Raw genomic sequence first — 130,327 nt, 5'->3', positions numbered from 1 at the left:
TATAATTTAGTTTTGGTTTGAGTTTGGAGGATGACGTCATAGTTACCCAGGTTGAAAGCAACCTCTATGACCAGGTTGTTTTAATTGATTCTATAGGTAAGTTACCTTAATAGTTATTAAAATAGCCCGCTAGAAGGCGGGGGTGGAAGTAAATAGCCCGCTAGAAGGCGGGGCTGGAAGTAAGTTTTTTTAAATATGGCCTCCTTTACCAGTAGGGCTAGTCCGGACTTGCTTGAGGTGTCATTATAGCCCGCTAGAAGGCAGGGCCGGAAGTAAGTTTTTTTAAATATGGTACCAATAATTTAATATTAATTGAGAAGATGACGTCATAGTTGGCCAGGGTAAAAAAAACATCCTTTACTAGTAGGAATGGTCCGAACTTGTTCATGTCCATCGAACGGGTTACGGCTATTAATGGTTACTAAAATAGTCCGCTAGAAGGCGGGGATGGAGAGAAGTTTTTTTTTTAAATATGGCTCCAATAATTTCATATTAGTTTGAGTTGGAAGGATGACATCATGGATGCCCCGGTTGAAAGCATCCTTTACCAGTAGGGCCGGTGGTCCAGGTTTGTTTGGGGGTTATTAAATAGGTTATTTTCCCATAATAGGACGCTGGAAGGTAGGGCTAGAGGTAAGCTTTTTAAAGTCCGGGCTGGTTCGGGTTCATTAAAGAGGTACCGCCCATTACAAGCACCCTAGAAGGCAGGGTTTTAGTTTGACGTCAACATTGAATATAGTTTTTGTTTTGGTTTGAATTAAGAAGCCTAGGATTAAAAGGACCACACCCTACGAGGGTTAATCCGGGCTTGTTTAGGGGGAAGAATGGGTAGAATCCCCCCTAAATAGTCATAGTCAACGACATAGCACTGTGGAAGGCAGGGCTGGTCTCATAGACAACGACATAGCACTGTGGAAGGCAGGGCTGGTCTCATAGACAACGACATAGCACTGTGGAAGGCAGGGCTGGTCTCATAGACAACGACATAGCACTGTGGAAGGCAGGGTTGGTCTCATAGACAACGACATAGCACTGTGGAAGGCAGGGTTGGTCTCATAGACAACGACATAGCACTGTGGAAGGCAGGGCTGGTCTCATAGACAACGACATAGCACTGTGGAAGGCAGGGCTGGTCTCATAGACAACGACATAGCACTGTGGAAGGCAGGGCTGGTCTCATAGACAACGACATAGCACTGTGGAAGGCAGGGTTGGTCAGGTAAAATAGCCTAATCTTGGTCTGGAAAGTTTGGTTTGAGTTGTCTGGAGGGGGGGTCTGGTGGCCATCTTGGAGTGGCGGCCATCTTGGATCTTTGCATATCTAGGTAGCTCCTACTACTATTGCGGTCCTTTGCGGATAATACTTGTTATACCCGCCGGAGTCTAGGTCTTAGTTTTCTTCATAAAATCACTAAAACAAGGATTATTCTATATACAGATGTAGTATAGCTTAAGTAATATATAAACAGCCATTTCAAATAACAATATTAAAAAAAATCTTTGGAATATCAAAATGAAGCAGAGCTTTAAAGCTACAAAAGTACTTAATGCATCATAATTACGAAAAATACTTCCACATATTCACTATATATTGTGGAAAAAGGGAATATTAAGGTTCTGTATGATTTCTTAACACATCAACACAAGGCTAACTGCTAACAAGACGCACTAGTGTAACAATGGACGGACACACACAGACACAAGTTGGGAAAGCCAAAATATTACCTCTCCGAGTGGAGATGACTATCACTACTCCTTAAACCACCTAAATATATGCATCTATCGCCTTTTTTAATTCTTTGCAAGTGCAGGAATTCAATTTTAAAATAGTCAATTGTTCAAGCCTTTTCAATATCTCTCAATTGCAGTGGAAACTCTACTCTCTCGCTATACCTCAACCGTATTCTTAGTCTACCAGTATGATTTGTAACATTTGTCCATATCAAAGCTGAATCATACCTCGCCACACAAAAAGCAAATGTCCCCAAAACATGGAAGCCACAACCCAATCACACATAAGCTAGGCTCCTAAGGAAAGTCTCTTCAAAAATGTAAACATTGAATAGTTATTTAACATTATATATTGGAACCTTCAGTATAATTTAACATTAAGCAAATTCGAACCATAAAAACCCACAGCGCATATGGGAAAAAAGGTTCTGGGAAAACCCATTTGGGAAAAACCATAATCACAGTAGAATTATTAATATTAAAACACTTATTTTTAAATTGTTAGTTGATTTTTCACTCTGACGTCTGAGCAATCCACGAATAAATTTATTAATAGCATTATCGAACGATGCAGTGGATGTCAAATATTCATGTCATAATACAAGCTAATTCGAGCCATAAAAACCCACAGCGCATGTGGGAAAAAAGGCTCTGGGAAAACCCATTTGGGAAAAAACCATAATCACAGTTGAATTATTAATATTAAAACATTTTTAAATTGTGAGTTGATTTTTCACTCTGACGTCTGAGCTATCCACGAATAAATTTATTAATAGCATTATCGAAAGATGCAATGGATGTCAAATATTCATGTCATAATACAAGCTAATTCGAACCATAAAAACCCACAGCGCATGTGGGAAAAAAGGCTCTGGGAAAACCAATTTGGGAAAAAACCATAATCACAGTTGAATTATTAATATTAAAAGACTTATTTTTAAATTGTGAGTGGATTTTTCACTCTGACGTCTGAGCTATCCACGAATAAATTTATTAATAGCATTATCGAACGATGCAATGGATGTCTAATATTCATGTCATAATACAAGCTAATTCGAACCATAAAAACCCACAGCGCATGTGGGAAAAAAGGCTCTGGGAAAACCCATTTGGGAGAAAACCATAATCACAGTTGAATTATTAATATTAAAACATTTTTAAATTGTGAGTTGATTTTTCACTCTGACGTCTGAGCTATCCACGAATAAATTTATTAATAGCATTATCGAACGATGCAGTGGATGTCAAATATTCATGTCATAATACAAGCTAATTCGAGCCATAAAAACCCACAGCGCATGTGGGAATAAAGGCTCTGGGAAAACCAATTTGGGAAAAAACCATAATCACAGTTGAATTATTAATATTAAAACATTTTTAAATTGTGAGTTGATTTTTCACTCTGACGTCTGAGCTATCCACGAATAAATTTATTAATAGCATTATCGAACGATGCAATGGATGTCAAATATTCATGTCATAAAACAAGCTAATTCGAACCATAAAAACCCACAGCGCATGTGGGAAAAAAGGCTCTGGGAAAACCCATTTGGGAAAAAACCATAATCACAGTTGAATTATTAATATTAAAACATTTTTAAATTGTGAGTTGATTTTTCACTCTGACGTCTGAGCTATCCACGAATAAATTTATTAATAGCATTATCGAACGATGCAATGGATGTCAAATATTCATGTCATAATACAAGCTAATTCGAACCATAAAAACCCACAGCGCATGTGGGAAAAAAGGCTCTGGGAAAACCCATTTGGGAAAAAACCATAATCACAGTTGAATTATTAATATTTAAAGACTTATTTTTAAATTGTGAGTGGATTTTTCACTCTGACGTCTGAGCTATCCACGAATAAATTTATTAATAGCATTATCGAACGATGCAATGGATGTCAAATATTCATGTCATAATACAAGCTAATTCGAGCCATAAAAACCCACAGCGCATGTGGGAAAAAAGGCTCTGGGAAAACCCATTTGGGAAAAAACCACAATCAAATTAGGACTATTAATATTAAAAACTTCTTCAGACTTTTTAAGGATGAATGTTTGGTGGATAGCGTCCGAAATAAAGCATTAACCTGGTAGATGAGGCGTAGTTCATAAAGTTTCGTTTTTTCGAAACTATTACATAAGTGTATTGGTGCTGTACGTTTCAGATAACAAAGACCAGGACGACTCCAGTTCCACAAAATAGGAAAACTCTGCCTCTTGGCGTTAAGTTTTTCTCCTTTCTGTATTTCCACTGCTAGACCGCTATGCAGCCCGCCCTTGTATTGCTCTACTTGCCGCTCCCATAACATTGAAGGTGCTAGAACTATAGTTCTATTCGATAAATTGCGGCGAAGTCCAACTTCCGCTTTGAGCGTTGGCCAACTTTTGAGAACGCTGCAGTGTTACCAACGGCAGATAACGCCGCCAGGAACATTTTCAAAATCACCTCGGCGGCGTTTAGCCGAAAAAAGGGGATTTTCGTCTAGGACTATTGAATTGTTGCCGATTATTCAGCCATTTCCGCTTCGCCATACCTAATACATTTTTAAAGTACGCTATACAAAATTGCTCCATTCTTCACCAAACCTATGAAACTTGGTGCAACACTTACACTTTGTTCAGTGGTTCGCCTTTACATGAACCCACAGTTGCCGCTCCAGATCTCAGTCATCTGACGCAACCATTTTAACGTTTTCAGAGTTGTATTTCACCTTTATTAAGCCTAAGGATAAGCCTTGAGATATATTTGCCGACGTATTTTCTTAAGAACCACAATAAATCACCTCAACGATTATACCCATTAACTAATTATCACTATTACATACCTTGTTTACAATTTCGTTGACCTTGTCCTCCATGGTTACCCATGAACTAAACCAATGCTGTAGGGTTACTCATGAATCACTCCAATCCTCTAGGGCATTCATGAACTACGCATATCCTCTAGGGTATTCATGAACTACGCATAACCTCTAGGGTATTCATTAACTACACAAATCCTCTAGGCTGCTCATGAACTACGCCAATCCTCCAGGTTTCTCATAAAATATACCATATTTTTAAATGGATTAATACCAAACTTATATGACCGCCTTAAGTGGGTCTCTTAGTCAAGGATCCCAAGCCTTAAGTGAGTCTCTTAGTACAGGATCCCAAGCCTAAAGTAGGTTTCTTAGTACAGGATCCCAAGCCTAAAGTAGGTTTCTTAGTACAGGATCCCAAGCCATATGTGGGTTTCTTAGCCAAGGGTCCCAAGCCTATTTCTCGTAGTTTAGACCCTTAAAGCAACAGGTGGCTCCATAGGCGCTCCTACCATGATGCCTAACCTTGTATATACATAAGCATTTTACCTTGCCGTAGGTAGGTAACAATGAGACTTAATGTATAAGGGAGGACCTGAAGCTTACCCTAACAAGCTAAACCCAATGTACAATAGAAAGGTCGTCAATAAGGGGCGCACTGGAGCTCCACCTTGCTTTAAATAAATTTTTCTATTTCAAACTATGTTCTTCTAAAAATGCAAATACCCTTGTGGTAAGAATAATAAGACTCTCTATAACATGCTTCGTATCGGTCTCGAAAAAGTTGGTTACCATACCCCAAATCCAATTGACAATAATAGTCAGTCGAATACTTTTGTTCTAGACCCGGCAAAAGAGATATTCCAAATGAATCAAAGAACATTATCAGTGCCGTTTGGCTCTTTAAAAAGTTAATATTGAAATCTCCAACCACAACTTTTGGAATAGACGAATCATATTTCATGTCAAACAAAGGGTTGAAGTCCTCAAACACAGTTCTCAAACTTCCTAGGGGAGATTTGTACAACAATACCACAGATATTAGTTCTCCTTCTATGTAAACATCTAACCAGCAACGTTCCACGTGAGAATTTCTAACAGGAATGTCGCTTCGTAAAACTCTAGTATCTCTCTCTTTAACTTCGTTTTCAGGCGTGTCTCTTAAATATATGGACGAACCAAAAGCAACTCTGCGTGCCGTACTTGGCAAGTAAATACCACCTACTTCCTTAAAAGATAGCACTCTAAAATCGTCCGTCTCTTTTTTCCACGTTTCAACAAAACATAACATTTGACTTTTCATTATTACATTGTCTGCTAAAACATCTTCTAAATGAGCATTTAAAGACTGCACGTTATGAACATAAATGTAAAGGGGATCATGCAAGAAAGGTAGTTCGATGCTTTTTGTGTCTCGCAACCTCTTAAGTTCCATTTCTACTAGGTTGTTTTTGGGTGAATTAGGAACCTTAAATTTTCCATCAATATATAAACCGGAAGCGGTTTTCGCTCTACTACAAGCCACATATAAATGCGTTCTTTCAATTTTTTTTGTAGCCTTACAATGAACCACTACCGAGGAGTAAGTATCACCCTGACTTTTATGTATCGTAATGGCCTCAGAAACAACCAAAGGCAATTGTTTCCTAGAAACTGAGGCATTATTTTGTCTCCATTTTCTATTAAACGACTTGATGACCTTTTCAACAGGCGTCCACGAAGCGTTAATATCACTATTCAAATATAAACCATGACATTTTTGCCTCAACATTTTCCCAACCTTGGGATCGTCAAACTCCATCCATACACTGAACGGGATTTTATCCCCGACCCTATTTGTGCCGTACTCTATCTTTCTTAACCAACCTGTCGCGCCATTAGTTAGTCCGTCAGAGGTGTCAACATTGTTGGTCATCATATATCTCGCGCCACACGCAAGAGTCAATTGTTTGGGCAGGCCATACGTATCAGACGTTGCTAATTTTTCAACTTGGGAAAGTATGTTATTTATAACTTCACTACTAAGATCACCATTGACAACATCTACTGAAACCGAAACAGCCTTTTCCGTATTCATGTTTAAAAGCTTATTTTGATTGAATTGGTTTACTTCCGCGTTAGTGGCGAAAAGATGTATCGCTTCTTTTGGGGGTACACGCTCAGGCGTTACCTCCAGACTACTAAAGAAATCAATATCATTTTGAGTCATACTTCCCACAGCCATTCTATTTAAAGCTTCAGCAAATATTTTATCATCCCTCTGTCTCATAATTTCTTCAAGTTCGGCAAATTCAAATTGCTCCCATATTGGGTTACCAATTAACGACGCGTAAGGATTATCTTTCTCACTTTGACCTTGAAATGCGAAATAATCGCAAACTGGTCTCAATTGGTTAAAGTCTCCAACTAGAACGACAGACACACCACCAAAATAATCAGGACAACCCATAATCTCTTGTAACCTAGCGTTTACCCGATTAAACACTTTCGCTCCAACCATTGAAATTTCGTCAATTATTACTAGTTTTACTTGACCATAGAGTAACCTGCATTTATGAAGTGTTTCACTTTCCAATCTCGATATATTTCCACCAAATTGGCTAACGGGTAAACTTAAAGTACTGTGCAAAGTTGCCCCACCAATGTTAAAGGCAGCCTTGCCAGTAGGTGCGCAACGGATTACTTTCGCTTCCGATGGATTACTCCCAGGTTGTTTGTTGTAAAACCTTGACACAGATTCAAATATAGCACTAATCAAAAGACTTTTCCCCACACCAGCGCCCCCTGTAACAAAGAGGCGCAACGGAGTTTCTTTGCTTTTTACATGATACAAAACATGGTAATATATCGCTCTTTGGTTTGAATTCAATTTTCTAAGAAGGGCGTTGTACTCAGAGTCATTAATTAAGGTAATTGACGGAGCAACAGTATTTTCGGCATTGCAATCAATAATTTCTCTATTAATATTTCCTACAGGTTCTTGAACCGTATTCATTAAAAAATCGGAATCATCCATAGCTAAAGATCTATCAACTTCATTTCTATGTTCTAATTCAGGCTGGATATTAGTAACATCCACTTGAATTTCTCCATTTTCAAAATCTGCTACAGCCTGTTCCACGGCTGCTTCGTCAATTTCACTGTGAAATTCTTTCCTAACTTCATTAATAGTTTCGCGACAAAGCTCATATTCTGATTTCATATCCTTTGTCAAAATATCATTACTTTCATCGCGCCAAGCCTTAAATAACATTAATTGTTCACGATAAAAGTTATCGGGATCTTTTTCTAAATTGAATCTTCTGTACCTAATAATTTTAGCACGGCCACGTTTCCTAATAAACCCTGATTCATCTTTAAGTTTCATCCATTTACCACAAGCTTCAACTTCATTGCTCTCTCCCTCATCAACATGATCGTGGGCGGCTTTAGTCACTCTACGGGCTTTGGAATATTCGTACCAGGTACCAAATTGAGCTAACGTTATTGCCTCTAGTTCCTCTGGCCTTTGAACAGAATGTTCTAGCATACCAGAGGCAAAAACGTCATTACTGTCTGCTGGTAGTTCTTCAAGTTCAGATTGACTCTTAAGAATGTGTACACGATTTTCAGGGGCATTGGTGTTTATAAAAACAAAGGCGCGACTGCACCTGGACACAGGAATTTGTAAACCACAGTAAGCCGCTTCCTGAGCGCTTACCTCGTGGGCATTCAAGAACTGATTAGCAATTAGTTTCAACTTCTGTCTTACTGTACATTTATCATTTTTTGCCTGTTTAGAAGCTTCGCGCAGAAGCAAAGACATCCCTCTTTGAGACCTATATATGATACAATATACATAACCAGTGCGTAAGCATCAAGAACGAATTGAATGTCCATATTCGCCTGCCAAAGACGCAAAGCGCATGGATTGTAAGGATTAACTCTAGTATCTTTGGGGTGTCTTTTCAACAAAACTGTTTTCCTTTTGAGGTCATAAGTAACGGCAGAAAAATACTCGTCTTCAGTTATACGCAACTTAGCTAGCAACTCCTCAAAACTATCTACCCAAAACTCTTTTTCTTTCGATTGCAACATCTCATACAATTTCTTTGACCTTTCCTTACATCTGAGTTCTTCCTGTACGCTACCAGGCTCTCTTAAACCAGGGTCGAAAATTATGGTTCTGGGCATAGGTGGAAACGGGATTCCAAAACGACAAACGGAATTATTATCGACCTTTTTTCTACAAGTCGTTGTGTGTTTGTGAATTTGTAATCGTGTTAACAAATCTAAATGTTCGTCATTGTGCTCAGCAGCACAAGAAATAACATTATCAATAAATTCCAAGACTTCCTTAACATTTGAGAGATCAGTTTTAAGTTTTGGAGCATCTTTTATCCAAATCAAACCATGTTGGTGGGGCGAACCTCTTTGCTGTATTTCAACTCTAAAATAATAGTCTTCTATAACGCCAAGAGGACCTAATTTCTGTAGAGCCTTAAGCAAAGCCCGAAAACGGTGGTCAAAATATCTAGCGCAAGTAACAGGATCATCCTGAATCAGTTTTGCCCTTTCAGAAAAACTTAAATTGCTAATATCATCGTTAGGTAAACTCTCCTGCCCAGAGGTTAGTCTCAAAATATTCAGTAGCTCAGGCCATTTACTTTCGGCAGCCGAAAACGTTATGAAAAAGGTAGCCGTACCAAGCTGTCTAATCATACCCATCAATTCCTTTTGTCTGTGTTGCCAATAAGAAGGCGAGCTCTGTAGTCTTTCTAAAACCCTAAAACCATCATCCTGCTTAATTAAAGCATCAAGAGAACCTGCAGAAGCTAAAAGTCCAGCAGTATAATTCGACCCATCTGTTCTTTTAGTTTTCCTCATGCAAACCTGTATAGATTGACTAACTTTCAAGGTTTCTAATTTGACAAAAGAGTAAAACAATTTCGAAGGATTTTTAGCACAGCGCCTATCAATATTACGAAGCTCCCATTTAAAAATATCACCAAAACTTCCCTTAACCTTAAGGTTCATTTTTTGCCCTACGTAAATGCTCGGGAATGACAATTCTTCCGCATCCTCGTCAAAGAGTAAAGACATTGGGGTTTGACCTTCACCGGGAGCAAACTTAACATGCATGGTATTACTTGGCAAAAAATTACTTAAAGAAACTAATAATGTATCTTGATTCCCAACTGTTAACGAACTACTTTCGTTAGGTTCATTCCACATATCATCGCTATCATTCTCTGCGTTTATTGGCGCTACTGGATTATCTCCTGAAACATCAACTTGATTTACCTGACGGTCATTTTCGTCAACAATAAATTCAAGTTCTTCAGGAATGGGGTCTAATATGTCACTCTTAACGGTAATTCCATGTTTAACATACAAAGGCGTTTTTACCAGAACGTTAAGGGCCTCTAAAATGACTTTGGGTCTCACAGTTTCGTACAAATAGGGTGTGTTATACTGCATTCTTCTCATAAACTCAATTTGAATAGTATCCGTGTCTCGAGGTAACCTGGGTAAAACCGAGGCGGTGGACTCTACATTTATAGGGACGTTAACCACATTTCCTTTAATACCACGTTGTTGGTCACACCCTAACCTTCGTATTTGCATGAATGGTATTCGTGGTGATATCATTCTTTCCTCTAAATTACTTATGTTTCTTAATTGCGCAGGTATTTCAGGAAACACAAATCCATTTTCCCTTGAAAATTTTGGAATTTGCTTTCTCTTAACGCTTTTATTACAAGTACTACACAAAAATATTTCATCATTCAACTCTCTTTGTTCAATACCAGGGACTGACAAAAAATCTATGGACTTTACAATGGTACCAGATGACTTAAAAAAAAGATTTGAACATCCTTCACACGGCCACGTTGGGCCGTCTTTAATGCTATCAAAATAGGTCTGCTCTATAACCGAGGGGTTTGCTCGCCTAACTGCGGCTGAAGATCTATTTCTAGAACGTTCAGACGTTCTAAAACCTATATCTTCACGCCTGGCAGCCTTAGCCGTCTGGTTTCTATCACGTTCAGTGTCTCTATACTCGGGATCTTGGCGTCTAGCCGCCATACCTGCTTGGTTTCTATCACGTTCAGTGTCTCTATACTCGGGATCTTGGCGTCTAGCCGCCATACCTGCTTGGTTTCTATCACGTTCAGTGTCTCTATACTCGGGATCTTGGCGTTTAGCCGCCTTAGCCGCCTGGTTTCTATCACGTTCAGTGTCTCTATACTCGGGATCTTGGCGTTTAGCCGCCATACCCGCCTGGTTTCTATCACGTTCTTTATCTTTAAATTCGGGATCTTGGCGTTTAGCCGCCTTAGCCGCTTGGTCTCTATCACGTTCTTTATCTCTAAATTCGGGATCTTGGCGTTTAGCCGCCTTAGCCGCTTGGTTTCTATCAAGTTCACTTTCCCTATACTTTGGATCTTGGCGTTCAGTAGCCTTACTTAACTGATTTCTTACACGTTCGCTTGATCTATACCATTCATCAACCCTTTTTACTTTCTTGGTAAATATTCCACCCTGATTTTCAATTTCACAATTTGACTCATTCTCTCGCTTTTTCCCCTTACCTAGCGACTCCCTCTTACTGCATTCTTCATTTTGTCTCAAGATTCTTAATCTTTCTAACGGATAGACATTACCATGGGACGTACAAGGTACTTGTTCATCGCTTTCGATGATTTCACTAATATTAGCATTAACATTTTGTACATTATTGGGTTCCTTATTAATAGATATGCCTACGCCTACAGTACTTTCAATAGAACATTTATTTAATGCATTATCTTTCGTACGATCATGGCCAACTGGCCTCGTGGTAGGACCAACATTTTGTGTGCTAGAACCTGCTCCCGAAAGAGACTTTTTTTCCGCGGCTAAAGCTCTTCTCCTTTCATTTTCGCGTTTCCTAAATTCGGGATCTGACCTTTTTGCCCTCATTCTTTCCCTTGCCTTTCGTTTTCTGATTTCCTCTTTACTTACATTATTATCTTCCTCCATTTTATTATTCAGTTAAATACTCACAAAAATCCGCAAAAGCAATCCCCTTGCAAGACTCTGTAACGTTTGAAATATAATTTTCCGAAGAAAGTTATTACAGAAGATTGAATTATGAAGAACTACCTTTGAAATTCAAATAAAGAATGATAAAAGTGCGTAAAAAAGGTCTTTCACAAATAGGGAGCGTATAAACTAAACAGCATTTGTTTATATTTAAAAAATATTCTTAGATTGTCAAATACTTTTTCGCCGTTGAATTTGTTTAACACCAGCTTGTAAAAAAGGTCTCTTTCAAACTAGGGAATGATAAAAGTGCGTAAAAAAGGTCTTTCACAAATCGAGGGCGTATAAACTTAACAAAATTTGTTTATATTTAAAAAATATTCTTAGATTGTCAAATAATTTTTTCGCCGTTTAATTTTTTTAACACCAGCTTGTAAAAAAGGTCTCTTTCAAACTAGGGGTGGGGGGCGTATGAAAAAACAGTTAAACATTATTCAAAGAATAATTTCCATATATGGGGGTAGGAAAACGGTAACAGTTGACAAAGACTAATTGTATTTACCTTAAGTGGACAAGCAGCGTTTCACTATTTTGTGGTTTTGAAAATGCATAGCTTGGCAACACTGTCACTTGTCCCGCGAATCGGCGTATGGGTTTTCCATCTTGAAGGAGAGAGGAATGGAGTGGAAACCCCCATACCTATAGCGTTGCCTATGTACCCCCACCTACGGCACCGTAGTCCTCCCAGCATTCTCAGCGGTTAGGTAGGGTCGTACTGGACAAAATTGTAAAGGGCGCTCCCTCTATCCATTGCCGAAAATATTATCCGTATTTTCATTTTAATAGAGCTATTTCAGTGGGAGAAAAATTTCGTCTGCTACGAAAATTGGGCCTGCCTTTGAGTGTAGGGCGGACATTTTGTGAGGGTTTTCTCTATGGGCAAATAGCATTGGTGACGTAGCCATTACCCCCATACCTATAGCGTGGCCTGTGTACCCCCACCTACGGCACCGTAGTCCTCCCAGCATTCTCAGCGGTTAGGTAGGGTCGTACTGGACAAAATTGTAAAGGGCGCTCCCTCTATCCATTGCCGAAAATATTATCCGTATTTTCATTTTAATAGAGCTATTTCAGTGGGAGAAAAATTTCGTCTGCTACGAAAATTGGGCCTGCCTTTGAGTGTAGGGCGGACATTTTGTGAGGGTTTTCTCTATGGGCAAATAGCATTGGTGACGTAGCCATTACCCCCTCTGAAATAGCTCTATACAGAGAAAAAGAAATTATTATGGTTTTGAGAGGAGCTTCTCATTTTGGTTATTGTTTAAAATATAACGCAATGCACGGGCCTAGATACATATAGCAGGCAATGAATAAAGTATATCGCAATGCACGGGCCTTGATAGATAGAGGAGGCAATGTAGGAAACATAACGCAATGCACGGGCCTTGATAGATATAGGAGGCAATGATTTAACGACTTTGGTACTTGGGTTTATCTTTAATATTTAAATAAATATAATTATTTTTGATTATTTTAATCGCCAGTAAATAACTTTAAAAATAGTTAAATCGTTTAAAATAAAGTTGTTCATAATATCTTTCGAAACTTTGCTAATATTGACGTTTAAAGTGAAGGGTACCCTTCTTGCCCGCTTTCTTCAAATTTTGGGGTATATATACGATCCGTTTCCATTATAATAATAGATAAAAACGCATTCGCGTGAACCTTTGGTGGAAGCCCTGCCATTGGGAGGCTAGACGTTTCTCGTAACCCTAGCTGATCGCCGCGTATATCTTAAAACCAAATAATAGATAAAAACGCATTCGCGTGAACCGATGGTGGAAGCCCTGCCATTGGGAGGCTAGACGTTTCTCGTAACCCTAGCCGCTCGCCGCGTATATCTTGAAACCAAACGATGACGAAGGAACAGAAGCCAGAATGGACTGACTGGCGTCCATGTGGAATGGACAAAGACCTGAAAATGGTGGTGCATAGAAGCTGGTGTCAATGTGGAATTGACGAAGAATAGAAGATAGTGGTGCATAGAAGCTGGTGTCAATGTGGAATTGACGAAGAACAGAAGATGGTAGTGCATAGAAGCTGGTGTCAATGTGGAATTGACGAAGAACAGAAGATGGTGGTGCATAGAAGCTGGAGTCAAGGTAAAATTGACGAAGAACAGAAGATGGTGGTGCATAGAAGCTGGAGTCAAGGTAAAATTGACGAAGAACAGAAGTTGGTGGTGCTTGGAAGCAAGCACGTACAGACTAGTGTCCATGTGGAGTGGACGAAAACCAAAGCTGGTGGTGTTGGAACTCAAGTAGAATAGCCAGAGGAGACAAACCCAAATTTCCGTGAACTGACAATGCAGTCCGGAAATTGGGAACACGTTTGCTCCGAACTGCGAACGCGGTCACGTGGGGTCTGACAGACAGACACACAGACACACAGACACACACACACACACAGACAGACACGGCCGGTGTAATACCTCTCACGTGACATACGTCACTCGGAGAGGTAAAAATGGACGATTTACTGTATTTTCTTCGAGAAATTTTTGTTTTTTAGAGATTTAGGATTTATTTGTTCATTTTAATTAAATTAATACCTGGATTTTGGCACATATCTAAAACGTAGTTTACAAATTAAAAAATGGTTAAAATTTGCTTGGTTCCCGAATGTTGAAGCATTTCAACATCAAAGAAAACATCATTTCACACAGGCATGTTTTCATTTTTTTATGTTTTATTTCATAATTAATACTCGCTGTTTTACGGTTATTAAGATTCCCACTTTCAAACAAATTGCTATGCCATAAATGGCTTGCAGCCATCAAACGGTCGGACTTAGCCACCGGTAATAATAATTAATTTCGTTTGCGGTGATCACTTTTGGGAAAGTGACTATGGCGTACGTGAAGACGGTAACAAACGGAAATTACTTAAGGAAGACGCAATACCTTTATTGTTTTACTTAAGATTTAAGGATTCTGGCTTAAAAGTATACATAATGATTGTATAAAGTTTAATTTGGTATTCCAAATGAAACTTTTCCGTATTAGTTTTACATTGAGAAAAAAGATTATCTTAAATATTAAAATAAATATAATTAATATTTAATATTTTCTTCGTTATTTGTTCGCTTATTGAGCGTTACATCGTTTTAAAAAAGAACAATTAAACATTGTTGAGAGACTTGACTAATATATACGTTTGACATGAAGCATACACCTGTTGCTTCGCCTTACTCAAATAGGTAGTATATAAAGGATTCGAATCACAGCTGTAGATAAGAACATTGCACTTGCGTGAACCTTTGGAGGAAGACCCCGGCATTGGAAGGCTAGACGCTTCTCATAACCCTAGCCGATCGCCGCCTACGTCTTAACCTTAACGATGATGATGGAGATAGAAGCCAGTATGTACAGAATTGTGTCCATGTGGGATGGACAATGACCAGAAGATGGTGTTGTTTAGAAGCCAGTGTGTACAGACTGGTGTTCATGTGGGATGGACAAAAGACCGGAAGATGGTTGTGTTTAGAAGCCAGTGTCTACAGACTGGTGTCCATGTGGGATGGACAAAGATCAGAGGCTTGTGGTGTTAGATAGGCAATGAAGTAATACCCTGTAAGTGGAACACAATATCCGGGAGCTGTAAATGCGGTCCGGGAATTGAAAACACCTTTGCTCCGATTTGCAAACTGCGAACGCGGTCACGTGGGTGCAAGAACATTCAGACAGACACACAGACACGTCGAATTTAAAACCTCTCCGTGACATACGTCACTCGGAGAGGTAAAAACCAAGCAAAAGTATACTCAAGAAATTCGAAGCTTTGCCATGACTGTCCACTTCTATTCGCCTAAAGTGTATGCATTTTTAAGGAAACCGTTCTGTTTGCCCCATCCAAAACTTTGCGTGAATGGACAAATAAAATTGATGGCCAACCCGGGCTCTCTACTGTAAGCTTCGGGTTTATCAAATCTGAGGTGGAAAAATCAAAACATCCAATATTGAAAACGCTCTCTTTGGATGAAATGTCTTTTAAATAACATACGGAATGGACAGAAAAAGAATTTTCCGGCTATGTTAACTTGGGGTTAGGCCATTGAGCTCAAGACTCTGACGAGATCGCAACATCAGCCCTAGTTTTTATAGCTGTTGCTATAAATGCACATTGGAAAATGCCAGTTGGCTATTTCCTGGTTCATGGAACCCCCAGCTCCATGTTGAAAACTCTGGTAACAGAGTGTGTTTTCAATATACACTAAATTGGGGCTAAATGTATCGCTCTTGGTTGTGATGGGCTGAAAAGTAACCTCACAACGGTTCAATTACTTGGAGTAATAATCTCAAAAGATGTCATACAGAGCATTTCCCGAACCCTGGTACTATATTATTTTGTCTTTTTTCTTTAGCCTTTACTCTATGTGTACACTGTTTCTAAGTTATTTTACACCATTCAGCAGATACTAGTGAGAAGGTATAAATTGCTCTAGACGCATGCCACATGCAGAAACGTTTGAGAAATTTATGGGAGCACTATGGTGTTTTTCTAACCAACGCACGGGCGAAGAAGAAAAAATCAACTCTTTTCTTTATATAATAAACATTGCGTATTTATTTAGCGTATTGGCTTAGTATATGTCTCCATCTTACATAGCTACAGGATTACGAGGGTTTAACCATGGTAAATAAGCTTAAAATAAGCTTTTAAAATTTCACATATATTTTAAAAGCCAAAAATTGAAAGTAAACTTGGCAGCGCAAACTATTATAAGCTCTGTATCGAAGGGTATGGACTTTTATGGAGAAGGCTGTATCCAGTATTCCAAGAAAGTGGCCCAACATTGAAGTTTAAAACATTCATGGATAGGTAGATAGAATTTTTTACCTTTATTATTTATGTCTCGATACCTTCGACATATCCTTCCTCTCTTGGACTTCCACTGATTGTTTGACGTTTTGAATTCGAAAAATGCTATGAGTAAAGGCTTTAATTCGAACTTTAAATCTAGAAATTACAGAAAGGCATTTCTAAAGAAAAAATAAGTTCTACTAAATCTGACTGACACCGAAGTCAACTTAATTCAAAAAAGTCCAAGGAAAACAGTCATTTTGGGTTTTGCGGAAAGATATATTACAATCACCACCAAAGTATATGTTAAAAACACTAATTCTCTTCTGATCAATATAAGAACCACTCATTGCTTTTGAAGGTACTTTTTGACCTACAAACTGTTCCAAGACCATCTTGAATTGTATTTTATTACAATTTGACAAAGAGGAGGCTAAAACAATATTCCTAGCTGTCGAAAAATTCACTGTATTATGTGACCACTGGTGGGCTCAAACCACCAAACTTTCGGTTAACTGCCGAAGGCGCTAACCATTGCGCCACGGAAGCTTTGAAATTACATGGTCATCAGGTACTGTGGAAAAACTTTGACTTTTTACCTTACTTACAAAACTTCTCTACAACGCTCCCGGGTGGGCTCGAACCGCCAACCTTTCGGGTAACAGCCGAACGCGCTTACCATTACGCCAAGGAAGCTTAAGAATTAAATGGTCGTCAGGAATTGTCGAAAAATTGTGATTTTTTACGTTACTTTCAAGACTTCACAACAACTCTCACGGGTAGGCTCGAACCGCCAGCCTTTCGGTTAACAGCCGTAGGCGCTTACCATTAAGCCAAGGAAGCTTAAAAATTAAATGGTCGTTAAGTATTGTCGAAAAATTGTGACTTTTTACGTTACTTTCAAGACTTCACAATATCGCTCCCGGGTGGCCTCGAACCACCAACCTTTTTTTACAAGCCAAACCCGCTGACCATTGCGCCACGGAAGCTTAGACATTAAATAATCGTCAGGTATTGTGGAAAAACTTTGACTTTTTATGTTAAGTCTGAGACATCACAACAATGATCCCGGGTGGCATCCAACCGCCAGCCTTTCGTTTAACAGCCGAACGCGCTAAACTTTGCGCCACGAAAGCTTAGAAATTAAATTATCGTCAGGTATTGTGGAAAAACTTTTACTTTTTACGTTACATCTGAGACTTCACAACAAAGTTCCCGGGTGGGCTCGTTTCACCAAACTTTTGGGTAACATCCGAACGCGCTAATCATCACGGTGAGGAAGCTTAGACATTACATGGTCGTCAGGTACTGTGGAAAAACTTTGACTTTTTACTTTACATCTGAGACTTCTAAACTACGTTCCCGGGTGTACTCGAAACCACCAAACTTTCGGTTAACTGCCGAAGGCGCAAACCATTGCGCCACGGAAGCTTTGAAATTAAATTGTCCTCAGGTATTGTGGAAAAACTTTGACTTTTTACGTTACACATGAGACTTCTCAACAACTTTCTTGGGTGGGCTCGAACCACCAAACTTTTGGGTAACAGCCGAACGCGCTAATTATTGCTACACAGAAGCTTTGAAATTAAAAGGTCATCACGTTCTGCGGGAAAACTTGGACTTTTTACGTTACTTATAAAACTTCACAACAACGCTCCCGCGTGGGCTTGAACCACCAACCTTTCAGTTAACAGCCGAACGAGCTAATCATCACGCCAAGCTTAGAAATTACATGATTGTCAGGTACTGTGGAAAAACTTTGACTTTTTACGTCTCTTATAAATCTTCCCTACAACGTTCCCGGGTGGGCTCGATCCACCAAACTTTCGGTTAAAAGCCGAACGTGCTAACCTTTGTGCCACGGAAGCTTAGAAATTAAATGATCGTCAGTTATTGTAGAAAAACTGTAAATTTTTACGTTACTTATAAAACTTCACACCAACGCTCCCGGGTGGGCTCGAACCGCCAACCATTCAGTAACAGCCGAATGCGCTTACCATTACGCCAAGGAAGCTTAAAAATTGAATGATCGTTAGATATTGTGGAAAAATTGACTTTTTACGTTACTTGTAAAACTTCACTCCAAAGCTCCCGGGTGGGCTCGAACCTCCAACCTTTCGGATAACAGCCGAAAGCGCTAATCATCACGCGAAGGAAGCTTAGAAATTACATGGTCGTCAGGTACTGTGGAAAAACTTTGACTTTTTACGTTACATCTGAGACTGCTCAACAATGTTCTTGGGTTTGCTCGAACCACCAAACTTTTGGGTAACAGCCGAACGCGCTACATAGAAGCTTTGAAATTAAATGGTCATCAGGTACTGCGGGAAAACTTGGACTTTTTACGTTACTTATAAAACTTCACAACATTGCACCCGGGTGGGCTTGAACCACCAACCTTTCAGTTAACAGCCGAACGCGCTAATCATCACGCCAAAGAAGCTTAGAAATTACATGATTGTCAGGTACTGCGGTAAAACTTTGACTTTTTACGTTACATGTGAGACGTCACAACACCGCTCTCGGGTGGGCTCTAACCACCAGCCTTTCGTTTAACAGCCGAAAGTGCTAACTATTGCTCCTCGAAAGCTTTGCAAAAGATTGATCGTCACGTATTGTGGAAAAACTTTGACTTTTTACGTTACTTATAAAACTTCACTCCAAAGCTCGAGTCCCGGGTGGCCTTGAACCTCCAACCTTTCGGATAACAGCCGAACGCCCTAAACTTTGCGCCAAGGAAGCTTAATATTTAAATGATCGTCAGGTATTGTGGAAAAACATTTACTTTTTACGTTACATCTTAGACTTCACAACAGTTCCCGGGTGGGCTCGATCCTTGGAAGAGGGAAGTAACTGGAAGGGAAATCTTGCGGTACCCAAGCTCGGGACACGGAATTGCGCAATTGGTTGAACGTCATATAGTGCTGCCACCTTTAAGAGTAATTTTGAAGTAAAAGTACTTTTATTTTTATGGCGAATGTTCAGGCTTGGAAGAGGGAAGTACTCTTTATTTATATTTTTATTATATCGGAAGTCACTTTTACAATTAATGTAACAGCAGTACTTCCCCATAACTAAACAGAGTCAAAATAATAAAAACCGTTGCGAATTGCGCGTTGCTAAACATTGGAAGAGAAAAGTTAGCCTAAACCGTGCCTCCCGCGGCCCGCCCGTCACTGACTTTATTTTTGTCGAAACTGAAAAAAGCAGACGAATTTCACAAAATAAGAATAAATTTCAACACTAGGTGCCGCTACAGACTGACGTTCAGCCAAATTCGCCCCCCTCCTGTCCCGCGCCTGGGTACGTACGGCTTATGTTAGAGGTATCGTATTTTCCATTCCAGTACTTCCCTCTTCCAAGCTCGATCCACCAAACTTTTGGGTAACAGCCGAACGCGCTAATCATTGCTACAAGGAAGCTTCGAAAATAAATGGTCATCAGGTACCTTGGGAAAACTTGGACTTCTTACGTTACTTATAAAAGATCAAACCAACGCTAACGGGTGAGCTCCAACGACCAACTTTTCCTTTAACAGCCTAACACGCTGACCTTGCTCCACGAGAGCTTAGAAATTAAATTATCGTCAGGTATCGTGGAAAAACCTTTGAATTTTTAAGCTAAATCTGAGGCATCACAACAACGTTCCCGGGTGGCACCCAACCTTCAACCTTTCGGTTAAAAGCCGAACGCGCAAACCTTTGCTCCACGGAAGCTTAGAAATTAAATGATCGTCAGGTATTGTGAAAAAAACTTGAAGTTTTACGTTACATCTGAGATGTCACAACACCGCTCTCAGGTGGGCTCTAACCACCAACCTTTTGGTTAACAGCCGAAAGCGCTAACCAATGCGCCACGGAAGCTTTGAAATTGCATGGTCGTCAGGTAATGTGGAAAAACTCACTTTTTACGTTACTTTCAAGACTTCACTACAACTCTAACGGGTAGGCTTGAACCGCCAGCCTTTCGGTTAACAGCCGAACATGCTAAACTTAGCGCCACGAAAGCTTAGAAATTAAATTATCGTCAGGTATTGTGGAAAAACTTTTACTTTTTACGTTACATCTGAGATTTCACAACAGTTCCCGGGTGGGCTCGATCCACCAGACTTTTGCGTACCAGCCGAATGTGCTAATCATTGCTACACGGAAGCTTCGATAATAAATGGTCATCAGGTACCTTGGGAAAACTTGGACTTCTTACGTTACTTATAAAAGATCAAACCAACGCTAACGGGTGAGCTCGAACCACCTACCTTTCCTTTAACAGCCTAACACGCTAACCTTTGCGCCACGAAAGCTTAGATATTAAATTATCGTCAGGTATCATGGAAAAACCTTGATTTTTTACGTTACTTATAAAACTTCACACCAATGCTCCCGGGTGGCCTTGAACCTCCAACCTTTCGGATAACAGCCGAACGCCCAAAACTTTGCGCCAAGGAAGCTTAAAATTTAAATGATCGTCAGGTATTGTGGAAAAACTTTTACTTTTTACGTTACATCTGAGATATCACAACAGTTCCCGGGTGGGCTCGATCCACCAGACTTTTGCGTAACAGCCGAATGCGCTAATCATTGCTACACGGAAGCTTCGATAATAAATGGTCATCAGGTACCTTGGGAAAACTTGGACTTCTTACGTTACTTATAAAAGATCAAACCAACGCTAACGGGTGAGCTCGAACCACCTACCTTTCCTTTAACAGCCTAACACGCTAACCTTTGCGCCACGAAAGCTTAGATATTAAATTATCGTCAGGTATCATGGAAAAACCTTGATTTTTTACGTTACTTATAAAACTTCACACCAATGCTCCCGGGTGGCCTTGAACCTCCAACCTTTCGGATAACAGCCGAACGCCCTAAACTTTGCGCCAAGGAAGCTTAAAATTTAAATGATCGTCAGGTATTGTGGAAAAACTTTGACTTTTTACGATAATTAGCACAGAAATAAAAAAGAAATATAAAGACCAAAAGTATCCGACCCCACAAATAAATAGGGCTCTCTCTCTCATTCCCGCCCCTTCAGAGATAAATAAAAGGAAGAAAACACGCCATTTCTGTCAATGAAAAACATTAAAATAGCATTAATCACAAAAAAAACACAATAAAACAGCATGAAACACTTTAAAACAGCATAAAACACAATTTAATAGCATAAAACACAATATAAACACAATAAAACAGCATGAAACACGACAGAACAGCATTAAACACAATAAAACTGCATTAAACACACTAAAATAGCATAAAAACACAATAAAATTGCGGGAAACAATAAAACAGTATGAAAAACCATAAAATAACATTAAAACAAAATAGAACGCAATAAAACAGCATAAAAACACAATAAAACAGCATGAAACACCATAAAATAGCATAAAATCACGACAAAGCAGCATTAAACCCAATAAATCAGCATCAAAACACAATAAAAAAGCATGAAAAACAATAAAATAGCATTAAACGCAATAAATTACTCTTTTACCAGTTGAGCTAGCCCATTTTCTGACTCGTTTATCTAACGCACCTTGTCAAGTTGTCACTCGTTTAGCTAACCCACTATCTCATTCGTTTAGCTAACTCACCTTCCCACTCGTTTAGCTAACCCACTCTGTCACCTCTAACTCGTTTAGCTAACCCACTCTCCACCTCTAACTCATTTAGCTAACCCACTATCCACCTCTAACTCGTTTAGCTAACCCACACTCTCACCTCTAACTCGTTTAGCTAACCCACTCTCTCACCTCTAACTCGTTTAGCTCACCCACCTCGTCACTCGTTTAGCTAACCCACTCTCTCACTCGTTTAGCTAATTAATTAGGCTTAAGAAGTATTTGAATAATTACGCAACAACATCGAAATGATTTCTCATAAATTTCTTTTCACTAAAATGTAAAAAATATTAAAAGTTAATGTTTAAATTAATTTGACTAGCACGTGCGAACTTTAATAAAAACCCACGCGTAATATTATTATTATATTCATATTTTTATTATTATTATTATAAAAGTAGCTGGTTCAACTTAAAACAATTGAGCCTCTTTCTTCAAGTTGGTTCGTTTCCAGGACGCCAAGTTATTAAACTCGTCTTTTGACATTTGAAACACATTCTGAAAAACACCAATTCGAAATTAACCCTATTCCAAAAAATAAAAAAATACCCTAATTGTCAGGCTTTTACTTACGAAAAAGTCATTATCGTCCAAATAAACTTCCAAGTTGGATGGATTGACGCCTTCCGGTAAAGGTTGCGCTCTCAGTTCGTCCAACTTGTAGTATTTGCGATCCAGCTTCCCAAGAACGTCTTTAACGAGACACGGATGCCTTTGCTTCGAAAGGGCTTCATTCTGGGAACTGACCCGAACAACTTCTTGGACAGTTTCCCATTCGGGAAATAAGTTTGTGAAAACTAACGGTTCGCGACCAGCGTGAATGACGTAGGCTTTCGGCGGCTTCAACTCATTCGCGACTGCAATTAAAAATTAACATTAAGAGTCTCGCGCATTCGTTAAGTCGTCTTAAATTATTTTTTTTAGCTACCTCGACAATATTCGAGCGTCGTCTCCATGGCGCATCTTCTATCCATATTAAACCTGTGATTGGCTGATCCGGTGGCGACATTCATCGTCTCTTCACCCTCGGGCCACCAACCTTGCCATAAAAATATCTCGGATTTGTTGTCCAGTAGGAACAATGCTGAAACAAAACGAAACAATCAATTTTGCCCCTGGCCCATGAGAGCTTCTTCAATCGGCTACGTACCAGGCTGGGGTACTCCGTAAATGTCACTCTGTAAAAAGGGATAAGCGCACGCGTGCTTCGTCGTCCCGTAAGAACAAAATATCTCGCTGGCTTCGAACACTCCGTTGATACTCGTCATTCGAAAGAGTCGCGGAGTGTAGTCGTAAGACAGAATGCCTAATTGGGGTGGACATTAACCTACAGGACTAAGCTAAGGCGCACGTATAGTTACTTTTAGACAGTGAAAAATAGTTCCTCCTTTTCTTTCCACCAATGGCCGACCAGTATTCCTTCGTTTCTTGTCCCTCCTCTGTCACCTTGATGACAAACTTTTCCAAGTGCTGCGAGAACATCATTTCTTCCGGTCTAGTAAAATGCGTTCATCTATACTAAACGACTCGCTAGTGTGTTATAATTTCCACTAATTCCTAAACCCTTCATTTCCTATCTTGAAGCGTAAATAGGGTTTCAAATTTAATCCTAAAACCGATTCAATTAGTACAGAAGTTCGTAAAATAAGATTTTATAACAAATTATAAACATCGTACACCGGTGTATTGCGGGTAAACGTTCTACAGGGGCCCTTAGGAAATACATTATTAGTTTTACCCCTGTAAGTCCGCACTCCAAATTTTAGATTTAGAGCGTATTTAGGGTTTGACATTTGATTGCAAAAACGAGTTAATGACGGGGAAATACAAAATTAGGTATACCTCGTCTCCCTCACGGAAAAATCTTTTAAAATTTACACTAACGTCAGATAAGTGCTTCGTGAACACATTAATTAATTAGCCCTTGTTTAATTACGCGCAATTTAACAAATAATATAGCAACGTGGCCTGATAAGAGAATAAGATCGGTCGGAGGAAGAAGATGACTTTTATTATTAAAATATCAACTTACTTGTCCAAAATGTTTTCCACGGCCTTATCGGCAACTTTCTTGGTTTTCCCGTGACACTTGGAACCGTGCCATTGAAATATAATTCCAGTTTGGACATTGACCAATACGAAACTGCCTCGACTTCTCAGCGATTGACAGCCATTGTTGACCTCGACTAGCGTAGCCTCGGACGGAAATTCACCACGAACCATAAACAATTTCCAAGGTCCTGAACAAAATAGATCGTCCCTCAATACGTATACTTACGTAACGAACTTCAACACGCAATGACCCGATATTTACCTGGAGTGTTAGTTTCGGCGCATTCCCGTTCGCCCAAGTACACCACCATTCGACCTTCAAACACGTTTAAAAAACACGGCGATTCTTTCCCTTGGACCACTCGAACCTTATTTGTTAAAGGCAAACAAAACGCGGATGAATACACGCGGTGGCAAAATGAATAGAGTAGGAACTCGCGAGTACTTACTTGAGGACCTCGTTCTTCGTCAAGCTCAACGGTCATGAGAGCAGAGGCGCCTTTCTCGGTGATTCTAGAATTCTTTCCTTGCCAAAAGAAATAGGCACAACGACTTCGACCCGTGAAAGAATGTTTAGAAACGTTCCCGTGAAAATCGCGACCAATATGCATCAAGGTGTAATTCCATCGTACGACGTAAGTGTCACCGCAATGGAACTGTCCGTGGCTCTCGGGGACCAGTCGCTGGCGTTCGTATTCCAATATGTGCCAAACGTCGACAGATTTCGTGACAATTTCAAAGTTTCTCCGTTCCTCCTCGTCGTAATACTCTAAGCCTCGGCCTAGATGACTCGCTTCCAAACACAAGTCCGGTTCTTCCGGTTGCCAATTGAACATTTCGCGGGCGTCAAAAGCTTTCAAGTCCGCGATGGATTCCGTCTTTTATGGGCGGCCAAAAGGTTTGGTTAATGAAAATGTTAATAAAGCTATTTTATGGTTAGAATAGAGATACGTTCGTTAAGCCTTGGCTAGCTACTTGATTTCATTTTTGTTAAGCCTACTTTTTAAAAAGTCTAAAATTGCGTTTGCAAACAACATGGCCGCGAAGACGTAAGCTTTAAAAACAAGAAAGGCTTTAGACATAACAAATACAAAAAAGCGACATTAATTAATTAGTATATTAAATAAAGTTATTAAATTAAATTAGAACTACAGCGTGCCTTATTTTTTAAATAGACTAATTAAAATGAAGTCCATCCTTAATCTCGTGTATTTCAAATTGAGATTTATATAACTTTAAAAACAAAAAGTGTTTTCTGCCCGCCCCCCTCTCATAGAAAGAAAGAAATACATTTCAAGTTTAAGAAAACTTAAAAGAAAGTGAAAAAAGCAGAAATAGTATAGACATACAGAGATAGAAAACAAAGATACCAAAAGTATATAATAAAGCAAAAGTATAAGGACTTTAGAGGGGTTTATAGCCAAATACTTTGGGTTAAAACTACTGCAATATAAATATCACGTTTTATTTTGGAATATATACCAAAGAGGTTATCTAATTTAATTATTTTGAAGTATTTTTACAAAGCAGTAAAAACGCTATGATATTTGGTGACAGAATAAATTAAGCGTTAAGCCTTGGTTGTAAAATTATGAACTACTTTCTTCACTATCACTAGATTCGCTAGTTTCCGAAGAGTTATCGCTTTCGCTACTTTTACTGACTTCCTTTTCAATTTTAGATTTTGGCTTAGTATTCTCATCACCTTTAGATTTTGTTGCGTCATCCACTTTAGGCTTAGCCTTATCTTTCGTAAGAATATCCTCAAGTTTAGCCTTAATTTCTTAATTTTTAGGTTTAACATCCTCATATTAAGGCTTAGTATTATGATCGCTTTTAGATTTTGCCGCGTCATGTTCTTTAGGCTTAGCTCTATCTTTTGTAAGAAGATTATCTAATTTAGACCTAATTCCTTCATCATTATGCTTAGCTTTATCTTTCGTAAGAAGATTATCTAATTTAGACCTAATACCTTTATCTCTAGGCTTAACTTTATCTTTAAGAACATCTTCTAATTTACTCCTAATTCTATCATTAGGCTTAGCTTATCTTTCGTAAGAACATCTTCTAATTAAGCCCTAATTTCTTCATAAGAATTAGGCTTAGAATTTTCAACGCATTTATATTTCGCCGCGTCATGTACCTTAGGCTTAACGCCTTTCTGAATTTTAGGCTTAGCTTCATCTTTCGCGAGAACATCCCCGAGTTTTGCCCTAATCCCTTCATCTTTAGGCTTAACCTCCTCCGATTTAGGTTTAGCGTGTTTATTCTTAATTTCATCTAACCGAGCCTCAAGTTTTTCGCTTTTAATTCTGGCCATTTCATCATTACTTTTAAGTAATTGACTTAATTGTATTCTGTTATTACGTAACTTGACCGCGAGATTATCTTCATCAGAAGAGCCTTTCTCGGAATTAACCTCCACCACCACCTTATCATGATTACATTCGTTAATTACCTTGTTACATTCTTCGTCTTGACCTTTAACCTTGATAATCCGGGTCAAATCTGGCCAATCCGAGAACTTTTCCCTGAAGAGAACGGGTTCCATGTGTTGGTTAATTTTGGCGAAAACAACCCAAGATGGCCGACTTGACGACTTATCGGCTAACGTTGGCGTGAAATCCTCTGTTAAAATTAGTGCCGCGTTAGGCTTAAATATTCTAACTATTATATTAATTTGAACAAGAATATGAATGGGGGCTTACCACTTGGTATTCTGGGGCACAAAGGGTTTATATCACACTCTGAATAATCGTATCCTTGATCAAATAATTCTTTGGCCAATCGCCCCACGCTCTTTCGTTTGTCAAATGGAGCTTGTTTGCCATTCCAAACGTAGAACTCGCTGCCAAAATCAAATACCGCGATCTGATAATAAAAATAAAATTAATTGTAATTAAGCCTAAATGCTTCAATTTCCTTTGGCTCTTACCTCCTGTGAGTCCAGAATTTCAATTTTAGGCAAGCGACCCCAAACGCCTTCGAGAGGAACTAAGGCGTCGTCTTTTAAAGTGTATACCTTGTTCGTACTGATTACTTCCGTTTCGTAAATCTATCGTTTCCGGATTTTAATCGGTTATTTGTATAAGCTATCCTTTGATAAAACCTATTTGTCTTACCTCGTCTTCGTGAGGTGGACCAGCATTTGATGGTATTTTGGAATCAGTTCCGAGTAATTCAAAAAATTCTGCGACTTGTTTTTGATCGGCATTTTTTTCGTTATCAATTAAAATTACTTCCGCGTTTCCTTTGAAGCACAGATCTTTCTTTTGTTGAATAACGGAGGCCACTTCCGTTACTTTGGCACGTTCGATCACGTTCGTGAATTCGCCGACGTAACAGATGATTTTCTCGGGCGTGATTAAAACGTAGCTATCGCCGGAATTGACCGAAGCGGACGTGGCTTCCACTAGTCTCGTTTGAACGTGACGTCGACCTTTGACTTGAACCAACATGACGTCGCTGTGAGGTAGTAATGGGCTCGCTTCTATCGTTCCTTTGCGTAAGGAGATGGACTTGAAGTCTTCCGTACTGGCTAAACCGGCTAAAGCCGAGAGGCTCTTGCTGGAAGACTTGGCCACTAATAAGTACCATTTATCACACTTGATTAAAAATGTTAACGGTCCCTGGTAGCGTTTTAATAAGACTTAAATTTGAAAAAATCTTAATTGATATACCTTCAAAGTTAGCCACGTTTTAACTTTAAAATTGACCTAGTATTCGTTCAATTACCGGAAATAACATTTTAATAATTACTTACGTTGCTCAATTTGAAGTCTTTTCACTTCCTTCTCGGCAATTCCGCTTTTAACTTCCGTGTACTCTTGCTGTAGATCGGTTCTGGAAGCCAACGCTTTGATTGGATTACGCGTAGTGGCCGCGTGTTTTCTGCGTTGCTTTTGGACCGTCCTTTTCTGGACCAGCCTATATAAGCCATTCGTAGTTCTGAGCGTCGGCATTCCTCGCTAAATGCGCTAATTAAATAAGTACGCTTACATTTGATGGGATTGCGAAGCGACTTCTTTAAAGACGTCTTCGCTAATGACGAGTGTTTGCGACGTGGTCGCGCTCCTGTCCACTTGGATTCTCTGGACCAGCCGGGAATCGAAAAAAGAGCTAAACGTCTCGTTATCCGCTTTTGGCACTAAGACACGCGAACTAGGAGAATCAGTTTCGTCCGAGAAACTATCGTCGTCCGATGATAAATCTGTCAACCACATTCGAGAATTGAGATGACATAATTATTAAGAAATGGTTGGGAAACCACATTTGAGGTTGACATTACCTTTTAAGGCAACGGGCATGGACTTGCTTTTAACTAGAGGCGATATCCCCTGAGGAAGACCTTTAACAGAGCTGCTAATACCATCGAAATCATTGGTGTTTTTCGCTAAATTATTTAAGAAGAAAGACAGACTCTAATCTGAATCTCGTAAACATTATTGGGGATGAGAAAACAGAAAGCGCTTTGTCGATATAAAAACCACGGTATTCACGAATCAAGGCCATTCGAAATTTCGTGAGGGGGAGAGAAGCCTACGTCAAGGTCATTCGAAATTTCACGAGGGAGGGAGAGACGAGCCTACGTGAAGGCCATTCGAAATTTCAAAACACCATTTAAAGCGAGACGAGCCGGGGAAGTAAAGGACGCGTATTTACCTAACAACTTTGTTGGTGGGTTTTAATATGAAATCCTTACCTTTGGAACTAGAGAAGGCCATTGGCGTTGGCATCTTTTTCTTGCGGTCAAGCACCGTAGTGGTGTGAGGAGTTTGCACTCGACTTCCGGGTGTACTACCTTCGATACCCGGCGTTTGGACGGTAGCTAAAGGATGCCCCATTTTCCCGGCCACTGTGAACTTGACCGCGTCTTTCTCTTCAACCCTTTGTTTCCATTGAGTGTCAGATTCCTCTAATTTACTTTTCAAAGCTAAGATACTAGCCGACTTCTCAATCTGTCACGATATGTCGGTAGAAATTGTCACGGGACAGAAAAGAAAGCCAGAGTATATATAAAAATATATAAAACTTACCGAAGTTGGAGTACTTGGCGTTTGTTCATCTCGAAGTGGATTAGGAATTGGCGCCACGGCCTTTGGCGTTTCGGGTTTAACCTCGCAAATTCGTTTCTGCCAATCTTCGGTTCCACTGCGCTGCAAAGCCGCTAATCTGTAAAGAAATGGCGCGAAAAAACGGTGACCCATACTTCAAGACTGAATTGTTGCAAATTAATTAGGCAACAGCACATTTACGTTAAAAGGAAAAAGCATTGCCGCAAAAAACAATAGAAAACGGCTTTGTTTTGGTTTTGTTTTTTTAACAAATAATAATAAAGAGGGGAAATTTTTTAAATAAAAAAGATACATTCGCAATGGAACATTACAAATTGATAAGCCGAAATAACAGAAGAAAGTTTCGGCGAAAAGTTGGTGAAAAGGTCAACAGGGTCAAGGGGGGTTTCAGTGTTCCTACCTATCCGCGATGATTCCTTTCTTGGCATCCTTTTCAAGGTCAGCGGCCATCAGCACGGGTTGAGTCAGACTCCGTTGGCGTCCTTGTTTCTTTTCATCCTTCGAACTGTACTTGGACTTAAGGGTATCCGAGGAACTAAACGACCTCCCTTTGGTGACCTCAACTTCCTCTCTTTCCGTATTTTGATTTTCCAGCGATTTCCTGAAGCTTTTAAAGACAACTGATGTTGAATGCAGCATGGTAAAAAAATCAACCGTGTCTACGATTTAAACTAAAGGGCTGTCCTTCAAGTACGTGGCATTAACGGCACGTGGGCCGCTTTACACCGTTTATAAAGACACTGCCCCTTTTGGTGGTTCCACACTTAGTTTTAAATAAAAAAGAAACGAGACACCTACGCCAGCCATTTCAATATACAAGTTCGTAATAATAATATTTTGCAACTATGTTGGAACGATAACGTCTAACGTCTAGATGCCCAGTCATTAAATTCATTGAAGCGTAAATAACAAGTCCGATTATATCGAACGAAAATATTTCAAAATTCCCAAAGTTGTAATCGTTTTCAAATGCGTAAAAACAAGCCAATTTTTCCCTACAAAAAAATTTACCCTAAAATTCTTACTTAAAATAAAGGTAAAAATAAAAACCAAAGTCTTACTCAATTTTCCTTGATTAGATCAGATTTAATTGCGCAAATTTGTGAAATTTAAAATTAAGTTACGCGTTAAGCAACACTAACAACACTCGTCGCGAGGCGATTCGGTGCGGTGTTAGACGCGCTTGAAGTATTACTGACCCGATGTATAAAATTTATTATTTATTATTTATTATTAATATTATTATAGATAGGTCCATATATGTATCGTGTAAAAAAACTGGGACTCTAGGCCTATATACAATAAAGCGCTACTGAAATCCAGAAACCTTGAGCTACATCACCATAAATGAATAATTGGTCCCCCAAAAAGTTACCAAACATAAGTGATATATTAAACAATAAGTAAGACACTGAAATAATTAATTTATTTAGGAAAGTTTGTGATATCAATTTAAAAGAAATGGGTATTTAAAAATAAGTTCCGGGCGGGTTCGTTTTGATTGGGTCACCCGAAATCATGTTTCATTTAGAATCACATCTTTATTGAAATATATTTAAACGAGTTTTCTTAGCTTAACCAACCATATTGTCACCTTAGAACAATATTAGATGTTTTATTTGAATATCGAAGAGTTATTCTTGTAGTGAAGCAGACGATAAGATATCGCGGACTTATATTATCATACAGGTGTTAATTTAGTGATAAATTATATCATATGAACGAGTACACAGCTAGGCCTACGTTGAGATAATAATTTCCCCCCAACAATACTTGACATATAGTGACGCGGCGCTGTACTACTAGGGCTACCTAGTCAGAGTCACGAGATATCTCACGCTGCATGGAGATACGCGGCTTTATGGGGCTGACAACGCGCGTGTTATACATATACTTAACAGTACTGTTAAGGGTAAGTGACGCAGTCACTCTGAACTTAACTAGGCCGCGATATAAATTTATAAGGGGGTACTGGTTTCGCGCGTCACTACGTCATTTTCAACTTATATATTTTAATAAAACCAATAAGGTAAAATTCAGACCTTTCTTCCTTTTGACGCATTGAAGAATTGTACTTCCTCTGGACAGCCAAATTCGTTATCTTCTTAGGCATGGCCGGTGAATTACTTCCGGTCATCTGATTGATGACGATATGACTCTGTCCTCCAGCCAAGACCGTCTTGGATTCGTCCAAGTCATTCTCATCGCCGCTTTCGGACTCTTCCGAACAGGAAGAAGACTCGCTAGTGGACATCTTAGCCTCTTGTTTCGCGACTACTTTGGTGACAGTCTTAGGAGAGTTCCCGCCAATTTTCTCGTTCGCGACGCTTGAACGATAAGAGCCCGACTGCGGTGATAAAGCCACAACGTTGGCCCCGTTTTGCGACGTCGGCGTTGAAAACAAACCTAATAAGTCCATAAAAAAACAAGATACTACATCAGATATACTTACTTCACTTGGGGGAAAGTGGTCGGCGCTTACTTTTAAGGTCTTGTTGGACATCGCGAGTCGATGGTATGGACGAATCGTTTTTGGAAAATAATTCCTTGGCAGATTTTAAAATGCAGGCGGCCAAACCGCCTTTGCTACCACTTTTGGATAAACAGCTGGCTTTCTGAACTTCTTCAGTCGTTATGGGTTGCGTCCTGAATCGAGAGGAATTTCCCCTGTATCGACGGATCGAAGGACCCCGATTTAGTTCCGGTTTCTCGGCTTCAATTTCCGCCTTCGATTTCTGAGTGAATAACTTCATTTTTTCGACCAGACTAAGTTTGGACGGTTCTTCAGTAGGGGAAGCTAATTCCCCCTTCGAAGTAGTCTGCGTCAAAATTATATATTTGGAATCAAAAATCTAAATCATGAACCAAAATATCGTCACAGTGTTCTAAAGCCGAACGCATCTCGCAATAAGTAAAATCGGGGATCAATGATCTTACCTTTTCATCAATGTTCGCCACAACCTTGCCGATTTTGGCAGCTTCGTAAACTTCATCTTCGGTGACGGGTTGCGTTTGTGACCTGGTTAAGCTTCGCCTCTTCAGAAATCGATTTCTGACGGAGGAATCACTTCCGCTTAGTCTTCGTGGCTCGGCGGACGCTTTGACTTTCTCGGCTTTTTGTTGAAACAAGAAGGCCATGGCTGCTACGCTCAATTTGTTTAATTCGTCGCTACTTGAACTTTGTGTCCCTTCAGATTGACCTTCTTGATGGTTATCGGAAGACTCCGAGGAATGATTGGTTCTTCCCTCCTCGGACTTCTCAGCTTCCGCCAATTCCTCCACCGTGATTGGTAGAGTTCTGTACCTGGCGTTCTTTCGTCTGTCTTGACGTTTATCGAACCTTTTCTCGCGATCAAAACGGTAAGGCTTAGGGTACTCGGGTTTAACGAGACCGAGTACTTCCGGTTCCAAGGGTCTGGTGGGAACAACTGGGGTTATTTTGGGTATGATTTGACCTTGCTCGAAGACGTCCAAAGAGGCCTTTTTCATAATCAAAGCCCTAAAGGCTTGGACAGATTCTAAACTGTCAGTTTCCTCGACGTCTACTTGGGTTACGGGTTGGGTTCGATAGCGTTGGGCACTGCGACGATTAAAGCGCTCTATAAGTACGTGAACTGGTCCGACACCGTCGGTCACTTTTAAACCACCGCGGCGAGGGAAGACCCTAAGAGAGCAAAGAGACCCAAGCCTTTAAATTAGCCTACAATTCCTTATCCTGTAAGATGACGTAATAGTGCACCTTCAACAATGAATACTTACCCTTTAGCTGATTGATTCTTTTCCAGTCCAAGTGAATTATCAGGTTCTACCTTGGAGGCAAGTTCAACTTCGACTGAGTTTTTTCTCTTCAGTATGGTAGGCAATGGTTGAAATTGAACTGGAGACTGGTTGTGATTTGTTCGGAACTGGTTTTGATATCTATTATCAGTATCGACGGAACCTCTTCGACCTTGAAAGGCTAAATTGGAAGGTCGATTCGAGGTCACCATACACGAATCCGATACGACGGCGTCTTCGGAATTGCGTTGATTTGGGTACGAGGTAGAACTTGGAAGTAAACTCTTGCTTTTCAAGATGGATGGTTTTGATTGGTTGTCCACGTCACTCTCTTCGGCTTCACATCCCAATGACTTCTTGAAAATGGAGCGGATGGCCGATTCTTGAAGGCAACTTTCGTATTTACGGTTAAGTCCTAAGACATCTAAGGCGGTTGAAGGTTCGTCCAAACGGCGACGCGGTTTTAAAATTGATTTGGGTTTTTCGTCCCAATTGTCCTCGTCGCCTTTCTTCTTTAGAATGGGTTTCTTGGGTTCGTTCCTTAACCCTGGAAGGTCGACCAATTCCTCTTGGCTATATCTCTTTTCAAGTATCGGTTTCGGTACTTGGTCAACTTGGGCGCCCGACACGACATCCAAATCTTCTAAGTATCTTTCAAGTATCGAATTAACGGAATTTCCTGTTTCTTCAAACGAGTGTTTCTTCAATATTGGATGGACGATGGCCTGGTCAGATGATTCCTTCTCTTCGGAACTTCCTCGTCTCTTTATGATCGAGGGTTTTTTATCCAGTTCCGATTGGGCAACTACCGGTATAGATTCTTCCAGTGGAGATCTCAAAGGACGCAAAATGCTACTGCAGATAACATCACGAGGTTCGTCATCGATGCTACGTCGTTTTAGAATTGGGGTCTTTAAAACATTCTCAGAGAGCTTCTCGACCACGGAATTTGACGAACACGAAGCCTCTTTCGAGCTTCCTACATTGAACGAAGTCAAGAAAATTACTAGCTAACTAGCACCAAGTCTTTAATTACAAATACCTTTAAGTACTGAAGTGAAGCGCACAAAATTGTCGACTTCTGGTAAAACTCCAGAAGTTGGGGTAGGTGAGACGGTATTATCCCGACTCCTATCCGGTGGCGTCGGGAAGATATCGTCGTTCGAGGAATTGGCTTGTTCGATGGCTTTATTTTTATCTTCAAGTACTTGTACATCCGTGGAATTTATCAAAGAACCCTGGCTTTCAACGGAAGTTGAAGTCGTCGAACCCTGGTGGACGTGTTTGACGATTGATTCTACTAGGACGGGTTTCGGTTCTTTAGGGGCAATTATTTTGTTTGGGGTTGACTTTGGCACTTTTTTGAGCGATGAGAAAAAGGAGGTCGGTGAGGGAACGGGAGTGTGACGTTGTTGGACTTTAAGTACTTCTGGTATATCTGGTTTCTTCAAGGCCCCTGGTTTCACGCGTCTTGAACTGTTTAAGTCCGCCGATTTCTTACTCGTCGATAAACTACCCAAGGTTTTATCCGGGGACTCTCGTTTCTTGGTTAAACTCCCGCAAGTTTCGCGCTATTTTAATGAAATACATACCAGATAAGAAATGGTGTTGGTGCCAAGATTTGTCGGTCTCTACAATATACAAATGAAAATAATTATAACAGTACTTACTGGTGAATCTGAGAAGGATCCTTTGCGATTTATTGGTTGTAACGCGACGCGCGTTGTCAACAAGGACAAACTTTCGGTGATGTTTGTTTTTGTAACGTCATTTACTCTCAAGGAAGCCGACCTGGCGAATGGATTGTCACGCTTATCTAACTTATCCGAACCGGAAGTTTTTAAAGATTCACTTGTCCGTCGAATTTTGCGACTGCGTACTCTAGCAGCTTCTGAAAAGTAATTTAAGAACTCATACCTAACTAATTTAAAATAATTAACTTAACGTGGGACACGAATTCTACTTTATCAATAATATAATTTAAGTTAATAGCTAACCCAATCTGTAAATTAAATTATATATTATCTTTCAAACCGGAAGTTAAGGTACAAGTATAGAAATAATTAAATTATTATTATTATTAAAGTCAACAAAGTCACGGGATGTACCAGACTTTATTAAAAACATCATTCGAAAAAGGGAAAATTTAGAGTGTTTATTTTCAAATTATATATTTCCTTTGTTAAAGTCTGCTTAACTTAAAACGGGTATTTACTTATGTTTGAACTATGCGACGTCACCCCACCCTATAAACTTTCCCTTGCCATATCTCCATTAAAAATTGACACACGACAAGAATCAAGTAACAATTAAAGTCCCTATAATTCTTAGACAAGATAATTTTAATTAATTTCGTTTGTTTCCTGCTTTAATAATCCATATTTAAGTTACAAAGTCAGCTTACAAGTCTTAAGTAACTTAAGTCTTTCAGGGGAAATTGTCCCCCTTTTGGCGCCGCTAATTTTAGATCCGACCAAACTTCTTCGGGTTTTGAAAAAAATAAACCGCAAACCTAGCTGCGGCATCTACAGCTTGGAAGTTGTTGGCCTACATTTACAGCGTTTAAAATTTCGAGTTCCACGAAAAAACACAACCTTTTTTTGTTGTTTTTTTTTAAAAAGAATACTATCATCATAATTTGTAATTAGAATATTTCATATTAAGGTTAAGAGGGGTCAGAAAGACGGACAAACTTAGGAACGGCATAAGGTAGAGAGAAAGAACCGAAACAATTTAGCCGTATTGAAATAAATCAGTTTTGGTTGCACCCCGAGGTCTTAATAATATTGCAGTTTACTAATACGATATTTTAAAGGCGTTGAAACTTTGCAACGAAATTTTGAACGCCGAATTTCTAAAATAAAATCAACTTTAATCTGGGTCAATGTTTAAGTGATTTTCAAAAATTTGGCCCGAGGTTACTGCAACGAAATTTTGAACGCCGAATTTCTAAAATAAAATCAACTTTAATCTGGGTCAATGTTTAAGTGATTTTCAAAAATTTGGCCCGAGGTTTACTATATTATTAAAGATTGGTGAAATGGGATACGATTTTTCAAGGATAGCCTTGAACGACATTACTTACACAATGTGCATGGTTTAGCTATTTGATGTATTATTAATTGCGGGCTGGTTTAGGGAAAATGTTACCTTAGCTAAGATCAGCGAGATCAGGAAGTTTACTAACTGATAAGAGGATAAAACTGCTAAAAGGATAAAACTAATCTAAAAACGTTGATCCAACGATAAAGATTTATTATATCTTAAGTAGGGTTGGTACTGGTAATTGGGAACACTTTTTACAAAATCTTTGAATAACTTCCGTGGCGCTAACGTTAGACACCTGAAACTTTCAGAACATGAAATTTGATTCTTTAGACACAATTCGCTATGTTTTCAGCTTTTTAACCCTTTTAAATTTTGCACAATATCCTATTTCCTAAACCCCTTAGAGGAACCCAAATGTGAACAATCGCCGGTAAATGTAAACACCCTGACTCTAAATAGTGAACGCGGGACCCAAATGTGAACACCAATGCTAATCAAATGGGAGGAATAAAAAAGGCCCTAGGAAAAAAGCTACCAATACGTAGGGCCTAAATTCATGCACCTGGATTAAAGTTTACGCAGATTTGATAAGTGATAATAGGATAATATAATTAAAAACAATACCTGAGTCAAAATGCTCAATAATTTGTTGAGAAGTCACATTTTATTCAATCCCTAGCGTAACAGCTGACTCGGTTTGCCGTTTTCCCGCCCAATAAGTAGTGGTAGCTACGGCCCTCTTACGGCTAAATTGATAACTTTGCTAAAGGCGCGAAATTTGAGTATTTTTTGGGTCAATGATGTATTTTAAAGTTAATAGTATCCGAAAGTAGCTTGTTTACACCACTATTACGTTTAATCTTTTAGTAAAATAGCTTAAAAAGGATTCTAATTAACCTTGAAACGTAGTGTTCACATTTGCAATTTTTACTTGGTTTTTTCCAACTCTATATTTGAATCGAATTCCGAATCGAAACCACAGATTTTAATATCAATTTTATAGCTAAAAACGTGATCTATCTAATGGTTAAAGGTTTGTTATCGTGGTATTATTGTAACTCTCGCTAAAGCTTATTCCCCGATGGTATTGTATTAAGAAACACCTAAAATTGACATCAACTTAAGTTGATCAGTCCGAGTTGGTGCGTATATTGGTCCGTATCTTTCATCCACGTATTCTTACAATATTCTAACCATTTTTATCGTAATCCTCGATATTCAATCTACAAATTGAGCCCTTTTAAAAGGAGTTTGAGCCGCCCAAAAATTAGTTACAAAATTTTAAAGAAAAAGTGTTCACAATTAGAATCGTTCCCAATTACCGGTACCAACCCTACTTCAAAACTTTCTCCAAATGCTAATTTGCCAATATGATATAATATAAAACGAAACGAGATTTACCTCAATTCGAATATCATTTAAACCTTTATAATTAATGTTAATTACTTAGCGTATTTGAAACTAAACTTAGGACGAGTCATCCGTACTTGTTAGCAGCTCCACCGAATTTCTCAATTTTTAAACTGAAGTGTTAAAGATATTCCCAGTTTTGTTTTTTTTTAAAGAAAGTTTATATTTTGAGGATGCCAAATCTAATTTTGTTCCTTGGATAATAGCCAACTGGTACCACCATAAGTTAATGATAACATCTTAATAACTTTAACACTTAAATGTAATTTCATTTGGCGTTGTCAATCCTTATGTTTACTGTCTATCAAACCTGCTGTTATATTTTACAACATAATAAGGTTGAATTTTGAAAAAACAACAATACAATAGAGTGGTATTAAGATGGGAAGAGCTACGGGACGTGACGTCAATATTGGTATTCTAAATTGCATGGCAAGAGCTGAGGTAAGAGATAGAATGGTGTGACGTCAGAAAAAGGTTCGTAATAGCAGATAATAAGAGAGAAACTTGTAGCTGATCTCGTTTAACTTATTGGAAGAAATTATTAACTTATGTTGCGAATTACACTTTGCACTACTAGCAAGGCTTACGAGAGCTTTCTATTTCATATGAACCAGGGCCAACACAGAGTATAATAGCGGACCCCAACCGGTTGCTTGTGTCATCATCTAGGCTCTAAACAAACTTCTACATTGGCAACTTGAAGTTTAGGCAACTTTTGACACCCACGCGTCTTTAACTCAAACAAGGCACAGCTGACGAGTTAAAATTTATAAGAAATATTTCTTACCGTGAGCTTCAGATGGAATAGGTCGAGGTTCGTCCAGTACATTTGCACGGTTCAAGTTTAACTTTCGTTTCCCACTTTTATCCTTGGCTTTTCCCAAACTGGACACTTCCGAAGCGTCACTGGGTACGTCATCTTGACCAATTTTTGGAAGAGAACTACTACCGGCGATCTTATTACGATTAAAAATAAATAACCATTAATTTCAAACGAGCCTCGCTAACTAATATCCTAACCGAGGATAGAATAAGCCACCAATAGGCCTAGACATACTAAAATAAGGAAGACATGTCTGAGGAGAACAAAGCAATTACGCGTTAACAGATAAAGATAGTATATTGAGGCAGACCAACGAGACATGTTCATATCATATGAAACGGGATGAAATACTGTAAGAACTTACATTTTTGGACGCCGTTAGATTATCGTTCAAGTCGTTTGTAATTGACTTAGGATTGGCTGATGATGAGGGAACGCGAGGGACATCGCTATCAGATGCTGTTATCTCGCGAGAGCACGCGTTGATGTCTGTACCACGAGATAAGCTATCCGCTGTTTAAACACAAAACAATTAAGTCATTATTAATTACACATGCTTATTTTGAAACTGGTTGGTAAAATTTGAGGCCAATTATCTTATTTGTGTTGCTTGGCTTTCAATTTTTTCTGGATTTTAATTAGGAATTAAAATATAGGGAAGGTCTACTTAATGTCTACTCGATTGTACTGAGTTTATTTGAAAGAGCAAATTTATCAAATTTGGGTAGATTACACTATGAAATGTCTACTTTAATCGGCTATTTTTATTTTACTCTAAGTAATATAGATTAAATGATATAATCATTTAAAGAATACAATAGTTTCGAGAAAAAACATTATCGTAGGTCCTAAAGTTGATTGGATTGCGGTGAATATACTACAGGTATGATTTTAATAAAACTACAGGATAATATTTAGCCGAATGTCATTTTTTAGCGGTAATCTCAAATTTTTAAATCTTTATTAGATCAAAAGATATAAGCAATTAAAGTTGGTTGAAAAATATTTCCATTCATCCAATGAAGGACTTTAGTAAGTGTAACTTAGAAATGCGTATACTTTTACATTTATAAAAGCTAATGTTTCACATCTAATTAAGTTTTCAAGGTCCGCCTAAAGTAGCCCTGTAAGATGAACTCGGATTGAATGAGAAAAGGCAGAATCAAACAGTCTCGCAATAACCGCTTTCAAATTGAAATTTAATATATTCAAGACATAATTTGTAAGGAAAGCGTTAATTCTTTTTTCTCTTTAAAAAAATTCATTTAGGACAGAGGTTAAAGGTAACTCACGAATAATATATTAAAACGTATATTCATACTTACAATTATGTTTTACGATTTTTGGTACGTTGTTGCTAGAAGCGGACGCGGCTTGAACTCGCAATCTGCAAACCCATAACTTCTTAAATTATAAAGTAAAATCAAGAAGCGATATCTAGTTAATTAGGGAGAAGGTATAAATTCGCGCCACATTAATAACCCAGCTTTATCTCCAGTCCAAACGCACGTAGGTCCGGAGTTAATCCCCGCCTCTAAATTATAACAACCAGCATCTCATTGGTTCTTTAAAACTCAAGTCAGCGCGATGCGAATGAAAAAAATTACTTCTATTATCCGACTGAGGTGGGGCGAAATAGCCCGGCCTCCTTTTACCCCCCCCCTTTTTGTATTTTGAAACGAGGGACTGGAACTATGGCGCGCGCGTGAATACTTAAGTATCCTCTACCTTCGCCCTAATAAACTAGATATCACTTCTTGGTAAATAAAAATTAAAAAGTTCAGTATTTGTGGTCTCGAATAACTAACCCACTCATAATAAAAATAAAATAAATGGAAAAAAGAGTATTATTTGCTTAAAAGAAAGTTGATTAAAAAGAAATTTCTTCCATTCAACTGATTCATTTTCTTTGAAATAATTTCAAAATGAAAATGAAATAATAACAGAACAGGAATTAACAAAAACAGGCACGCTTCAGCGCAGGGGGTCGAGACCAAATTAACCTCAATTTGTTTCTTTGTAAAATATAATACAAAAAAAATTAGGCCCTCCGCCTCTAAAGCCTAAACTCGCACCCATGAACTGATTCAATTTAACCCGGCATCCATTCTAAATATTTGCAAAAATTCAAATTGGACTCACTTAGACGCCCGTGTTGACCTAACTAATCCAGGGTTGATAGACGCATTGTTGGTCGGCGGTATTGTACCAGTATCGGAGCTTTCATTCGGCTCTCTTTTGATAATTCTACGTTTAGAAGAAGGCAGTTGTTGACTCGATAAAAAGGCACTTTCGGCGGTTGTAGTATCTTGATATTGTTGTTCCTGTTGTTGTTGGACACCTCCATCGATATCCGAAGCCGTTGTTTTATTCGATTGTCTCAAGGAATGTCTGAAAAATTGGGGCTCGGTACTCAAGGCGTTCGTTTCGGGTTCAAACTTTATTTTGGCTTCGTTGAAACGAGCTTGGTGTAATTTACGACGTTCCTCTTTGATCTTGGCTACCCGGTCAGGGTTAACCGAGGATAAGGTACTTGGCATGCTGTCCGAACGGGGCATGTTCAAAACCAAATGGTTTGAACTTCCTAAAATCGACGCGGGACTGTTGTTCGAAATAAATCTATACAAGACCAAGAAGAAGAAGGAAATATCTTAACAATTGCCGTCTACCACGAGTCTGGACTTGGATAAAGGTTATCATTTCATATCAACTGGGAGGACAATAATTTTATAGCTAATTTATCAAGATTTAATTAATTTGTTGAGCTATTTACTAAATATATATTTAAATTGAATTGATGTATAAATCTGAACGTAATATTAGTTTTTCGTATATATCACAATATCTAAAACACTTCGTAATTACTTTCTCTTTGCTAATTACTCCGGTTCTAATTAAGGTATCAATTTGTCGTCAACGTGCACTTGTAGAGCAAAAATTTTACTTTCTAAATATGTATTTAAATTATACTGAGGTACAAATCTGAATATGAAATTAATATTTTTCAAAAATATCACCGGCCGAAACCCTATTTATTTTTGTAATTAATCCTGCTCTAATTAAGGTGTTTAATTGAGTAGAGAGCGATATGTGTACTTTTAGAACGCATACTTAATTATAAATTAAATTAAATTTGAATCCAATAGGTAAACATTATAAAATAAAACGCAAAAATCGAAAGAAATAAATAATAGTTTAAATAAATGAAAACTTAAATTATTTTGGTTATTAATCTTGATCTAATGAAGGTGTTTAATTGCTGGCAAAATTAAAAATAGAACGTAGAACGAAATGTTTTCTTTTAGAATAAGTATTCAATTATAATTTTAATTAAATTTGAATCCGATAAGTAAACATTATAAAATAAAACGAAAAAAAATAATAATTAAAAACAAAATAAAATGAAGACTGACCTATTATTATTAGCGGTGGTGGAATTTGAACTCGTCGATTCAACTCCATAAATGTTAAGTGTCTGATCACTCATGACGTCGTTGCCGACTTCGGAATTACACTTCGGCGGAGGAGTTTCTCGATGGGCACTTAAGGAATTAGGCCTCAAAAGAAAATCGGAATTAAAGGTTAAATAATTATAAATTTCGAAAGAAGGAGCCAGCCAGCGCCGAGGATTTGTTAAACGAGAAGCCTTGTATCGGTTCCAACTTCCACCTAAGGTTAATCAATTTTTATAAAACATAATAAAACACTCACTCATTTGGTAAAGCAGCTGCTGGTAATGTCGCATTTTCAACATGACTCGACGCTATTGGGGTAAAAAAAAGGTGGTCTTAAATACAAAATAAATACGACACAACGACCTTCGTTTTAAAGTTTAACCCTATCCCTTTTCACAAGGTAAGATTTATTCGAGGGGTAATACCCTTTTAACGAAAAATTTTAATAGACCTAAGTGTTTTATAATTAATTTATAGTCGTCTGTGGATATTTAATATTAAATGATTTTAACTAATTTTAAATTAAATATAAAGAAAGGCTTACCACAGTGGGGATTTTCACTAAATGATTGATTTAGGTTAAGGTTTAAGAAGGCATTGTTGTCAGTAACAAAGTCACACTTTCGGTTCGAACCTAATTTAAAAAAAATATGCATAAATAAATATTTTTATAAAGGCTTATATCTCCTAATCTACAGTAGATAGAAAAAATGCAAAAGCACCCTCAGAAAGTAGGCATTCTGTAGACCATTTCCTCAAATATTTATTAATTTCTTACCTGAAATAAAATGGCTATAAATTTTTTTATAATTATAACCAGAACTTTATACTTCATTTTTTGATCTATAACGAGGTGTTGAATCATAATAACAAGATTACTAAATATGCCAGGCCGCCCAAATCGACGTTCGTCGAGTTTAACTTAAAACGGGGTCAAAGGTAACAGCCTCAATAATTGATTTGAAAAAAAACCGGCGGCCGTATTCTGCAGAAAAGTTAAGCTCCTCCTTCTGCCCTTGGCTCGCTGGTTGTACCGTCAACCATTGCCCTTGGCCTTTTAATTGGCTACGTCTACCGATGACGTTACTTGCCTTGGCTCAGTGATTGGAGGTTCAACCGGCAAAAATAAGCCTTTGAATTCAGTTCAGTTTGAGTTTCAAGTTGAACCAAATTTTGGTGTAAGGTCAGTGTACAGTGTAAATTTGTCGCCAAAGGTCAGTGCTGCAACCTTTCACCGGAAACGTTTAAGCTATTAACGCCACCTATCATATGAACTGAATAGTAATTTCGTGCCGTCTGCTCTTTTTTAATTTTAAATGACGTCAACGTATTTGAGACAGCCGCTTGTTAAGGTAACATCGTTTAACGTTGAGTAAGTTATATATTTTCACGTAAATAATGTGCTTGACATAGGCCTATTTGTATAAAAAATTAAAAACCAATTGTAATTGTCGAATTAAGTATTAAACGTCAAATCTTTCCCTGTTTCCATGTTGTTGCTTTGATAACATCGAACCACAACTACCTAAGCGTAATGAAGGCATAACGTGAAGGGCACACAGATTTTCGTGTCAGTAGTTTTATTGGTAATGGTGAAACAGTAATTGTTTCATTCCTGTGTAATTTATCTTCAACTTTTGAAGTTGTAATTACATTTATATGTTCTAACATTGGTAAGATTTATTTGTAGTTATTGTAATGAATTATACATAGTAATGAAACATGTTTAAAAAAAATGAAAAAGGCGCCACATTCCCTCTATGAGTTGAAGGTTGTACCCTTGTTGGTCATCAGTGACACGCCCAAGAGAGGACAAAGATGTGATAACATATCACAAAGCAGGTAAATGATGTCCACCGCCAACAGAGAACCCTTTCCCTTGGTGACAATGAAAGGCATTCCTCAACAATATTCCACTTGTTATAGAAGAACGTGAAGCTCTGCGTATTGCAAATTTTGTACGTTCTCGTAATGTATTAACCATGTTATTAACATTATTTTTTGTTGCAGGTGGGTGCAAGCTTCTTGAATAGCCTTCCTCCAGTTTTTGCTGAAGGTTCCTCAAAGAGCCTTCTGCTTCCATGAACATGGTGCTCATCCAATTCCACTGAAGAACACAGAAATGGTCATAAGAATGGTTTCTATTCGACGTAGGGTATAATAGTCCACCTTCTGAAAATTTCATTTGGACATTTTTTTGAGATAGAGGGTTGCTGCAAAGTCACTTAACCATTAAGAGTTACTGCGGTGTCCTTTGAATTTTATTCTTCACTTCAACATTTCATTGTTCTTTTTTCCATCATTCCTTGCTATTGTTTCTGCATGCATGGCCTTCCTTTATTGTTTCATTTATAAATGGGCTAAACTTTCTTATAGCTTAGTCACTGCCTAGTAAGAAAAGCAAGAAACGCTCATAGCTTCCGCTAATGCATGTTTGGATGCCCTACTCATGTTTGCGTCTGTTTGGCAAATAATGACTGAAAATGAAAGGGCTAAGAATGAATACGAAAATCTAAGGTTTAAAAATAAAAGGTTTAGACTGGAAACTGAGAGTATTCAAGCCAACATCATGACTGAAGTGAAAAATTGCAGCCTGAAAATAAAATTACTAGTTTTGTTTTTTGAAGACATGCTCAAGCGAAGCATGTTCTACTTTACTGTAGATGATTTTCTAAATGCCATGATAGGTTGTTTGAATAACGACTCCCTGTATTTCGATTATTTTCAATGCTCAATTTGGCATGCACTTTCTTCATGACGGCATGAACTCTCTCTGATTATTGTATTCTCCTTTCTTATTTTATAGTACTCATTGTAGATATTCTATTAATTCATTTTCACCAAAGTTTCTTTAATATCCAATTTGACACGTACTTTGTTTCATTCTCTCATTATAAATAGTTATTTTTTTTACGTTTAATCCATTTAATTTCTTACATGCGCTATTTGCGTGTATTTTATTTCTCGCATACGTGTTAGTTTACTGTTAACTTATACTGTAATTTAATAGACGCTTCATTTAATAAGCCAATTAAATTTATTGCATGGGTTATATGCTTGAATTGAATAATTTATTAGATAGACATCATAACATTTTTTAAATTATTTGGAAATTTGCTATCATTGACTGTTATTAAAAGGGGTTGTGAGCCTGTTTGGATAGTGCTTGTCATCCTCATAGAGCTAAGTGGAGCCGGGGAGGGGTTTAAAAAGGAAGAAAAAGTCTGTTACCGCCTTTAATGCTTTAAAACCGTTAATGGCATGTTTTTGATCTGTTCACATTAGATTAATGTTGATGATTTCTAGCCTTTACTCAGGATGACATTATTAACCAGCATGCCAGCACCCAATCAATCCCGATACGCTCTCAAACCCAAAAACTCAGCAATTTATTTTCCACATGTATTAAACTTTACATATTTCTAACTGTCAAGAGTTCATTGCTCTTTTCTGTTGCATGATTGCAATTTACATCATCCGAAGTCTTCATGACCACATACCTATTTTAAATATAACTTAACTATTCTATTGTCATTCATTAGACCTATTTCAGATTTACCATATTCATATTAAGAGAAACAAAGGGGTGATTATACCAGTTTCTGCGTACTGAAATGCTTACTTTTCAAGTAACTGTTCATTGGGAAGGTGTAAATATGGTTACTGGTTATGTTTTATCAGTTATGTCGATTTGCAGTTCAAAAGCGCTAAGCGGGTGATCCGCGACTTCCAGTGTTAGTTGCGAGGCGCAAATGGCTTGACACTCAGTCTCTGGATAAGCTTGTTCGTCAGCAGTTGGAAGATATACCTCGTCTGAGAGAGGAAAGGATTAATATTGATTGAAGGGTAAGGGTGTATCTCGCTCATCAACACACCATTCCATGAGAATATGATAAGTGCGAAATTGTTAGTGCCACAAGAGCATGAAGGAATCATGGAGTTGCTCCTGCGATTTTGGTCTTGCTAAGTGCTCAACTAAGGCTTTAACCATTCAGTTACCACGGGCAATCAGCCCTCTCACTTTTTTACTGCAGAGACTTCTATACTGCGATCGACAGTTGCCACACAATCTGAACAAGTAATAAATCATAAAAGAAATAAATTCAACGGTGTGTTTTTATTTAAATCGGATTTTTAAAGGGGAAAATTAAAGAGTTTAGTTGAATACATCATAAATTAATTAATCCTTCATGAATAACACTCACCACTTTACTCGACACGTTGATCAACGTCGGGAGGTTGATGTTGAAATGTCGTCTGCTATAAGTGCGATCAGCACATAGCGTTACCGAAGCAACCATTAAAACCGGTGTTTAACCGGTAACTCATTTGTCAGTTTATGAAAAAACATTTTGAATTTGGTGTATAATTTGATAGTTTACATCTGAGTCTGCGCGGAATTTGCACCAATCACTGAGCCAAGGCATGTAACGTCATCGGTAAACGTAGCCAATTAAAAGGCCAAGGGCAATGGTTGACGGTCCAACCAGCGAGCCAAGGGCAGAAGGAGGAGCTTAACTTTTCTGCAGAAGAAACTTTTCGGGGTGAAGCCAGATATCCTAGCCTCTAGACCATACCGGATAAAAAATATTGAAAACTGACCTCCGATACCGGGAATTGAACCCGGGCCTTCTGGGTGAAAGCCAGATATCCTAGCCACTAGACCATATCGGCTCTGCTTGAGTTTTCACCATTGAGCTTCTTCTATCGTTTCTTAATAAAGATTTTAGAAAACTGACCTCAGATACCGGGAATTGAACCCGGGCCTTCTGGGTGAAAGTCAGATATCCTAGCCACTAGACCATATCGGATCTGCTTGGGTTTTAACAATTGAGTTCTTAGTATCGTTTCTTAATAAAAAAATTTAGAAAACTGACGTCCGATACCGGGAATTGAACAAGTGCCTTCTGGGTGAGAGCCAGATATCCTAGCCACTACACCATATCGGATCTGCTTGGGTTTTAACAATTGAGTTCCTAGTATCGTTTCTTAATAAAGAATTTAGAAAACTGACCTCCGATACCGGGAACTGAACCCGGGCCTTCTGGGTGAAGGCCAGATATCCTAGCCAATAGACCATATCGGATCTGCTTGGGTTTTAACAATTGAGTTCCTAGTATCGTTTCTTAATAAAGAATTTAGAAAACAGACCTCCGATACCGGGAATTGAACCCGGGCCTTCTGGTTGAAGGCCAGATATCCTAGCCAATAGACCATATCGGATCTATTTGGTTTCTCACAATTGAGCTCATAGTATCGTTGACTAATAAAGTTTTTAGAAAACTGACCTCCGATACCGGGAATTGAACCCGGGCCTTCTGGGTGAAGCCAGATATCCTAGCCACTAGACCATACCGGATCTGCTTGGGTTTTAACAATTGAGTTCCTAGTATCGTTGACTAATAAAGTTTTTAGAAAACTGACCTCCGATAGCGGGAATTGAACCCGGGCCATCTGGGTGAGAGCCAGATATCCTAGCCATTAAACCATATCGGATCCGTTTGGTTTGTCACAATTGAGCTCCTAGAATCGTTGATTAATAAAAAATTTAGAAAACTGACCTCCGATACCAGGAATTGAACCCGGGTCTTCTGGGTGAAAGCCAGATATCCTAGCCTTCAAGACCATATCGGATCTGCTTGAGTTTTCACAATTGAGCTCATAGTATCGTTGACTAATAAAGTTTTTAGAAAACTGACCTCCGATAGCGGGAATTGAACCCGGGCCATCTGGGTGAGAGCCAGATATGCCAACCACTAGACCATATCGGATCTGCTTGAGTTTCCACCATTGAGCTTCTTCTATCGTTTCATAATAAAGATTTCAGAAAACTGACCTCAGATACCGGGAATTGAACAAGTGCCTTCTGGGTAAAGCCAGATATCCTAGCCACTAGACCATATCGGATCTGCTTGGGTTTTAACAATTGAGTTCCTAGTATCGTTTCTTAATAAAGAATTTAGAAAACTGACCTCCGATACCGGGAACTGAACCCGGGCCTTCTGGGTGAAGGCCAAATATCCTAGCCAATAGACCATATCGGATCTGCTTGAGTTTTCACCATTGAGTTCCTAGTATCGTTTCTTAGTAAAGAATTAAGAAAACTGACCTCAGATACCGGGACTTGAACAAGTGCCTTCTGGGTGAAGCCAGATATCCTAGCCACTAGACCATATCGGATCTGCTTGGGTTTTAACAATTGAGTTCCTAGTATCGTTTCTTAATTTAGTTTTTAGAAAACTGACCTCCGATAGCGGGAATTGAACTCGGGCCTTCAGGGTGAAAGACAGTTATCCTAGCCACTAAACCATATCGGGTCTGTTTGTGTTATCACCATTGAGCTTCTTCTATCGTTTCATAATAAAGATTTTAGAAAACTGACCTCAGATACCGGGAATTGAACAAGTGCCTTCTGGGTGAAGCCAGATATCCTAGCCACTAGACCATATCGGATCTGCTTGGGTTTTACCAAATGAGTTCCTAGTATCGTTTCTTAATAAAAAAATTTTGAAAACTGACCTCAGATACCGGGAATTGAACAAGTGCCTTCTGGGTGAAGCCAGATATCCTAGCCACTAGACCATATCGGATCTGCTTGGGTTTTAACAATTAAGTTCCTAGTATCGTTTCTTAATAAAGTTTTTAGAAAACTGACCTCCGATACCGGGAATTGAACAAGTGCCTTCTGGGTGAGAGCCAGATATCCTAGCCACTATACCATATCGGATCTGCTTGGGTTTTAACAATTGACTTCCTAGTATCGTTTCTTAATAAAAAATTTAGAAAACTGACCTCCGATACCGGGAATTGAACCCGGGCCTTCAGGGTGAAAGACAGTTATCCTAGTCACTAGACCATATCGGGTCTGTTTCTGTTATCACCATTGAGCTTCTTCTATCGTTTCATAATAAAGATTTTAGAAAACTGACCTCAGATACCGGGAATTGAACAAGTGCCTTCTGAGTGAAGCCAGATATCCTAGCCACTAGACCATATCGGATCTGCTTGGGTTTTAACAATTGAGTTCCTAGTATCGTTTCTTAATAAAGAATTTAGAAAACTGACCTCCGATACCGGGAACTGAACCCGAGACTTCTGGGTGAAAGCCAGATATCCTAGCCACTAGACCATATCGGACCCGTTTGGTTTGTCACAATTGAGCTCCTAGTATCGCTGATTAATAATTTTTTAGAAAACTGACCTCCGATACCGGGAATTATACCCGGGCCTTCTGGGTGAAAGCCAGATATCCTAGCCACTAGACGATATCGGATCTGCTTGACTTTTCACCATTGAGCGTCTTCTATCGTTTCATAATAAAGATTTTAGAAAACTGACCTGCGATAACAGGAATTGAACCCGGGCCTTCTGGGTGAGAGCCAGATATCCTAGCCACTAGACCATATCGGATCCGTTAGGTTTGTCACAATTGAGCTCATAGTATCGTTGACTAATAAAGTTTTTAGAAAACTGAAATCCGATACCGGGAAATGAACCCGAGCCTTCTGGGTTAAGCCAGATATCCTAGCCACTAGACCATATCGGATCTGCTCGGGTTTTAACAATTGAGCTTCTTTTATCGTTTCATAATAAAGATTTTAGAAAACTGACCTCAGAAACCGGGAATTGAACAAGTGCCTTCTGGGTGAAGCCAGATATCCTAGCCACTAGACCATATCGGATCTGCTTGGGTTTTAACAAGTGAGTTCCTAGTATCGTTTCTTAACAAAGAATTTAGAAAACAGACCTCCAATACCGGGAATTGAACCCGGGCCTTCTGGTTGAAGGCCAGATATCCTAGCCAATAGACCATATCGGATCTATTTGGTTTCTCACAATTGAGCTCATAGTATCGTTGACTAATAAAGTTTTTAGAAAACTGACCTCCGATACCGGGAATTGAACCCAGGCCTTCTGGGTGAGAGCCAGATATCCTAGCCACTAGACCATATCGGATCCGTTTGGTTTGTCACAAGTGAGCTCCTAGAATCGTTGATTAATAAATTTTTTAGTAAACTGACCTCCGATACCGGGAATTAAACCAGGGCCTTCTGAGTTAAGCCAGATATCCTAGCCCCTAGACAATATCGGATCTATTCGGGTTTTAACAATTGAGTTCTTAGTATCGTTTCTTAATAAAGAATTTAGAAAACTGCCCTCCGATACCGGGAATTGAACCCGGGCCTTCTGGGTGAAAGCCAGATATCCTAGCCACTAGACAATATCGGATCTGCTTGAGTTTTCAACATTAAGCTTCTTCTATCGTTTCATAATAAAGATTTTAGAAAACTGACCTCAGATACCGGGAATTGAACAAGTGCCTTCTGGGTGAAGGCAGATATCCTAGCCACTAGACCATATCGGATCTGCTTGGGTTTTACCAAATGAGTTCCTAGTATCGTTTCTTAATAAAAAAATTTTGAAAACTGTCCTCCGACACCGGGAATTGAACCCGGGCCTTCTGGGTGAAAGCCAGATATCCTAGCCACTAGACCATATCGGTTCTATTTGGTTTCTCACAATTGAGCTCATAGTATCGTTGACTAATAAAGTTTTTAGAAAACTGACCTCCGATACCGGGAATTGAACCCGGGCCTTCTGGTTGAAAACCAGACATCCTAGCCATTAAACCATATCGGATCCGTTTGGTTTGTCACAATTGAGCTCCTAGAATCGTTGATTAATAAAAAATTTAGAAAACTGACCTCCGATACCAGGAATTGAACCCGGGTCTTCTGGGTGAAAGCCAGATATCCTAGCCACAAGACCATATCGGATCTGCTTGAGTTTTCACAAATGAGCTCATAGTATCGTTGACTAATAAAGTTTTTAGAAAACTGACCTCCGATACCGGGAATTGAACCCGGACCATCTGGGTGAGAGCCAGATATCCCAGCCACTAGACCATATCGGATCTGCTTAAGTTTTCACCATTGAGCTTCTTCTATCGTTTCATAATAAAGATTTTAGAAAACTGACCTCAGATACCGGGAATTGAACAAGTGCCTTCTGGGTGAAGCCAGATATCCTAGCCACTAGACCATATCGGATCTGCTTGGGTTTTAACAATTGAGTTCCTAGTATCGTTTCTTAATAAAGAATTTAGAAAACTGACCTCCGATACCGGGAACTGAACCCGGGCCTTCTGGGTGAAGGCCAGATATCCTAGCCAATAGACCATATCGGATCTACTTGAGTTTTCACCATTGAGTTCCTAGTATCGTTTCTTAGTAAAGAATTAAGAAAACTGACCTCCGATACCGGGAATTGAACCCAAGCCTTCTGGGTGAAAGCCAGACTGCCTATCCACTAGACCATATCGGATCTGCTTAGGTTTTCACTATTGAGCTTCTTGTATCGTTTCATAATAAAGATTTTAGAAAACTGACCTCAGATACCGGGAATTGAACAAGTGCCTTCTGGGTGAAGCCAGATATCCTAGCCACTAGACCATATCGGATCTGCTTGGGTTTTAACAATTGAGTTCCTAGTATCGTTTCTTAATAAAGAATTTAGAAAACTGACCTCCGATACCGGGAACTGAACCCGGGCCTTCTGGGTGAAGGCCAGATATCCTAGCCAATAGACCATATCGGATCTACTTGAGTTTTCACCATTGAGTTCCTAGTATCGTTTCTTAGTAAAGAATTAAGAAAACTGACCTCCGATACCGGGAATTGAACCCAAGCCTTCTGGGTGAAAGCCAGACTGCCTATCCACTAGACCATATCGGATCTGCTTAGGTTTTCACTATTGAGCTTCTTGTATCTTTTCATAATAAAGATTTTAGAAAACTGACCTCAGATACCGGGAATTGAACAAGTGCCTTCTGGGTGAAGCCAGATATCCTAGCCACTAGACCATATCGGATCTGCTTGGGTTTTAACAATTGAGTTCCTAGTATCGTTTCTTAATAAAGAATTTAGAAAACTGACCTCCGATACCGGGAACTGAACCCGGGCCTTCTGGGTGAAGGCCAGATATCCTAGCCAATAGACCATATCGGATCTACTTGAGTTTTCACCATTGAAATCCTAGTATCGTTTCTTAGAAAAGAATTAAGAAAACTGACCTCCGATACCGGGAATTGAACCCAGGCCTTCTGGGTGAAAGTCAGACTGCCTATCCACTAGACCATATCGGATCTGCTTGGGTTTTCACTATTGAGCTTCTTGTATCGTTTCATAATAAAGATTTTAGAAAACTGACCTCAGATACCGGGAATTGAACAAGTGCCTTCTGGGTGAAGCCAGATATCCTAGCCACTAGACCATATCGGATCTGCTTGGGTTTTAACAATTGAGTTCCTTGTATCGTTTCTTAATAAAGTTTTTAGAAAACTGACCTCCGATACCGGGAATTGAACCCGGGCCTTCTGGGTGAGAGCCAGATATCCCAGCCACTAGACCATATCGGATCTGCTTGAGATTTCACCATTGAGCTTCTTCTATCGTTTCATAATAAAGATTTTAGAAAACTGACCTCAGATACCGGGAATTGAACAAGTGCCTTCTGGGTGAAGCCAGATATCCTAGCCACTAGACCATATCGGATCTGCTTGGGTTTTACCAAATGAGTTCCTAGTATCGTTTCTTAATAAAAAAATTTTGAAACCTGACCTCCGACACCGGGAATTGAACCCGGGCCTTCTGGGTGAAAGCCAGATATCCTAGCCACTAAACCATATCGGATCTATTTGGTTTCTCACAATTGAGCTCATAGTATCGTTGACTAATAAAATTTTTAGAAAACTGACCTCCGATACCGGGAATTGAACCCGGGCCTTCTGGTTGAAAACCAGATATCCTAGCCATTAAACCATATCGGATCCGTTTGGTTTGTCACAATTGAGCTCATAGTATCGTTGACTAATAAAGTTTTTAGAAAACTGACCTCCGATACCAGGAATTGAACCCGGGTCTTCTGGGTGAAAGCCAGATATCCTAGCCACAAGACCATATCGGATCTGCTTGAGTTTTCACAATTGAGCTCATAGTATCGTTGACTAATAAAGTTTATAGAAAACTGACCTCCGATACCGGGAATTGAACCCGGGCCATCTGGGTGAGAGCCAGATATCCCAGCCACTAGACCATATCGGATCTGCTTAAGTTTTCACCATTGAGTTCCTAGTAACGTTTCTTAGTAAAGAATTAAGAAAACTGACCTCCGATACCGGGAATTGAACCCAAGCCTTCTGGGTGAAAGCCAGACTGCCTATCCACTAGACCATATCGGATCTGCTTGGGTTTTCACTATTGAGCTTCTTGTATCGTTTCATAATAAAGATTTTAGAAAACTGACCTCAGATACCGGGAATTGAACAAGTGCCTTCTGGGTGAAGCCAGATATCCTAGCCACTAGACCATATCGGATCTGCTTGGGTTTTAACAATTGAGTTCCTAGTATCGTTTCTTAATAAAGAATTTAGAAAACTGACCTCCGATACCGGGAACTGAACCCGGGCCTTCTGGGTGAAGGCCAGATATCCTAGCCAATAGACCATATCTTATCTACTTGACTTTTCAAAATTGAGTTCCTAGTATCGTTTCTTAGTAAAGAATTAAGAAAACTGACCTCCGATACCGGGAATTGAACCCAGGCCTTCTGGGTGAAAGCCAGACTGCCTATCCACTAGACCATATCGGATCTGCTTGGGTTTTCACTATTGAGCTTCTTGTATCGTTTCATAATAAAGATTTTAGAAAACTGACCTCAGATACCGGGAATTGAACAAGTGCCTTCTGGGTGAAGCCAGATATCCTAGCCACTAGACCATATCGGATCTACTTGGGTTTTAACAATTGAGTTCCTTGTATCGTTTCTTAATAAAGTTTTTAGAAAACTGACCTCCGATACCGGGAATTGAACCCGGGCCTTCTGGGTGAGAGCCAGATATCCCAGCCACTAGACCATATCGGATCTGCTTGAGATTTCACCATTGAGCTTCTTCTATCGTTTCATAATAAAGATTTTAGAAAACTGACCTCAGATAACGGGAATTGAACAAGTGCCTTCTAGGTGAAGCCAGATATCCTAGCCACTAGACCATATCGGATTTGCTTGGGTTTTACCAAATGAGTTCCTAGTATCGTTTCTTAATAAAAAAATTTTGAAAACTGACCTCCGACACCGGGAATTGAACCCGGGCCTTCTGGGTGAAAGCCAGATATCCTAGCCACTAGACCATATCGGATCTATTTGGTTTCTCACAATTGAGCTCATAGTATCGTTGACTAATAAAAAATTTAGAAAACTAACCTCCGATACCAGGAATTGAACCCGGGTCTTCTGGGTGAAAGCCAGATATCCTAGCCACAAGACCATATCGGATCTGCTTGAGTTTTCACAATTGAGCTCATAGTATCGTTGACTAATAAAGTTTTTAGAAAACTGACCTCCGATACCGGGAATTGAACCCGGGCCATCTGGGTGAGAGCCAGATATCCCAGCCACTAGACCATATCGGATCTGCTTAAGTTTTCACCATTGAGCTTCTTCTATCGTTTCATAATAAAGATTTTAGAAAACTGACCTCAGATACCGGGAATTGAACAAGTGCCTTCTGGGTTAAGCCAGATATCCTAGCCACTAGACCATATCGGATCTGCTTGGGTTTTAACAATTGAGTTCCTAGTATCGTTTCTTAATAAAGAATTTAGAAAACTGACCTCCGATACCGGGAACTGAACCCGGGCCTTCTGGGTGAAGGCCAGATATCCTAGCCAATAGACCATATCGGATCTACTTGAGTTTTCACCATTGAGTTCCTAGTATCGTTTCTTAGTAATGAATTAAGAAAACTGACCTCCGATACCGGGAATTGAACCCAGGCCTTCTGGGTGAAAGCCAGACTGCCTATCCACTAGACCATATCGGATCTGCTTGGGTTTTCACTATTGAGCTTCTTGTATCGTTTCATAATAAAGATTTTAGAAAACTGACCTCAGATACCGGGAATTGAACAAGTGCCTTCTGGGTGAAGCCAGATATCCTAGCCACTAGACCATATCGGATCTACTTGGGTTTTAACAATTGAGTTCCTTGTATCGTTTCTTAATAAAGTTTTTAGAAAACTGACCTCCGATACCGGGAATTGAACCCGGGCCTTCTGGGTGAGAGCCAGATATCCCAGCCACTAGACCATATCGGATCTGCTTGAGATTTCACCATTGAGCTTCTTCTATCGTTTCATAATAAAGATTTTAGAAAACTGACCTCAGATACCGGGAATTGAACAAGTGCCTTCTAGGTGAAGCCAGATATCCTAGCCACTAGACCATATCGGATTTGCTTGGGTTTTACCAAATGAGTTCCTAGTATCGTTTCTTAATAAAAAAATTTTGAAAACTGACCTCCGACACCGGGAATTGAACCCGGGCCTTCTGGGTGAAAGCCAGATATCCTAGCCACTAGACCATATCGGATCTATTTGGTTTCTCACAATTGAGCTTATAGTATCGTTTCTTAATAAAGAATTTAGAAAACTGACCTCCGATACCGGGAACTGAACCCGGGCCTTCTGGGTGAAGGCCAGATATCCTAGCCAATAGACCATATCGGATCTACTTGAGTTTTCACCATTGAGTTCCTAGTATCGTTTCTTAGTAAAGAATTAAAAAAACTGACCTCCGATACCGGGATTTGAACCCAGGCCTTCTGGGTGAAAGCCAGACTGCCTATCCACTAGACCATATCGGATCTGCTTGGGTTTTAACAATTGAGTTCCTAGTATCGTTTCTTAATAAAGAATTTAGAAAACTGACCTACGACACCGGGAACTGAACCCGGGCCTTCTGGGTGAAGGCCAGATATCCTAGCCAATAGACCATATCGGATCTACTTGAGTTTTCACCATTGAGTTCCTAGTATCGTTTCTTAGTAAAGAATTAAGAAAACTGACCTCCGATACCGGGATTTGAACCCAGGCCTTCTGGGTGAAAGCCAGACTGCCTATCCACTAGACCATATCGGATCTGCTTGGGTTTTCACTATTGAGCTTCTTGTATCGTTTCATAATAAAGATTTTAGAAATCTGACCTCAGATACCGGGAATTGAACAAGTGCCTTCTGGGTGAAGCCAGATATCCTAGCCAATAGACCATATCGGATCTGCTTGGGTTTTACCAAATGAGTTCCTAGTATCGTTTCTTAATAAAAAAATTTTGAAAACTGACCTCCGACACCGGGAATTGAACCCGGGCCTTCTGGGTGAAAGCCAGATATCCTAGCCACTAGACCATATCGGATCTATTTGATTTCTCACAATTGAGCTCATAGTATCGTTGACTAATAAAGTTTTTAGAAAACTGACCTCCGATACCGGGAATTGAACCCGGGCCTTCTGGTTGAAAACCAGATATCCTAGCCATTAAACCATATCGGATCCGTTTGGTTTGTCACAATTGAGCTCCTAGAATCGTTGATTAATAAAAAATTTAGAAAACTGACCTCCGATACCAGGAATTGAACCCGGGTCTTCTGGGTGAAAGCCAGATATCCTAGCCACAAGACGATATCGGATCTGCTTGAGTTTTCACAATTGAGCTCATAGTATCGTTGACTAATAAAGTTTTTAGAAAACTGACCTCCGATACCGGGAATTGAACCCGGGCCATCTGGGTGAGAGCCAGATATCCCAGCCACTAGACCATATCGGATCTGCTTAAGTTTTCACCATTGAGCTTCTTCTATCGTTTCATAATAAAGATTTTAGAAAACTGACCTCAGATACCGGGAATTGAACAAGTGCCTTCTGGGTGAAGCCAGATATCCTAGCCACTAGACCATATCGGATCTGCTTGGGTTTTAACAATTGAGTTCCTAGTATCGTTTCTTAATAAAGAATTTAGAAAACTGACCTCCGATACCGGGAACTGAACCCGGGCCTTCTGGGTGAAGGCCAGATATCCTAGCCAATAGACCATATCGGATCTACTTGAGTTTTCACCATTGAGTTCCTAGTATCGTTTCTTAGTAAAGAATTAAGAAAACTGACCTCCGATACCGGGAATTGAACCCAAGCCTTCTGGGTGAAAGCCAGACTGCCTATCCACTAGACCATATCGGATCTGCTTGGATTTTCACTATTGAGCTTCTTGTATCGTTTCATAATAAAGATTTTAGAAAACTGACCTCAGGTACCGGGAATTGAACAAGTGCCTTCTGGGTGAAGCCAGATATCCTAGCCACTAGACCATATCGGATCTGCTTGGGTTTTAACAATTGAGTTCCTAGTATCGTTTCTTAATAAAGTTTTTAGAAAACTGACCTCCGATACCGGGAATTGAACCCGAGCCTTCTGGGTGAGAGCCAGATATCAAAGCCACTAGACCATATCGGATCTGCTTGAGTTTTCACCATTGAGCTTCTTCTATCGTTTCATAATAAAGATTTTAGAAAACTGACCTCGGATACCGGGAATTGAACAAGTGCCTTCTGGGTGAAGCCAGATATCCTAGCCACTAGACCATATCGGATCTGCTTGGGTTTTACCAAATGAGTTCCTAGTATCGTTTCTTAATAAAGAATTTAGAAAACTGACCTCCGATACCGGGAACTGAACCCGGGCCTTCTGGGTGAAGGCCAGATATCCTAGCCAATAGACCATATCGGATCTACTTGAGTTTTCACCATTGAGTTCCTAGTATCGTTTCTTAGTAAAGAATTAAGAAAACTGACCACCGATACCGGGAATTGAACCCAAGCCTTCTGGGTGAAAGCCAGACTGCCTATCCATTAGACCATATCGGATCTGCTTGGGTTTTCACTATTGAGCTTCTTGTATCGTTTCATAATAAAGATTTTAGAAAACGGACCTCAGATACCGGGAATTGAACAAGTGGCTTCTGGGTGAAGCCAGACTGCCTATCCACTAGACCATATCGGATCTGCTTAAGTTTTCACTATTGAGCTTCTTGTATCGTTTCATAATAAAGATTTTAGAAAACTGACCTCAGATACCGGGAATTGAACAAGTGCCTTCTGGGTGAAGCCAGATATCCTAGCCACTATACCATATCGGATCTGCTTGGGTTTTAACAATTAAGTTCCTAGTATCGTTTCTTAATAAAAAATTTAGAAAACTGACCTCCGATACCGGGAATTGAACAAGTGCCTTCTGGGTGAGAGCCAGATATCCTAGCCACTAGACCATATCGGATCTACTTGAGTTTTCACCATTGAGTTCCTAGTATCGTTTCTTAGTAAAGAATTAAGAAAACTGACCTCCGATACCGGGAATTGAACCCAAGCCTTCTGGGTGAAAGCCAGACTGCCTATCCACTAGACCATATCGGATCTGCTTGGGTTTTCACTATTGAGCTTCTTGTATCGTTTCATAATAAAGATTTTAGAAAACTGACCTCAGATACCGGGAATTGAACAAGTGCCTTCTGGGTGAAGCCAGATATCCTAGCCACTAGACCATATCGGATCTGCTTGGGTTTTAACAATTGAGTTCCTAGTATCGTTTCTTAATAAAAAAAATTTGAAAACTGACCTCCGACACCGGGAATTGAACCCGGGCCTTCTGGGTGAAAGCCAGATATCCTAGCCACTAGACCATATCGGATCTATTTGATTTCTCACAATTGAGCTCATAGTATCGTTGACTAATAAAGCTTTTAGAAAACTGACCTCCGATACCGGGAATTGAACCCGGGCCTTCTGGTTGAAAACCAGATATCCTAGCCATTAAGCCATATCGAATCCGTTTGGTTTGTCACAATTGAGCTCCTAGAATCGTTGATTAATAAAAAATTTAGAAAACTGACCTCCGATACCAGGAATTGAACCCGGGTCTTCTGGGTGAAAGCCAGATATCCTAGCCACAAGACGATATCGGATCTGCTTGAGTTTTCACAATTGAGCTCATAGTATCGTTGACTAATAAAGTTTTTAGAAAACTGACCTCCGATACCGGGAATTGAACCCGGGCCATCTGGGTGAGAGCCAGATATCCCAGCCACTAGACCATATCGGATCTGCTTAAGTTTTCACCATTGAGCTTCTTCTATCGTTTCATAATAAAGATTTTAGAAAACTGACCTCAGATACCGGGAATTGAACAAGTGCCTTCTGGGTGAAGCCAGATATCCTAGCCACTAGACCATATCGGATCTGCTTGGGTTTTAACAATTGAGTTCCTAGTATCGTTTCTTAATAAAGAATTTAGAAAACTGACCTCCGATACCGGGAACTGAACCCGGGCCTTCTGGGTGAAGGCCAGATATCCTAGCCAATAGACCATATCGGATCTACTTGAGTTTTCACCATTGAGTTCCTAGTATCGTTTCTTAGTAAAGAATTAAGAAAACTGACCACCGATACCGGGAATTGAACCCAAGCCTTCTGGGTGAAAGCCAGACTGCCTATCCACTAGACCATATCGGATCTGCTTGGGTTTTCACTATTGAGCTTCTTGTATCGTTTCATAATAAAGATTTTAGAAAACGGACCTCAGATACCGGGAATTGAACAAGTGCCTTCTGGGTGAAGCCAGACTGCCTATCCACTAGACCATATCGGATCTGCTTAAGTTTTCACTATTGAGCTTCTTGTATCGTTTCATAATAAAGATTTTAGAAAACTGACCTCAGATACCGGGAATTGAACAAGTGCCTTCTGGGTGAAGCCAGATATCCTAGCCACTATACCATATCGGATCTGCTTGGGTTTTAACAATTAAGTTCCTAGTATCGTTTCTTAATAAAAAATTTAGAAAACTGACCTCCGATACCGGGAATTGAACAAGTGCCTTCTGGGTGAGAGCCAGATATCCTAGCCACTAGACCATATCGGATCTGCTTGGGTTTTAACAATTGAGTTCCTAGTATCGTTTCTTAATAAAAAATTTAGAAAACTGACCTCCGATACCGGGAATTGAACCCGGGCCTTCAGGGTGAAAGACAGTTATCCTAGCCACTAGACCATATCGGGTCTGTTTCTGTTATCACCATTGAGCTTCTTCTATCGTTTCATAATAAAGATTTTAGAAAACTGACCTCACATACCGGGAATTGAACAAGTGCCTTCTGAGTGAAGCCAGATATCCTAGCCAATAGACCATATCGGATCTACTTGGGTTTTAACAATTGAGTTCCTAGTATCGTTTCTTAGTAAAGAATTAAGAAAACTGACCACCGATACCGGGAATTGAACCCAAGCCTTCTGGGTGAAAGCCAGACTGCCTATCCACTAGACCATATCGGATCTGCTTGGGTTTTCACTATTGAGCTTCTTGTATCGTTTCATAATAAAGATTTTAGAAAACTGACCTCAGATACCGGGAATTGAACAAGTGCCTTCTGGGTGAAGCCAGATATCCTAGCCACTAGACCATATCGGATCTGCTTGGGTTTTAACAATTGAGTTCCTAGTATCGTTTCTTAATAAAGAATTTAGAAAACTGACCTCCGATACCGGGAACTGAACCCGGGCCTTCTGGGTGAAGGCCAGATATCCTAGCCAATAGACCATATCGGATCTACTTGAGTTTTCACCATTGAGTTCCTAGTATCGTTTCTTAGTAAAGAATTAAGAAAACTGACCTCCGATACCGGGATTTGAACCCAGGCCTTCTGGGTGAAAGCCAGACTGCCTATCCACTAGACCATATCGGATCTGCTTGGGTTTTCACTATTGAGCTTCTTGTATCGTTTCATAATAAAGATTTTAGAAATCTGACCTCAGATACCGGGAATTGAACAAGTTCCTTCTGGGTGAAGCCAGATATCCTAGCCACTAGACCATATCGGATCTGCTTGGGTTTTACCAAATGAGTTCCTAGTATCGTTTCTTAATAAAAAAATTTTGAAAACTGACCTCCGACACCGGGAATTGAACCCGGGCCTTCTGGGTGAAAGCCAGATATCCTAGCCACTAGACCATATCGGATCTATTTGATTTCTCACAATTGAGCTCATAGTATCGTTGACTAATAAAGTTTTTAGAAAACTGACCTCCGATACCGGGAATTGAACCCGGGCCTTCTGGTTGAAAACCAGATATCCTAGCCATTAAGCCATATCGAATCCGTTTGGTTTGTCACAATTGAGCTCCTAGAATCGTTGATTAATAAAAAATTTAGAAAACTGACCTCCGATACCAGGAATTGAACCCGGGTCTTCTGGGTGAAAGCTAGATATCCTAGCCACAAGACGATATCGGATCTGCTTGAGTTTTCACAATTGAGCTCATAGTATCGTTGACTAATAAAGTTTTTAGAAAACTGACCTCCGATACCGGGAATTGAACCCGGGCCATCTGGGTGAGAGCCAGATATCCCAGCCACTAGACCATATCGGATCTGCTTAAGTTTTCACCATTGAGCTTCTTCTATCGTTTCATAATAAAGATTTTAGAAAACTGACCTCAGATACCGGGAATTGAACAAGTGCCTTCTGGGTGAAGCCAGATTTCCTAGCCACTAGACCATATCGGATCTGCTTGGGTTTTAACAATTGAGTTCCTAGTATCGTTTCTTAATAAAGAATTTAGAAAACTGACCTCCGATACCGGGAACTGAACCCGGGCCTTCTGGGTGAAGGCCAGATATCCTAGCCAATAGACCATATCGGATCTACTTGAGTTTTCACCATTGAGTTCCTAGTATCGTTTCTTAGTAAAGAATTAAGAAAACTGACCACCGATACCGGGAATTGAACCCAAGCCTTCTGGGTGAAAGCCAGACTGCCTATCCACTAGACCATATCGGATCTGCTTGGGTTTTCACTATTGAGCTTCTTGTATCGTTTCATAATAAAGATTTTAGAAAACGGACCTCAGATACCGGGAATTGAACAAGTGCCTTCTGGGTGAAGCCAGACTGCCTATCCACTAGACCATATCGGATCTGCTTAAGTTTTCACTATTGAGCTTCTTGTATCGTTTCATAATAAAGATTTTAGAAAACTGACCTCAGATACCGGGAATTGAACAAGTGCCTTCTGGGTGAAGCCAGATATCCTAGCCACTATACCATATCGGATCTGCTTGGGTTTTAACAATTAAGTTCCTAGTATCGTTTCTTAATAAAAAATTTAGAAAACTGACCTCCGATACCGGGAATTGAACAAGTGCCTTCTGGGTGAGAGCCAGATATCCTAGCCACTAGACCATATCGGATCTGCTTGGGTTTTAACAATTGAGTTCCTAGTATCGTTTCTTAATAAAAAATTTAGAAAACTGACCTCCGATACCGGGAATTGAACCCGGGCCTTCAGGGTGAAAGACAGTTATCCTAGCCACTAGACCATATCGGGTCTGTTTCTGTTATCACCATTGAGCTTCTTCTATCGTTTCAAAATAAAGATTTTAGAAAACTGACCTCAGATACCGGGAATTGAACAAGTGCCTTCTGAGTGAAGCCAGATATCCTAGCCACTAGACCATATCGGATCTGCTTGGGTTTTAACAATTGAGTTCCTAGTATCGTTTCTTAATAAAGAATTTAGAAAACTGACCTCCGATACCGGGAACTGAACCCGAGACTTCTGGGTGAAAGCCAGATATCCTAGCCACTAGACCATATCGGACCCGTTTGGTTTGTCACAATTGAGCTCCTAGTATCGCTGATTAATAATTTTTTAGAAAACTGACCTCCGATACCGGGAATTATACCCGGGCCTTCTGGGTGAAAGCCAGATATCCTAGCCACTAGACCATATCGGATCTGCTTGACTTTTCACCATTGAGCGTCTTCTATCGTTTCATAATAAAGATTTTAGAAAACTGACCTGCGATAACAGGAATTGAACCCGGGCCTTCTGGGTGAGAGCCAGATATCCTAGCCACTAGACCATATCGGATCCGTTAGGTTTGTCACAATTGAGCTCATAGTATCGTTGACTAATAAAGTTTTTAGAAAACTGAAATCCGATACCGGGAAATGAACCCTAGCCTTCTGGGTTAAGCCAGATATCCTAGCCACTAGACCATATCGGATCTGCTCGGGTTTTAACAATTGAGCTTCTTCTATCGTTTCATAATAAAGATTTTAGAAAACTGACCTCAGATACCGGGAATTGAACAAGTGCCTTCTGGGTGAAGCCAGATATCCTAGCCACTAGACCATATCGGATCTGCTTGGGTTTTAACAATTGAGTTCCTAGTATCGTTTCTTAATAAAGAATTTAGAAAACTGACCTCCGATACCAGGAATTGAACCCGGGTCTTCTGGTTGAAGGCCAGATATCCTAGCCAATAGACCATATCGGATCTATTTGGTTTCTCACAATTGAGCTCATAGTATCGTTGACTAATAAAGTTTTTAGAAAACTGACCTCCGATACCGGGAATTGAACCCAGGCCTTCTGGGTGAGAGCCAGATGTCCTAGCCACTAGACCATATCGGATCCGTTTGGTTTGTCACAAGTGAGCTACTAGAATCGTTGATTAATAAATTTTTTAGAAAACTGACCTCCGATACCGGGAATTAAACCAGGGCCTTCTGAGTTAAGCCAGATATCCTAGCCCCTAGACAATATCGGATCTATTCGGGTTTTAACAATTGAGTTCCTAGTATCGTTTCTTAATAAAGAATTTAGAAAACTGCCCTCCGATACCGGGAATTGAACCCGGGCCTTCTGGGTGAAAGCCAGATATCCTAGCCACTAGACCATATCGGATCTGCTTGAGTTTTCAACATTAAGCTTCTTCTATCGTTTCATAATAAAGATTTTAGAAAACTGACCTCAGATACCGGGAATTGAACAAGTGCCTGCTGGGTGAAGCCAGATATCCTAGCCACTAGACCATATCGGATCTGCTTATGTTTTAACAATTGAGTTCCTAGTATCGTTTCTTAGTAAAGAATTTAGATAACTGACCTCCGATACCGGGAATTGAACCCAGGCCTTCTGGGTGAAAGCCAGACTGCCTATCCATTAGACCATATCGGATCTGCTTGGGTTTTCACTATTGAGCTTCTTGTATCGTTTCATAATAAAGATTTTAGAAAACTGACCTCCGAAACCGGGAATTGAACCCGGGCCTTCTGGGTGAAAGCCAGATATTCTAGCCACTAGACCATATCGGATCTGCTTGAGTTTTCAACATTAAGCTTCTTCTATCGTTTCATAATAAAGATTTTAGAAAACTGACCTCAGCTACCGGGAATTGAACAAGTGCCTTCTGGGTGAAGCCAGATATCCTAGCCACTAGACCATATCGGATCTATTTGGTTTCTCACAATTGAGCTCATAGTATCGTTGACTAATAAAGTTTTTAGAAAACTGACCTCAGATACCGGGACTTGAACAAGTGCCTTCTGGGTGAAGCCAGATATCCTAGCCACTAGACCATATCGGATCTGCTTGGGTTTTACCAAATGAGTTCCTAGTATCGTTTCTTAATAAAAAATTTTTGAAAACTGACGTCCGACACCGGGAATTGAACCCGGGCCTTCTGGGTGAAAGCCAGATATCCTAGCCACTAAACCATATCGGATCTGTTTGGTTTCTCACAATTGAGCTCATAGTATCGTTGACTAATAAAGTTTTTAGAAAACTGACCTCCGATACCGGGAATTGAACCCGGGCCTTCTGGTTGAAAACCAGATATCCTAGCCATTAAACCATATCGGATCCGTTTGGTTTGTCACAATTGAGCTCATAGTATCGTTGACTAATAAAGTTTTTAGAAAACTGACCTCCGATACCAGGAATTGAACCCGGGTCTTCTGGGTGAAAGCCAGATATCCTAGCCACAAGACCATATCGGATCTGCGTGAGTTTTCACAATTGAGCTCATAGTATCGTTGACTAATAAAGTTTTTAGAAAACTGACCTCCGATACCGGGAATTGAACCCGGGCCATCTGGGTGAGAGCCAGATATCCCAGCCACTAGACCATATCGGATCTGCTTAAGTTTTCACCATTGAGCTTCTTCTATCGTTTCATAATAAAGATTTTAGAAAACTGACCTCAGATACCGGGAATTGAACAAGTGCCTTCTGGGTGAAGCCAGATATCCTATCCACTAGACCATATCGGATCTGCTTGGGTTTTAACAATTGAGTTCCTAGTATCGTTTCTTAATAAAGAATTTAGAAAACTGACCTCCGATACCGGGAACTGAACCCGGGCCTTCTGGGTGAAGGCCAGATATCCTAGCCAATAGACCATATCGGATCTACTTGAGTTTTCACCATTGAGTTCCTAGTATCGTTTCTTAGTAAAGAATTAAGAAAACTGACCTCCGATACCGGGAATTGAACCCAAGCCTTCTGGGTGAAAGCCAGACTGCCTATCCACTAGACCATATCGGATCTGCTTGGGTTTTCACTATTGAGCTTCTTGTATCGTTTCATAATAAAGATTTTAGAAAACTGACCTCAGATACCGGGAATTGAACAAGTGCCTTCTGGGTGAAGCCAGATATCCTAGCCACTAGACCATATCGGATCTGCTTGGGTTTTAACAATTGAGTTCCTAGTATCGTTTCTTAATAAAGAATTTAGAAAACTGACCTCCGATACCGGGAACTGAACCCGGGCCTTCTGGGTGAAGGCCAGATATCCTAGCCAATAGACCATATCGGATCTACTTGAGTTTTCACCATTGAGTTCCTAGTATCGTTTCTTAGTAAAGAATTAAGAAAACTGACTTCCGATACCGGGATTTGAACCCAGGCCTTCTGGGTGAAAGCCAGACTGCCTATCCACTAGACCATATCGGATCTGCTTGGGTTCTCACTATTGAGCTTCTTGTATCGTTTCATAATAAAGATTTTAGAAATCTGACCTCAGATACCGGGAATTGAACAAGTGCCTTCTGGGTGAAGCCAGATATCCTAGCCACTAGACCATATCGGATCTGCTTGGGTTTTACCAAATGAGTTCCTAGTATCGTTTCTTAATAAAAAAATTTTGAAAACTGACCTCCGACACCGGGAATTGAACCCGGGCCTTCTGGGTGAAAGCCAGATATCCTAGCCACTAGACCATATCGGATCTATTTGATTTCTCACAATTGAGCTCATAGTATCGTTGACTAATAAAGTTTTTAGAAAACTGACCTCCGATACCGGGAATTGAACCCGGGCCTTCTGGTTGAAAACCAGATATCCTAGCCATTAAACCATATCGGATCCGTTTGGTTTGTCACAATTGAGCTCCTAGAATCGTTGATTAATAAAAAATTTAGAAAACTGACCTCCGATACCAGGAATTGAACCCGGGTCTTCTGGGTGAAAGCCAGATATCCTAGCCACAAGACCATATCGGATCTGCTTGAGTTTTCACAATTGAGCTCATAGTATCGTTGACTAATAAAGTTTTTAGAAAACTGACCTCCGATACCGGGAATTGAACCCGGGCCATCTGGGTGAGAGCCAGATATCCCAGCCACTAGACCATATCGGATCTGCTTGGGTTTAAACAATTGAGTTCCTAGTATCGTTTCTTAATAAAGAATTTAGAAAACTGACCTCCGATACCGGGAACTGAACCCGGGCCTTCTGGGTGAAGGCCAGATATCCTAGCCAATAGACCATATCGGATCTACTTGAGTTTTCACCATTGAGTTCCTAGTATCGTTTCTTAGTAAAGAATTAAGAAAACTGACCTCCGATACCGGGAATTGAACCCAAGCCTTCTGGGTGAAAGCCAGACTGCCTATCCACTAGACCATATCGGATCTGCTTGGATTTTCACTATTGAGCTTCTTGTATCGTTTCATAATAAAGATTTTAGAAAACTGACCTCAGATACCGGGAATTGAACAAGTGCCTTCTGGGTGAAGCCAGATATCCTAGCCACTAGACCATATCGGATCTGCTTGGGTTTTAACAATTGAGTTCCTAGTATCGTTTCTTAATAAAGTTTTTAGAAAACTGACCTCCGATACCGGGAATTGAACCCGGGCCTTCTGGGTGAGAGCCAGATATCAAAGCCACTAGACCATATCGGATCTGCTTGAGTTTTCACCATTGAGCTTCTTCTATCGTTTCATAATAAAGATTTTAGAAAACTGACCTCGGATACCGGGAATTGAACAAGTGCCTTCTGGGTGAAGCCAGATATCCTAGCCAATAGACCATATCGGATCTACTTGAGTTTTCACCATTGAGTTCCTAGTATCGTTTCTTAGTAAAGAATTAAGAAAACTGACCTCCGATACCGGGAATTGAACCCAGGCCTTCTGGGTGAAAGCCAGACTGCCTATCCACTAGACCATATCGGATCTGCTTGGGTTTTCACTATTGAGCTTCTTGTATCGTGACATAATAAAGATTTTAGAAAACTGACCTCAGATACCGGGAATTGAACAAGTGCCTTCTGGGTGAAGCCAGATATCCTAGCCACTAGACCATATCGGATCTGCTTGGGTTTTACCAAATGAGTTCCTAGTATCGTTTCTTAATAAAAAAATTTTGAAAACTGACCTCCGACACCGGGAATTGAACCCGGGCCTTCTGGGTGAAAGCCAGATATCCTAGCCACTAGACCATATCGGATCTATTTGGTTTCTCACAATTGAGCTCATAGTATCGTTGACTAATAAAGTTTTTAGAAAACTGACCTCCGATACCGGGAATTGAACCCGGGCCTTCTGGTTGAAAACCAGATATCCTAGCCATTAAACCATATCGGATCCGTTTGGTTTGTCACAATTGAGCTCCTAGAATCGTTGATTAATAAAAAATTTAGAAAACTGACCTCCGATACCAGGAATTGAACCCGGGTCTTCTGGGTGAAAGCCAGATATCCTAGCCACAAGACCATATCGGATCTGCTTGGGTTTTAAAAATTGAGTTCCTAGTATCGTTTCTTAATAAAGTTTTTAGAAAACTGACCTCCGATACCGGGAATTGAACCCGGGCCTTCTGGGTGAGAGCCAGATATCCCAGCCACTAGACCATATCGGATCTGCTTGTGTTTTCACCATTGAGCTTCTTCTATCGTTTCATAAAAAAGATTTTAGAAAACTGACCTCCGATACCGGGAATTGAACCCGGGCCATCTGAGTGAGAGCCAGATATCCCAGCCACTAGACCATATCGAATCTGCTTATGTTTTCACCATTGAGCTTCTTCTATCGTTTCATAATAAAGATTTTAGAAAACTGACCTCAGATACCGGGAATTTAACAAGCGCCTTCTGGGTGAAGCCAGATATCCTAGCCACTAGACCATATCGGATCTGCTTGGGTTTTAACAATTGAGTTCCTAGTATCGTTTCTTAATAAAGAATTTAGAAAACTGACCTCCGATACCGGGAACTGAACCCGGGCCTTCTGGGTGAAGGCCAGATATCCTAGCCAATAGACCATATCGGATCTACTTGAGTTTTCACCATTGAGTTCCTAGTATCGTTTCTTAGTAAAGAATTAAGAAAACTAACCTCCGATACCGGGAATTGAACCCAAGCCTTCTGGCTGAAAGCCAGACTGCCTATCCACTAGACCATATCGGATCTGCTTGGGGTTTCACTATTGAGCTTCTTGTATCGTTTCATAATAAAGATTTTAGAAAACTGACCTCAGATACCGGGAATTGAACAAGTGCCTTCTGGGTGAAGCCAGATATCCTAGCCACTAGACCATATCGGATCTGCTTGGGTTTTAACAATTGAGTTCCTAGTATCGTTTCTTAATAAAGTTTTTAGAAAACTGACCTCCGATACCGGGAATTGAACCCGGGCCTTCTGGGTGAGAGCCAGATATCCCAGCCACTAGACCATATCGGATCTGCTTGAGTTTTCACCATTGAGCTTCTTCTATCGTTTCATAATAAAGATTTTAGAAATCTGACCTCGGATACCGGGAATTGAACAAGTGCCTTCTGGGTGAAGCCAGATATCCTAGCCACTAGACCATATCGGATCTGCTTGGGTTTTACCAAATGAGTTCCTAGTATCGTTTCTTAATAAAAAAATTTTGAAAACTGACCTCCGATACCGGGAATTGAACCCGGGCCATCTGGGTGAAAGCCAGATATCCTAGCCACTAGACCATATCGGATCTATTTGGTTTCTCACAATTGAGCTAATAGTATCGTTGACTAATAAAGTTTTTAGAAAACTGACCTCCGATACCGGGAATTGAACCCGGGCCTTAGAGGTGAGAGCCAGATATCCTAGCCACTAGACCATATCGGATCTGCTTGAGATTTCACCATTGATCTTCTTCTATCGTTTCATAATAAAGATTTTAGAAAACTGACCTCAGATACCGGGAATTGAACAAGTGCCTTCTGGGTGAAGCCAGATATCCTAGCCACTAAACCATATCGGATCCGTTTGGTTTGTCACAAGTGAGCTCCTAGAATCGTTGATTAATAAATTTTTTAGAAAACTGACCTACGATACCGGGAATTAAACCAGTGCCTTCTGGGTTAAGCCAGATATCCTAGCCCCTAGACAATATCGGATCTATTCGGGTTTTAGCAATTGAGTTCCTAGTATCGTTTCTTAATAAAGAATTTAGAAAACTGCCCTCCGATACCGGGAATTGAACCCGGGCCTTCTGGGTGAAAGCCAGACTGCCTATCCACTAGACCATATCGGATCTGCTTGGGTTTTAACAATTGAGTTCCTAGTATCGTTTCTTAATAAAGAATTTAGAAAACTGACCTCCGATACCGGGATTTGAACCCAGGCCTTCTGGGTGAAAGCCAGACTGCCTATCCACTAGACCATATCGGATCTGCTTGGGTTTTCACTATTGAGCTTCTTGTATCGTTTCATAATAAAGATTTTAGAAATCTGACCTCAGATACCGGGAATTGAACAAGTGCCTTCTGGGTGAAGCCAGATATCCTAGCCACTAGACCATATCGGATCTGCTTGGGTTTTACCAAATGAGTTCCTAGTATCGTTTCTTAATAAAAAAATTTTGAAAACTGACCTCCGACACCGGGAATTGAACCCGGGCCTTCTGGGTGAAAGCCAGATATCCTAGCCACTAGACCATATCGGATCTATTTGATTTCTCACAATTGAGCTCATAGTATCGTTGACTAATAAAGTTTTTAGAAAACTGACCTCCGATACCGGGAATTGAACCCGGGCCTTCTGGTTGAAAACCAGATATCCTAGCCATTAAGCCATATCGAATCCGTTTGGTTTGTCACAATTGAGCTCCTAGAATCGTTGATTAATAAAAAATTTAGAAAACTGACCTCCGATACCAGGAATTGAACCCGGGTCTTCTGGGTGAAAGCCAGATATCCTAGCCACAAGACGATATCGGATCTGCTTGAGTTTTCACAATTGAGCTCATAGTATCGTTGACTAATCAAGTTTTTAGAAAACTGACCTCCGATACCGGGAATTGAACCCGGGCCATCTGGGTGAGAGCCAGATATCCCAGCCACTAGACCATATCGGATCTGCTTAAGTTTTCACCATTGAGCTTCTTCTATCGTTTCATAATAAAGATTTTAGAAAACTGACCTCAGATACCGGGAATTGAACAAGTGCCTTCTGGGTGAAGCCAGATTTCCTAGCCACTAGACCATATCGGATCTGCTTGGGTTTTAACAATTGAGTTCCTAGTATCGTTTCTTAATAAAGAATTTAGAAAACTGACCTCCGATACCGGGAATTGAACCCAAGCCTTCTGGGTGAAAGCCAGACTGCCTATCCACTACACCATATCGGATCTGCTTGGGTTTTCACTATTGAGCTTCTTGTATCGTTTCATAATAAAGATTTTAGAAAACGGACCTCAGATACCGGGAATTGAACCCGGGCCTTCAGGGTGAAAGACAGTTATCGTAGCCACTAGACCATATCGGGTCTGTTTCTGTTATCACCATTGAGCTTCTTCTATCGTTTCATAATAAAGATTTTAGAAAACTGACCTCAGATACCGGGAATTGAACAAGTGCCTTCTGAGTGAAGCCAGATATCCTAGCCACTAGACCATATCGGATCTGCTTGGGTTTTAACAATTGAGTTCCTAGTATCGTTTCTTAATAAAGAATTTAGAAAACTGACCTCCGATACCGGGAACTGAACCCGAGACTTCTGGGTGAAAGCCAGATATCCTAGCCACTAGACCATATCGGACCCGTTTGGTTTGTCACAATTGAGCTCCTAGTATCGCTGATTAATAATTTTTTAGAAAACTGACCTCCGATACCGGGAATTATACCCGGGCCTTCTGGGTGAAAGCCAGATATCCTAGCCACTAGACCATATCGGATCTGCTTGACTTTTCACCATTGAGCGTCTTCTATCGTTTCATAATAAAGATTTTAGAAAACTGACCTGCGATAACAGGAATTGAACCCGGGCCTTCTGGGTGAGAGCCAGATATCCTAGCCACTAGACCATATCGGATCCGTTAGGTTTGTCACAATTGAGCTCATAGTATCGTTGACTAATAAATTTTTTAGAAAACTGAAATCCGATACCGGGAAATGAACCCGAGCCTTCTGGGTTAAGCCAGATATCCTAGCCACTAGACCATATCGGATCTGCTCGGGTTTTAACAATTGAGCTTCTTCTATCGTTTCATAATAAAGATTTTAGAAAACTGACCTCAGATACCGGGAATTGAACAAGTGCCTTCTGGGTGAAGCCAGATATCCTAGCCACTAGACCATATCGGATCTGCTTGGGTTTTAACAATTGAGTTCCTAGTATCGTTTCTTAATAAAGAATTTAGAAAACTGACCTCCGATACCAGGAATTGAACCCGGGTCTTCTGGTTGAAGGCCAGATATCCTAGCCAATAGACCATATCGGATCTATTTGGTTTCTCACAATTGAGCTCATAGTATCGTTGACTAATAAAGTTTTTAGAAAACTGACCTCCGATACCGGGAATTGAACCCAGGCCTTCTGGGTGAGAGCCAGATATCCTAGCCACTAGACCATATCGGATCCGTTTGGTTTGTCACAAGTGAGCTACTAGAATCGTTGATTAATAAATTTTTTAGAAAACTGACCTCCGATACCGGGAATTAAACCAGGGCCTTCTGAGTTAAGCCAGATATCCTAGCCCCTAGACAATATCGGATCTATTCGGGTTTTAACAATTGAGTTCCTAGTATCGTTTCTTAATAAAGTTTTTAGAAAACTGACCTCCGATACCGGGAATTGAACCCGGGCCTTCTGGGTGAGAGCCAGATATCCCAGCCACTAGACCATATCGGATCTGCTTGAGTTTTCACCATTGAGCTTCTTCTATCGTTTCATAATAAAGATTTTAGAAATCTGACCTCGGATACCGGGAATTGAACAAGTGCCTTCTGGGTGAAGCCAGATATCCTAGCCACTAGACCATATCGGATCTGCTTGGGTTTTACCAAATGAGTTCCTAGTATCGTTTCTTAATAAAAAAATTTTGAAAACTGACCTCCGATACCGGGAATTGAACCCGGGCCATCTGGGTGAAAGCCAGATATCCTAGCCACTAGACCATATCGGATCTATTTGGTTTCTCACAATTGAGCTAATAGTATCGTTGACTAATAAAGTTTTTAGAAAACTGACCTCCGATACCGGGAATTGAACCCGGGCCTTAGAGGTGAGAGCCAGATATCCTAGCCACTAGACCATATCGGATCTGCTTGAGATTTCACCATTGATCTTCTTCTATCGTTTCATAATAAAGATTTTAGAAAACTGACCTCAGATACCGGGAATTGAACAAGTGCCTTCTGGGTGAAGCCAGATATCCTAGCCACTAAACCATATCGGATCCGTTTGGTTTGTCACAAGTGAGCTCCTAGAATCGTTGATTAATAAATTTTTTAGAAAACTGACCTACGATACCGGGAATTAAACCAGTGCCTTCTGGGTTAAGCCAGATATCCTAGCCCCTAGACAATATCGGATCTATTCGGGTTTTAGCAATTGAGTTCCTAGTATCGTTTCTTAATAAAGAATTTAGAAAACTGCCCTCCGATACCGGGAATTGAACCCGGGCCTTCTGGGTGAAAGCCAGACTGCCTATCCACTAGACCATATCGGATCTGCTTGGGTTTTAACAATTGAGTTCCTAGTATCGTTTCTTAATAAAGAATTTAGAAAACTGACCTCCGATACCGGGATTTGAACCCAGGCCTTCTGGGTGAAAGCCAGACTGCCTATCCACTAGACCATATCGGATCTGCTTGGGTTTTCACTATTGAGCTTCTTGTATCGTTTCATAATAAAGATTTTAGAAATCTGACCTCAGATACCGGGAATTGAACAAGTGCCTTCTGGGTGAAGCCAGATATCCTAGCCACTAGACCATATCGGATCTGCTTGGGTTTTACCAAATGAGTTCCTAGTATCGTTTCTTAATAAAAAAATTTTGAAAACTGACCTCCGACACCGGGAATTGAACCCGGGCCTTCTGGGTGAAAGCCAGATATCCTAGCCACTAGACCATATCGGATCTATTTGATTTCTCACAATTGAGCTCATAGTATCGTTGACTAATAAAGTTTTTAGAAAACTGACCTCCGATACCGGGAATTGAACCCGGGCCTTCTGGTTGAAAACCAGATATCCTAGCCATTAAGCCATATCGAATCCGTTTGGTTTGTCACAATTGAGCTCCTAGAATCGTTGATTAATAAAAAATTTAGAAAACTGACCTCCGATACCAGGAATTGAACCCGGGTCTTCTGGGTGAAAGCCAGATATCCTAGCCACAAGACGATATCGGATCTGCTTGAGTTTTCACAATTGAGCTCATAGTATCGTTGACTAATCAAGTTTTTAGAAAACTGACCTCCGATACCGGGAATTGAACCCGGGCCATCTGGGTGAGAGCCAGATATCCCAGCCACTAGACCATATCGGATCTGCTTAAGTTTTCACCATTGAGCTTCTTCTATCGTTTCATAATAAAGATTTTAGAAAACTGACCTCAGATACCGGGAATTGAACAAGTGCCTTCTGGGTGAAGCCAGATTTCCTAGCCACTAGACCATATCGGATCTGCTTGGGTTTTAACAATTGAGTTCCTAGTATCGTTTCTTAATAAAGAATTTAGAAAACTGACCTCCGATACCGGGAATTGAACCCAAGCCTTCTGGGTGAAAGCCAGACTGCCTATCCACTACACCATATCGGATCTGCTTGGGTTTTCACTATTGAGCTTCTTGTATCGTTTCATAATAAAGATTTTAGAAAACGGACCTCAGATACCGGGAATTGAACCCGGGCCTTCAGGGTGAAAGACAGTTATCGTAGCCACTAGACCATATCGGGTCTGTTTCTGTTATCACCATTGAGCTTCTTCTATCGTTTCATAATAAAGATTTTAGAAAACTGACCTCAGATACCGGGAATTGAACAAGTGCCTTCTGAGTGAAGCCAGATATCCTAGCCACTAGACCATATCGGATCTGCTTGGGTTTTAACAATTGAGTTCCTAGTATCGTTTCTTAATAAAGAATTTAGAAAACTGACCTCCGATACCGGGAACTGAACCCGAGACTTCTGGGTGAAAGCCAGATATCCTAGCCACTAGACCATATCGGACCCGTTTGGTTTGTCACAATTGAGCTCCTAGTATCGCTGATTAATAATTTTTTAGAAAACTGACCTCCGATACCGGGAATTATACCCGGGCCTTCTGGGTGAAAGCCAGATATCCTAGCCACTAGACCATATCGGATCTGCTTGACTTTTCACCATTGAGCGTCTTCTATCGTTTCATAATAAAGATTTTAGAAAACTGACCTGCGATAACAGGAATTGAACCCGGGCCTTCTGGGTGAGAGCCAGATATCCTAGCCACTAGACCATATCGGATCCGTTAGGTTTGTCACAATTGAGCTCATAGTATCGTTGACTAATAAATTTTTTAGAAAACTGAAATCCGATACCGGGAAATGAACCCGAGCCTTCTGGGTTAAGCCAGATATCCTAGCCACTAGACCATATCGGATCTGCTCGGGTTTTAACAATTGAGCTTCTTCTATCGTTTCATAATAAAGATTTTAGAAAACTGACCTCAGATACCGGGAATTGAACAAGTGCCTTCTGGGTGAAGCCAGATATCCTAGCCACTAGACCATATCGGATCTGCTTGGGTTTTAACAATTGAGCTACTAGAATCGTTGATTAATAAATTTTTTAGAAAACTGACCTCCGATACCGGGAATTAAACCAGGGCCTTCTGAGTTAAGCCAGATATCCTAGCCCCTAGACAATATCGGATCTATTCGGGTTTTAACAATTGAGTTCCTAGTATCGTTTCTTAATAAAGAATTTAGAAAACTGCCCTCCGATACCGGGAATTGAACCCGGGCCTTCTGGGTGAAAGCCAGATATCCTAGCCACTAGACCATATCGGATCTGCTTGAGTTTTCAACATTAAGCTTCTTCTATCGTTTCATAATAAAGATTTTAGAAAACTGACCTCAGATACCGGGAATTGAACAAGTGCCTGCTGGGTGAAGCCAGATATCCTAGCCACTAGACCATATCGGATCTGCTTATGTTTTAACAATTGAGTTCCTAGTATCGTTTCTTAGTAAAGAATTTAGATAACTGACCTCCGATACCGGGAATTGAACCCAGGCCTTCTGGGTGAAAGCCAGACTGCCTATCCATTAGACCATATCGGATCTGCTTGGGTTTTCACTATTGAGCTTCTTGTATCGTTTCATAATAAAGATTTTAGAAAACTGACCTCCGAAACCCGGAATTGAACCCGGGCCTTCTGGGTGAAAGCCAGATATTCTAGCCACTAGACCATATCGGATCTGCTTGAGTTTTCAACATTAAGCTTCTTCTATCGTTTCATAATAAAGATTTTAGAAAACTGACCTCAGCTACCGGGAATTGAACAAGTGCCTTCTGGGTGAAGCCAGATATCCTAGCCACTAGACCATATCGGATCTATTTGGTTTCTCACAATTGAGCTCATAGTATCGTTGACTAATAAAGTTTTTAGAAAACTGACCTCAGATACCGGGACTTGAACAAGTGCCTTCTGGGTGAAGGCAGATATCCTAGCCACTAGACCATATCGGATCTGCTTGGGTTTTACCAAATGAGTTCCTAGTATCGTTTCTTAATAAAAAAATTTTGAAAACTGTCCTCCGACACCGGGAATTGAACCCGGGCCTTCTGGGTGAAAGCCAGATATCCTAGCCACTAGACCATATCGGTTCTATTTGGTTTCTCACAATTGAGCTCATAGTATCGTTGACTAATAAAGTTTTTAGAAAACTGACCTCCGATACCGGGAATTGAACCCGGGCCTTCTGGTTGAAAACCAGATATCCTAGCCATTAAACCATATCGGATCCGTTTGGTTTGTCACAATTGAGCTCCTAGAATCGTTGATTAATAAAAAATTTAGAAAACTGACCTCAGATACCGGGAATTGAACAAGTGCCTTCTGGGTGAAGCCAGATATCCTAGCCACTAGACCATATCGGATCTGCTTGGGTTTTAACAATTGAGTTCCTTGTATCGTTTCTTAATAAAGTTTTTAGAAAACTGACCTCCGATACCGGGAATTGAACCCGGGCCTTCTGGGTGAGAGCCAGATATCCCAGCCACTAGACCATATCGGATCTGCTTGAGATTTCACCATTGAGCTTCTTCTATCGTTTCATAATAAAGATTTTAGAAAACTGACCTCAGATACCGGGAATTGAACAAGTGCCTTCTGGGTGAAGCCAGATATCCTAGCCACTAGACCATATCGGATCTGCTTGGGTTTTACCAAATGAGTTCCTAGTATCGTTTCTTAATAAAAAATTTTTGAAAACTGACGTCCGACACCGGGAATTGAACCCGGGCCTTCTGGGTGAAAGCCAGATATCCTAGCCACTAAACCATATCGGATCTGTTTGGTTTCTCACAATTGAGCTCATAGTATCGTTGACTAATAAAGTTTTTAGAAAACTGACCTCCGATACCGGGAATTGAACCCGGGCCTTCTGGGTGAAAACCAGATATCCTAGCCATTAAACCATATCGGATCCGTTTGGTTTGTCACAATTGAGCTCATAGTATCGTTGACTAATAAAGTTTTTAGAAAACTGACCTCCGATACCAGGAATTGAACCCGGGTCTTCTGGGTGAAAGCCAGATATCCTAGCCACAAGACCATATCGGATCTGCGTGAGTTTTCACAATTGAGCTCATAGTATCGTTGACTAATAAAGTTTTTAGAAAACTGACCTCCGATACCGGGAATTGAACCCGGGCCTTCTGGGTGAGAGCCAGATATCCCAGCCACTAGACCATATCGGATCTGCTTGAGATTTCACCATTGAGCTTCTTCTATCGTTTCATAATAAAGATTTTAGAAAACTGACCTCAGATACCGGGAATTGAACAAGTGCCTTCTGAGTGAAGCCAGATATCCTAGCCACTAGACCATATCGGATCTGCTTGGGTTTTAACAATTGAGTTCCTAGTATCGTTTCTTAATAAAGAATTTAGAAAACTGACCTCCGATACCGGGAACTGAACCCGAGACTTCTGGGTGAAAGCCAGATATCCTAGCCACTAGACCATATCGGACCCGTTTGGTTTGTCACAATTGAGCTCCTAGTATCGCTGATTAATAATTTTTTAGAAAACTGACCTCCGATACCGGGAATTATACCCGGGCCTTCTGGGTGAAAGCCAGATATCCTAGCCACTAGACCATATCGGATCTGCTTGACTTTTCACCATTGAGCGTCTTCTATCGTTTCATAATAAAGATTTTAGAAAACTGACCTGCGATAACAGGAATTGAACCCGGGCCTTCTGGGTGAGAGCCAGATATCCTAGCCACTAGACCATATCGGATCCGTTAGGTTTGTCACAATTGAGCTCATAGTATCGTTGACTAATAAATTTTTTAGAAAACTGAAATCCGATACCGGGAAATGAACCCGAGCCTTCTGGGTTAAGCCAGATATCCTAGCCACTAGACCATATCGGATCTGCTCGGGTTTTAACAATTGAGCTTCTTCTATCGTTTCATAATAAAGATTTTAGAAAACTGACCTCAGATACCGGGAATTGAACAAGTGCCTTCTGGGTGAAGCCAGATATCCTAGCCACTAGACCATATCGGATCTGCTTGGGTTTTAACAATTGAGTTCCTAGTATCGTTTCTTAATAAAGAATTTAGAAAACTGACCTCCGATACCAGGAATTGAACCCGGGTCTTCTGGTTGAAGGCCAGATATCCTAGCCAATAGACCATATCGGATCTATTTGGTTTCTCACAATTGAGCTCATAGTATCGTTGACTAATAAAGTTTTTAGAAAACTGACCTCCGATACCGGGAATTGAACCCAGGCCTTCTGGGTGAGAGCCAGATATCCTAGCCACTAGACCATATCGGATCCGTTTGGTTTGTCACAAGTGAGCTACTAGAATCGTTGATTAATAAATTTTTTAGAAAACTGACCTCCGATACCGGGAATTAAACCAGGGCCTTCTGAGTTAAGCCAGATATCCTAGCCCCTAGACAATATCGGATCTATTCGGGTTTTAACAATTGAGTTCCTAGTATCGTTTCTTAATAAAGAATTTAGAAAACTGCCCTCCGATACCGGGAATTGAACCCGGGCCTTCTGGGTGAAAGCCAGATATCCTAGCCACTAGACCATATCGGATCTGCTTGAGTTTTCAACATTAAGCTTCTTCTATCGTTTCATAATAAAGATTTTAGAAAACTGACCTCAGATACCGGGAATTGAACAAGTGCCTGCTGGGTGAAGCCAGATATCCTAGCCACTAGACCATATCGGATCTGCTTATGTTTTAACAATTGAGTTCCTAGTATCGTTTCTTAGTAAAGAATTTAGATAACTGACCTCCGATACCGGGAATTGAACCCAGGCCTTCTGGGTGAAAGCCAGACTGCCTATCCATTAGACCATATCGGATCTGCTTGGGTTTTCACTATTGAGCTTCTTGTATCGTTTCATAATAAAGATTTTAGAAAACTGACCTCCGAAACCCGGAATTGAACCCGGGCCTTCTGGGTGAAAGCCAGATATTCTAGCCACTAGACCATATCGGATCTGCTTGAGTTTTCAACATTAAGCTTCTTCTATCGTTTCATAATAAAGATTTTAGAAAACTGACCTCAGCTACCGGGAATTGAACAAGTGCCTTCTGGGTGAAGCCAGATATCCTAGCCACTAGACCATATCGGATCTATTTGGTTTCTCACAATTGAGCTCATAGTATCGTTGACTAATAAAGTTTTTAGAAAACTGACCTCAGATACCGGGACTTGAACAAGTGCCTTCTGGGTGAAGGCAGATATCCTAGCCACTAGACCATATCGGATCTGCTTGGGTTTTACCAAATGAGTTCCTAGTATCGTTTCTTAATAAAAAAATTTTGAAAACTGTCCTCCGACACCGGGAATTGAACCCGGGCCTTCTGGGTGAAAGCCAGATATCCTAGCCACTAGACCATATCGGTTCTATTTGGTTTCTCACAATTGAGCTCATAGTATCGTTGACTAATAAAGTTTTTAGAAAACTGACCTCCGATACCGGGAATTGAACCCGGGCCTTCTGGTTGAAAACCAGATATCCTAGCCATTAAACCATATCGGATCCGTTTGGTTTGTCACAATTGAGCTCCTAGAATCGTTGATTAATAAAAAATTTAGAAAACTGACCTCAGATACCGGGAATTGAACAAGTGCCTTCTGGGTGAAGCCAGATATCCTAGCCACTAGACCATATCGGATCTGCTTGGGTTTTAACAATTGAGTTCCTTGTATCGTTTCTTAATAAAGTTTTTAGAAAACTGACCTCCGATACCGGGAATTGAACCCGGGCCTTCTGGGTGAGAGCCAGATATCCCAGCCACTAGACCATATCGGATCTGCTTGAGATTTCACCATTGAGCTTCTTCTATCGTTTCATAATAAAGATTTTAGAAAACTGACCTCAGATACCGGGAATTGAACAAGTGCCTTCTGGGTGAAGCCAGATATCCTAGCCACTAGACCATATCGGATCTGCTTGGGTTTTACCAAATGAGTTCCTAGTATCGTTTCTTAATAAAAATTTTTTGAAAACTGACGTCCGACACCGGGAATTGAACCCGGGCCTTCTGGGTGAAAGCCAGATATCCTAGCCACTAAACCATATCGGATCTGTTTGGTTTCTCACAATTGAGCTCATAGTATCGTTGACTAATAAAGTTTTTAGAAAACTGACCTCCGATACCGGGAATTGAACCCGGGCCTTCTGGGTGAAAACCAGATATCCTAGCCATTAAACCATATCGGATCCGTTTGGTTTGTCACAATTGAGCTCATAGTATCGTTGACTAATAAAGTTTTTAGAAAACTGACCTCCGATACCAGGAATTGAACCCGGGTCTTCTGGGTGAAAGCCAGATATCCTAGCCACAAGACCATATCGGATCTGCGTGAGTTTTCACAATTGAGCTCATAGTATCGTTGACTAATAAAGTTTTTAGAAAACTGACCTCAGATACCGGGAATTGAACAAGTGCCTTCTGGGTGAAGCCAGATATCCTAGCCACTAGACCATATCGGATCTGCTTGGGTTTTAACAATTGAGTTCCTAGTATCGTTTCTTAATAAAGAATTTAGAAAACTGACCTCCGATACCAGGAATTGAACCCGGGTCTTCTGGTTGAAGGCCAGATATCCTAGCCAATAGACCATATCGGATCTATTTGGTTTCTCACAATTGAGCTCATAGTATCGTTGACTAATAAAGTTTTTAGAAAACTGACCTCCGATACCGGGAATTGAACCCAGGCCTTCTGGGTGAGAGCCAGATATCCTAGCCACTAGACCATATCGGATCCGTTTGGTTTGTCACAAGTGAGCTACTAGAATCGTTGATTAATAAATTTTTTAGAAAACTGACCTCCGATACCGGGAATTAAACCAGGGCCTTCTGAGTTAAGCCAGATATCCTAGCCCCTAGACAATATCGGATCTATTCGGGTTTTAACAATTGAGTTCCTAGTATCGTTTCTTAATAAAGAATTTAGAAAACTGCCCTCCGATACCGGGAATTGAACCCGGGCCTTCTGGGTGAAAGCCAGATATCCTAGCCACTAGACCATATCGGATCTGCTTGAGTTTTCAACATTAAGCTTCTTCTATCGTTTCATAATAAAGATTTTAGAAAACTGACCTCAGATACCGGGAATTGAACAAGTGCCTGCTGGGTGAAGCCAGATATCCTAGCCACTAGACCATATCGGATCTGCTTATGTTTTAACAATTGAGTTCCTAGTATCGTTTCTTAGTAAAGAATTTAGATAACTGACCTCCGATACCGGGAATTGAACCCAGGCCTTCTGGGTGAAAGCCAGACTGCCTATCCATTAGACCATATCGGATCTGCTTGGGTTTTCACTATTGAGCTTCTTGTATCGTTTCATAATAAAGATTTTAGAAAACTGACCTCCGAAACCCGGAATTGAACCCGGGCCTTCTGGGTGAAAGCCAGATATTCTAGCCACTAGACCATATCGGATCTGCTTGAGTTTTCAACATTAAGCTTCTTCTATCGTTTCATAATAAAGATTTTAGAAAATTGACCTCAGCTACCGGGAATTGAACAAGTGCCTTCTGGGTGAAGCCAGATATCCTAGCCACTAGACCATATCGGATCTATTTGGTTTCTCACAATTGAGCTCATAGTATCGTTGACTAATAAAGTTTTTAGAAAACTGACCTCAGATACCGGGACTTGAACAAGTGCCTTCTGGGTGAAGGCAGATATCCTAGCCACTAGACCATATCGGATCTGCTTGGGTTTTACCAAATGAGTTCCTAGTATCGTTTCTTAATAAAAAAATTTTGAAAACTGTCCTCCGACACCGGGAATTGAACCCGGGCCTTCTGGGTGAAAGCCAGATATCCTAGCCACTAGACCATATCGGTTCTATTTGGTTTCTCACAATTGAGCTCATAGTATCGTTGACTAATAAAGTTTTTAGAAAACTGACCTCCGATACCGGGAATTGAACCCGGGCCTTCTGGTTGAAAACCAGATATCCTAGCCATTAAACCATATCGGATCCGTTTGGTTTGTCACAATTGAGCTCCTAGAATCGTTGATTAATAAAAAATTTAGAAAACTGACCTCAGATACCGGGAATTGAACAAGTGCCTTCTGGGTGAAGCCAGATATCCTAGCCACTAGACCATATCGGATCTGCTTGGGTTTTAACAATTGAGTTCCTTGTATCGTTTCTTAATAAAGTTTTTAGAAAACTGACCTCCGATACCGGGAATTGAACCCGGGCCTTCTCGGTGAGAGCCAGATATCCCAGCCACTAGACCATATCGGATCTGCTTAAGTTTTCACCATTGAGCTTCTTCTATCGTTTCATAATAAAGATTTTAGAAAACTGACCTCAGATACCGGGCTTTGAACAAGTGCCTTCTGGGTGAAGCCAGATATCCTAGCCACTAGACCATATCGGATCTGCTTGGGTTTTAACAATTGAGTTCCTAGTATCGTTTCTTAATAAAGAATTTAGAAAACTGACCTCCGATACCGGGAACTGAACCCGGGCCTTCTGGGTGAAGGCCAGATATCCTAGCCAATAGACCATATCGGATCTACTTGAGTTTTCACCATTGAGTTCCTAGTATCGTTTCTTAGTAAAGAATTAAGAAAACTGACCTCCGATACCGGGATTTGAACCCAGGCCTTCTGGGTGAAAGCCAGACTGCCTATCCACTAGACCATATCGGATCTGCTTGGGTTCTCACTATTGAGCTTCTTGTATCGTTTCATAATAAAGATTTTAGAAATCTGACCTCAGATACCGGGAATTGAACAAGTGCCTTCTGGGTGAAGCCAGATATCCTAGCCACTAGACCATATCGGATCTGCTTGGGTTTTACCAAATGAGTTCCTAGTATCGTTTCTTAATAAAAAAATTTTGAAAACTGACCTCCGACACCGGGAATTGAACCCGGGCCTTCTGGGTGAAAGCCAGATATCCTAGCCACTAGACCATATCGGATCTATTTGATTTCTCACAATTGAGCTCATAGTATCGTTGACTAATAAAGTTTTTAGAAAACTGACCTCCGATACCGGGAATTGAACCCGGGCCTTCTGGTTGAAAACCAGATATCCTAGCCATTAAACCATATCGGATCCGTTTGGTTTGTCACAATTGAGCTCCTAGAATCGTTGATTAATAAAAAATTTAGAAAACTGACCTCCGATACCAGGAATTGAACCCGGGTCTTCTGGGTGAAAGCCAGATATCCTAGCCACAAGACCATATCGGATCTGCTTGAGTTTTCACAATTGAGCTCATAGTATCGTTGACTAATAAAGTTTTTAGAAAACTGACCTCCGATACCGGGAATTGAACCCGGGCCATCTGGGTGAGAGCCAGATATCCCAGCCACTAGACCATATCGGATCTGCTTAAGTTTTCACCATTGAGCTTCTTCTATCGTTTCATAATAAAGATTATAGAAAACTGACCTCAGATACCGGGAATTGAACAAGTGCCTTCTGGGTGAAGCCAGATATCCTAGCCACTAGACCATATCGGATCTGCTTGGGTTTAAACAATTGAGTTCCTAGTATCGTTTCTTAATAAAGAATTTAGAAAACTGACCTCCGATACCGGGAACTGAACCCGGGCCTTCTGGGTGAAGGCCAGATATCCTAGCCAATAGACCATATCGGATCTACTTGAGTTTTCACCATTGAGTTCCTAGTATCGTTTCTTAGTAAAGAATTAAGAAAACTGACCTCCGATACCGGGAATTGAACCCAAGCCTTCTGGGTGAAAGCCAGACTGCCTATCCACTAGACCATATCGGATCTGCTTGGATTTTCACTATTGAGCTTCTTGTATCGTTTCATAATAAAGATTTTAGAAAACTGACCTCAGATACCGGGAATTGAACAAGTGCCTTCTGGGTGAAGCCAGATATCCTAGCCACTAGACCATATCGGATCTGCTTGGGTTTTAACAATTGAGTTCCTAGTATCGTTTCTTAATAAAGTTTTTAGAAAACTGACCTCCGATACCGGGAATTGAACCCGGGCCTTCTGGGTGAGAGCCAGATATCAAAGCCACTAGACCATATCGGATCTGCTTGAGTTTTCACCATTGAGCTTCTTCTATCGTTTCATAATAAAGATTTTAGAAAACTGACCTCGGATACCGGGAATTGAACAAGTGCCTTCTGGGTGAAGCCAGATATCCTAGCCACTAGACCATATCGGATCTGCTTGGGTTTTACCAAATGAGTTCCTAGTATCGTTTCTTAATAAAGAATTTAGAAAACTGACCTCCGATACCGGGAACTGAACCCGGGCCTTCTGGGTGAAGGCCAGATATCCTAGCCAATAGACCATATCGGATCTACTTGAGTTTTCACCATTGAGTTCCTAGTATCGTTTCTTAGTAAAGAATTAAGAAAACTGACCACCGATACCGGGAATTGAACCCAAGCCTTCTGGGTGAAAGCCAGACTGCCTATCCACTAGACCATATCGGATCTGCTTGGGTTTTCACTATTGAGCTTCTTGTATCGTTTCATAATAAAGATTTTAGAAAACGGACCTCAGATACCGGGAATTGAACAAGTGCCTTCTGGGTGAAGCCAGATATCCTAGCCACTAGACCATATCGGATCTGCTTGGGTTTTAACAATTGAGTTCCTAGTATCGTTTCTTAATAAAGAATTTAGAAAACTGACCTCCGATACCGGGAACTGAACCCGGGCCTTCTGGGTGAAGGCCAGATATCCTAGCCAATATACCATATCGGATCTACTTGAGTTTTCACCATTGAGTTCCTAGTATCGTTTCTTAGTAAAGAATTAAGAAAACTGACCTCCGATACCGGGAATTGAACCCAGGCCTTCTGGGTGAAAGCCAGACTGCCTATCCACTAGACCATATCGGATCTGCTTGGGTTTTCACTATTGAGCTTCTTGTATCGTGACATAATAAAGATTTTAGAAAACTGACCTCAGATACCGGGAATTGAACAAGTGCCTTCTGGGTGAAGCCAGATATCCTAGCCACTAGACCATATCGGATCTGCTTGGGTTTTACCAAATGAGTTCCTAGTATCGTTTCTTAATAAAAAAATTTTGAAAACTGACCTCCGACACCGGGAATTGAACCCGGGCCTTCTGGGTGAAAGCCAGACTGCCTATCCACTAGACCATATCGGATCTGCTTGGGTTCTCACTATTGAGCTTCTTGTATCGTTTCATAATAAAGATTTTAGAAATCTGACCTCAGATACCGGGAATTGAACAAGTGCCTTCTGGGTGAAGCCAGATATCCTAGCCACTAGACCATATCGGATCTGCTTGGGTTTTACCAAATGAGTTCCTAGTATCGTTTCTTAATAAAAAAATTTTGAAAACTGACCTCCGACACCGGGAATTGAACCCGGGCCTTCTGGGTGAAAGCCAGATATCCTAGCCACTAGACCATATCGGATCTATTTGATTTCTCACAATTGAGCTCATAGTATCGTTGACTAATAAAGTTTTTAGAAAACTGACCTCCGATACCGGGAATTGAACCCGGGCCTTCTGGTTGAAAACCAGATATCCTAGCCATTAAACCATATCGGATCCGTTTGGTTTGTCACAATTGAGCTCCTAGAATCGTTGATTAATAAAAAATTTAGAAAACTGACCTCCGATACCAGGAATTGAACCCGGGTCTTCTGGGTGAAAGCCAGATATCCTAGCCACAAGACCATATCGGATCTGCTTGAGTTTTCACAATTGAGCTCATAGTATCGTTGACTAATAAAGTTTTTAGAAAACTGACCTCCGATACCGGGAATTGAACCCGGGCCATCTGGGTGAGAGCCAGATATCCCAGCCACTAGACCATATCGGATCTGCTTAAGTTTTCACCATTGAGCTTCTTCTATCGTTTCATAATAAAGATTATAGAAAACTGACCTCAGATACCGGGAATTGAACAAGTGCCTTCTGGGTGAAGCCAGATATCCTAGCCACTAGACCATATCGGATCTGCTTGGGTTTTACCAAATGAGTTCCTAGTATCGTTTCTTAATAAAAAAATTTTGAAAACTGACCTCCGACACCGGGAATTGAACCCGGGCCTTCTGGGTGAAAGCCAGATATCCTAGCCACTAGACCATATCGGATCTATTTGATTTCTCACAATTGAGCTCATAGTATCGTTGACTAATAAAGTTTTTAGAAAACTGACCTCCGATACCGGGAATTGAACCCGGGCCTTCTGGTTGAAAACCAGATATCCTAGCCATTAAACCATATCGGATCCGTTTGGTTTGTCACAATTGAGCTCCTAGAATCGTTGATTAATAAAAAATTTAGAAAACTGACCTCCGATACCAGGAATTGAACCCGGGTCTTCTGGGTGAAAGCCAGATATCCTAGCCACAAGACCATATCGGATCTGCTTGAGTTTTCACAATTGAGCTCATAGTATCGTTGACTAATAAAGTTTTTAGAAAACTGACCTCCGATACCGGGAATTGAACCCGGGCCATCTGGGTGAGAGCCAGATATCCCAGCCACTAGACCATATCGGATCTGCTTAAGTTTTCACCATTGAGCTTCTTCTATCGTTTCATAATAAAGATTATAGAAAACTGACCTCAGATACCGGGAATTGAACAAGTGCCTTCTGGGTGAAGCCAGATATCCTAGCCACTAGACCATATCGGATCTGCTTGGGTTTAAACAATTGAGTTCCTAGTATCGTTTCTTAATAAAGAATTTAGAAAACTGACCTCCGATACCGGGAACTGAACCCGGGCCTTCTGGGTGAAGGCCAGATATCCTAGCCAATAGACCATATCGGATCTACTTGAGTTTTCACCATTGAGTTCCTAGTATCGTTTCTTAGTAAAGAATTAAGAAAACTGACCTCCGATACCGGGAATTGAACCCAAGCCTTCTGGGTGAAAGCCAGACTGCCTATCCACTAGACCATATCGGATCTGCTTGGATTTTCACTATTGAGCTTCTTGTATCGTTTCATAATAAAGATTTTAGAAAACTGACCTCAGATACCGGGAATTGAACAAGTGCCTTCTGGGTGAAGCCAGATATCCTAGCCACTAGACCATATCGGATCTGCTTGGGTTTTAACAATTGAGTTCCTAGTATCGTTTCTTAATAAAGTTTTTAGAAAACTGACCTCCGATACCGGGAATTGAACCCGGGCCTTCTGGGTGAGAGCCAGATATCAAAGCCACTAGACCATATCGGATCTGCTTGAGTTTTCACCATTGAGCTTCTTCTATCGTTTCATAATAAAGATTTTAGAAAACTGACCTCGGATACCGGGAATTGAACAAGTGCCTTCTGGGTGAAGCCAGATATCCTAGCCACTAGACCATATCGGATCTGCTTGGGTTTTACCAAATGAGTTCCTAGTATCGTTTCTTAATAAAGAATTTAGAAAACTGACCTCCGATACCGGGAACTGAACCCGGGCCTTCTGGGTGAAGGCCAGATATCCTAGCCAATAGACCATATCGGATCTACTTGAGTTTTCACCATTGAGTTCCTAGTATCGTTTCTTAGTAAAGAATTAAGAAAACTGACCACCGATACCGGGAATTGAACCCAAGCCTTCTGGGTGAAAGCCAGACTGCCTATCCACTGGACCATATCGGATCTGCTTGGGTTTTCACTATTGAGCTTCTTGTATCGTTTCATAATAAAGATTTTAGAAAACGGACCTCAGATACCGGGAATTGAACAAGTGCCTTCTGGGTGAAGCCAGATATCCTAGCCACTAGACCATATCGGATCTGCTTGGGTTTTAACAATTGAGTTCCTAGTATCGTTTCTTAATAAAGAATTTAGAAAACTGACCTCCGATACCGGGAACTGAACCCGGGCCTTCTGGGTGAAGGCCAGATATCCTAGCCAATAGACCATATCGGATCTACTTGAGTTTTCACCATTGAGTTCCTAGTATCGTTTCTTAGTAAAGAATTAAGAAAACTGACCTCCGAGACCGGGAATTGAACCCAGGCCTTCTGGGTGAAAGCCAGACTGCCTATCCACTAGACCATATCGGATCTGCTTGGGTTTTCACTATTGAGCTTCTTGTATCGTGACATAATAAAGATTTTAGAAAACTGACCTCAGATACCGGGAATTGAACAAGTGCCTTCTGGGTGAAGCCAGATATCCTAGCCACTAGACCATATCGGATCTGCTTGGGTTTTACCAAATGAGTTCCTAGTATCGTTTCTTAATAAAAAAATTTTGAAAACTGACCTCCGACACCGGGAATTGAACCCGGGCCTTCTGGGTGAAAGCCAGATATCCTAGCCACTAGACCATATCGGATCTATTTGGTTTCTCACAATTGAGCTCATAGTATCGTTGACTAATAAAGTTTTTAGAAAACTGACCTCCGATACCGGGAATTGAACCCGGGCCTTCTGGTTGAAAACCAGATATCCTAGCCATTAAACCATATCGGATCCGTTTGGTTTGTCACAATTGAGCTCCTAGAATCGTTGATTAATAAAAAATTTAGAAAACTGACCTCCGATACCAGGAATTGAACCCGGGTCTTCTGGGTGAAAGCCAGATATCCTAGCCACAAGACCATATCGGATCTGCTTGGGTTTTAAAAATTGAGTTCCTAGTATCGTTTCTTAATAAAGTTTTTAGAAAACTGACCTCCGATACCGGGAATTGAACCCGGGCCTTCTGGGTGAGAGCCAGATATCCCAGCCACTAGACCATATCGGATCTGCTTGAGTTTTCACCATTGAGCTTCTTCTATCGTTTCATAAAAAAGATTTTAGAAAACTGACCTCCGATACCGGGAATTGAACCCGGGCCATCTGGGTGAGAGCCAGATATCCCAGCCACTAGACCATATCGAATCTGCTTATGTTTTCACCATTGAGCTTCTTCTATCGTTTCATAATAAAGATTTTAGAAAACTGACCTCAGATACCGGGAATTTAACAAGCGCCTTCTGGGTGAAGCCAGATATCCTAGCCACTAGACCATATCGGATCTGCTTGGGTTTTAACAATTGAGTTCCTAGTATCGTTTCTTAATAAAGAATTTAGAAAACTGACCTCCGATACCGGGAACTGAACCCGGGCCTTCTGGGTGAAGGCCAGATATCCTAGCCAATAGACCATATCGGATCTACTTGAGTTTTCACCATTGAGTTCCTAGTATCGTTTCTTAGTAAAGAATTAAGAAAACTAACCTCCGATACCGGGAATTGAACCCAAGCCTTCTGGCTGAAAGCCAGACTGCCTATCCACTAGACCATATCGGATCTGCTTGGGGTTTCACTATTGAGCTTCTTGTATCGTTTCATAATAAAGATTTTAGAAAACTGACCTCAGATACCGGGAATTGAACAAGTGCCTTCTGGGTGAAGCCAGATATCCTAGCCACTAGACCATATCGGATCTGCTTGGGTTTTAACAATTGAGTTCCTAGTATCGTTTCTTAATAAAGTTTTTAGAAAACTGACCTCCGATACCGGGAATTGAACCCGGGCCTTCTGGGTGAGAGCCAGATATCCCAGCCACTAGACCATATCGGATCTGCTTGGGTTCTCACTATTGAGCTTCTTGTATCGTTTCATAATAAAGATTTTAGAAATCTGACCTCAGATACCGGGAATTGAACAAGTGCCTTCTGGGTGAAGCCAGATATCCTAGCCACTAGACCATATCGGATCTGCTTGGGTTTTACCAAATGAGTTCCTAGTATCGTTTCTTAATAAAAAAATTTTGAAAACTGACCTCCGACACCGGGAATTGAACCCGGGCCTTCTGGGTGAAAGCCAGATATCCTAGCCACTAGACCATATCGGATCTATTTGATTTCTCACAATTGAGCTCATAGTATCGTTGACTAATAAAGTTTTTAGAAAACTGACCTCCGATACCGGGAATTGAACCCGGGCCTTCTGGTTGAAAACCAGATATCCTAGCCATTAAACCATATCGGATCCGTTTGGTTTGTCACAATTGAGCTCCTAGAATCGTTGATTAATAAAAAATTTAGAAAACTGACCTCCGATACCAGGAATTGAACCCGGGTCTTCTGGGTGAAAGCCAGATATCCTAGCCACAAGACCATATCGGATCTGCTTGAGTTTTCACAATTGAGCTCATAGTATCGTTGACTAATAAAGTTTTTAGAAAACTGACCTCCGATACCGGGAATTGAACCCGGGCCATCTGGGTGAGAGCCAGATATCCCAGCCACTAGACCATATCGGATCTGCTTAAGTTTTCACCATTGAGCTTCTTCTATCGTTTCATAATAAAGATTATAGAAAACTGACCTCAGATACCGGGAATTGAACAAGTGCCTTCTGGGTGAAGCCAGATATCCTAGCCACTAGACCATATCGGATCTGCTTGGGTTTTACCAAATGAGTTCCTAGTATCGTTTCTTAATAAAAAAATTTTGAAAACTGACCTCCGACACCGGGAATTGAACCCGGGCCTTCTGGGTGAAAGCCAGATATCCTAGCCACTAGACCATATCGGATCTATTTGATTTCTCACAATTGAGCTCATAGTATCGTTGACTAATAAAGTTTTTAGAAAACTGACCTCCGATACCGGGAATTGAACCCGGGCCTTCTGGTTGAAAACCAGATATCCTAGCCATTAAACCATATCGGATCCGTTTGGTTTGTCACAATTGAGCTCCTAGAATCGTTGATTAATAAAAAATTTAGAAAACTGACCTCCGATACCAGGAATTGAACCCGGGTCTTCTGGGTGAAAGCCAGATATCCTAGCCACAAGACCATATCGGATCTGCTTGAGTTTTCACAATTGAGCTCATAGTATCGTTGACTAATAAAGTTTTTAGAAAACTGACCTCCGATACCGGGAATTGAACCCGGGCCATCTGGGTGAGAGCCAGATATCCCAGCCACTAGACCATATCGGATCTGCTTAAGTTTTCACCATTGAGCTTCTTCTATCGTTTCATAATAAAGATTATAGAAAACTGACCTCAGATACCGGGAATTGAACAAGTGCCTTCTGGGTGAAGCCAGATATCCTAGCCACTAGACCATATCGGATCTGCTTGGGTTTAAACAATTGAGTTCCTAGTATCGTTTCTTAATAAAGAATTTAGAAAACTGACCTCCGATACCGGGAACTGAACCCGGGCCTTCTGGGTGAAGGCCAGATATCCTAGCCAATAGACCATATCGGATCTACTTGAGTTTTCACCATTGAGTTCCTAGTATCGTTTCTTAGTAAAGAATTAAGAAAACTGACCTCCGATACCGGGAATTGAACCCAAGCCTTCTGGGTGAAAGCCAGACTGCCTATCCACTAGACCATATCGGATCTGCTTGGATTTTCACTATTGAGCTTCTTGTATCGTTTCATAATAAAGATTTTAGAAAACTGACCTCAGATACCGGGAATTGAACAAGTGCCTTCTGGGTGAAGCCAGATATCCTAGCCACTAGACCATATCGGATCTGCATGGGTTTTAACAATTGAGTTCCTAGTATCGTTTCTTAATAAAGTTTTTAGAAAACTGACCTCCGATACCGGGAATTGAACCCGGGCCTTCTGGGTGAGAGCCAGATATCAAAGCCACTAGACCATATCGGATCTGCTTGAGTTTTCACCATTGAGCTTCTTCTATCGTTTCATAATAAAGATTTTAGAAAACTGACCTCGGATACCGGGAATTGAACAAGTGCCTTCTGGGTGAAGCCAGATATCCTAGCCACTAGACCATATCGGATCTGCTTGGGTTTTACCAAATGAGTTCCTAGTATCGTTTCTTAATAAAGAATTTAGAAAACTGACCTCCGATACCGGGAACTGAACCCGGGCCTTCTGGGTGAAGGCCAGATATCCTAGCCAATAGACCATATCGGATCTACTTGAGTTTTCACCATTGAGTTCCTAGTATCGTTTCTTAGTAAAGAATTAAGAAAACTGACCACCGATACCGGGAATTGAACCCAAGCCTTCTGGGTGAAAGCCAGACTGCCTATCCACTAGACCATATCGGATCTGCTTGGGTTTTCACTATTGAGCTTCTTGTATCGTTTCATAATAAAGATTTTAGAAAACGGACCTCAGATACCGGGAATTGAACAAGTGCCTTCTGGGTGAAGCCAGATATCCTAGCCACTAGACCATATCGGATCTGCTTGGGTTTTAACAATTGAGTTCCTAGTATCGTTTCTTAATAAAGAATTTAGAAAACTGACCTCCGATACCGGGAACTGAACCCGGGCCTTCTGGGTGAAGGCCAGATATCCTAGCCAATAGACCATATCGGATCTACTTGAGTTTTCACCATTGAGTTCCTAGTATCGTTTCTTAGTAAAGAATTAAGAAAACTGACCTCCGATACCGGGAATTGAACCCAGGCCTTCTGGGTGAAAGCCAGACTGCCTATCCACTAGACCATATCGGATCTGCTTGGGTTTTCACTATTGAGCTTCTTGTATCGTGACATAATAAAGATTTTAGAAAACTGACCTCAGATACCGGGAATTGAACAAGTGCCTTCTGGGTGAAGCCAGATATCCTAGCCACTAGACCATATCGGATCTGCTTGGGTTTTACCAAATGAGTTCCTAGTATCGTTTCTTAATAAAAAAATTTTGAAAACTGACCTCCGACACCGGGAATTGAACCCGGGCCTTCTGGGTGAAAGCCAGATATCCTAGCCACTAGACCATATCGGATCTATTTGGTTTCTCACAATTGAGCTCATAGTATCGTTGACTAATAAAGTTTTTAGAAAACTGACCTCCGATACCGGGAATTGAACCCGGGCCTTCTGGTTGAAAACCAGATATCCTAGCCATTAAACCATATCGGATCCGTTTGGTTTGTCACAATTGAGCTCCTAGAATCGTTGATTAATAAAAAATTTAGAAAACTGACCTCCGATACCAGGAATTGAACCCGGGTCTTCTGGGTGAAAGCCAGATATCCTAGCCACAAGACCATATCGGATCTGCTTGGGTTTTAAAAATTGAGTTCCTAGTATCGTTTCTTAATAAAGTTTTTAGAAAACTGACCTCCGATACCGGGAATTGAACCCGGGCCTTCTGGGTGAGAGCCAGATATCCCAGCCACTAGACCATATCGGATCTGCTTGAGTTTTCACCATTGAGCTTCTTCTATCGTTTCATAAAAAAGATTTTAGAAAACTGACCTCCGATACCGGGAATTGAACCCGGGCCATCTGGGTGAGAGCCAGATATCCCAGCCACTAGACCATATCGAATCTGCTTATGTTTTCACCATTGAGCTTCTTCTATCGTTTCATAATAAAGATTTTAGAAAACTGACCTCAGATACCGGGAATTTAACAAGCGCCTTCTGGGTGAAGCCAGATATCCTAGCCACTAGACCATATCGGATCTGCTTGGGTTTTAACAATTGAGTTCCTAGTATCGTTTCTTAATAAAGAATTTAGAAAACTGACCTCCGATACCGGGAACTGAACCCGGGCCTTCTGGGTGAAGGCCAGATATCCTAGCCAATAGACCATATCGGATCTACTTGAGTTTTCACCATTGAGTTCCTAGTATCGTTTCTTAGTAAAGAATTAAGAAAACTAACCTCCGATACCGGGAATTGAACCCAAGCCTTCTGGCTGAAAGCCAGACTGCCTATCCACTAGACCATATCGGATCTGCTTGGGGTTTCACTATTGAGCTTCTTGTATCGTTTCATAATAAAGATTTTAGAAAACTGACCTCAGATACCGGGAATTGAACAAGTGCCTTCTGGGTGAAGCCAGATATCCTAGCCACTAGACCATATCGGATCTGCTTGGGTTTTAACAATTGAGTTCCTAGTATCGTTTCTTAATAAAGTTTTTAGAAAACTGACCTCCGATACCGGGAATTGAACCCGGGCCTTCTGGGTGAGAGCCAGATATCCCAGCCACTAGACCATATCGGATCTGCTTGAGATTTCACCATTGAGCTTCTTCTATCGTTTCATAATAAAGATTTTAGAAATCTGACCTCGGATACCGGGAATTGAACAAGTGCCTTCTGGGTGAAGCCAGATATCCTAGCCACTAGACCATATCGGATCTGCTTGGGTTTTACCAAATGAGTTCCTAGTATCGTTTCTTAATAAAAAATTTTTGAAAACTGACCTCCGATACCGGGAATTGAACCCGGGCCATCTGGGTGAAAGCCAGATATCCTAGCCACTAGACCATATCGGATCTATTTGGTTTCTCACAATTGAGCTAATAGTATCGTTGACTAATAAAGTTTTTAGAAAACTGACCTCCGATACCGGGAATTGAACCCGGGCCTTAGAGGTGAGAGCCAGATATCCTAGCCACTAGACCATATCGGATCTGCTTGAGATTTCACCATTGATCTTCTTCTATCGTTTCATAATAAAGATTTTAGAAAACTGACCTCAGATACCGGGAATTGAACAAGTGCCTTCTTAGTGAAGCCAGATATCCTAGCCACTAAACCATATCGGATCCGTTTGGTTTGTCACAAGTGAGCTCCTAGAATCGTTGATTAATAAATTTTTTAGAAAACTGACCTACGATACCGGGAATTAAACCAGTGCCTTCTGGGTTAAGCCAGATATCCTAGCCCCTAGACAATATCGGATCTATTCGGGTTTTAGCAATTGAGTTCCTAGTATCGTTTCTTAATAAAGAATTTAGAAAACTGCCCTCCGATACCGGGAATTGAACCCGGGCCATCTGGGTGAAAGCCAGACTGCCTATCCACTAGACCATATCGGATCTGCTTGGGTTTTAACAATTGAGTTCCTAGTATCGTTTCTTAATAAAGAATTTAGAAAACTGACCTCCGATACCGGGATTTGAACCCAGGCCTTCTGGGTGAAAGCCAGACTGCCTATCCACTAGACCATATCGGATCTGCTTGGGTTTTCACTATTGAGCTTCTTGTATCGTTTCATAATAAAGATTTTAGAAAACTGACCTCCGACACCGGGAATTGAACCCGGGCCTTCTGGGTGAAAGCCAGATATCCTAGCCACTAGACCATATCGGATCTATTTGATTTCTCACAATTGAGCTCATAGTATCGTTGACTAATAAAGTTTTTAGAAAACTGACCTCCGATACCGGGAATTGTACCCGGGCCTTCTGGTTGAAAACCAGATATCCTAGCCATTAAGCCATATCGAATCCGTTTGGTTTGTCACAATTGAGCTCCTAGAATCGTTGATTAATAAAAAATTTAGAAAACTGACCTCCGATACCAGGAATTGAACCCGGGTCTTCTGGGTGAAAGCCAGATATCCTAGCCACAAGACGATATCGGATCTGCTTGAGTTTTCACAATTGAGCTCATAGTATCGTTGACTAATCAAGTTTTTAGAAAACTGACCTACGATACCGGGAATTGAACCCGGGCCATCTGGGTGAGAGCCAGATATCCCAGCCACTAGACCATATCGGATCTGCTTAAGTTTTCACCATTGAGCTTCTTCTATCGTTTCATAATAAAGATTTTAGAAAACTGACCTCAGATACCGGGAATTGAACAAGTGCCTTCTGGGTGAAGCCAGATTTCCTAGCCACTAGACCATATCGGATCTGCTTGGGTTTTAACAATTGAGTTCCTAGTATCGTTTCTTAATAAAGAATTTAGAAAACTGACCTCCGATACCGGGAACTGAACCCGGGCCTTCTGGGTGAAGGCCAGATATCCTAGCCAATAGACCATATCGGATCTACTTGAGTTTTCACCATTGAGTTCCTAGTATCGTTTCTTAGTAAAGAATTAAGAAAACTGACCACCGATACCGGGAATTGAACCCAAGCCTTCTGGGTGAAAGCCAGACTGCCTATCCACTACACCATATCGGATCTGCTTGGGTTTTCACTATTGAGCTTCTTGTATCGTTTCATAATAAAGATTTTAGAAAACGGACCTCAGATACCGGGAATTGAACAAGTGCCTTCTGGGTGAAGCCAGACTGCCTATCCACTAGACCATATCGGATCTGCTTAAGTTTTCACTATTGAGCTTCTTGTATCGTTTCATAATAAAGATTTTAGAAAACTGACCTCAGATACCGGGAATTGAACAAGTGCCTTCTGGGTGAAGCCAGATATCCTAGCCACTATACCATATCGGATCTGCTTGGGTTTTAACAATTAAGTTCCTAGTATCGTTTCTTAATAAAAAATTTAGAAAACTGACCTCCGATACCGGGAATTGAACAAGTGCCTTCTGGGTGAGAGCCAGATATCCTAGCCACTAGACCATATCGGATCTGCTTGGGTTTTAACAATTGAGTTCCTAGTATCGTTTCTTAATAAAAAATTTAGAAAACTGACCTCCGATACCGGGAATTGAACCCGGGCCTTCAGGGTGAAAGACAGTTATCCTAGCCACTAGACCATATCGGGTCTGTTTCTGTTATCACCATTGAGCTTCTTCTATCGTTTCATAATAAAGATTTTAGAAAACTGACCTCAGATACCGGGAATTGAACAAGTGCCTTCTGAGTGAAGCCAGATATCCTAGCCACTAGACCATATCGGATCTGCTTGGGTTTTAACAATTGAGTTCCTAGTATCGTTTCTTAATAAAGAATTTAGAAAACTGACCTCCGATACCGGGAACTGAACCCTAGACTTCTGGGTGAAAGCCAGATATCCTAGCCACTAGACCATATCGGACCCGTTTGGTTTGTCACAATTGAGCTCCTAGTATCGCTGATTAATAATTTTTTAGAAAACTGACCTCCGATACCGGGAATTATACCCGGGCCTTCTGGGTGAAAGCCAGATATCCTAGCCACTAGACCATATCGGATCTGCTTGACTTTTCACCATTGAGCGTCTTCTATCGTTTCATAATAAAGATTTTAGAAAACTGACCTGCGATAACAGGAATTGAACCCGGGCCTTCTGGGTGAGAGCCAGATATCCTAGCCACTAGACCATATCGGATCCGTTAGGTTTGTCACAATTGAGCTCATAGTATCGTTGACTAATAAAGTTTTTAGAAAACTGAAATCCGATACCGGGAAATGAACCCGAGCCTTCTGGGTTAAGCCAGATATCCTAGCCACTAGACCATATCGGATCTGCTCGGGTTTTAACAATTGAGCTTCTTCTATCGTTTCATAATAAAGATTTTAGAAAACTGACCTCAGATACCGGGAATTGAACAAGTGCCTTCTGGGTGAAGCCAGATATCCTAGCCACTAGACCATATCGGATCTGCTTGGGTTTTAACAATTGAGTTCCTAGTATCGTTTCTTAATAAAGAATTTAGAAAACTGACCTCCGATACCAGGAATTGAACCCGGTTCTTCTGGTTGAAGGCCAGATATCCTAGCCAATAGACCATATCGGATCTATTTGGTTTCTCACAATTGAGCTCATAGTATCGTTGACTAATAAAGTTTTTAGAAAACTGACCTCCGATACCGGGAATTGAACCCAGGCCTTCTGGGTGAGAGCCAGATATCCTAGCCACTGGACCATATCGGATCCGTTTGGTTTGTCACAAGTGAGCTACTAGAATCGTTGATTAATAAATTTTTTAGAAAACTGACCTCCGATACCGGGAATTAAACCAGGGCCTTCTGAGTTAAGCCAGATATCCTTGCCCCTAGACAATATCGGATCTATTCGGGTTTTAACAATTGAGTTCCTAGTATCGTTTCTTAATAAAGAATTTAGAAAACTGCCCTCCGATACCGGGAATTGAACCCGGGCCTTCTGGGTGAAAGCCAGATATCCTAGCCACTAGACCATATCGGATCTGCTTGAGTTTTCAACATTAAGCTTCTTCTATCGTTTCATAATAAAGATTTTAGAAAACTGACCTCAGATACCGGGAATTGAACAAGTGCCTGCTGGGTGAAGCCAGATATCCTAGCCACTAGACCATATCGGATCTGCTTATGTTTTAACAATTGAGTTCCTAGTATCGTTTCTTAGTAAAGAATTTAGATAACTGACCTCCGATACCGGGAATTGAACCCAGGCCTTCTGGGTGAAAGCCAGACTGCCTATCCATTAGACCATATCGGATCTGCTTGGGTTTTCACTATTGAGCTTCTTGTATCGTTTCATAATAAAGATTTTAGAAAACTGACCTCCGAAACCGGGAATTGAACCCGGGCCTTCTGGGTGAAAGCCAGATATTCTAGCCACTAGACCATATCGGATCTGCTTGAGTTTTCAACATTAAGCTTCTTCTATCGTTTCATAATAAAGATTTTAGAAAACTGACCTCAGCTACCGGGAATTGAACAAGTGCCTTCTGGGTGAAGCCAGATATCCTAGCCACTAGACCATATCGGATCTATTTGGTTTCTCACAATTGAGCTCATAGTATCGTTGACTAATAAAGTTTTTAGAAAACTGACCTCAGATACCGGGACTTGAACAAGTGCCTTCTGGGTGAAGGCAGATATCCTAGCCACTAGACCATATCGGATCTGCTTGGTTTTACCAAATGAGTTCCTAGTATCGTTTCTTAATAAAAAAATTTTGAAAACTGTCCTCCGACACCGGGAATTGAACCCGGGCCTTCTGGGTGAAAGCCAGATATCCTAGCCACTAGACCATATCGGACCCGTTTGGTTTGTCACAATTGAGCTCCTAGTATCGCTGATTAATAATTTTTTAGAAAACTGACCTCCGATACCGGGAATTATACCCGGGCCTTCTGGGTGAAAGCCAGATATCCTAGCCACTAGACCATATCGGATCTGCTTGACTTTTCACCATTGAGCGTCTTCTATCGTTTCATAATAAAGATTTTAGAAAACTGACCTGCGATAACAGGAATTGAACCCGGGCCTTCTGGGTGAGAGCCAGATATCCTAGCCACTAGACCATATCGGATCCGTTAGGTTTGTCACAATTGAGCTCATAGTATCGTTGACTAATAAAGTTTTTAGAAAACTGAAATCCGATACCGGGAAATGAACCCGAGCCTTCTGGGTTAAGCCAGATATCCTAGCCACTAGACCATATCGGATCTGCTCGGGTTTTAACAATTGAGCTTCTTCTATCGTTTCATAATAAAGATTTTAGAAAACTGACCTCAGATACCGGGAATTGAACAAGTGCCTTATGGGTGAAGCCAGATATCCTAGCCACTAGACCATATCGGATCTGCTTGGGTTTTAACAATTGAGTTCCTAGTATCGTTTCTTAATAAAGAATTTAGAAAACTGACCTCCGATACCAGGAATTGAACCCGGTTCTTCTGGTTGAAGGCCAGATATCCTAGCCAATAGACCATATCGGATCTATTTGGTTTCTCACAATTGAGCTCATAGTATCGTTGACTAATAAAGTTTTTAGAAAACTGACCTCCGATACCGGGAATTGAACCCAGGCCTTCTGGGTGAGAGCCAGATATCCTAGCCACTAGACCATATCGGATCCGTTTGGTTTGTCACAAGTGAGCTACTAGAATCGTTGATTAATAAATTTTTTAGAAAACTGACCTCCGATACCGGGAATTAAACCAGGGCCTTCTGAGTTAAGCCAGATATCCTAGCCCCTAGACAATATCGGATCTATTCGGGTTTTAACAATTGAGTTCCTAGTATCGTTTCTTAATAAAGAATTTAGAAAACTGCCCTCCGATACCGGGAATTGAACCCGGGCCTTCTGGGTGAAAGCCAGATATCCTAGCCACTAGACCATATCGGATCTGCTTGAGTTTTCAACATTAAGCTTCTTCTATCGTTTCATAATAAAGATTTTAGAAAACTGACCTCAGATACCGGGAATTGAACAAGTGCCTGCTGGGTGAAGCCAGATATCCTAGCCACTAGACCATATCGGATCTGCTTATGTTTTAACAATTGAGTTCCTAGTATCGTTTCTTAGTAAAGAATTTAGATAACTGACCTCCGATACCGGGAATTGAACCCAGGCCTTCTGGGTGAAAGCCAGACTGCCTATCCATTAGACCATATCGGATCTGCTTGGGTTTTCACTATTGAGCTTCTTGTATCGTTTCATAATAAAGATTTTAGAAAACTGACCTCCGAAACCGGGAATTGAACCCGGGCCTTCTGGGTGAAAGCCAGATATTCTAGCCACTAGACCATATCGGATCTGCTTGAGTTTTCAACATTAAGCTTCTTCTATCGTTTCATAATAAAGATTTTAGAAAACTGACCTCAGCTACCGGGAATTGAACAAGTGCCTTCTGGGTGAAGCCAGATATCCTAGCCACTAGACCATATCGGATCTATTTGGTTTCTCACAATTGAGCTCATAGTATCGTTGACTAATAAAGTTTTTAGAAAACTGACCTCAGATACCGGGACTTGAACAAGTGCCTTCTGGGTGAAGGCAGATATCCTAGCCACTAGACCATATCGGATCTGCTTGGTTTTACCAAATGAGTTCCTAGTATCGTTTCTTAATAAAAAAATTTTGAAAACTGTCCTCCGACACCGGGAATTGAACCCGGGCCTTCTGGGTGAAAGCCAGATATCCTAGCCACTAGACCATATCGGTTCGATTTGGTTTCTCACAATTGAGCTCATAGTATCGTTGACTAATAAAGTTTTTAGAAAACTGACCTCCGATACCGGGAATTGAACCCGGGCCTTCTGGTTGAAAACCAGATATCCTAGCCATTAAACCATATCGGATCCGTTTGGTTTGTCACAATTGAGCTCCTAGAATCGTTGATTAATAAAAAATTTAGAAAACTGACCTCCGATACCAGGAATTGAACCCGGGTCTTCTGGGTGAAAGCCAGATATCCTAGCCACAAGACCATATCGGATCTGCTTGGGTTTTAACAATTGAGTTCCTAGTATCGTTTCTTAATAAAGAATTTAGAAAACTGACCTCCGATACCGGGAACTGAACCCGGGCCTTCTGGGTGAAGGCCAGATATCCTAGCCAATAGACCATATCGGATCTGCTTAAGTTTTCACCATTGAGCTTCTTCTATCGTTTCATAATAAAGATTTTAGAAAACTGACCTCAGATACCGGGAATTGAACAAGTGCCTTCTGGGTGAAGCCAGATATCCTAGCCACTAGACCATATCGGATCTGCTTGGGTTTAAACAATTGAGTTCCTAGTATCGTTTCTTAATAAAGAATTTAGAAAACTGACCTCCGATACCGGGAACTGAACCCGGGCCTTCTGGGTGAAGGCCAGATATCCTAGCCAATAGACCATATCGGATCTACTTGAGTTTTCACCATTGAGTTCCTAGTATCGTTTCTTAGTAAAGAATTAAGAAAACTGACCTCCGATACCGGGAATTGAACCCGGGTCTTCTGGGTGAAGGCCAGATATCCTAGCCAATAGACCATATCGGATCTACTTGAGTTTTCACCATTGAGTTCCTAGTATCGTTTCTTAGTAAAGAATTAAGAAAACTGACCTCCGATACCGGGAATTGAACCCGGGTCTTCTGGGTGAAAGCCAGATATCCTAGCCACAAGACCATATCGGATCTGCTTGAGTTTTCACAATTGAGCTCATAGTATCGTTGACTAATAAAGTTTTTAGAAAACTGACCTCCGATACCGGGAATTGAACCCGGGCCATCTGGGTGAGAGCCAGATATCCCAGCCACTAGACCATATCGGATCTGCTTAAGTTTTCACCATTGAGCTTCTTCTATCGTTTCATAATAAAGATTTTAGAAAACTGACCTCAGATACCGGGAATTGAACAAGTGCCTTCTGGGTGAAGCCAGATATCCTAGCCACTAGACCATATCGGATCTGCTTGGGTTTAAACAATTGAGTTCCTAGTATCGTTTCTTAATAAAGAATTTAGAAAACTGACCTCCGATACCGGGAACTGAACCCGGGCCTTCTGGGTGAAGGCCAGATATCCTAGCCAATAGACCATATCGGATCTACTTGAGTTTTCACCATTGAGTTCCTAGTATCGTTTCTTAGTAAAGAATTAAGAAAACTGACCTCCGATACCGGGAATTGAACCCAAGCCTTCTGGGTGAAAGCCAGACTGCCTATCCACTAGACCATATCGGATCTGCTTGGATTTTCACTATTGAGCTTCTTGTATCGTTTCATAATAAAGATTTTAGAAATCTGACCTCAGATACCGGGAATTGAACAAGTGCCTTCTGGGTGAAGCCAGATATCCTAGCCACTAGACCATATCGGATCTGCTTGGGTTTTACCAAATGAGTTCCTAGTATCGTTTCTTAATAAAAAAATTTTGAAAACTGACCTCCGACACCGGGAATTGAACCCGGGCCTTCTGGGTGAAAGCCAGATATCCTAGCCACTAGACCATATCGGATCTATTTGATTTCTCACAATTGAGCTCATAGTATCGTTGACTAATAAAGTTTTTAGAAAACGGACCTCCGATACCGGGAATTGAACCCGGGCCTTCTGGTTGAAAACTAGATATCCTAGCCATTAAACCATATCGGATCCGTTTGGTTTGTCACAATTGAGCTCCTAGAATCGTTGATTAATAAAAAATTTAGAAAACTGACCTCCGATACCAGGAATTGAACCCGGGTCTTCTGGGTGAAAGCCAGATATCCTAGCCACAAGACCATATCGGATCTGCTTGAGTTTTCACAATTGAGCTCATAGTATCGTTGACTAATAAAGTTTTTAGAAAACTGACCTCCGATACCGGGAATTGAACCCGGGCCATCTGGGTGAGAGCCAGATATCCCAGCCACTAGACCATATCGGATCTGCTTAAGTTTTCACCATTGAGCTTCTTCTATCGTTTCATAATAAAGATTTTAGAAAACTGACCTCAGATACCGGGAATTGATCAAGTGCCTTCTGGGTGAAGCCAGATATCCTAGCCACTAGACCATATCGGATCTGCTTGGGTTTAAACAATTGAGTTCCTAGTATCGTTTCTTAATAAAGAATTTAGAAAACTGACCTCCGATACCGGGAACTGAACCCGGGCCTTCTGGGTGAAGGCCAGATATCCTAGCCAATAGACCATATCGGATCTACTTGAGTTTTCACCATTGAGTTCCTAGTATCGTTTCTTAGTAAAGAATTAAGAAAACTGACCTCCGATACCGGGAATTGAACCCAAGCCTTCTGGGTGAAAGCCAGACTGCCTATCCACTAGACCATATCGGATCTGCTTGGATTTTCACTATTGAGCTTCTTGTATCGTTTCATAATAAAGATTTTAGAAAACTGACCTCAGATACCGGGAATTGAACAAGTGCCTTCTGGGTGAAGCCAGATATCCTAGCCACTAGACCATATCGGATCTGCTTGGGTTTTAACAATTGAGTTCCTAGTATCGTTTCTTAATAAAGTTTTTAGAAAACTGACCTCCGATACCGGGAATTGAACCCGGGCCTTCTGGGTGAGAGCCAGATATCAAAGCCACTAGACCATATCGGATCTGCTTGAGTTTTCACCATTGAGCTTCTTCTATCGTTTCATAATAAAGATTTTAGAAAACTGACCTCGGATACCGGGAATTGAACAAGTGCCTTCTGGGTGAAGCCAGATATCCTAGCCACTAGACCATATCGGATCTCCTTGGGTTTTACCAAATGAGTTCCTAGTATCGTTTCTTAATAAAGAATTTAGAAAACTGACCTCCGATACCGGGAACTGAACCCGGGCCTTCTGGGTGAAGGCCAGATATCCTAGCCAATAGACCATATCGGATCTACTTGAGTTTTCACCATTGAGTTCCTAGTATCGTTTCTTAGTAAAGAATTAAGAAAACTGACCACCGATACCGGGAATTGAACCCAAGCCTTCTGGGTGAAAGCCAGACTGCCTATCCACTAGACCATATCGGATCTGCTTGGGTTTTCACTATTGAGCTTCTTGTATCGTTTCATAATAAAGATTTTAGAAAACGGACCTCAGATACCGGGAATTGAACAAGTGCCTTCTGGGTGAAGCCAGATATCCTAGCCACTAGACCATATCGGATCTGCTTGGGTTTTAACAATTGAGTTCCTAGTATCGTTTCTTAATAAAGAATTTAGAAAACTGACCTCCGATACCGGGAACTGAACCCGGGCCTTCTGGGTGAAGGCCAGATATCCTAGCCAATAGACCATATCGGATCTACTTGAGTTTTCACCATTGAGTTCCTAGTATCGTTTCTTAGTAAAGAATTAAGAAAACTGACCTCCGATACCGGGAATTGAACCCAAGCCTTCTGGGTGAAAGCCAGACTGCCTATCCACTAGACCATATCGGATCTGCTTGGATTTTCACTATTGAGCTTCTTGTATCGTTTCATAATAAAGATTTTAGAAAACTGACCTCAGATACCGGGAATTGAACAAGTGCCTTCTGGGTGAAGCCAGATATCCTAGCCACTAGACCATATCGGATCTGCTTGGGTTTTAACAATTGAGTTCCTAGTATCGTTTCTTAATAAAGTTTTTAGAAAACTGACCTCCGATACCGGGAATTGAACCCGGGCCTTCTGGGTGAGAGCCAGATATCAAAGCCACTAGACCATATCGGATCTGCTTGAGTTTTCACCATTGAGCTTCTTCTATCGTTTCATAATAAAGATTTTAGAAAACTGACCTCGGATACCGGGAATTGAACAAGTGCCTTCTGGGTGAAGCCAGATATCCTAGCCACTAGACCATATCGGATCTCCTTGGGTTTTACCAAATGAGTTCCTAGTATCGTTTCTTAATAAAGAATTTAGAAAACTGACCTCCGATACCGGGAACTGAATCCGGGCCTTCTGGGTGAAGGCCAGATATCCTAGCCAATAGACCATATCGGATCTACTTGAGTTTTCACCATTGAGTTCCTAGTATCGTTTCTTAGTAAAGAATTAAGAAAACTGACCACCGATACCGGGAATTGAACCCAAGCCTTCTGGGTGAAAGCCAGACTGCCTATCCACTAGACCATATCGGATCTGCTTGGGTTTTCACTATTGAGCTTCTTGTATCGTTTCATAATAAAGATTTTAGAAAACGGACCTCAGATACCGGGAATTGAACAAGTGCCTTCTGGGTGAAGCCAGATATCCTAGCCACTAGACCATATCGGATCTGCTTGGGTTTTAACAATTGAGTTCCTAGTATCGTTTCTTAATAAAGAATTTAGAAAACTGACCTCCGATACCGGGAACTGAACCCGGGCCTTCTGGGTGAAGGCCAGATATCCTAGCCAATAGACCATATCGGATCTACTTGAGTTTTCACCATTGAGTTCCTAGTATCGTTTCTTAGTAAAGAATTAAGAAAACTGACCTCCGATACCGGGAATTGAACCCAGGCCTTCTGGGTGAAAGCCAGACTGCCTATCCACTAGACCATATCGGATCTGCTTGGGTTTTCACTATTGAGCTTCTTGTATCGTGACATAATAAAGATTTTAGAAAACTGACCTCAGATACCGGGAATTGAACAAGTGCCTTCTGGGTGAAGCCAGATATCCTAGCCACTAGACCATATCGGATCTGCTTGGGTTTTACCAAATGAGTTCCTAGTATCGTTTCTTAATAAAAAAATTTTGAAAACTGACCTCCGACACCGGGAATTGAACCCGGGCCTTCTGGGTGAAAGCCAGATATCCTAGCCACTAGACCATATCGGATCTATTTGGTTTCTCACAATTGAGCTCATAGTATCGTTGACTAATAAAGTTTTTAGAAAACTGACCTCCGATACCGGGAATTGAACCCGGGCCTTCTGGTTGAAAACCAGATATCCTAGCCATTAAACCATATCGGATCCGTTTGGTTTGTCACAATTGAGCTCCTAGAATCGTTGATTAATAAAAAATTTAGAAAACTGACCTCCGATACCAGGAATTGAACCCGGGTCTTCTGGGTGAAAGCCAGATATCCTAGCCACAAGACCATATCGGATCTGCTTGGGTTTTAAAAATTGAGTTCCTAGTATCGTTTCTTAATAAAGTTTTTAGAAAACTGACCTCCGATACCGGGAATTGAACCCGGGCCTTCTGGGTGAGAGCCAGATATCCCAGCCACTAGACCATATCGGATCTGCTTGAGTTTTCACCATTGAGCTTCTTCTATCGTTTCATAAAAAAGATTTTAGAAAACTGACCTCCGATACCGGGAATTGAACCCGGGCCATCTGGGTGAGAGCCAGATATCCCAGCCACTAGACCATATCGAATCTGCTTATGTTTTCACCATTGAGCTTCTTCTATCGTTTCATAATAAAGATTTTAGAAAACTGACCTCAGATACCGGGAATTTAACAAGCGCCTTCTGGGTGAAGCCAGATATCCTAGCCACTAGACCATATCGGATCTGCTTGGGTTTTAACAATTGAGTTCCTAGTATCGTTTCTTAATAAAGAATTTAGAAAACTGACCTCCGATACCGGGAACTGAACCCGGGCCTTCTGGGTGAAGGCCAGATATCCTAGCCAATAGACCATATCGGATCTACTTGAGTTTTCACCATTGAGTTCCTAGTATCGTTTCTTAGTAAAGAATTAAGAAAACTAACCTCCGATACCGGGAATTGAACCCAAGCCTTCTGGCTGAAAGCCAGACTGCCTATCCACTAGACCATATCGGATCTGCTTGGGGTTTCACTATTGAGCTTCTTGTATCGTTTCATAATAAAGATTTTAGAAAACTGACCTCAGATACCGGGAATTGAACAAGTGCCTTCTGGGTGAAGCCAGATATCCTAGCCACTAGACCATATCGGATCTGCTTGGGTTTTAACAATTGAGTTCCTAGTATCGTTTCTTAATAAAGTTTTTAGAAAACTGACCTCCGATACCGGGAATTGAACCCGGGCCTTCTGGGTGAGAGCCAGATATCCCAGCCACTAGACCATATCGGATCTGCTTGAGTTTTCACCATTGAGCTTCTTCTATCGTTTCATAATAAAGATTTTAGAAATCTGACCTCGGATACCGGGAATTGAACAAGTGCCTTCTGGGTGAAGCCAGATATCCTAGCCACTAGACCATATCGGATCTGCTTGGGTTTTACCAAATGAGTTCCTAGTATCGTTTCTTAATAAAAAAATTTTGAAAACTGACCTCCGATACCGGGAATTGAACCCGGGCCATCTGGGTGAAAGCCAGATATCCTAGCCACTAGACCATATCGGATCTATTTGGTTTCTCACAATTGAGCTAATAGTATCGTTGACTAATAAAGTTTTTAGAAAACTGACCTCCGATACCGGGAATTGAACCCGGGCCTTAGAGGTGAGAGCCAGATATCCTAGCCACTAGACCATATCGGATCTGCTTGAGATTTCACCATTGATCTTCTTCTATCGTTTCATAATAAAGATTTTAGAAAACTGACCTCAGATACCGGGAATTGAACAAGTGCCTTCTGGGTGAAGCCAGATATCCTAGCCACTAAACCATATCGGATCCGTTTGGTTTGTCACAAGTGAGCTCCTAGAATCGTTGATTAATAAATTTTTTAGAAAACTGACCTACGATACCGGGAATTAAACCAGTGCCTTCTGGGTTAAGCCAGATATCCTAGCCCCTAGACAATATCGGATCTATTCGGGTTTTAGCAATTGAGTTCCTAGTATCGTTTCTTAATAAAGAATTTAGAAAACTGCCCTCCGATACCGGGAATTGAACCCGGGCCTTCTGGTTGAAGGCCAGATATCCTAGCCAATAGACCATATCGGATCTATTTCGTTTCTCACAATTGAGCTCATAGTATCTTTGACTAATAAAGTTTTTAGAAAACTGACCTCCGATACCAGGAATTTAACCCACGCCCTCTTACGAGGATCAAAGCTTAAAAGTGACGCCTTAGACCACTCGGCCATCCTGACACGCTTTGAAGCGTTTTCCTAGAAAATGAAGCTATAGTACCACCCCGAAAAACCTCTCGGAAGTCTATGCTCAATAAGATTTTTTTTTAATATTGTTATTTGAAATGGCTGTTTATATATTACTTAAGCTATACTACATCTGTATATAGAATAATCCTTGGTTTAGTGATTTCATGAAGAAAACTAAGACTTAGACTCCGGCGGGTATATTAAGCATCATCCGCAATAGGCTTAGTGAAACAAAGAATAAATAACTGAGGCCTGAGGTGAAGTAAACTTTGGGCTTTGATTTTCGTGTCTGAAATGAAGAGACATCAACGGTTCAGAGTGAGCCGAAAGTTAAATACACTATTAAATAATCAGATTAAGATTTTATAATAGAAGAAAAGATCATTGTGGCAATTAGAATAGTAAAGGGCTAATGGTAAACGGGTAGTAGCTACAGACTTTTTATTCTCTTTATGGTGCGCATTGACTATTAGTGCGTCTAGCTACAATTTAGCTTTGGTGTTATTTAACGTTGACATTCATGTTGGCAAACTAAAAATATTGTTGAGGTGAGACGAGACGATAGTGTTTACACTGCAAACCAGTTGTGAATGTAGCTATCAGAATATAGGGTAAACAGCTGAATCGTAGAGTTCATTTCCTGTTCTTTTCCCCATTGACTGATTTCCATGTGTCCAAGATTTATCCTTATTGGATGTAAAATGTCGTCTGCTTTAATGTATTATTCGCTATGCTTGGAATACTGCTTCAATATTTCGTAAATTTTTACTTCATAAAAGAGAAATAATTCCATATCTAGGTAAATAAGTTTGTAGTAGTAGACCTCTTGACTCGGAGAGGTAATATTTTGGTTTTCCCAACTTGTATATTCTTATTAAGAATAAAACAAGAGGATAAAAAAGGTCTGTCCTCTCGTAATTTTTTAAGCTTTTATCATGATTACTCTATACAACAGTAACAAGGAGTATAAACCCATTAGTGGAAGCAGAATTTTTTTCCCGAAAAAATCTCGCTTATGTTTATCCTCTCTAGACTTCGCTAAAAACGTATTACTCCTACGTAAAATATTAATAGACAGGCAAGGATTCATACCATTAAAGAAAGAGCGCCATATTATCCATATTTTCATTTCATATACAGAGAAAAGAAATTATTATGTTTCTGAGAGGAGTTTCCCATTTGGTTGTTGTTTTGAAAAGTATATCGAAATGCACGGGCCTTGATAGATAGGAGGCAATGAATGAAATATATCGCATGCACGGGCCTTGGCAGATATAGGAGGCAATGATAATCTCTCTCTTTGCACGAGAGGTTTATCTTTAATATTTAAATAAATATAATTATTTTTAAGTATTTTAATCTTCAATTATTAACATTAACTAATAGTTAAATCGTTTAAAATTAAGTTATACCTATTACCATCTCAAACTTTGCTAATAATGACGTTTAAAGTGAAGGGTACCCCTCTTGCCCGCTTTCCTCAAATTTTGGGGTATATATACGATTCGTTTCCATTATAATAGTAAGGAAAAAGCGCAATTGCGAAAACCTTTGGTGGCGATCCCACCTTAGGGAGGCTAGACGTTTCTCGTAACCCTAGCTGATCGCCGCGTATATCCTAAAACCAAACGATGATAATGGAGTAGAAGCCAATGATACAGATTGGTGTCTATGTGGAATAGACGTAAGACCAGTGGATGGTGGTGTTAGAAGCCAGTGTAAGTGCAGACTGGTGTAAATGTGGGATTGACAAAGAACAGAAGCTGGTGGTGATTAGAATCCAGTAAGAACAGACTGGTGTCCGTGTGGGATGGACGAAGACCAAAAGATGGTGGTGATTAGAAGCCAGTAAGAACAGACTGGTGTCCGTGTGGGATGGACAAAGACCAGAAGATGGTGGTGTGAGAACTCAAGTAGAGGAGCCATTTCCGTGACTGTGAAAGCAGTTCGGAAATGGCGAACACGTTTGCTCCGATTCGCAAACTGCGAACGCGGTCACGTGGGTGTAACAACGGACAGACACACACACACCCACCCACACCCACACACACACACACACACACACACACACATGCCTGTCGATTTTAGAACCTCTCCGTGACATACGTCACTCGGAGAGGTAAAAAGAATTAGGGTTGGCTATTTCTATTACACGCAAAGAAAAAAAAATTTAATATAAGGACAAGGTTAAAGTTCGAACAAATAAAAACTACCTATAATAGATTAAAATACAACCAGTTCGAGCCCGACCACCCCTAAAAATATAAAGAAAAGAAAAAATCCGTACACGCCTTTACCCGAGATAGCTCAATGCAGCTTATCTAGGGGTTCTATAGAAATAGCCAACCGAGTTTTCTTGTATTGATATGACTGAATAAAAAGGTCACTTGAAACTTGGACACTCTCAAGGAGAGAGAACCGCGTGTTCAGTCGGAATAATAAAATAAAAACTTTTTAAAAAACTTGCATCTTCATTTAGTTTAGTTAGGAAGATTGCCTTAGAAAAACTTGAAATAACTTAGCCCAAACTCGAAATCATTTTGATTTCAAAAAAAAAAAACTTTTAGAAACCATTAAAAAGGTACGAGATTTTTCAGTCGGTTTCGTGAACCTTTTAAAAAATCAGCACCGCTCTTCCAAGGAAGAACTATTCCGTTTTAATAGGCTTTAAAGTAGCTATTTGTTTAACAACAAAGTTATAATTTAATTCTAGGAGAGCTCTCTTAGATAAGACTTCATACTGCACTTCATGAATAAGGAGGGTTTTTTGTTTGGATGAAACGTTTTAAAGTTTTTAAGTCCGAATCTTATTTATTCCTGATAAAGTTAACTACACACTGAAGTTCTTTTAAAGAATTATCACAATAGATACCTCATGGCTATAAAATCGTCGAAAATAATCGCATATCCTTGCTCAAACTTTTTAACCCCTTTAATTGTCATAAAATGCACCTTTAAATTCTTGTGGTACGGGAAAATACCTTTAATGGTCTGAAATGCACCCCTAAATGGAGTAAGGACGCTTTTTTGCACCGCTGATCAAAATTTTTGATATCCAAGAAAATACCTATAATGGTTTGAAAACGCACCCCTAAATGGAGAAAGGGCGCTTTTTCACACCCCCGAGTAATATTTTTGATATCCAAGAAAATACCTTTAATGGTCTGAAAACGCACCCCAAATGGAGAAAGGGCGCTTTTTCGCAAGACTGTCCTTATACCGTTTACCCGGAAAAGGACCAATGACCTCTGCAGCGATATTTATTTTTATGGACAGGTTTTGATGAAGTCCACCGAGGTCAAGTAACTTGGCGTGACTTTTGTTGCCAAGCTTACTTGGAAATTCCATCTTGATCTTAGTATCAAGAAGGCCAAAATTCTATTTTGGCGTATAAGGAGTTGAGTCAGCAAGTCCTGGGGCTTAAGCCCTAGCGCTCTTAACTGGATTTATACTAGGATCACCAGGCCAGTGGTCTCCTATGGAGCTCTAGTCTGGTGGTCTAAGGTTCGCCTTAAAACAGCCCAAGATGAACTACGCAAGCTTCAAAGGCTGGCGTGCATCGGTATCATGGGGTCCATGAAGACAGCCCCCACAGCTTCTCTGGAAATCCTTCTCAATATGCTTCCTCTCCACCTCTTTCTTGAGGTAGAAGCTATTATGGGAGGCTGTAGGCTCAACAACCAAGCACTGGGACTTAAGTGACACCAAGCTCATCAGTGAGTACAGCAGTCTTGAGCCATCACTTGCGATGCTCTCAGATAAGTCTGTAGTATCATAGGGTTAGTGTGGAAATCCCTTCATAGACAAAGTCTAGATTATTATTATTATTATTATATCACTTCGACAAGCCCTTCAGCGTGCACTTTCCTAGCTTGGTAGACCACCTTAGTCCTTGGAACTGCGGGGAGACCGTCTGGTTCACGGACGGCTAAAAGACGGACTCTTGAGTTGGTGCCGGGGTTTACTGCTTGACCAAGAAGTTTGGTTATTAAGAGAGCCTTGGCAATTTTGCCAGCGTTTTTCAAGCAGAAATCATGGCCATTTGTTTATGCGCGGATAAGAAAAATTACCGCGGACGGACGATTCAGATCTATTCGGATAGTCAGGCCGCCCTCAAGGCGCTGAATCAGTGCCTTGTCGACTCTAGACTGGTCCTCAGCTGTCTGGATTTGCTGGGTTCTCTGGCTGCCCGCAATACGGTTCAATTACTGTGGGTGCCAGGACACTGCGGATACCTGGGCAATTAGAGGGCTGATATGTATGCCAAAAGAGGGGGGGGGCTGAGGCGAAGTTCTTCGGACCTGAGCCTGCAGTTCATGTCCCCCATGTTATCATTGGCCATAAGATTCACTGCCGTGTGTCTGCACTTCAACTGCAGCTCTGGCTTGATATGGATGGGCAGAAAAAAGCCAAGGAGTTTGTCCCGGGTCCTTCAATTACTAGGGCAAAGGAACTCCTTGCCCTTACCAAAAGCAAAATTAGGCTGGTTACCAGTCTCCTCACTGGACACTGCCGGCTGAATAGACACCTGCACTTATTGGGCATCGTTGATGACCCACTTTGTAGGTTATGCGGGGAGGCAGATGAAACCTCCTCCCATACCCTCTGCAGCTGCGAATACCTCGCGGCCATTAGGTTTGAGCATTTTGACATGCATACTATGGAACCTCACCAGTTCTCTACTGTCTCGGCCAATCGGATTCTCCGATTCATCGAGGCGACAGGACTCTTTGCAGTCTAACCATCTCGGGGTGCACAATAAACCTTTGGTATCGGTGCTCGACGTGGCGACCCGTCACCCCTTTCAACATTAACATTGCATGTTAAATCGTATTATATCCACAACTTTGTTTATAAATAATCCAATTTGTGGATAATGGATAGAAAATGCCGAGCTCTAACTAAAGTTCAGTTAACTGAGTTAAGTATTGAGGGATCGATCAAGAATGCTATACTCATATCGGAGTTGCGGTTTTCCGAGCTTTCGCATTGAAGCGTTACATGCAATTAATGGCATGAGTGAATATTGTGGCCCGTAAAGACCATTAAATTGGTAAAGGTATTTCTCTTAGTTCTAAGCAAAAGCCATTAAGGTTTCACACATAAAATATGTGAGTCTAACGTATCGTGCCCATAGCTTTGACCATGGATTTTATGACTTTCGCGAAGTATAAACTAAGCAAACGAATGAAAACGAACGCAGTTAAACAATTATAAGCTTCTTACCATAGATGACCTCTTTAATGCTAGACCAATCGGCGACGGCTCCAAAACAATTTCTTGCATCGCACTTCGCTGAATTTACTTTTCAAGAATCAATGAATAACGCCATACTCATTTCGGAGTTTCAGTTTTCTCGGCTTTCGGGTTGAAGGGTTATATGCAATTAATGGAATGAGTGAATATTGTAGCCTGTACAAACCTTTAGATTGGTTACGATGTTTTTCATAGTTCTATGGGATTTCAGACACTGGTAAAGGTTTGATTTTTCTCGGTATGTCGAAATGATTCTAATCTTATTTTTGTAAAATATTTGATACTGACTTTAACGCGCATAAGTCTGATTTTCAATTGGATGTAAAGTTTTTCCTTTTATATTTTTGTATTGTGTTTACTGCTTTATATAAATTGGACCGAACTACAATCTGAGCTGTTTTACTTTTGAAGGTTTCAAGGCAAATAGGGTCCGAAGTCCTCGGTCATAATGCGATTATAAAGATCTCCGTAAGTGACTAACATGGAAAGTACTTTAGGTATGTTCAACTTGTAGTTGATGGTGGAGTTGAGTAACTAGGAGAGCAGAGTTTCTTTAGGGTATAAGATCTACGACAAATCCTTTATTTACACAAACCTACTGTGACCGGCGTTGGCGATTAAAAATATCCGAAAGCTCCAATTTTAAGTACTGTTAACATGAGGGTGAAATGTTTCTCCCTTCTGATGTGGAGGCGTAAGGAACTTAGAGCGAGGACATTTTAAAGGGGTGTTGACTTCATCATTACGATACCGAACAAAGTTTGATTTAAAAGAACGTTCACTAGCCACTGCCTCTATCTATTTTTTATCAGAATGATGTTTCCCCCAATACTCTGTGTCTCTCACAGAAATGTGAAGGTCCCTTTACGTCTGTTAGTTTTTTCATTTAATTGACTTTTTCGGCGGACACGACTCGAATATTTCTCATAACGCGCTGTTGTCGCAAGCTTAAAAAAATACATCGCAAACGCCGAGCAAAAGAGAAATCATGTCTCAAACCAGGGATACATTTCATTTTAGAAGTAGGAATGGAGAACAGATTAATGTGGACGATCGTCAAAGTCCCGGACCCCCTTCCACGGGACGGAGGTATGAAAGAGAAGGCTTGTTATAGCCAAAGAGGTAAAAAGAAATTACGTACTTTTTGCCGTCCCCGTCAGCAACGTCATCAAAACGTAGTTTAAGAGAGCCAATAAGGTAATTTAAACTTTTCGTTACGTGTTGGAGGGAGAGGCTCTTTACTGGGCTATGAGTCGGACTGAAGTAAATACTAACCGTTTTCCATTCCTACTTCTAAAATTAAATCTATCCCTAGTGTAGCATTGTAGGTATATCCAACATTAAAATTATAGAGGGTTGTTGCAAAAAGGAAGGTAGGATCAAAGTGCATTTAGCATATCTCTGGTTGATTTTGAATGGGAAACGTTCTATAACATTATGCCCTAAAGACCACCGTTTTCGAGTTATGATTAGTGTGTTTTACAGATGATCCCTCAAATACATTTGCATTTTCTTTCTCATTTTGCATAAATTTAGGTCATCATCAGTAAAAGACTCCGATGAAAACTAATTTACGATGGCCCGTATGGTAAAGTGTCATAAAACATTTTCGACTCAAAATCGGCCAAAGAACCTCCTGTGTTTCGATCCTACCACCCCTTCAAGAACACCCTGTCCCTGTGTATTATGAAAGCATAGTGGGTTCCATAAAATAAGCGATGAGAAAATTCTCTTTCACAACAGTTGAAATTCAATTCGTAAATATATAATGATTGAGAATTTTCCCAGAAATGTTTTGAAGCAATCGCATTAGCGTCACGAGATATCAAAACCTACATTTAAAGGAAAAATACAGGTAACATATCATACATTAAAAGAAAGGCCTTTTCTAAATATGAAAGGAAATACATAAAAAATCAATCATGTAATATTGCAAAATAATTACCATTAATTTAGTACCGCCATTGGTTTATTGGCGTCTGCTAAATCGAACCACTTACCCCTAATGGATTGGTTGCATTCTCACAGACTGAGAGAGGTAAGGCCGTTCTTTTACGGTATATGTTATGTTACCTGACCTTTTCCTTTAAGTATAATAATATTTAAAAGTTACTAACTATATGCAGTAAGTTGAAGTTACGTTACAATTACACTAGTTTTTGTTTACCAGAAGTCCATTTGTTAAGGAAAAGAAACGCCAATTCGATGCCACTCGTCCTGAATTGAAGTATTTGAACCAGACGCCTCCAACGTTCTTACAAGGATTTATTCATAAACAATGCAGCTTTCTTTGAAATCAGAAATAGTCAACATTCGACATTACTTAGTTTGAAAATTCTAAATAATTGTGAAAGTTCTTTGGAATATATAAATTATAAATATGAAATTATAAATGAATACATAAATTCCAGTTAGCAAATGAAATATAGTTTATTTAACCTTTATTGGCAAAGAATGTGTATGCCCAAGGGTTCTATATTATCCATGTGGGAATCAAGTTACGTGTAGACATATAGATCTATAACTGTAGTCGATCGTATTTGATTCCCACCAGGAGGCGTTCTTCTAAAAGAAATACAACGCCACCAGATGCTCCACATCCCTTTTACAAAATTACGATATTCTTTCTAGGGGAAGGTTTTAGAAGTGGTTTGGTTGGGTTCCTTATAGAACCCCTAATTATTAAGCCTGTAGTGGATGTCCTTTTCTTGACCCGTTACAGTTTAGCTTTATGAAATAACCTTCATTAAATATCGCTTTATTGAATTTAAAAGCTGTAAAAATAGCTATCTAATAAACTACATCAGGCAGAAATTTCATACGGGTGTTGGGTAAAGATATTTATTGTAGACTAGCTGTTACCCGCGGCGTCGCTCGCGCGTTATAAGAACTTCCATAAAAATTACATAAAGAATGGGTAGATTTTACTGCAGACTATCATTTTGTAGCACCTTAGGAGCGAAGGCACTCGGTATTGCCCGTCAGCCCATCGGGACATATTTACTACTTTTTATGAGGATATTATTCCAAAAAGAAGGGTTTTTAAATTTCTGGCCGCCTTTTAAAAAGATTGTTAACAAATCAAACCCAAAAGAGTAAAAGACCATTCATCCCACTTATAGGTTAAACGAAACCAGTGTACTAAATATTTGTGAAATCGGTTGAAACGCGCGGACTTCGTTGCATATAGTTTTTTTACATTTCTGAGCACATTTATTAAGATGGCGGCGGATTGGAAAACTCTTTCTTAGTACGCGCTTACTAGTTATTAATAAGAACTGTCTTTGTACACAAAGACGCGAAAAAGTAAGAGATAAGTGTAGAAAATTAATTGTTTGAAGTAACAGATATTCAAATTTTCATTTTTGAAGACGTGATTATAAAACATCAATTATTTGAAAAAATTTCTTATCTTAGTTTTTTTCAAGTAAAATATTTTATCCTTAAACATGTGCATCATTTTAAAAATAGAAAACGTTTGCATTTTCTTTTTTTTTTTAAATTTAGAGTTAGTTTGAGTATTCGGGCCTATAAAGAGAATAAAATGGGCATAAAATTGTTGATAGCAGACAAAATAAAACAAGCATGAAAACTTAACAAAACGTGTTCGTTTATTTTAAAGTTTGCGAGGTTTCAAAAATTGACGTGTTGTATATCTCTCAAAGCTACAGATCCTTTTGACTCTAATAACTACATCACAGTCAAAGGGCGAATGTAATTTTCGGTTCGCAATATTTTCAATTTTGAAATATAAAAATAAATACTTCTAGCTCTATTTTTCAGATATCCGAGTATTTGAACTTCCTCGAAGCAAATGTTTCTAGAAAATAAACAGTAGTATCAAGGTAGTTTCTCTGAAATTTTTGTGAAAAAAACTAAGATAAGAAATTTTTTCAAATAATTGATGTTTTATAATCACGTCTTCAAAAATTAAAATTTGAATATCTGTTACTTCAAACAATTAATTTTCTACACTTATCTCTTACTTTTTCGCGTCTTTGTGTACAAAGACAGTTCTTATTAATATCTGTCACTTCAGTCTTAATATGAATTAAAAATGTTAAGAAACTTGTATCAAAAGTAATATAAGAAACCTCCCTCCCGTAGGGAGGTTTCTTATATTACTTCTGCTAGTATTTTGAAACGTATACTGAAAAGCAGGCGCTCCATTTACGTCTTGTGGTGTTGCGCGTATATTTGTTACCACGTTTGAACTAACAAGGCCCTAACCATCTATTATAGAAGTATTAATCTTGATTGCTTCAACGCCCAGTCCAACTCAAATTGCCTTCCCGTCGTTTTCAAGTGCAAAGCACAGTGGATGCAATAATACAAATAGATTCCGAAGACTTAGGCTAAAAAATTATTACGTAGACCTGTGTACAAAAACAATCTATACACCTGTGCACAAACATATTCCATTGACCTGCGCTGGGTGACCAAATTTCCCAAATTTTATAATTTTTTCTTTTTTCGAATGTCTTCCTATTAGTTCCTATAATTTCGATAATTTTCCTATATTTTCCTATTTTTTGATATTGTAGATATTTTGTGCGCTCTCACTTTTGGTTTTGTTATATATCACCAAAGCTATAGAAGCCTCTAAAATATTTGTCAGGGAAGTCTGTGATGTTTTAAAGTTATAGCATATGTTTCTAAGATTACGTTCCATAAGTATGACACTTCCTATATTTCGAAATGCTAGAGACTAAATGAGAGCTAGTTCGAGAACGACGCGAGAATTGACTACAGGCGATTTTCTACTCCACCTTCCTATTTAGTCTGTACTAAGCCTTTGACAGGGCCTCATCAGGCGTCGCTTTACGAGAATCTATGACGTTTCATTTACGTCACTTCGAGACAAGCTCTCAGTTTCCAGTGACAAATTTATGTAACATATCTTACGAACTTATGGTTATAATTAAACCAAAGCTCCTTTGTAAATCTTGTCTTATTACTTTCAAAGCATTTGCAACCTATATTTTGCTATTTTTCAAGAGTAGTTCTCTTGTCTTTTCCTGTTTTTTTAATTATACATCTATATTTATATAAATCAAAGTCCTGACTGACTGACAGACTGACTGATAATCATCGCCCAGCCCAAACCGCTGATCCAAGAAGGCTGAAAATTTGGAGGATTGCTACTCGTAAGTAGTAGGCGCGTACTAAGAATGATTTTTCCAATCCGCCGCCATCTTCATAAATGGCGCTCAGAAATGTAACAAATCTTCTCTTTGTAAGAAAGTTCGTGAGTTTCAACCGATTTCACAAATATTTAGTACACTGGATTCCTTTAACCTATAGACGGGCTATATGGTATTTCGGGATCGATTTGTTGCCATCATTTTAAATTGCGGCCAGATATTTAAAAACCTTTCTTTATAGAATGTCTGCGTGTAAAGTAATAAAAAAATATCCCGACGAGCTGATGGGCGACGCCGAGTGCCTTCGCTCCTAGGATGCTACAAAAATATTAGTCGAATCAGTAAAATGTACCCATACTTGATGGAAGTTCTCACTACACTCAAGCGATGCCGCGGGTAACAGCTAGTCTCCTATAATTTCCTGTAAATCATTTGTAAATTTCCTATTTTCCTATAACTATTACAAGGTTATTTGTGGTCACCCTGGGTGCACAAACATATTTCGTAGATAACATAGACTTGTGAAAACACATGTCATATAATTGTGTACAAACAGATCCCGTAGACTTGTGCACAAACAGATCCCTTAGAATTGTGCACAAACAGATCCCTTAGAATTGTGCACAAACAGATCCCTTAGAATTGAGCACAAACTGATGTCATAGACTTGCGCACAAAATGATGTCATAGACTTACGCACAAACAGATGTCATAAACTTGTGCAAAAAGAGATGTTATATACCTGTACACAAAAAGATTCCATGGACCTCTGCTCAAAAACATTCCATACCCCTATGATCAAAAATATGCTCAAGAATATCTTGTACACCAGTGCACCAAAATACTGCATATCCATTTGCACAAAAATATCCCGTATCCATTTGCAGAAAAATGATCTTTAGACCTGTGCACAAACAGATGCAGTGGCCTGAGCAAAGACAGATTCCTTAGACCTCTGCACAATCCGATTCAGAAGGCTTGTGCACAAAAATATTCCGTAGACCTGTGCACAAAAATATTCCGTAGACCTGTGTACAAACAGATACCGTAGACATGTGCACAAACAGATACCGTAGACATGTGCACAAACAGATGTCATAGACTTGCACAAAAAATACATCATAGACTTGCGCAATAAGAGATGTCAAGGACATGTGCACATCAGATTCCACGGACTAGTGCACAAACAGAAGTCTTAGACTTGTTTACAAACAGAAGTCATAGACCTGTTTCCATAAAGATTCCATACCCATTTGCACAAAACAATTTCATACCCATTTGCACGAAACGATTCCATACCCATTTGCACAAAACGATTCCATAGACCTGTGCACAAAAATATTCCATAGACCTGTGCCCAAAGAGATTCCATAAAACTGTGCCCAAAGAGATTCCACAAAACTGTCCGCAAAAGATTCCCTAGACCTGTGCTCAAAAAATATGCCGTAGGCCTGTGCACAAACAGATGCCGTAGACCTGTAAAGAAACAGATTCCGTAAACCTGTAAAGAAACAGATTCCGTAAACCTGTGCACAAACAGATTCCGGAGATCTATGCACAGATTCCGTAGCCATGTGCACAAACAAATTGCGTAGACTTGTACACAAGTGGAAGTCACAGGCTTGTGCACATTAGATGTCATAGACATGTTCAAACCAGATTCGATAATTTTGTGCACAAACAGAAGTCATAAACATGTGCACAAACAGAAGTCATAGCCATGTGCACAAAAACATTCTATAGACTTGTGGACATCAAGTTTCCATAGACCTGTACACAAAAGTTTTCATGGAGATGTGCACAAAATATTTCATGGAACTGTGCACAAAACATCATATATGCTTGTGCACATAAAGATTCCTTAGACCTGCGCGCTAAAGATTCCATAGACCTGTGTACATAAAGATTTCATACCCATAGCACAAAACTATTCCATAACCATTTGCACAGAAATATTCCCTAGACCTGCCCACAAAATATTTCATAAAACTGTGCTGTGTACAAAAAGATTCCATTGACCTATGCACAGAATATTCTATTGGCTTTTGTATAAACATGTGACATAGACCTGTGCACAAAAACATGCCTTGGACCTGTTCAGAAACATTCCATACCCCTATATGCTCAAAAATACTCCACACCCATTTGCACAAACATTTTCTGTAGACCCGTGCACAAACAGCTGCCGTAGACTAGCGCATAAACAGATTCCATATATTTGCGCACAAATATATTACGTAGACTCGTGCACTAATAGATTCCACAGACTTGTATACAAACAGAAGTCACACGGTTTTGCACAATCCGATGTTATAGACTTGTGCACAAACAGATGTCATATGCTTGTGTAAAAAACTGATTTCATAGACTTCCTAAAAAAGAGATGTCAACGACATTTGCACAATAGATTCCGTAGACTTGTGCACATAAAGATTCTTCAGACTTGTGCACAAACATATTTTGTAGACCTGTACACACAGATACCATAGACTTGTGCGAAAATAGATTTCAAATATTTGTGCAAAAACACATCCCTTAGACTTTTGCACAAACTGATGCCATAGACTTGTGCACAATCATATGTCCTAGACCGGTGTACAAAACATTCTATAGATTTGTGCACAAACATGAGTCATATACCTGTACACAAAAATATTCCACGGACTTCTGCACAAAACATTCCATATACCTGTACACAAAAAAAATCCATGGACCTCTGCACAAAAATATTCCATATCCCTATGCTCAAAAATGTTCCTTACCCATTTGCACAAAAATATCACGTTCACCTGTGCACAAAACTATCACGTACACCTGTGCACAAAAATATTCGGTATCCATTTTCACAAAAATATTCCGTACACCTGTGCACAAAAATATTCCAAATCCATTTTCACCATAATATTCCATACACCTATACACAAAAATATTCCGTACACCTGTGCACAAAAATATTCCGTACAATTGTGCATAAAAATATTCCGTACACCAATGCATAAAAATATTTCGTACACTTGTGCACAAATAGAATCACAGGCTTGTGCACAAAGAAATGTCGGAGACTCGCGCAAAAAGAGATGTTATAGACATGTGCACATCAGATTCCATAGAGTTATGCACAAACATTTTCAATGCCCCGATGCTCAAACAGATTTCAAACCCTTATGCTCAAACAGATTTCAAACCCTTATGCTCAAAAAGATTCCATACCCATTTGCACAAAAATGATACGTAGACCCGTGCTCAAAAATATTCCGTTGACCTTTGCTCAGACAGAAGTCACTCGCGTGTGCACAAACAGATGTCATAGACTTGTGCACAAAGAGATGTTATAGACTTGTTCACAAGCAGGTGTTATAGACTTGTTCACAAGCAGGTGTTATAGAATTGATCACAAGCAGGTGTTATAGAATTGATCACAAACAGGTGTTATAGACTTGTTCACAAACAGATGATTTAGACTTGTGCACAAACAGATGCTTTAGACTTGTGCACAAACAGATGTTTTAGTCTTGTGCACAAACAGATGTTTTAGTCTTGTGCACAAACAGATGTTTTAGTCTTGTGTACAAACAGATGTTTTAGTCTTGTGTACAAACAGATGTTTTAGACTTGTGCACAAACAGATGTTTTAGGCTTGTGTACAAACAGATGTTTTAGACTTGAGCATAAACAAATGTTATTGATTTGCGCAAAAAGAGATGTCATAGAAATGAGCAAATCAGATGTCATAGAAATGAGCAAATCAGATTCCATAGACCTGTGCACAAACAGAGGTCGTAGACCTGTGAACAAACAGAAGTCGTAGACCTGTGCAAATAAAGATTTTTCACTTGGACAAATAAAAATTCTTCAGACTTTTGTGTGCACATAATGATTCTTCAGACTTGTGTGCACATAAAGATTCTTCAGACTTATGTGCACATAAAGATTCTTCAGACTTGTGTGCACATAAAGATTCTTCAGACTTGTGTGCACATATTGATTCTTCAGACTTGTGTGCAACTAAAGATTCTTCAGACTGTGTGCACATAATGATTCTTCAGACTTGTGTGCACATAAAGATTCTTCAGACTTGTGTGCACATAAAGATTCTTCAGACTAGTGTGCACATAAAGATTCTTCAAACTTGTGCAAATAAAGATTCTTCAAACTTGTGCACATAAATATACCATAGACCCATGAACAAAAAATTCCATAGACCTGTGCACAGAAGATTCCATACTCCTATACTCAAAAGGATTCCATGCAGATTTGCACAAAAACATTCCGTAGACCTGTGTAAAACAATATTCCATAGGCCTGTGTAAAACAATATTCCAGAGGCCTGTGTAAAACAATATTCCATAGGCCTGTGTAAAACAATATTCCAGAGGCCTGTGTAAAACAATATTCCATAGGCCTGTGCACGAAATGATTGCATAGGCCTCTGCACAAAGAGATTTTATACCCCTTTGCACAAAAATATTCTGTAGGTCTGCGCTTAAACAGATTCCGTAGACTTGTACACAAACAGTTATAGTTTAGACTCGTGAAAAAAATTTAATTACCTATAATTGGTAATTATCTTTATTTGCTTATTTTGTTTAATTCAGTTTAATTTGTACTTCGCAACTAAATTATTTGGACGCGCAAAAGTTATAATGAAAATTAAGCTAGCTAATTGCCCTACCAATTTGATTAACCGAAGTAAAACAACGTAAGTCCTAGAATGACTTTCTTTATTACTTAACCCAAGCAAAAAAGTCTTAAGTTCCACAGTTTAAAGGTAAACCACGTAATTCGGAGCAGGTACTTAAAACTATTAAAAACAGTACTTAACTTTGTTTTTCTTAATGAAACAAAAATTGGCGCCCACTTTAAAAATGGGGTTTTCATTTAAGACCGTTTTCAAATCTATTAAACGTGTAGTTATTTTTGTAAGGGTAGTTACAAAATGGGTAAGTTTGGAAAATTTCCCATGTAATTTCTATGGAGATTATCTAGTTTTTCGCCGAAATCTGTGATTAAATTTATGGAAATGAAAACCACCCTTAGCAACTTTATGCTTTATAAAATAAACTATTGGATGGATCATCTTGAAATTTTTACCACATATTAAGGGCCCGGATTTTAGTTCTGTAAAAAAATTTCAAAACAATAAACTTAATACGAAAAAAGTTACAACCAATCCAAAAACCTTCCTTATACATTTGAGCCGTCATCAGGCATTATCTAAGGGAGCTACCGCTCCCTTAGAATATCGGTGCATCCCTAAATTAAATTCAAGCGTATATAGCTTCTCCAAAACTAGATTGGGAAGCACACAGTGTCGATATTTTATAATTATTTATAAGAATGATGTACAATTCCGAGTGAAAATATTCCAAAATAGTATAATAATTGAAAGAACTTGCACTTGTCTTTGGGATTATTTAACTTAGTATTCTGGTTTGAAAAGTGAAATAATAAGTCGGACTAAAAGTGGAAAATTTTTAGGTTATATCATAAGTACGCCACTCCCTGTTTTTAAAATTCTGAAATCTTCAATCCCCATATACTAAAGAATGGACTGAGAACGCGCCAATATTAGTTTACGCAGGGACTGTGGGAAAAATTACTGTGGATCAACGTGAACCCCTTTGGTGAGCCATAAAAATATTTTCATGTATACTATATTCATTATATTACCCCTTTAAAATTGATCAAAGCGCGCGCTATCATTGCGCTAAAGCTTTGGACTCCAAGGAGGGATACAATGGAAATAAAACTAGGTTCTGACCGAGTATCGCTTCCATGGCATATTTATGGCTAATAGTTTTACTTATGATTAATAATTTTACTTATGGTTGGTTTCATTGGTAAATGAGAAGGATAAAATCCTTATCTTTGCCCCAGAGAAGGTGCGGCTCCCACTGTCAGATGCAAAGGCACGGGGCCGGTATTGCTCTATTGAATCGTATTCGAGGTGCTCATCACTCTCGGATTGCCTGTACACCGATTACTGATTACGCATAATCATTTAAGCTTTGCCAAAAGCGGGGCTTTTAAAGATAACGCGTAATCATTTTAGCACTGCTTGTACAACGATTATGCTTAGTGACTGGCCCCTCGATCTTCCTCGACTTCACCAGTTTCTGCCCTGAAGGAGTTATCAAAAGATGGAGCCATTTTTTACAAGAATGGAAAGACTACGCGTGACCCGTCATTTTGTTGTAGGCCTCTGAGTTCAAGTGCAACAAAAAGGGTTTTTTTAATATGGTTTTTGAAATTAATTTTGTTTGGTGGTTTAACCGAAAATTTTCAGTTTCCAAATTGTTCATCTCTCATTCTAACGTTAGATTGTTTTTAAATTCTGTATTCAGAAACACATGATTATGACTAGCGAAATCAGGTTTAACTTTTAAAAACGTGTCAAAACTTGTTGATGTCTATACTCACTAATAATACCAAAAACGGATTTATGAGTGGAAGAACACCGGAGCATAGCTTTAGCCTCTAGTACGTATGTGATAATAAACTTAAATTATACTGTAAAGGGTGTTTCCGCCAGAGTAAAAAGGGGGAAGAAATAGGGGGCGAAAACCGGTTTTCAGGGGATGTCAACATGGCGTCCTAACGTGGCCAGAGCGGGCAGCCGGCAAGGGGAGAGGAAAGGGGGAAGGTAACTTGACGTCACGCGCAAAGACCCTATTCTAAATTGCATACCTTATTGTTCGTCTAAAATTAAAGCTTAAAGAAGGCTCCTCCCAGGCTTTTACATTTAAATGATGGAGGGTTTTATAAAGATGAAGGCTAGTGGAGGAGTAAAGCTGATTGGGCAAGAAGGGCCGGTCTTACTTTTGGTATCCCGAGTTGATGTGTCCCTATTGAATGAAGCCTTAAATGGTTTAATTTCAAACCTTTTTAGAGCAGGTATATGGGAATAAAAAAAAAGTATTGAAACCATTAATGGTTTGGATTTTTAGTGAAACTCTTACTAAACTGTTTTGGGTCGTTAAAACCTTCCAGGGGTTTTGGAGATTTTAGAAATCTTAAACAAACCATTTTCAAACGGTTATATTATTTATGCACTGATAAGGAACAGTTTGTTGAAATTTACAAACTAGCATGTTGGAACTACAGGCTTCCTACCTGAATTACTAAATAGGAAATGTCCCGTTTTGAAAACAACAAGTAATTGGTTAAAAATGGGATATATTCTATAATTAGAATTTTATATCCTTCCCGTAAATTCAACTTTATCCTGTTATTTTTATGTACCTGTGGATGTATTCCCCAATCATAAAGAACAGTTTGTGTAAATTACAGACATGAGTGTTGGAATAACAAGCTTCATATGTTAGTTAGAAAGTAGGCAATACCCTGTATTCTGAACGAGAAGTAACCAGTTGAAAAGGGAATATATAATGTATTTCCAATTTTAAAGCCTTCACATACATTCAACAATATCCTGATATTTTTACGTGCCTGTGGCTGTATTCCCCAATGATAAGAAAAAGTTAGTTAAAATTACAAACTAGCATGCTGGAACTACAGGGCTCCTACCTGAATTACCAAATAGGAAATGCCCGTTTTGAGAACGACAAAGAACTGGTTAAAAAAGCGATACATTCTGTAATTAGAATTTTACAGCCTACACCTAAATTCAACTTTATCCTGTTATTTTTACGTGCCCGTGGCTGCATTCCCCAATCATTAAGAACAGTTTGTTGAAATTACAAACATGAGTGTTGGAATTACGGGCTTCATGTGTGAATTAGAGTGTAGGAAATTCCCCGTTTTGACCACGAGAAGTAACCAGTTAAAAAGGGGATATATTCTGTAATTCCACTTTTACAGCCTCCACGTACATTCAACATTATCCTGTTATTTTTACGTGCCTGTGGCTGTATTTCAAGAAACACCACACTGATGTAAAAATAACTACGAATATCGTGTAGAAATAACAAATGAATCTGTTAAAATTACAGGTCTTACACATCAATAACCAAATACTAATAATTCGGTAATAAAAACAAAATATGGCTATGTAAAAACTACACGAAAATCCAGTAAAACCGTCACTACAGGCTAATTTGTAGATTTAACTGAAGGCATATCAGTTGATATAACGACTTTTTCTCTCAGTGCACCTCTGATGGATCAATATAGATTCCCGTCTCCGACTGAGTAAATCTGCATTTCTTCAATTGAAGAGTAAGGCCAGCGTTCTTCAATTTATTCATGACGTATTCTAGAGCGTTCTTTTGTTCCTTCCATGTTTCGGATGCGATGAGGATGTCGTCCAGATATTCGACGATAGAGAATTTTTCTCCATCTCGGAATACCTCATCCATCAAACGCTGAAAGGTACTCGGTGCGTTGCAGAGTCCAAATGGGAGAACATTGAACTCATACTTGCCGGCGTGAGTTATGAAGGCAGTTTTGGGGGCACTTCCGTGTTTCATCTCGACTTGCCAATTTCAGATTTCAAGTCCAAGGCTGTTTTGTACTTGGGTTTTCCCAGCTTGCTTAGCGTTTCATCGATTCGAGGAATCGGATAGGGGTCTTTGGCTGTGATGGAATTGAGTTCTCGAACATCTATACAAAATCTATACTTCTTTTTCCCAGTTCCAGATCCATCGTCTTGTTCAATGATAACTACTGGCGAAGCCCATGGAGAAGTCGATGGCTTAATGATGCCGTCCTTCAGCATCTTATAGATATTTCGTTCGATAATTTTTTTCTTATCTTCGCTTAAACGGTAGGGTCTTTTTTGGATAGGCTTAGCACTACCGGTATGTATTTCATGTACGACTAAACTGGTTCGTCCTAACTTATCACTAAACAGTTCGGGGAATCGGAGAAGGAGTTCTTTCAACTTTCTCTTCTGTTTATACGAGAGTGAGGTTGAATCAACTGCTTCGTTGACGTTAGAGATCATTTGCGGCGACGGTGGCAATTGATCTTCGGTTACTTCAACAAATTTTTGGGTTAATCCATCTATGGTACAAGTTAGGTTCCCAAAGTCGATGACTGTTTTTCAGTCATCGAGGAAGTCTTGCCCTAGGATTGCGTCACAGAGTAGAGAAGGGTCGATGTGAAATTCTTGATTAAATCTCCTAATGATATTCTGTTCAAACGTTATTTCAAAATCTAATATTGTAGAGCCTTCAGTAAAAGTATATTGTCCGTTTCCCATAGCGATACACTCGGATCTTTCTGAGTTGGGCTCTAGTCTAATGTCCCCTCTAAACCTTTGTATGGCCCTCCATTGGTCTAGGCTTATCATTGAAACTTCTGCCCCATTGTCAATTCTAGTAGGTAGGCTTGTATGTTCAAATTTTATTTTTATTAGTGAGGACTCCTTTTCGGAAGGCCTCTTCTTCGTTGAACTGTGGCAAGCCGAAGGGGCGGTCCTGCCACAATTCCATTCTCTTCGTTTGGGACTATCGAGACGCGGGAGGGAGACGTCCTCTGTGACTCCCCCCGGGTTGGCGTTTCCCGGATTCTGACCTCTCTGTCTGTCAATCCGTGGTGATGGACACTCACTCGCATAATGACTTAAACCACCGCAGTTAAAGCAGGTGATTGGTCGAGCTTCCTGATGGAAAGTCTGAGGAATTTGATTCTCCGGGTTCGAGTGGCGTCTTGGAATAGGCGGAAGGGCTCGTTGTCGAGGTGGTTGTTCTCGTGGTTCATAGACAGGGTTTCTCCTTTCGAAAACTCGAGTTTGACGAGGATAATCGTCTTGGGGTGGACGTGGGGTGGACGTCTTCTTGAGTCCCGGTGGGGTTGCCAAGATTGGGGGTTTGGCCTCGGGAAAGGAGCTCGATAATTTTGAGCTGGAGGCCTGTGTGGAACAACGTGGGCAGGGGTAGGAGCTTGGGATCCGTCCGGAAGTGGGGTGTTAGTATTTCCGTGACGGATGTCCCTATTAGTAACATGTCCCATACATTGGGTACACCTTTGACCCGTTCCCGTCTGGGAGTAATTCGTTGTCGGGGGAGCTACCTGTTCTCTAACAACTATAGGGTCTTGAGTTGCCTTATTAGGTGGGATAGTCTCATTTTAGGATTGACTTGGTGGATTTAAGTCGAAGGTTTGTTCTATGTTTAAGCAAATGTCATGCAAGTCCGCAATTGTATTCGCTGGGAGAACCATGAGTAACCCCTTATATTCCATCCTTAGATTGCGTTTAATAATAAGGAGCAGCCCATCTTCCGGTATTGGGGGATGTAAACTCTGATTAACCCTAACAAAATGACCGAAAAACTCATCGATGGATTCATTTGGTTTTTGTTTTCTCGTCTGTAAGTCTATCCTGGCCTTAGCTCCTTCGTCCTTTATTCTATAATGTCTTTTTAATCGTCCCTTAAATTCTGCCCAATCTACTCCTGGGGGGAGGGAACGAAAATAATAAAGGGCATTATTCCTTAATAGGAGGGGCATAAAAAGCATTTTATCATCCTCGCTAATTTTATGGAAGCTTACGTATTCCTCAAATTTTCTAATGAATTCAGGGACGCTTTCATTTCTTCGTCGGCAAAATGCTAATCGTTCCGGGGGCTCTAAACCTTTCACACTGCCCTGGTTAGATACCGCCAGGTTTGAAAAAGATTGCAGGACTGATGCTAAGAATGCAGCCTGCTGGGCACCTCCGGTATTCGGACTACCTTGAGGTTGGGGATTGGATGTCCCTCGGGCCTGACTAGTACCCTGTGTACCCTGGGGTTGAGAGCCAGGGGGAGACTGAGGATTTCCCTGGGGGACACCTGAGGGCTGATTTATCGTCCTCTGTGATTGTCATACTGGATTGGTTCTAGTTAAGCGTATCGGGGCACTCGTATAACTGACCGAACTACTCCAGGGAATGTTTCCACGATTGGACGTAGCCGTTGTAGTAACTAAGGGTATTGTAATAGTGGACGTAATTGGAAGATTGGACTGAGCCGAAGAGGTCCAATTTTGCATAAATTGTTTGGCCCCTGCGTAAGCGCTTAATTCGGTTCTTGGTTTAGGCCTATGTCTAATTGGGCTACTTCGAGGAGTTACTAGTACCATATTCAAACCCCCGCTTGTTCTTATGCTAATCCCCCGCTTGTTTTTAATCTAACCCCCCGCTTGTTCGTTTTCTAACCCCCCGCGTGTTCTTATTCTAATCCCCCGCGTGTTCTTATTCTAATCCCCCCCGCATGTTCCTATTCTAACCCCCCTTGTCCGTATTCTAACCCCCCGCGTGTGCTTATACTAACCCCCCGCGTGTTCTTATTCTACCCCCCCCCGGGTGTTCTTATTCTACCCCCCCCCGCGTGTTCTTATTCTAACCCCCCCCCCCCCACGTGTTCTTATTCTAACCCCCCACGTGTTCTTATTCTACCCCCCCCCACGTGTTCTTATTCTAACCCCCCAAGTATTCTTATTCTAACCCCCCAAGTATTCTTATTCTAACCCCCTAAGTGTTCTTATTCTAACCCCCCCACGTGTTCTTATTCCTATTCGCGGGCGTTTAATCAAACCACGCTCTAAATTGGACTCATATCCAGCCTTCAGTTTTAACATTCCGGCGTACTCCGAACAGATTTATCGTAAATGGTAGACACGCCATTGAATAATACTTTCTTATTTACTTAGAACTGCATAAATTAGCGTTTTGGATATATATAAAAGTAGTATGGTTTAACTAAAATGTAAACACCCATTTCAAATATTAATATCAAAAGATGTTCTTGAAATAACGTAATGAAACGGAGCTTTAGTGCTACAAAACTAGTAAAGGCATCGCATTTCCGAAAAATATTTCCCAAATTTTCGTTTTATATTGTGAAAAAAAGGTAATTATAATTTTGTTGTATTTCTTTACACACCAACTCAAGGGAAACTGCTAAAGTGGTGTACTAATGTAACAACGGACGCTTACAGACACACATATAGACGACTTTATTACTCTTTCTGTATTAAAATTGAGCTTAGATATAAGAGTATCTTAAAATATCAAAATAAATGTAATTAATATTATATATTTTCTTCGTTAATATTTCATCTTATTGCGCATTACATCGTTTTGAGAAAGAACAATTAAACATACGCCGGTTGTTTCGCCATACTGAAATCGGTAGTATATAAAGGTTTCGAATTCCAATGATGTAAATGACAGCGCAATTGCATAAAGCTTTGGAGGAAGCACTGAGTTACAATCTCTTCGGTATTTTAAGTCAATCACACAATAAAACTTGTATTTAAGAAAATTGCGTCATCTTTTGGATAAAATTGAGCTGGTATAACCCAGAAGCTGCATATGGGCATCTTTCACATATAACCCAATTTTGAATACTAAGACCTTGAATTTTAATATTAAATTTTTAATTGGTTTCTGGATTTTTTACCTCTCCGAGTGAAGATGACGGTACGGAGAGGTATTACATCGGACTTGCCTGTCAGCGCGTTCGCACATGAGCAAACGCGTTCACAGAAAGCAATTTTTGGCTTCTACTCCCATCATTTCACCAAAGATGCACGCAGTAACGATTTTTCTTATAATTTATGATTCATTGTGAATCAAGCGCCTTATATACCCCAAATTTCCAAAAATTGTTAAAGAGGCATATACTTGAATTCAA

General features: G+C 40.2%; 2 protein-coding genes, 2 long non-coding RNA genes and 115 other non-coding genes across 119 annotated transcripts; all 119 read right to left on the bottom strand.

Annotated features, from left to right (window-relative positions):
* Positions 1 to 4,221: 4,221 nt before the first annotated feature.
* LOC149667202 (uncharacterized) lies at positions 4,222 to 4,809 on the bottom strand. The gene is made up of 3 exons (XR_016368300.1): positions 4,567 to 4,809; positions 4,353 to 4,502; positions 4,222 to 4,275 (listed from the first exon to the last, which is right to left on the bottom strand). It is a non-coding gene; the product is annotated as an uncharacterized LOC149667202 (long non-coding RNA).
* A 17,631-nt stretch (positions 4,810 to 22,440) lies between these two features.
* On the bottom strand, positions 22,441 to 23,062 carry LOC149667201 (supervillin-like). Its single transcript, XM_089841698.1, has 3 exons — positions 22,958 to 23,062; positions 22,603 to 22,886; positions 22,441 to 22,527 (listed from the first exon to the last, which is right to left on the bottom strand). Exons 1-3 carry the CDS (start codon positions 23,040 to 23,042, stop codon positions 22,441 to 22,443), a joined length of 456 nt encoding a protein of 151 aa, XP_089697824.1. The 5' UTR covers positions 23,043 to 23,062.
* A 52-nt stretch (positions 23,063 to 23,114) lies between these two features.
* LOC149667200 (uncharacterized) lies at positions 23,115 to 42,507 on the bottom strand. Its single transcript, XM_089841697.1, has 28 exons — positions 42,451 to 42,507; positions 41,929 to 41,980; positions 41,631 to 41,886; positions 40,360 to 40,836; positions 39,543 to 39,604; positions 38,582 to 38,730; positions 38,182 to 38,350; positions 34,604 to 34,824; positions 33,976 to 34,504; positions 32,916 to 33,912; positions 32,094 to 32,820; positions 31,639 to 31,975; positions 31,199 to 31,562; positions 29,557 to 29,757; positions 29,118 to 29,253; positions 28,784 to 29,039; positions 28,370 to 28,474; positions 28,081 to 28,291; positions 27,845 to 28,008; positions 27,204 to 27,664; positions 27,017 to 27,136; positions 26,790 to 26,952; positions 26,540 to 26,709; positions 24,531 to 24,959; positions 24,344 to 24,449; positions 24,062 to 24,269; positions 23,391 to 23,524; positions 23,115 to 23,335 (listed from the first exon to the last, which is right to left on the bottom strand). Exons 1-28 carry the CDS (start codon positions 42,505 to 42,507, stop codon positions 23,172 to 23,174), a joined length of 7,425 nt encoding a protein of 2,474 aa, XP_089697823.1. The 3' UTR covers positions 23,115 to 23,171.
* Positions 42,508 to 45,339: 2,832 nt separating this feature from the next.
* Positions 45,340 to 45,610, bottom strand: LOC149667199 (uncharacterized). Its single transcript, XR_016368261.1, has 2 exons — positions 45,548 to 45,610; positions 45,340 to 45,485 (listed from the first exon to the last, which is right to left on the bottom strand). It is a non-coding gene; the product is annotated as an uncharacterized LOC149667199 (long non-coding RNA).
* A 664-nt stretch (positions 45,611 to 46,274) lies between these two features.
* On the bottom strand, positions 46,275 to 46,346 carry TRNAE-UUC (transfer RNA glutamic acid (anticodon UUC)). The gene has a single exon. It is a non-coding gene; the product is annotated as a tRNA-Glu (tRNA).
* Positions 46,347 to 47,096: 750 nt separating this feature from the next.
* Positions 47,097 to 47,168, bottom strand: TRNAE-CUC (transfer RNA glutamic acid (anticodon CUC)). Its single transcript has one exon. It is a non-coding gene; the product is annotated as a tRNA-Glu (tRNA).
* A 203-nt stretch (positions 47,169 to 47,371) lies between these two features.
* TRNAE-CUC (transfer RNA glutamic acid (anticodon CUC)) lies at positions 47,372 to 47,443 on the bottom strand. Its single transcript has one exon. It is a non-coding gene; the product is annotated as a tRNA-Glu (tRNA).
* Positions 47,444 to 49,556: 2,113 nt separating this feature from the next.
* On the bottom strand, positions 49,557 to 49,628 carry TRNAE-CUC (transfer RNA glutamic acid (anticodon CUC)). The gene has a single exon. It is a non-coding gene; the product is annotated as a tRNA-Glu (tRNA).
* A 201-nt stretch (positions 49,629 to 49,829) lies between these two features.
* On the bottom strand, positions 49,830 to 49,901 carry TRNAE-UUC (transfer RNA glutamic acid (anticodon UUC)). The gene has a single exon. It is a non-coding gene; the product is annotated as a tRNA-Glu (tRNA).
* Positions 49,902 to 50,103: 202 nt separating this feature from the next.
* Positions 50,104 to 50,175, bottom strand: TRNAE-UUC (transfer RNA glutamic acid (anticodon UUC)). The gene has a single exon. It is a non-coding gene; the product is annotated as a tRNA-Glu (tRNA).
* Positions 50,176 to 50,240: 65 nt separating this feature from the next.
* TRNAE-UUC (transfer RNA glutamic acid (anticodon UUC)) lies at positions 50,241 to 50,312 on the bottom strand. Its single transcript has one exon. It is a non-coding gene; the product is annotated as a tRNA-Glu (tRNA).
* A 202-nt stretch (positions 50,313 to 50,514) lies between these two features.
* Positions 50,515 to 50,586, bottom strand: TRNAE-CUC (transfer RNA glutamic acid (anticodon CUC)). Its single transcript has one exon. It is a non-coding gene; the product is annotated as a tRNA-Glu (tRNA).
* A 1,431-nt stretch (positions 50,587 to 52,017) lies between these two features.
* On the bottom strand, positions 52,018 to 52,089 carry TRNAE-CUC (transfer RNA glutamic acid (anticodon CUC)). The gene has a single exon. It is a non-coding gene; the product is annotated as a tRNA-Glu (tRNA).
* A 202-nt stretch (positions 52,090 to 52,291) lies between these two features.
* On the bottom strand, positions 52,292 to 52,363 carry TRNAE-UUC (transfer RNA glutamic acid (anticodon UUC)). The gene has a single exon. It is a non-coding gene; the product is annotated as a tRNA-Glu (tRNA).
* Positions 52,364 to 52,428: 65 nt separating this feature from the next.
* On the bottom strand, positions 52,429 to 52,500 carry TRNAE-UUC (transfer RNA glutamic acid (anticodon UUC)). Its single transcript has one exon. It is a non-coding gene; the product is annotated as a tRNA-Glu (tRNA).
* A 202-nt stretch (positions 52,501 to 52,702) lies between these two features.
* TRNAE-CUC (transfer RNA glutamic acid (anticodon CUC)) lies at positions 52,703 to 52,774 on the bottom strand. The gene has a single exon. It is a non-coding gene; the product is annotated as a tRNA-Glu (tRNA).
* A 748-nt stretch (positions 52,775 to 53,522) lies between these two features.
* On the bottom strand, positions 53,523 to 53,594 carry TRNAE-CUC (transfer RNA glutamic acid (anticodon CUC)). The gene has a single exon. It is a non-coding gene; the product is annotated as a tRNA-Glu (tRNA).
* Positions 53,595 to 53,796: 202 nt separating this feature from the next.
* On the bottom strand, positions 53,797 to 53,868 carry TRNAE-UUC (transfer RNA glutamic acid (anticodon UUC)). Its single transcript has one exon. It is a non-coding gene; the product is annotated as a tRNA-Glu (tRNA).
* Positions 53,869 to 54,070: 202 nt separating this feature from the next.
* On the bottom strand, positions 54,071 to 54,142 carry TRNAE-CUC (transfer RNA glutamic acid (anticodon CUC)). Its single transcript has one exon. It is a non-coding gene; the product is annotated as a tRNA-Glu (tRNA).
* Positions 54,143 to 54,753: 611 nt separating this feature from the next.
* Positions 54,754 to 54,825, bottom strand: TRNAE-CUC (transfer RNA glutamic acid (anticodon CUC)). The gene has a single exon. It is a non-coding gene; the product is annotated as a tRNA-Glu (tRNA).
* Positions 54,826 to 55,027: 202 nt separating this feature from the next.
* Positions 55,028 to 55,099, bottom strand: TRNAE-UUC (transfer RNA glutamic acid (anticodon UUC)). Its single transcript has one exon. It is a non-coding gene; the product is annotated as a tRNA-Glu (tRNA).
* Positions 55,100 to 55,849: 750 nt separating this feature from the next.
* Positions 55,850 to 55,921, bottom strand: TRNAE-UUC (transfer RNA glutamic acid (anticodon UUC)). The gene has a single exon. It is a non-coding gene; the product is annotated as a tRNA-Glu (tRNA).
* Positions 55,922 to 55,986: 65 nt separating this feature from the next.
* On the bottom strand, positions 55,987 to 56,058 carry TRNAE-UUC (transfer RNA glutamic acid (anticodon UUC)). The gene has a single exon. It is a non-coding gene; the product is annotated as a tRNA-Glu (tRNA).
* A 202-nt stretch (positions 56,059 to 56,260) lies between these two features.
* On the bottom strand, positions 56,261 to 56,332 carry TRNAE-CUC (transfer RNA glutamic acid (anticodon CUC)). Its single transcript has one exon. It is a non-coding gene; the product is annotated as a tRNA-Glu (tRNA).
* A 611-nt stretch (positions 56,333 to 56,943) lies between these two features.
* On the bottom strand, positions 56,944 to 57,015 carry TRNAE-CUC (transfer RNA glutamic acid (anticodon CUC)). Its single transcript has one exon. It is a non-coding gene; the product is annotated as a tRNA-Glu (tRNA).
* Positions 57,016 to 58,173: 1,158 nt separating this feature from the next.
* On the bottom strand, positions 58,174 to 58,245 carry TRNAE-UUC (transfer RNA glutamic acid (anticodon UUC)). The gene has a single exon. It is a non-coding gene; the product is annotated as a tRNA-Glu (tRNA).
* A 339-nt stretch (positions 58,246 to 58,584) lies between these two features.
* On the bottom strand, positions 58,585 to 58,656 carry TRNAE-CUC (transfer RNA glutamic acid (anticodon CUC)). Its single transcript has one exon. It is a non-coding gene; the product is annotated as a tRNA-Glu (tRNA).
* Positions 58,657 to 60,497: 1,841 nt separating this feature from the next.
* Positions 60,498 to 60,569, bottom strand: TRNAE-UUC (transfer RNA glutamic acid (anticodon UUC)). The gene has a single exon. It is a non-coding gene; the product is annotated as a tRNA-Glu (tRNA).
* A 339-nt stretch (positions 60,570 to 60,908) lies between these two features.
* TRNAE-CUC (transfer RNA glutamic acid (anticodon CUC)) lies at positions 60,909 to 60,980 on the bottom strand. Its single transcript has one exon. It is a non-coding gene; the product is annotated as a tRNA-Glu (tRNA).
* A 1,976-nt stretch (positions 60,981 to 62,956) lies between these two features.
* TRNAE-CUC (transfer RNA glutamic acid (anticodon CUC)) lies at positions 62,957 to 63,028 on the bottom strand. The gene has a single exon. It is a non-coding gene; the product is annotated as a tRNA-Glu (tRNA).
* A 201-nt stretch (positions 63,029 to 63,229) lies between these two features.
* On the bottom strand, positions 63,230 to 63,301 carry TRNAE-UUC (transfer RNA glutamic acid (anticodon UUC)). Its single transcript has one exon. It is a non-coding gene; the product is annotated as a tRNA-Glu (tRNA).
* A 338-nt stretch (positions 63,302 to 63,639) lies between these two features.
* TRNAE-UUC (transfer RNA glutamic acid (anticodon UUC)) lies at positions 63,640 to 63,711 on the bottom strand. Its single transcript has one exon. It is a non-coding gene; the product is annotated as a tRNA-Glu (tRNA).
* A 338-nt stretch (positions 63,712 to 64,049) lies between these two features.
* Positions 64,050 to 64,121, bottom strand: TRNAE-UUC (transfer RNA glutamic acid (anticodon UUC)). Its single transcript has one exon. It is a non-coding gene; the product is annotated as a tRNA-Glu (tRNA).
* A 65-nt stretch (positions 64,122 to 64,186) lies between these two features.
* Positions 64,187 to 64,258, bottom strand: TRNAE-UUC (transfer RNA glutamic acid (anticodon UUC)). Its single transcript has one exon. It is a non-coding gene; the product is annotated as a tRNA-Glu (tRNA).
* A 202-nt stretch (positions 64,259 to 64,460) lies between these two features.
* On the bottom strand, positions 64,461 to 64,532 carry TRNAE-CUC (transfer RNA glutamic acid (anticodon CUC)). The gene has a single exon. It is a non-coding gene; the product is annotated as a tRNA-Glu (tRNA).
* Positions 64,533 to 65,554: 1,022 nt separating this feature from the next.
* Positions 65,555 to 65,626, bottom strand: TRNAE-UUC (transfer RNA glutamic acid (anticodon UUC)). Its single transcript has one exon. It is a non-coding gene; the product is annotated as a tRNA-Glu (tRNA).
* A 65-nt stretch (positions 65,627 to 65,691) lies between these two features.
* Positions 65,692 to 65,763, bottom strand: TRNAE-UUC (transfer RNA glutamic acid (anticodon UUC)). The gene has a single exon. It is a non-coding gene; the product is annotated as a tRNA-Glu (tRNA).
* A 202-nt stretch (positions 65,764 to 65,965) lies between these two features.
* On the bottom strand, positions 65,966 to 66,037 carry TRNAE-CUC (transfer RNA glutamic acid (anticodon CUC)). The gene has a single exon. It is a non-coding gene; the product is annotated as a tRNA-Glu (tRNA).
* Positions 66,038 to 66,512: 475 nt separating this feature from the next.
* TRNAE-CUC (transfer RNA glutamic acid (anticodon CUC)) lies at positions 66,513 to 66,584 on the bottom strand. Its single transcript has one exon. It is a non-coding gene; the product is annotated as a tRNA-Glu (tRNA).
* A 475-nt stretch (positions 66,585 to 67,059) lies between these two features.
* Positions 67,060 to 67,131, bottom strand: TRNAE-UUC (transfer RNA glutamic acid (anticodon UUC)). Its single transcript has one exon. It is a non-coding gene; the product is annotated as a tRNA-Glu (tRNA).
* A 65-nt stretch (positions 67,132 to 67,196) lies between these two features.
* TRNAE-UUC (transfer RNA glutamic acid (anticodon UUC)) lies at positions 67,197 to 67,268 on the bottom strand. The gene has a single exon. It is a non-coding gene; the product is annotated as a tRNA-Glu (tRNA).
* A 202-nt stretch (positions 67,269 to 67,470) lies between these two features.
* Positions 67,471 to 67,542, bottom strand: TRNAE-CUC (transfer RNA glutamic acid (anticodon CUC)). Its single transcript has one exon. It is a non-coding gene; the product is annotated as a tRNA-Glu (tRNA).
* A 748-nt stretch (positions 67,543 to 68,290) lies between these two features.
* TRNAE-CUC (transfer RNA glutamic acid (anticodon CUC)) lies at positions 68,291 to 68,362 on the bottom strand. The gene has a single exon. It is a non-coding gene; the product is annotated as a tRNA-Glu (tRNA).
* Positions 68,363 to 68,564: 202 nt separating this feature from the next.
* Positions 68,565 to 68,636, bottom strand: TRNAE-UUC (transfer RNA glutamic acid (anticodon UUC)). The gene has a single exon. It is a non-coding gene; the product is annotated as a tRNA-Glu (tRNA).
* Positions 68,637 to 69,521: 885 nt separating this feature from the next.
* Positions 69,522 to 69,593, bottom strand: TRNAE-UUC (transfer RNA glutamic acid (anticodon UUC)). Its single transcript has one exon. It is a non-coding gene; the product is annotated as a tRNA-Glu (tRNA).
* Positions 69,594 to 69,932: 339 nt separating this feature from the next.
* On the bottom strand, positions 69,933 to 70,004 carry TRNAE-CUC (transfer RNA glutamic acid (anticodon CUC)). The gene has a single exon. It is a non-coding gene; the product is annotated as a tRNA-Glu (tRNA).
* A 1,430-nt stretch (positions 70,005 to 71,434) lies between these two features.
* On the bottom strand, positions 71,435 to 71,506 carry TRNAE-CUC (transfer RNA glutamic acid (anticodon CUC)). The gene has a single exon. It is a non-coding gene; the product is annotated as a tRNA-Glu (tRNA).
* A 201-nt stretch (positions 71,507 to 71,707) lies between these two features.
* Positions 71,708 to 71,779, bottom strand: TRNAE-CUC (transfer RNA glutamic acid (anticodon CUC)). The gene has a single exon. It is a non-coding gene; the product is annotated as a tRNA-Glu (tRNA).
* Positions 71,780 to 71,981: 202 nt separating this feature from the next.
* Positions 71,982 to 72,053, bottom strand: TRNAE-UUC (transfer RNA glutamic acid (anticodon UUC)). Its single transcript has one exon. It is a non-coding gene; the product is annotated as a tRNA-Glu (tRNA).
* An 885-nt stretch (positions 72,054 to 72,938) lies between these two features.
* Positions 72,939 to 73,010, bottom strand: TRNAE-UUC (transfer RNA glutamic acid (anticodon UUC)). The gene has a single exon. It is a non-coding gene; the product is annotated as a tRNA-Glu (tRNA).
* A 339-nt stretch (positions 73,011 to 73,349) lies between these two features.
* On the bottom strand, positions 73,350 to 73,421 carry TRNAE-CUC (transfer RNA glutamic acid (anticodon CUC)). Its single transcript has one exon. It is a non-coding gene; the product is annotated as a tRNA-Glu (tRNA).
* A 1,429-nt stretch (positions 73,422 to 74,850) lies between these two features.
* On the bottom strand, positions 74,851 to 74,922 carry TRNAE-UUC (transfer RNA glutamic acid (anticodon UUC)). The gene has a single exon. It is a non-coding gene; the product is annotated as a tRNA-Glu (tRNA).
* A 748-nt stretch (positions 74,923 to 75,670) lies between these two features.
* TRNAE-UUC (transfer RNA glutamic acid (anticodon UUC)) lies at positions 75,671 to 75,742 on the bottom strand. The gene has a single exon. It is a non-coding gene; the product is annotated as a tRNA-Glu (tRNA).
* A 65-nt stretch (positions 75,743 to 75,807) lies between these two features.
* TRNAE-UUC (transfer RNA glutamic acid (anticodon UUC)) lies at positions 75,808 to 75,879 on the bottom strand. The gene has a single exon. It is a non-coding gene; the product is annotated as a tRNA-Glu (tRNA).
* Positions 75,880 to 76,080: 201 nt separating this feature from the next.
* TRNAE-CUC (transfer RNA glutamic acid (anticodon CUC)) lies at positions 76,081 to 76,152 on the bottom strand. The gene has a single exon. It is a non-coding gene; the product is annotated as a tRNA-Glu (tRNA).
* A 202-nt stretch (positions 76,153 to 76,354) lies between these two features.
* TRNAE-UUC (transfer RNA glutamic acid (anticodon UUC)) lies at positions 76,355 to 76,426 on the bottom strand. The gene has a single exon. It is a non-coding gene; the product is annotated as a tRNA-Glu (tRNA).
* A 65-nt stretch (positions 76,427 to 76,491) lies between these two features.
* Positions 76,492 to 76,563, bottom strand: TRNAE-UUC (transfer RNA glutamic acid (anticodon UUC)). Its single transcript has one exon. It is a non-coding gene; the product is annotated as a tRNA-Glu (tRNA).
* A 202-nt stretch (positions 76,564 to 76,765) lies between these two features.
* TRNAE-CUC (transfer RNA glutamic acid (anticodon CUC)) lies at positions 76,766 to 76,837 on the bottom strand. The gene has a single exon. It is a non-coding gene; the product is annotated as a tRNA-Glu (tRNA).
* A 1,020-nt stretch (positions 76,838 to 77,857) lies between these two features.
* TRNAE-CUC (transfer RNA glutamic acid (anticodon CUC)) lies at positions 77,858 to 77,929 on the bottom strand. The gene has a single exon. It is a non-coding gene; the product is annotated as a tRNA-Glu (tRNA).
* Positions 77,930 to 78,130: 201 nt separating this feature from the next.
* TRNAE-UUC (transfer RNA glutamic acid (anticodon UUC)) lies at positions 78,131 to 78,202 on the bottom strand. Its single transcript has one exon. It is a non-coding gene; the product is annotated as a tRNA-Glu (tRNA).
* A 748-nt stretch (positions 78,203 to 78,950) lies between these two features.
* Positions 78,951 to 79,022, bottom strand: TRNAE-UUC (transfer RNA glutamic acid (anticodon UUC)). Its single transcript has one exon. It is a non-coding gene; the product is annotated as a tRNA-Glu (tRNA).
* A 65-nt stretch (positions 79,023 to 79,087) lies between these two features.
* TRNAE-UUC (transfer RNA glutamic acid (anticodon UUC)) lies at positions 79,088 to 79,159 on the bottom strand. The gene has a single exon. It is a non-coding gene; the product is annotated as a tRNA-Glu (tRNA).
* A 201-nt stretch (positions 79,160 to 79,360) lies between these two features.
* On the bottom strand, positions 79,361 to 79,432 carry TRNAE-CUC (transfer RNA glutamic acid (anticodon CUC)). The gene has a single exon. It is a non-coding gene; the product is annotated as a tRNA-Glu (tRNA).
* Positions 79,433 to 79,634: 202 nt separating this feature from the next.
* On the bottom strand, positions 79,635 to 79,706 carry TRNAE-UUC (transfer RNA glutamic acid (anticodon UUC)). The gene has a single exon. It is a non-coding gene; the product is annotated as a tRNA-Glu (tRNA).
* Positions 79,707 to 79,771: 65 nt separating this feature from the next.
* TRNAE-UUC (transfer RNA glutamic acid (anticodon UUC)) lies at positions 79,772 to 79,843 on the bottom strand. The gene has a single exon. It is a non-coding gene; the product is annotated as a tRNA-Glu (tRNA).
* A 475-nt stretch (positions 79,844 to 80,318) lies between these two features.
* On the bottom strand, positions 80,319 to 80,390 carry TRNAE-CUC (transfer RNA glutamic acid (anticodon CUC)). Its single transcript has one exon. It is a non-coding gene; the product is annotated as a tRNA-Glu (tRNA).
* Positions 80,391 to 80,591: 201 nt separating this feature from the next.
* On the bottom strand, positions 80,592 to 80,663 carry TRNAE-UUC (transfer RNA glutamic acid (anticodon UUC)). Its single transcript has one exon. It is a non-coding gene; the product is annotated as a tRNA-Glu (tRNA).
* Positions 80,664 to 81,411: 748 nt separating this feature from the next.
* On the bottom strand, positions 81,412 to 81,483 carry TRNAE-UUC (transfer RNA glutamic acid (anticodon UUC)). The gene has a single exon. It is a non-coding gene; the product is annotated as a tRNA-Glu (tRNA).
* Positions 81,484 to 81,548: 65 nt separating this feature from the next.
* On the bottom strand, positions 81,549 to 81,620 carry TRNAE-UUC (transfer RNA glutamic acid (anticodon UUC)). The gene has a single exon. It is a non-coding gene; the product is annotated as a tRNA-Glu (tRNA).
* An 885-nt stretch (positions 81,621 to 82,505) lies between these two features.
* Positions 82,506 to 82,577, bottom strand: TRNAE-UUC (transfer RNA glutamic acid (anticodon UUC)). The gene has a single exon. It is a non-coding gene; the product is annotated as a tRNA-Glu (tRNA).
* Positions 82,578 to 82,642: 65 nt separating this feature from the next.
* Positions 82,643 to 82,714, bottom strand: TRNAE-UUC (transfer RNA glutamic acid (anticodon UUC)). The gene has a single exon. It is a non-coding gene; the product is annotated as a tRNA-Glu (tRNA).
* A 202-nt stretch (positions 82,715 to 82,916) lies between these two features.
* TRNAE-CUC (transfer RNA glutamic acid (anticodon CUC)) lies at positions 82,917 to 82,988 on the bottom strand. The gene has a single exon. It is a non-coding gene; the product is annotated as a tRNA-Glu (tRNA).
* Positions 82,989 to 83,599: 611 nt separating this feature from the next.
* On the bottom strand, positions 83,600 to 83,671 carry TRNAE-CUC (transfer RNA glutamic acid (anticodon CUC)). The gene has a single exon. It is a non-coding gene; the product is annotated as a tRNA-Glu (tRNA).
* Positions 83,672 to 84,967: 1,296 nt separating this feature from the next.
* Positions 84,968 to 85,039, bottom strand: TRNAE-UUC (transfer RNA glutamic acid (anticodon UUC)). Its single transcript has one exon. It is a non-coding gene; the product is annotated as a tRNA-Glu (tRNA).
* A 65-nt stretch (positions 85,040 to 85,104) lies between these two features.
* On the bottom strand, positions 85,105 to 85,176 carry TRNAE-UUC (transfer RNA glutamic acid (anticodon UUC)). The gene has a single exon. It is a non-coding gene; the product is annotated as a tRNA-Glu (tRNA).
* Positions 85,177 to 85,378: 202 nt separating this feature from the next.
* TRNAE-CUC (transfer RNA glutamic acid (anticodon CUC)) lies at positions 85,379 to 85,450 on the bottom strand. The gene has a single exon. It is a non-coding gene; the product is annotated as a tRNA-Glu (tRNA).
* Positions 85,451 to 85,652: 202 nt separating this feature from the next.
* On the bottom strand, positions 85,653 to 85,724 carry TRNAE-UUC (transfer RNA glutamic acid (anticodon UUC)). Its single transcript has one exon. It is a non-coding gene; the product is annotated as a tRNA-Glu (tRNA).
* A 65-nt stretch (positions 85,725 to 85,789) lies between these two features.
* TRNAE-UUC (transfer RNA glutamic acid (anticodon UUC)) lies at positions 85,790 to 85,861 on the bottom strand. The gene has a single exon. It is a non-coding gene; the product is annotated as a tRNA-Glu (tRNA).
* A 202-nt stretch (positions 85,862 to 86,063) lies between these two features.
* On the bottom strand, positions 86,064 to 86,135 carry TRNAE-CUC (transfer RNA glutamic acid (anticodon CUC)). Its single transcript has one exon. It is a non-coding gene; the product is annotated as a tRNA-Glu (tRNA).
* Positions 86,136 to 86,746: 611 nt separating this feature from the next.
* On the bottom strand, positions 86,747 to 86,818 carry TRNAE-CUC (transfer RNA glutamic acid (anticodon CUC)). The gene has a single exon. It is a non-coding gene; the product is annotated as a tRNA-Glu (tRNA).
* A 1,022-nt stretch (positions 86,819 to 87,840) lies between these two features.
* TRNAE-UUC (transfer RNA glutamic acid (anticodon UUC)) lies at positions 87,841 to 87,912 on the bottom strand. The gene has a single exon. It is a non-coding gene; the product is annotated as a tRNA-Glu (tRNA).
* A 65-nt stretch (positions 87,913 to 87,977) lies between these two features.
* TRNAE-UUC (transfer RNA glutamic acid (anticodon UUC)) lies at positions 87,978 to 88,049 on the bottom strand. The gene has a single exon. It is a non-coding gene; the product is annotated as a tRNA-Glu (tRNA).
* A 202-nt stretch (positions 88,050 to 88,251) lies between these two features.
* TRNAE-CUC (transfer RNA glutamic acid (anticodon CUC)) lies at positions 88,252 to 88,323 on the bottom strand. Its single transcript has one exon. It is a non-coding gene; the product is annotated as a tRNA-Glu (tRNA).
* Positions 88,324 to 88,388: 65 nt separating this feature from the next.
* TRNAE-CUC (transfer RNA glutamic acid (anticodon CUC)) lies at positions 88,389 to 88,460 on the bottom strand. The gene has a single exon. It is a non-coding gene; the product is annotated as a tRNA-Glu (tRNA).
* Positions 88,461 to 89,071: 611 nt separating this feature from the next.
* On the bottom strand, positions 89,072 to 89,143 carry TRNAE-CUC (transfer RNA glutamic acid (anticodon CUC)). The gene has a single exon. It is a non-coding gene; the product is annotated as a tRNA-Glu (tRNA).
* Positions 89,144 to 89,345: 202 nt separating this feature from the next.
* Positions 89,346 to 89,417, bottom strand: TRNAE-UUC (transfer RNA glutamic acid (anticodon UUC)). The gene has a single exon. It is a non-coding gene; the product is annotated as a tRNA-Glu (tRNA).
* A 65-nt stretch (positions 89,418 to 89,482) lies between these two features.
* On the bottom strand, positions 89,483 to 89,554 carry TRNAE-UUC (transfer RNA glutamic acid (anticodon UUC)). The gene has a single exon. It is a non-coding gene; the product is annotated as a tRNA-Glu (tRNA).
* A 202-nt stretch (positions 89,555 to 89,756) lies between these two features.
* TRNAE-CUC (transfer RNA glutamic acid (anticodon CUC)) lies at positions 89,757 to 89,828 on the bottom strand. Its single transcript has one exon. It is a non-coding gene; the product is annotated as a tRNA-Glu (tRNA).
* Positions 89,829 to 90,030: 202 nt separating this feature from the next.
* On the bottom strand, positions 90,031 to 90,102 carry TRNAE-UUC (transfer RNA glutamic acid (anticodon UUC)). Its single transcript has one exon. It is a non-coding gene; the product is annotated as a tRNA-Glu (tRNA).
* Positions 90,103 to 90,167: 65 nt separating this feature from the next.
* On the bottom strand, positions 90,168 to 90,239 carry TRNAE-UUC (transfer RNA glutamic acid (anticodon UUC)). Its single transcript has one exon. It is a non-coding gene; the product is annotated as a tRNA-Glu (tRNA).
* A 202-nt stretch (positions 90,240 to 90,441) lies between these two features.
* Positions 90,442 to 90,513, bottom strand: TRNAE-CUC (transfer RNA glutamic acid (anticodon CUC)). Its single transcript has one exon. It is a non-coding gene; the product is annotated as a tRNA-Glu (tRNA).
* Positions 90,514 to 91,124: 611 nt separating this feature from the next.
* Positions 91,125 to 91,196, bottom strand: TRNAE-CUC (transfer RNA glutamic acid (anticodon CUC)). The gene has a single exon. It is a non-coding gene; the product is annotated as a tRNA-Glu (tRNA).
* A 1,022-nt stretch (positions 91,197 to 92,218) lies between these two features.
* Positions 92,219 to 92,290, bottom strand: TRNAE-UUC (transfer RNA glutamic acid (anticodon UUC)). Its single transcript has one exon. It is a non-coding gene; the product is annotated as a tRNA-Glu (tRNA).
* A 65-nt stretch (positions 92,291 to 92,355) lies between these two features.
* Positions 92,356 to 92,427, bottom strand: TRNAE-UUC (transfer RNA glutamic acid (anticodon UUC)). Its single transcript has one exon. It is a non-coding gene; the product is annotated as a tRNA-Glu (tRNA).
* Positions 92,428 to 92,629: 202 nt separating this feature from the next.
* Positions 92,630 to 92,701, bottom strand: TRNAE-CUC (transfer RNA glutamic acid (anticodon CUC)). The gene has a single exon. It is a non-coding gene; the product is annotated as a tRNA-Glu (tRNA).
* Positions 92,702 to 92,766: 65 nt separating this feature from the next.
* TRNAE-CUC (transfer RNA glutamic acid (anticodon CUC)) lies at positions 92,767 to 92,838 on the bottom strand. The gene has a single exon. It is a non-coding gene; the product is annotated as a tRNA-Glu (tRNA).
* A 611-nt stretch (positions 92,839 to 93,449) lies between these two features.
* TRNAE-CUC (transfer RNA glutamic acid (anticodon CUC)) lies at positions 93,450 to 93,521 on the bottom strand. Its single transcript has one exon. It is a non-coding gene; the product is annotated as a tRNA-Glu (tRNA).
* Positions 93,522 to 93,723: 202 nt separating this feature from the next.
* TRNAE-UUC (transfer RNA glutamic acid (anticodon UUC)) lies at positions 93,724 to 93,795 on the bottom strand. Its single transcript has one exon. It is a non-coding gene; the product is annotated as a tRNA-Glu (tRNA).
* A 748-nt stretch (positions 93,796 to 94,543) lies between these two features.
* Positions 94,544 to 94,615, bottom strand: TRNAE-UUC (transfer RNA glutamic acid (anticodon UUC)). Its single transcript has one exon. It is a non-coding gene; the product is annotated as a tRNA-Glu (tRNA).
* A 2,387-nt stretch (positions 94,616 to 97,002) lies between these two features.
* Positions 97,003 to 97,074, bottom strand: TRNAE-CUC (transfer RNA glutamic acid (anticodon CUC)). Its single transcript has one exon. It is a non-coding gene; the product is annotated as a tRNA-Glu (tRNA).
* A 201-nt stretch (positions 97,075 to 97,275) lies between these two features.
* On the bottom strand, positions 97,276 to 97,347 carry TRNAE-UUC (transfer RNA glutamic acid (anticodon UUC)). The gene has a single exon. It is a non-coding gene; the product is annotated as a tRNA-Glu (tRNA).
* A 338-nt stretch (positions 97,348 to 97,685) lies between these two features.
* Positions 97,686 to 97,757, bottom strand: TRNAE-UUC (transfer RNA glutamic acid (anticodon UUC)). The gene has a single exon. It is a non-coding gene; the product is annotated as a tRNA-Glu (tRNA).
* A 337-nt stretch (positions 97,758 to 98,094) lies between these two features.
* TRNAE-UUC (transfer RNA glutamic acid (anticodon UUC)) lies at positions 98,095 to 98,166 on the bottom strand. Its single transcript has one exon. It is a non-coding gene; the product is annotated as a tRNA-Glu (tRNA).
* Positions 98,167 to 98,913: 747 nt separating this feature from the next.
* TRNAE-CUC (transfer RNA glutamic acid (anticodon CUC)) lies at positions 98,914 to 98,985 on the bottom strand. Its single transcript has one exon. It is a non-coding gene; the product is annotated as a tRNA-Glu (tRNA).
* A 201-nt stretch (positions 98,986 to 99,186) lies between these two features.
* On the bottom strand, positions 99,187 to 99,258 carry TRNAE-UUC (transfer RNA glutamic acid (anticodon UUC)). The gene has a single exon. It is a non-coding gene; the product is annotated as a tRNA-Glu (tRNA).
* A 338-nt stretch (positions 99,259 to 99,596) lies between these two features.
* Positions 99,597 to 99,668, bottom strand: TRNAE-UUC (transfer RNA glutamic acid (anticodon UUC)). The gene has a single exon. It is a non-coding gene; the product is annotated as a tRNA-Glu (tRNA).
* Positions 99,669 to 100,005: 337 nt separating this feature from the next.
* TRNAE-UUC (transfer RNA glutamic acid (anticodon UUC)) lies at positions 100,006 to 100,077 on the bottom strand. The gene has a single exon. It is a non-coding gene; the product is annotated as a tRNA-Glu (tRNA).
* A 65-nt stretch (positions 100,078 to 100,142) lies between these two features.
* Positions 100,143 to 100,214, bottom strand: TRNAE-UUC (transfer RNA glutamic acid (anticodon UUC)). The gene has a single exon. It is a non-coding gene; the product is annotated as a tRNA-Glu (tRNA).
* Positions 100,215 to 101,100: 886 nt separating this feature from the next.
* Positions 101,101 to 101,172, bottom strand: TRNAE-CUC (transfer RNA glutamic acid (anticodon CUC)). Its single transcript has one exon. It is a non-coding gene; the product is annotated as a tRNA-Glu (tRNA).
* Positions 101,173 to 101,784: 612 nt separating this feature from the next.
* Positions 101,785 to 101,856, bottom strand: TRNAE-UUC (transfer RNA glutamic acid (anticodon UUC)). Its single transcript has one exon. It is a non-coding gene; the product is annotated as a tRNA-Glu (tRNA).
* Positions 101,857 to 102,195: 339 nt separating this feature from the next.
* TRNAE-CUC (transfer RNA glutamic acid (anticodon CUC)) lies at positions 102,196 to 102,267 on the bottom strand. Its single transcript has one exon. It is a non-coding gene; the product is annotated as a tRNA-Glu (tRNA).
* Positions 102,268 to 102,878: 611 nt separating this feature from the next.
* TRNAE-CUC (transfer RNA glutamic acid (anticodon CUC)) lies at positions 102,879 to 102,950 on the bottom strand. The gene has a single exon. It is a non-coding gene; the product is annotated as a tRNA-Glu (tRNA).
* A 1,021-nt stretch (positions 102,951 to 103,971) lies between these two features.
* Positions 103,972 to 104,043, bottom strand: TRNAE-CUC (transfer RNA glutamic acid (anticodon CUC)). Its single transcript has one exon. It is a non-coding gene; the product is annotated as a tRNA-Glu (tRNA).
* Positions 104,044 to 105,065: 1,022 nt separating this feature from the next.
* TRNAE-UUC (transfer RNA glutamic acid (anticodon UUC)) lies at positions 105,066 to 105,137 on the bottom strand. The gene has a single exon. It is a non-coding gene; the product is annotated as a tRNA-Glu (tRNA).
* A 65-nt stretch (positions 105,138 to 105,202) lies between these two features.
* On the bottom strand, positions 105,203 to 105,274 carry TRNAE-UUC (transfer RNA glutamic acid (anticodon UUC)). The gene has a single exon. It is a non-coding gene; the product is annotated as a tRNA-Glu (tRNA).
* A 202-nt stretch (positions 105,275 to 105,476) lies between these two features.
* TRNAE-CUC (transfer RNA glutamic acid (anticodon CUC)) lies at positions 105,477 to 105,548 on the bottom strand. The gene has a single exon. It is a non-coding gene; the product is annotated as a tRNA-Glu (tRNA).
* Positions 105,549 to 105,613: 65 nt separating this feature from the next.
* TRNAE-CUC (transfer RNA glutamic acid (anticodon CUC)) lies at positions 105,614 to 105,685 on the bottom strand. Its single transcript has one exon. It is a non-coding gene; the product is annotated as a tRNA-Glu (tRNA).
* A 611-nt stretch (positions 105,686 to 106,296) lies between these two features.
* On the bottom strand, positions 106,297 to 106,368 carry TRNAE-CUC (transfer RNA glutamic acid (anticodon CUC)). Its single transcript has one exon. It is a non-coding gene; the product is annotated as a tRNA-Glu (tRNA).
* Positions 106,369 to 106,570: 202 nt separating this feature from the next.
* TRNAE-UUC (transfer RNA glutamic acid (anticodon UUC)) lies at positions 106,571 to 106,642 on the bottom strand. Its single transcript has one exon. It is a non-coding gene; the product is annotated as a tRNA-Glu (tRNA).
* Positions 106,643 to 130,327: the final 23,685 nt, after the last annotated feature.

This window comes from Phalangium opilio, unplaced genomic scaffold (assembly GCF_054372755.1).
Source record: "Phalangium opilio isolate 3A_F unplaced genomic scaffold, DU_Popi_V2 ptg000060l_1, whole genome shotgun sequence".
Taxonomy (NCBI): Eukaryota; Metazoa; Arthropoda; class Arachnida; order Opiliones; family Phalangiidae; genus Phalangium; species Phalangium opilio.
Note: the sequence above shows the minus strand (reverse complement) of the source record. Positions and strands in the feature narration are given on the sequence as shown.

Bases quoted from the DNA above. Each gene is read 5' to 3' on its own strand.
- LOC149667201 (XM_089841698.1), bottom strand. From the start codon at position 23,042: ATGAATGTCGCCACCGGATCAGCCAATCACAGGTTTAATATGGATAGA. The intron at 22,887-22,957 runs GTAGCTAAAAAA...TTTTAATTGCAG, and splicing joins GACGCTCGAATATTGTCGAG to TCGCGAATGAGTTGAAGCCG. The intron at 22,528-22,602 runs GTAAGTAAAAGC...GGTGTTTTTCAG, and splicing joins TGGACGATAATGACTTTTTC to AATGTGTTTCAAATGTCAAA.
- LOC149667200 (XM_089841697.1), bottom strand. From the start codon at position 42,507: ATGAAGTATAAAGTTCTGGTTATAATTATAAAAAAATTTATAGCCATT. The intron at 28,292-28,369 runs GTAATGTCAACC...TGTGGTTGACAG, and splicing joins CATGCCCGTTGCCTTAAAAG to ATTTATCATCGGACGACGAT. The intron at 23,525-24,061 runs GTAAGTTGATAT...GCATTTTACTAG, and splicing joins GTGGAAAACATTTTGGACAA to ACCGGAAGAAATGATGTTCT.